At 51.2% G+C, this 121896-nt stretch overlaps 2 protein-coding genes and 1 long non-coding RNA gene across 3 annotated transcripts; all 3 read left to right on the top strand.

Moving 5' to 3' along the window:
- The first annotated feature begins 2305 nt into the window (after positions 1 to 2305).
- Positions 2306 to 9120, top strand: TINCR (TINCR ubiquitin domain containing). Its single transcript, XM_060007525.1, has 3 exons — positions 2306 to 2645; positions 5010 to 5122; positions 5694 to 9120. Exons 1-2 carry the CDS (start codon positions 2386 to 2388, stop codon positions 5011 to 5013), a joined length of 264 nt encoding a protein of 87 aa, XP_059863508.1. The 5' UTR covers positions 2306 to 2385; the 3' UTR covers positions 5014 to 5122; positions 5694 to 9120.
- A 10271-nt stretch (positions 9121 to 19391) lies between these two features.
- On the top strand, positions 19392 to 96900 carry LOC132422672 (uncharacterized). The gene is made up of 4 exons (XR_009518873.1): positions 19392 to 19450; positions 93803 to 93940; positions 96035 to 96136; positions 96640 to 96900. It is a non-coding gene; the product is annotated as an uncharacterized lncRNA (long non-coding RNA).
- On the top strand, positions 79519 to 81155 carry ZNRF4 (zinc and ring finger 4). Its single transcript, XM_060007216.1, is given in 2 exon segments — positions 79519 to 79534; positions 79912 to 81155. Coding segments are annotated over 2 exon segments (1260 nt in total).
- Positions 96901 to 121896: the final 24996 nt, after the last annotated feature.

Genomic DNA, 121896 nt, shown 5'->3' with positions numbered 1-121896 from the left:
TCATTGCCATGGCTTCTCTTGTTGCAGAGCACGGGCTCTAGGCGCACGGGCTTCAGTAGTTGTGGCTCGCAAGCTCTAGAGCTCAGGCTTAGTAGTTGTGGCGCATGGGCTTAGTTGCTCCACGGCATGTGGGATCTTCCCGGACCAGGGCTGGAACCCGTGTCCTCTGCATTGGCAGGCGGATTCTTAACTACTGCGCCACCAGGGAAGTCCTGTAGTCAGTTATTAATCTTTTAAATCATTAAAGGTGACATGTCATGCTTCAACACACTGGGATTATTATTATTTTTAACTTGCACATTTTCTTCTAGTAGTTTAATAGTTTCTCTCTCTCTCTCTTTTTTTTTTTTTTTTTTGCTTGGTTGGTGGGTGATCCATCTGAAATTAATTTTGCTCTTAGCTACCTTTAAAATCTCCATCTGAAATCTGATGGTTGTCTAAAAAGCTGTGTAGTAAGTGGACAAGAGCATGATAACTGAAACCAGGTGGCTAGGCTTCAAATCCTGGCTCTGCCATTTTTCACTGTGTATCCTCAGGGAAGTCACTCTCTCTGAGCCTCACGTTACTCATCTGTAAAATGGGAGATAATAGTGTCATGTGAGAATTAAAGGAAGCTTTTATTATTTTTTTTTTAAATCATGTACCTAGAAGGCCATCTGGCACTTAGCCCATGTTTTTTTTTTCTGCTTGCTATTTTTGTTTTTATTTGCTTTTCAATTGCACTTGACTCTCAGCGTAGCCAATTAGCCAGCGACTATGCTTCAGGAACATTTCTAAGTGCTTATGTGCAGTAATTTACTCTCATAACAACCCCATTGGACAGATGGTAATATCGAGGCCCAGGGAGGTTAAGTTCCTTCCTGAGGAACTTCCAAGGGTCAGGGTTGGCATTAGAGCCCTTGATTTGCCCACTGCCCTGTTCTGGCCTCAGCCTCCCTCCCCCACTTTTGGCCACTCCTGGAGGAGGAGTTCCCACTGGGCTCCATCGTGACTAGCTTCTAAGTACAGACTAAATCTCTGAGGTCAAGTCAACATTCTGGATACCCAGAACTGGTCAGTCCTGTCCTGGTAGGTATGGCTGTGGAGAGGGGCAGGCAGCAGTCAAGGAAGGCTTTCAGGAAGAGGGTCCTTAGATAAGTAAGACTGGAGAGGCTGGCGGGGCCTGAGAAAGGGGTTGCAAGGGGGAGGGGAGGACAACATGGAAGCCTCCCCTGACTGTCACTGACCACAAGGCTTGACTCTTGCTTCTCCCCACTAGGCACACAGTGAACTATATAGTTGGTGATCATGGGCAGTTGGTGGGAGTGTTGAACTTCTACTCAACTGTCAAAGCCCCAGGGCTCCAATGCCTACTCATCTGGAAAGCCATCTCCCCACTACTGGCCTTTCCCAGCCTGGGGTCTCTCCTACTACTCAAACCCTGACCACATAGGACTGGGAGTGTCTGTGTCCAGCTCTGTGTCCTTCACCCTCAACTGGGTGACCGTTGAGGGCAGGGCCCTAGGTTGGGATTTCTCTGGTGCCCAGCATCGCCCAGCCCAGCCCGGACACAGAATAAGTACTGGTTGAATAAGTCTTGAAGGAAATAAGGGAGTAAATGAGAGTCAAATATGTGAGTGACAAATACAAACCACAGACACTTCCTTCCAGGGCTCCCACCTCCCTTGGGATAAAAGGCCAGGTCCTCCCTGTGGCCCACAAGGTCCTACATGACCTGCCCCATCCCCTCCCTGACCCCCCCCCCCCCGCCGTCTCCCCCTCGCTCACTCTGCTCCAGCCACACAGGCCTCCTCGCTGTTCCTCCAACAGGCAGGCTCTGTCCTGCCCCAGGACCTTTGCACAGGCTGTTCCCATCTCAGCCTGCAGTAAGTACTCTTGATCATGACTCTTTGCGTGGTTGGCTCATTCCTCCTTCAGATCTCCATACAAATGCCACCTCCACAGAGAGGCCTCCCTTGACCTTGATCCCTAAAATAGCCGGCCAGTCTCGAGCTCTCTTCCTCTTCTGGTCCCTCCCTGGCACTTCCCACGATCGGATGCACTGTGCATTTGCATATTTATCTTTATGATGCGGCTCCTTTTCGTGCGTTTTGTCCCGGGTCACCCGGGGCGCCTCCATCCGCCTGGCTCGCAGTAGGCACTTAATACAGGTCGACGTAAACTAAGGGGCGTCTGCGGGTGGGGGCTAGGGGCCCGCAGATCCACCCGCCGCGCCCCGCCCTCGTGGGGCCTCCAGTCTGCGAGCTGGGCGTGCCCGGGCAGGCTGGGCGCGGGCGCGGGCGCGGCGGGAGCGGGCGGCCGGGCCGGTTGGGCGGGTGCGGAGGGCGCGCGGGGCCCGGGCCGGGTCCGCGGGCCCGGGCCGGGTCCGAGTGTCCGGCGGGGACCATGGAGGGGCTGCGGCGGGGCCTGTCGCGCTGGAAGCGCTACCACATCCAGGTGCACCTAGCGGACGAGGCGCTGCTGCTGCCGCTCACGGTGCGGCCGCGGGACACGCTCAGCGACCTGCGCGCCCAGCTCGTGGGCCAGGGCGTGAGCTCCTGGAAGCGCACCTTCTACTACAACGCGCGGCGGCTGGACGACCACCAGACAGTGCGCGACGTGCGCCTGCAGGACGGCTCGGTGCTGCTGCTCGTCAGCGACCCCAGGTGGCCGGGGGAGGGGACTGGGGGGCGACCTGGGATCGGGGGCCCTGGCTGGGGTCCCCGGTGAGGGGTGAGTCAGGGCTGGGGGGAGACGGCGGGGCACAGGAGGGCCTGGCTGGCGTCCCCGGTGGATTGGGAAGTGGGTCAGGGACGGGGGTGGGGGAGGCCAGGAGGGCCTAGCTGGGGTCAGGGTGGAGTGCGTGGGATGGTTGTGGAAGGGTGGACTGGGGATCCTTCTCGTCCTTGTGGGCTCCTTGGAGAGCGCCCGGCACTGAGAAAGGCCAGGAGCCTGGCTCGATTCCCCCTGCAGGCTTTCTTCTTTTCTCTCGCTTTGTCTGCCTCTCTCCAGCCTCGCCGGTCTTTCTCACGATCTCTCTTTGTCTCCTGTCTCTCCCTCTCTCTGTGACACTGTCCCTGTTTATTTCCTTTCCTTCTTTCTGTCTCTCTCTGTCTCTCTGCGTCTCTGCCCATTTCTGTCTCTGCTGTTTTTCTCTCTGTGTGTGTCTCTCTTCCTTTTCTGTCCATCCATCTCCCCCACTACCTGTGCCTTCCCCACAATCCCATCCTGACCCTTGCTGTCCACACTCTGACCTGGCCGTCTGGGGTTTCCAAAGAGGTCCCCTGGCCAAGATGACCCGAGAGGCGTGGGTCTCCCAACCCAAGGAGGGGTCTGCAGAGAAGGGCAGCTGGGCTGGGGGAACAGCACATGTGGAGCCCTGGGGCAGCTTTGGGAAATGGTGGAGGCTGGTGCTCGGCGAGATTGGCAGTGGATGGAGGCGCTGGGCCGGGGAGGGACTGGAGCTGTCTGTGTAACACTGGAGTTTATGGGGGTCATGCTCGCTGGGCCCCTAGAGGCTTGGTCCACCAAGTCTGGGTGACATTTTGAGAGTAGGAGCCTTAGATGCCAGTCCTGGAGGCTCAAGATGTGGTGGGAGGGCCTGCCTCTGCAGGCCCTCTCGAGGGAGGGTCTCACTTGGGGCTGGGAGAGGGTGTTCCTGGCAGTGGCCAAACAAAGTCTAGCAGCTGGACGATCCACAGACGTCTACACAGTCAATATTCAATATACAGTACGCATTTATTGGGTGCCTACTGTGTGCCGGGTCATGTGCTGGGCGGCACTGGAACCCAGCAGGGACCCAGACAGACCAGGCCTGCCCTCACGGAGCCCACAGTCAGTCCAGTGGAAGAGACAGACAAGGAACCAAATAAACATATGTTTGAATGTCAGGTTGTAATAAGTGCTATGGAAAGATGCAGGGAGGTTGAGCGTGATGGAGGTGTTGCTACCCTATCAGCAGTGGCCAGGGGAGGTCTGTCGGAGAAGGTGACATTTCACAGTACAATGTGAAGGAGCTGATTAAACAAAGAGAACAAGAGTGGGCAGGAGGGTATTCCAGGAAGAGGAAACAGCCTGTGCAAAGGCCCTGAGGCAGCACCATGCCTGGTGTGTTGGAGGAACAGTGAGGAGGCCTGTGTGTCTGGAGCAGAGTGAGTGAGGGGGAGAGAGGGAGGAGGGGAGGGCAGGGAGGGGACGGGGCAGGTCGTGCAGGGCCTTGTGGGGAAGACTTGGGCTTTTACCCTCAGGGAGGTGAGAGCCCTGGAGGGCTGTGGGCAGAGGAGGGGCAGGACCTGCCTCAGGTGCTCACAGGTGCCCTCTGGCTGATACAGGGAAGACAGACTGTGGAGGGGGCGGGGAGGGCTAGGGGTGGGGATCGGGGGACCAGGGTGGAGGTCTAGTGATGGTGAGTGATGGTGGAGGCTGAACTAGGATAGAGTCAGCTCACTGTTCCTCCTACTCTCTAGGCATGGTCCTACCTCAGGGCCTTTGCACTGCTGTTCCTTCTTCCTGCAATGCTTTCCACTTCCCTTCCTCAGCTCCTTCAGGCTTTTGTTCAGATCCTACCTCCTCAGTGTAATCTTCCCTGACCACCTGTTTAAAATGGCATCCCACCAACACCATACCCTAACCCTGCTTTACCTTTCTCTATACTTCCTTGATTATTTTTACTAATATTTTACTAATTTTTTTTGCCCCATCTCCCCCACTAGACTGTAAGCTCTGTGAGGGCGTTGTTGTCCATCCTATTCACTGCTGTTTCCCCAGTTCAGTGCCTGGCACATAGTAGGTGCTCAATAAATGTTCGTTGAATGTATGACCTCTGGAGGTGAAGAAGGGGATGCTCAGAACATTTTCCTGGAGCTCTGGTGTTTCCTGGAAGCAAGAGAGAGGGTCTCGTGGGTGGAGGCGAGTCTGGGCAGATGCAGCAATATGCATTGGCTGGACACCGAGCAGACCAGGAGGCTTTAAGTGCCAAGGTGAGGGCTGCACAGGCCTGCAACCTGTATCTTTCTGTCCCCCTCCTGCAGGTAATCTGTGTTGGAGGATGCGGAGCCATGACCGAGGGGACCAGAGGTGCTGGCTGAAGAAGCAAGCTGGGGGTGGTGGGGGACATCTCCCGGGAGCCTTGACCTCACTCTGGGTAAGTCACTCCAGTATTTGGGACACAGAAGGGACCTTAGAGATTGTGGAGACCACAGATGGGTAAACTGAGGCTCAGAGAGGAGAAGAGAATCATCTCTGATGACCATCACCCTTCTCCACACCCATATGCTTCTGGCCCCTGGGGCAGGGTCACTGGCCTTACCTTCTCACCTTTGAACTAACACATGGGCCTGAGTAATGCTGCCCTGAATTGCTGTGTGCCCTTGGGCAAATTGCTTCTCCTCTCTGGGCTCTGTTACCCCTTTTCCTTAACAATCAAAGAGTGGGCTTTGGTTGGCAGGTTTGGTTTAATTGCACTCTTTGCCTGCAATTTCTGCAACTGCCACCAGGTGGCTTCAAGTGCCAAGCTCCCCACAGGCTAAGGGCTATCCCTGCCCCTCCTGGAGGGCACCAGGGCCATCTCAAAGGAGGAGCTGGCTGCAGGTGTTTCTGTCCATGGGGCTGTTAGGGAAAAGGGAAGAAGGAAAAGTGGCCAGAGAGCTGGTGTTTCACCCTGCGAGGGGGCCTGGATTGAAGTTGTCTTATCCCCTCCCTCCTGCTGTTCTAAGGTTCTGGGCTTCCAGCATAGATGGTGAAACACTGGCCTGCCCAGCTGCTGCCCACTGCCTGGGACATTCCTGATGGAGCCCCAGTCCCTGACACTGACCTAGGATGTTGCTACTCCGGGCCAGCCAGCCTTCCAGCTGTGCTGTGTGATCCTGAGGAGGTGGCTCCCACCTTGGGGCTTCAAGTGCCCAGTCTGCAGTAGGAGCCACGTGCCATCTTGGGAGGCAGCTGGAGGAGGTCACATGAAGAAAAGCACAGAGGGGAGAGGAGCTTGGGGGGGCATCACCCCCACCTGCCTGGTACATTCTCTCTGCCACGCCTCTACCCAAGCTGTGCCCCCAGCCTGAAGCACCTTTCACACCCCTCTCTGCAGCTCCAGTCCACCCAGCATTCCAGCCTCCTCTAGGAAGTCTTCTCAGATTCCCTCCTCCCCAGCCAGTGAGCACCTTGTCCTCTTTTGGGCCCCCTCAAGCCTCCTCTACTGTGAACAGCTTTGGCTGGGGGCAGGGGGTGTGTGGCCAGACACTCATGACATCTCAAATGACTAAAGGTGGAGACTGGGGGGCCCCAGCCCTCTCCCAACGCTCCAGTGTCACACTGCACCCCTCCCCCAAACCCAAACCCCTCCCCACGTTGCACCCGTGTCCACCCCCGTGGCGGTGTCCTTCCTGTTCAATCCCACTGCTTTGCCCCCTGCACGGGGTCTCCTGGTTGTGTCTGAAGGGCTCTGGTTAAGTGGGCAGGGATTTGGTGGGGGGCGGTGGCTGTGCCTGGCAGAGCACTGAGACATTGACGGTAATCATGGGGGTACTCCGGGCTATTCCAGGCAGCGTGTTGTAGGGATTCTGGGTATAAGACCCTCTGAGTAGGGAATTCCATGGCGGTCCAGAGGTTAGGACCCTGCACTTCCACTGCTGGGGTTCGATCCCTGGTCGGGGAACTAAGGTTCCGCGTGGCGCAGCCAAAAAAAAAAAAGTAGAACGTTGGGACTCAGTTGGATCTCTGATCTGCGGCCACGAGGCGTCGGGTCCACCGTGCAGACCCCCTCGGGTTGGGGGGATGCTGGCATGCGGGCCCTCGAGGGCCACGTTCACGCTCTGGGTGCTGGCATCACAGGGCAGAGGCTCGGGAGCCTGGGAAGACATAATGTTTTAGTTAAGAGTCGTGTTGGCCGCAGGGCCCAGAGCAGGGACAGGTGGATAATAAATCGTGGCCGTGGGGAGAGTAGTGCTCAGATGTGCGTTTGTCCATCAGGGGATGGGGACAGCCCCAGGCCTACGGGGCTTTTCTCACGTCCCCCTCCGGGGCTGGCATCACTCCTCCTGGGGCCAGGCAGCCCACGCCCCTGCTCCTGCCTGGTTTTGGTCTCGGTGGGTCACGCACACACTAGGGGACCTGCCCCCAGGGCCCAGCAGGAAAGTGGGGCTTTTAATAGCCACCCCAGCTCCATTCCTCAGCTCCCACTACATGCCAGGGTTTGTGCCACATCCTTGTCTGGCCTCCACTTACTCTAGTCTGTGAAGTGTGAGGCTCGGTGGTGGTGGTGATGATTATGGCCCATTTTACAGATGGGGCATCCAAGGTCACCCTGCCCCCTCTAGTCTGCTGCCCTGGCAACCCTTGAACTGAGGGGTCCCCAGCCCATGAGCAGGTCCCTGATAGAGGAAGGGGGAGGGTTTCCCACATCTTGGCTGAGGTGAGGGTGGGAGAAAGCATTTTCAGGCCTTTTTGACATTTAACAAACAGTATGCAAATCACATGCAAATCGCATGCAAATCATCACCCATTTCTTAAGCCTCAACAGCTTCGGTGTGTTCTGAAATAATAATGTTGGACTTGTCCCTTGGTATTGGCTTGGAGGAGGGGTGCAAAGTTCTTCCCTTCCTCCCTTCCTTCCCCTTCCCTTCTGTTTTCTTTCCTTCCTCCCTCCCTTTCTTCCCTCCTCCCTTCCTTTCTTCCTGTTATCTCTTTGCTCCCTTCACATTGTTTTTTGGAGGCTTCCCAGTTCTAAGATGAATACAAACAGCAAAAGTGGCTTCCAGCATTCCCATTTTCCACATGGGGAAACTGAGGCACTGAGAGGCACAAGCCTGGACTGAGATACCAGAGACACATTGTGGAAGGCATCCGCCACCAAGTGTCATCATGGACCAAAGTGGACAGTACCTGTGACCCAAGGAGGAGAGATGACAGTGGCTGGACCAGGCCTAACAGGGCTTGGAGGAGCCAAGGGGAAGAGTCCTTGGGTTTCTTGGCCTAGAATGGCAGGCTGCCATGCTTGGATCTGGAGAAATCTGACACTGAGTGATCTTACTCCTCAAGTCCTTCTTTGTCTTGCTACTCCATCATCATGTTCTTTGAATTTGGGCCACAGCCTCTGCTCAGTTTGCATGCCCTACCTTTTCTGTTTGCAAACTCCTATTCATCCTTCCAAGCCCCTGCTCCAGTGCCCCCTTCTTCAATGCAGACATTTCTGATCCTCCAGAAGAGCTTCCACTTCCCTCTGGGCTTCTGTTACCCCAGATCTCTCTCTCTCTCTCTCTCTCTCTCTCTGGTCCAACCCTGACCCTTTTGGAGACAGCAGCATTACTGGCCAATCTGGCTTGTTTCCAGCACTTGTCTGATTATCACACACCTCCAGACTTTTGTATTCTCTGCGCAGAATGTCCTTTTGGGTCTTTTTCACCTGGAATAGTCCTACATTTTCAAGGTCCTGGCACTAATACCCCACCTCCATGTGGGCTCGACAGCTCTCTCCCAGTCGGCCTCTGGGTCCTGCAGCCTCCATCCCTTCATCCCTGACCCACAGAACGGGGAGGTCTGTATGTCCTCCCAGTCTTAGGAGTTGCCTCTGGGGCTCCAGGATCACCTAGGCTGGGATTGCAGGGTGATCCTGTAGTACAGTACAAATTCAGTACAGAGGGACTGAATTTGAGTAGGTACGGAATAAAAGACTAAGTGTTTGGAAATAACGCCAAGTTCAAACTCCCTCACTTAGCCTTGGGCTTCACTCTCCATTGACAGTTCTGTCCTAAGCACATCCTTCGCCCTTCCCTCTCGTTCACCTCCAGAACTCTGCACAAGCCATTCCCTCTGCCAGGAATGCTTTTCCCTTGACTCCTATTCTGGGTGACCCCAAGCCAGGCCCCTCCCATCTCTGCGCTGTGAAAATGGGGGAAGTCTGGTCCCCCCAGGGCCTCTCAGGCTCCTGGCTCCACCCCAGGAGCAAGTCCGGGCTGCAAGGAGTTTCGGGTGAGACCTGGCAGCCACCATCTCTCCCTGGGGCCCGTGGCGTCCCAGGGAGGGGCCCCCTCCTGCCTTGGCTGCCCACTCACTTTGTGCTCCCAGAAGTTCGAGGGGAATTTTCCTGGGTGGTAAGTAAATCCAGGTGGTTCCCAGAGGAGGCATCTGTGGCTCAGCCAGAAACTGCCGGCACCTGGACTTTCTGCTTTAGTTCACTTGTGCCCCCCCCCCCTCTTTCTCTCTCTGTGTGACTCCAGGCCAGATTCTGGCATTCTCTAACTCCGCCCATTCGTTCAACGGGCATTTATCGAGTGAGCTCTGTGTGCCCGGCCCTGGGCTGGCTGCTGGAGATACCAAGACAGACTTTGCTTCGGCTGCTGTAGACAGTGGGGCAGGTTGTTCACTGCACAAAAACATCCAGCTGGGCCTCAGGAAGGGAAATCTTTGCATAATTCACACAGAGTCTCCTATACAGGTTAGTGGTGGTCCTGACCTGACCCTGATGCCTCCCCCACCCCCCGTGTCTCCATCTGTCTCTGTGTCTCATTCAATCTCTTCTCTATGTATCTGCCCCCATTTGTCACTCTTTCTCTGTGTCTCTTGATCTCTGCTCTCCACTCTCTCTATCTGAGCCTCTCTATCTGTCTCCATCTCTGTCTCTGTCTCCTTCCATGTCTCTGGCCGTTTATTTCTGTCTCTCTCTCTCCATACCCCTGTATCTGTCTCTCATATCCCCTCTCAAAAGGGACATCCTTTCCCCCTGATGCTCTGAGCATGACCTCTGGGTGTTTTCAAAAGTTGCTGGGAGGGCTTCCTTGGTGGCGCAGTGGTTGAGAGTCCGCCTGCCGATGCAGGGGACGCGGGTTCGTGCCCCGGTCCGGGAAGATCCCACATGCCGCGGAGCGGCTGGGCCCGTGAGCCATGGCCGCTGAGCCTGCGCGTCCGGAGCCTGTGCTTTGCAACGGGAGAGGCCACAAGAGTGAGAGGCCCGCGTACCGCAAAAAAAAAAAAAAAAAGTTGCTGGGTCCATGCATTCAGTAATCACTGATGAAGCACCTCCAATTTTCAGGGCACTGAGGACAGCGTGGTGACTAGGACACCCAGCTGTTGGCCCTCATGGGGCTTGAGGTCCAGCAGAAGAGACAGAAGCTGCAGGGTGGGGGGCTGCTCCTAGGATCCTGGAAACCCCTCCTCTGGGCTCGGCCCACACTCTTCTGAATGACCTCGGGTGGTCCTTGTCCCTCTCTGGGCCTCAGTTTCCCCACCTACCCAAGGAGGGAGGTGTTTAAGGTGGCTGGGCCAGAAGCTGCTTGCAAGGCCTAGGCAGTTTGTTGGCAGAGAGATCCTGGCTTATCCCCACACCCAAATGGGTTTGAAAGAATCCTCCGAGGGGAAAACAGTTGTAAGAAAAAAGAAAACAAAAAATCAGAGTCGGGCTTCCCTGGTGGCGCAGTGGTTAAGAATCCACCTGCCAATTCAGGGCACACGGGTTCGAGCCCTGGTCCGGGAAGATCCCACATGCTGCGGAGCAACTAAGCCCGTGCGCCACAACTACTGAGCCTGCACTCTGGAGCCCGCGTGCCACAACTACTGAAGCCTGCGCACCTAGAGCCCATGCTCCTCAACAAGAGAAGACACCGCAATGAGAAGCCCACACACCGCAACGAAGAGTAGCGCCCGCTCACCGCAATTAGAGAAAGCCCACGTGCAGCAACGAAGATCCAATGCAGCCAAAAAAAAAAAAAAAATTGGAGTCGCCTGCCCAGGCTGCTGTCTGACTTACCTTGGGTGGAAGCAGCCTCACTGCCATCCCCCAGGTCATCAGAGAAACTTCCTGCCTCTTCCCCTGATGGCCCCTGGCTATCCACTGAAGGCTGCTGGCCTCACCATGATGGCTCTAGGCCTGGCACTGACTTCACACTTGTGCTCTGAGCTCCAGACCCACTTAACCCCTTGCCGGGCCCCAAGTGGGAGAAACTCTTTCCAGCCATAGGGCCTTTGCATGTGCTGTGTCTACATTTGGAGGACCCTCTCCCCATCCCTTATCTTTCATCCTCCGATTTGCAGGTTCAACGTCACTTCCTTGGGGAGGCTCTAAACAACCACGTTCCCTCTGTCTTTTTTTTTTTTGGTCCCTCCGTCTTGCATTCACACAGTATCCTGTTCTATTCCTTTGTAGCATTAATTATTTATATTATTATTCATTCAATGTATTATTTTCCCCACTAGCCTCTGGGCACCGTGAAGGCTGGGGTGAGGTCTGGTCTGATCACTGATGGATCGCACAGTATTTAATAACCCAGAGTAAGGGAGTGGGAGCTAGGGATTCCCTCCCTTCCCAGACTCCCTCAGGGTCCCCCGCCCCAGTTTCTGTCACCACTGTGTCCAGCTCCAGGTGGCCACGGGGCACAGAGCCTCGGAATTGGGATTCCAGGCACTCTGGCTCCTGCCGCTTTGATAAATGGGGGAAATTCAGAATTAATTATTGACTGCTGCGCCGAGCTGGCCTGATCTGGACAGATAAAGAGTGTCCTCACTGCCACGTCTGCCCAGCACTTCTCAGGAGTTTATTAGAGGTTGGGAGGCAGCTGGCTGAGGGGAGAAGCCCAGAAGGCACTGGAGCCAGATGGAGCCGAGTTCAAAGCCTGGCTCTGCTGGGCCACTTTGGAAGGCCACAGCCTTCCATGGATCTCATTGCCCGCGGGGGCAGGTCGCGCAGGACCTTGTGGGCGGAGGGGAGGACTTGGGCTTTTACCGCGAGGGAGGTGGGAGCCCTGAAGGGCTGTGGGCAGAGAAGGGGCGGGGCCTGACTCAGGCGCTCACGGGCGCTCTCTGGTGGCCGCTTCTTGGAGGGCAGGCTGTGGGGGTGAGTTTGGGAGCCAGGGGACCAAGGGTAGAGGCAACTGCGCTGGTCCGGGTGAGTGATGATGGCGGAAGAGAGTTCCAGGCAGAGGGAACATCCAGTGCAAAGGCCCTGAGGCAGGGTCATGCCTGGCGTGTTGGAGGAACAGTGAGGAGGCCCATGTGTCTGGAGCAGAGTGAGGGGGTGGGGAGAGGGAGGAGGGGAGAGCAGGGAGGGGATGGGGCAGGTCGTGCAGAACCTTGTGGGGAGGACATGGGCTTTTCCTCCTAGACGGATGGAATGTGGTGGGTTTTTGCAAGAGCGAAAGCTCTGAGGGGAAGGCTGGTCGCACGGTCTCTGGATCCCAGACAGGCGATGACCCCACCCAGGAGTCAAGGATTTGAATCATGCCTCCGCCTACCCTTAGCTGAGTGAACTGAGGCTAATGACTTGCCCTTCTGGGCCTCAGTTTCTCATCTGTAAAATCGGTGCAATAGTAGACCACTCTCTCACAGTGGTGAGCCTCACATGAGCTCAGGATGGGTAGGAGCTGCTGGCTCCATGCAACAGTCACTATTGGGATTAGGGTGAGGAGAGCAAGGCACTGGCCTTCGCACAAAACTTAGGGGGCTTGGAGGAAGGTGGTCAGAAGATACAAACTTCCGGTTATAAGAAAAATAAGTACCAGGGATGTAATGTACATGATGACTGCAGCTAACACTGCTGTAGAATATATAGGAAAGCTGTTAACAGAGTAAAAGCTAGAACTTCCCTAGTGGTCTAGTGGTTAAGACTCCGTGCTTCCACTGAGGGGGCCCGGGTTCGATTCCTGGTCAGGGAACTAAGATCCCACAAGCTGTGCAACACGGTTGGAAAAAAAAAAGAGAGAGAGAGAGTAAATCCTAGAAGAGTTCTCATCACAAGGAGAAAAAATGTTTCCCCTTTATTCTTTTCTTTTTATTGTATCTATACGAGAAGATGGATGTGAGCTGAACCTATTGCAATAATCCTTTTACAGTATGTGTAAATCAAACCATCATGGCCTTAAACTTATGCATGGATGTATGTCAATTATTTCTCAGTAAAACTGGGGGAAAAAAAAACTTTGGAGTCACTGCCAAATTCAGTCATTCGGATAAATACTATTTTAATGCAACATTTGAAAAAACTCCCAATGAATGCAAAAACATCTGCAATGAACAAAGTATCTAAGTGTTAAATATTGACAGGCTCTGACCCCTGCACTGGCTCCACCCTCACCTCACCCTATTTCAGGCGCTGCTGCACCTGGGAGGCCGTTCCTCCTGCCCAGCCTCCCCTCCCTGCAGTAAAGGCCTCTGATTAAACCTTCATTCCAGATAATTAAGCCCAGGGATCTGGGGGCCTAGCAGTGATGCAGGAGGGAGACCCTGGCAGGGGTGGGCCAAGCTGGCCCTCCCCCCGGGGAGAGGGAAGGCCAGGAGGGAGATCACTGAGTGGCTGGAGCAGAGGCCCGAACTTAATTAGCCCCTCAGGATTAATTACTAGGCCCAGGAACAGGCTGAGAAATCTATTACCCGAATGGCTCCCAGCTCCAGGCTTCCCTCATTCTCTCCATCATTTTTCTCTAAACCTCCTCCTCATGCTTTTCCAAGAAAATATATTTATTAAAAAAATGCAACTTTATACCCTACCATGAAAACCCAGATACATATTTTCTGCGCAGAGTAGATGGTATATAAATTTGGGGAGCTATACAATGAAGTAACTATATAACTGTTAAAAAATGATCTACGTGGTTCTGTTTGGAACCATGGCAACAGCTGTGAGCAATGAGTATGTGCTGAGCGTTTACGCACTCTTCTTAGCTCATCTTCTCACAACATCTCTGGGGGGGTGCAAGCTATCAGCACCCCCATTTTGCAAGAGCTTTCTGACACTAGGATCTGTGCTCTGGGACCCCACAGAACAACCCAGAGTGGGTTCTGACTTGAGATCTTGTCCTGCAAAGCCCCGACAGGCTCTTCTGTGAGCCACTTTGGGTTCCAGTTGAGCCCAGATCTTGTTACTTTTTGCTTTCTGCCTCCAAACATTTACCTTGGCTTTTTTTTTACCCTCCCACCAGAAACGCCCCTCCTTCATGCCCCTCCTTCGTATGTGTGAATCCGCCTCAGTTTTCAAAACTCAGGGGCACATGTCTGCAGGAGGTTTTCTTTGTGAACCCCTAAATTGAGGCTTCACCCACCCATCCCACCACAGGCTCCCCCACAGTCTCCTCCCCAGCCTGATTGCTCGGGCTGGAAGGTCTCTGTGTCTCCCAGCTTGGGGGCATCTCCAGCACTGGCTCTTTGGATCCTGCATAGCCCAGCTCGGGTAGGATATCAGTCACGGGAGGACACTCATGGGCTCTCACCTCCAAGCACTAGTATTATCCTCCCATTTTACAGGGGAGGAAACTGAGGCTGGGAGAGAGCCAGTGACCTGAGTCACACAGCAGAGAGGGGACAAACTCCAATGCTCTGTCATGAACTGCTTCCTGTGTCCACTGCCCCACACTGTGCAGATGGGAAACTGAGTCACCAAGGGGCGAACTGGCCTTGCCGAGGTCGTATGGCTGGTCCTGGCGGTGGAGCTGGGGATGGGCCCTTCATCAAAATGGAAGATGAATCTGGATGGAAGGTGGGAAGGGCCAGATCATGGCAGGGCTGGTGGGAGAACCCATTCTGGGGTATTCCGTGGGGCCCCAGAGCACAGATCCTAGTGTCAGAAAGCTCTTGCAAAATGGGGGTGCTGATAGCTCACCCCCCCCCCAGAGCTATTGTGAGGAGAAGACGAGCTAAGAAGAGTATGTAAACACTCAGTACGTACTCAGTGCTCACAGCTGTTGCCATGGCCCAGGCAAAAGTGGGCAGGCTGGAATGAGTGGATGGGGGGCGAGGGGCAGAGAGATGGGGCACAGTGGGACTTCCCTGGCGATCTAGTGGTTAAGATTCTGCACTTCCACTGCAGGGAGCATGGGTTCGATCCCTGGTCAGGGAACTAAGATCCGGCATGCCATGCGGTGAGAAAAAAAAAAAAGAGAGAGAGAGATGGGGCACAGTGGGGTAGAGGGAGGGTGTGTCCTCAGACTGGGGACACTGAGGCTCCTACCCCTTCTGCCTTGTCCCCATCACCCACCTCCCTCTCCTGCTGCAGAAATACTTAAAGGAGCCCATGTCTTTTTGGCTGGCCTTTGGGGACATTTCACCATTTCCTGGGGTCCAGGGTCTAAGGAATTAATTTAACCGGTGCAAGGCTGAGGCTAGGAGAGGCGAACCCCAAAGTGAGAGCCTGACACCCATTCGCCTACCCCAAGGTGTCCTCTGGCTACCATAGGTCCATTACGCAGATGGGAAGACTGGGGTCCAGAGAGGAAGGAGCGGGCCTGAGGTCTCTCGACCTCATAAGGCTCACATCCAGGTGAGTCTCCTCCCCTCCTTCCAGAGCTCTGCCCTGGGGAGCTTTTCATGCTCATGAAGACGTGAGTGGTTGATAGAAGTCTTAATGGTGGAAACTCAGGTGTGTTAACAGGAAACTGGAGTAATGACTCCCAGGAAGGCACAATGCCAGGCGGCAGCTTTAATGATCCAGGCCTGACAGCTTCACCCCTTCCGCTGGGTCTCCTGAGCCTCCAGCCTTCTTGAGACCCAAGGGCCACTGCTGCCCTCAGTCCGGTGAGCACTCAGGACACACTCGTGGGCACACACGCACACCTGCGGCTGACACCGCATACCCCGTGGACCACAGCCAGTGCTTGTGGGTGGTATGTGTCTCCCCCCACCTCCCAGCTTCACACAGCAGCCCAGCCCTCTGCCTGCTGCTTGGGAACAATTATAGAGTCAGAGGGATGCCGCGGCCCGAGATGGGCCGGCCTAATGTTTAATTCATCTTGGGGCTAATTATAGCCAGGCTGGGGGAGGGGCGTGGTAACCTTGGCCTACCCTCCCCAGCCCTTCCTGCCAGCCAGGGTGACTGGGGAAGGGTGGGGGGACGGGGGCTCGTGACCTGCTGTTGGCCTCCGCTCTAGGCAGCTAAGCCAGCCCTCCTGAACCTCCTGCTAGGGTGCATGCTCGGAGGAGGACGGAGGCGGCGCTCATGGCGGAAAGGCGGCACAGGGCCTGGCAGGGCAGTGGGAAGAATGGGGATTCCAGCTCAGGGCAGCTGTGAGCAAGCATCAGGATGGTTCCTTCCCTCCCTCCTCCTTCAGTCCCACGGATCAGGATTGATACTACTATCTGGGTTGATAACAGGCTGTTACATCACCTTCCGGGTGGACCCACCAAAGCCTAAGGTCCCAGGACAGAGCCAGCTGGTACCTAACGATAGGTAATAACCCACGCTGAGATCACGTGACCTTCCGCACTGTTTGTAGCATTCGGCCCTCCGTAAACGTTAGCCACAGTCTTTGCCGGTGTCCTTGGGTGCTTACCATATGCCCCGAACAGTTCTGAGCAACTTGCACGATTGTCACCGGACGGAGATTAACGCCTCGCTCGCCTCCGATGCAAAACTCGAGGAGGCGCCCACAGATGCAAGAGGTAAATACCATTTTAAGTCATATTTTTAAAATGTTTTTTTATTGTGGTAAAAATCACATAATATAAAACATATTATTTTAACCATATTTAACCCTACAGTTCAGTGGCACTAAGTACATTCACGTTGTTGTGCAACTCTCACCATCACCCATCTCCCGAGGTTTTCACTTTTCTAAACTGAAACTCCGTCCCCGTGAAACACTGTTCCCATTCTCCTCCCCCCCACACCCACCAATGTATTTTCTTTTTTAAAAAAAAAACTAATAATTTATTTTTATTTTTGGCTGTGTTGGGTCTTCCTTGCTGCGTGAGAGCTTTCTCTAGTTGCGGAGAGCGGGGGCTGCTCTTCGTTGTGGTGCACAGGCTCTAGGCACTTGGGCTTCAGTAGTTGTGGCTCACGGGCCCTAGAGTGCAGTCTCAGTAGTTGTAGTTGTTCCACGGCATGTGGGATCTTCCCGGACCAGGGCTCGAACCCATGTACCCTGCATTGGCAGGCAGATTCTTAACCACTGCGCCACCAGGGAAGCCCTACCGATGTACTTTCTGACTGTGAATTTGACTATTCTACGTACCTTGTATAAGTGGAGTCAAATAGTATTTGCCTGTACCTACTGTATATTTGAATGCATTTCTAAGGTTGTCATATTTTAAAGAATCCAAACTGGGACTTCCCTGTGGTCCAGTGGTAAAGAATCCGCCTTACAATGCAGGGGACGTGGGTTCGATCCCTGGTCAGGGAACTAAGATCCCGCATGCTGTGGAGCAACTAGGCCCATGTGCCACAACTACAGGGCCCACGTGCCCTGGAGCCTGTGCACCACAACTAGAGAAGAGAAAAGCCACAACTAGAGAGAAGCCCATGCGCCACAACAAAAGATCCCACATGCCTCAACGAAGGTCCCGCGTACTGCAACTAAGACCCGATGCAGCCAAAAATAAATAAAATTAAATAAATAAATAAATAAATAAATAATAAATCTTAAAAAAAAAAAAAGAATCCAAACCAATGTAAAAAAAAATCCACATGGAAGAAGACATCCAAATATTAAATACAGATGGATGGGACCCTGCACTGTATGATCTGATCATCCTGACAGCCCCTAGGAGGTGGGGATTGTGATGGTCAATGCCTAGTTTACAGATGGGGACACTGAAGCATGGAGAGGCCAGGCGGCATGCCCTTGTCCACTTTCCCGCTCCCCCACTTCATCCCCCTGTCCTGGCCCAGGTCGGGGCTTTGTTCTCCCCTCCCCAGCTCGGACACCTCCTTCCTGACACCCAGCCAATCCCCAACAACTTGTCTGAGCTACATGGCCCGAAATAGCTTTGGGTGTCAGTCGCTGGCAGGCTGCCCTGGGCCACATGCCCACAATCCTCCAAAAAATCTCTTCCCGGTGGGTGGGAGACACCTGGGCTCCAGGGCTCAGCATCCGACCACCTGCTGCCCCCGCCTGTGCCACAGTGTCCCCATTTGTCCCCTGGGAGAGTGAAGCCTCTCACCCCTGGCTTCCCATCCAGCGAGGTTGGTGGTGAAACCAGGTCCCCCCACTGCTTGAGAAGCCACCATTCATGAAGGCTTCCTTGGGGGATAAGCACGACCCCCTCCACATTCCAGTTTAAATATATGTGCATTTCGACGAGTGGTTTAGCACTGGAATTCCAGAGCCAACTGGCCTGGGTTCAAATCCTGGCTCCACCATGTGCATACTGTGTAACCTTAGGCAGACCACTTAACCTCTCTGTAGCAACTGGCCCCATCTGCAAAAGGCAATCTAGGGGCTTCCCTGGTGGCGCAGTGGTCGAGAGATCCCCTGCCGATGCAGGGGACGCGGGTTCGTGCCCCGGTCCGGGAGGATCCCACGTGCCGTGGAGCGGCTGGGCCCGTGAGCCATGGCCGCTGAGCCTGCGTGTCCGGAACCTGTGCTCCGCAACGGGAGAGGCCACAACAGTGAGAGGCCCGCGTACCGCAAAAAAAAAAAAAAAAAGGCAATCTACAAAATGCCTCTGGATTAAATACATAAAATGAATGCATGGAAAGCTTAGGGCAATGCTTGGCATACAGTAGGTGCTCAATGCGTTGCTGAAGGCACTGGGGCCAGGCGCTGAGCTTCAAGCTCCAGGCATCCCAGTCCCCGCAGTCATATGAGGGGGGACCCGTTTTAACCATGAGAAGCCAAGGTTGCAAGATAAGCCTGAGGTCGCGCCTCGCACCGCTGGCTCAGCGGGGATTTGAACCTGGGGCTCAGCCTCCAGAGCCCGCGCTGACCCCCCTCACCCTCGAAGGCCCAGGGACGGTTAGAGGTGTCCCCGGGTCACACAGCGGCGGTGCGGGAGGGCAGGCAGGGCCCCTCCCGGCGGTGGCAGCGCCAGCGTCCTGGGCCGCGGCTGGGGGCGGGCAGCGCAGTCCGGGATCTGGGACCGAGCTCCCCGCTGCGGCGCTGTGCGTTTCCATGGCAGCCAGGCTGGAGCCGGCCAGAGCGATTAGGCGTCCAGAGGAGCGGCTGCTAAAAATAGCCCGCGCAGCACCGGGTTCATTAGCCGCTGGGCTTTTGGCTGCCAGGTACCCCCCTCCCGGCTCTCCTTCCTGCTCGAGTCCGGGCGTAGCGAGGCTGCTGGGGGATGTGGTGGGGGAGGGGCGGCCGGTCCTGCATCCCTTCCGGCCTGGACCGGCCACCGGGCTTGGCCCCTCCTGGCCCTCCTCCCTGGGACCTTCGTCAAAGGCAAATCTGATTTCACTCCTCCCCTGCTCTAAATCCTTCCTTGGCTCCCCATTGCCCTTGGCCTGAAGTCCCCAGCCTTTCACCCCCATTGCCTCCCTGACTTTATCTTCCCCTGCTCTGGATGCTCCCAGGGACTCAAACCCAGCACACCCCGACTCTGAGCCTTTGTTTCTGCTGTTTCCTTCATGTGGGTCACCCTGCCTTCCCCTGTTCATCTTTCAGATCTCAGCTTACACATCACCTCCTCCAGGAAGCCTGAGGCTCCAGCCCAGCTCAGGGGCCTCTTCTGAGCTCCTCCATCACAGCTCTGACACTAACCTGTGAGTGCTGAGAGGGAGAGGATGAGCGTGTTTTGGTCCCGGTATCTGAAGTAGGACCTGGCACACAGCAGTTGCCCGGTAAGTGTTTGTGGAATAAATGGGGGAATGAGATTAGCCAGCTCTGATAGAGGCGTTTCCTGGGTGAACAACTCAGTGGGTTCCCACTGTCCTCTCTTCCCAGGCCAGAAGGTCAGTGGTCCATCCTCTCTCACTCTTCTGTTTCCTTTGGACAGGATATCCAGGCTGTGTGACCCAGCCAGGTCACTCACACTCTCTGCTCTCCTTTTTCTTTCTTTCTTTCTTTTCTTTTTTGCGGTACGCGGGCCTCTCACTGCTGTGGCCTCTCCCGCTGCGGAGCACAGGCTCCGGACGCACAGGCTCAGCGGCCATGGCTCACGGGCCCAGCCGCTCCGCGGCATGTGGGATCTTCCCGGACCAGGGCATGAGCCCATGTCCCCTGCATCGGCAGGCGGACTCCCAGCCACTGAACCACCAGGGAAGCCCCTGGTCTCCTTTTGCCTTACAAAATTGCCATACACATGGGACTTAGAGGTCAAAAGCTCTGGTGGTGTTGCCATAATTTGGAAGAGAGAGGGAGATAGAAGGGGAGGAGGATGTGGGGGAAGATAGACATCCATGAAAATATCTTGGAATAAAACTAAGTCTATTGGAGAGCCAGTGGGCAGCCTCAGTTGGGCAGGATTTCCAGAGCCAAGAAAGACAGTTTTCAGGCTGGCCACAAGGTGGCTCATTTGTTATGACACAGCTTGGTTGTAGCAAGAGCAGTGAGGCCAAGAGCAGAGTCAGAGGGAAATCGGGAGGAGGAGGGGGAGTGAAGGGCAATTTGCAGCAGAGGAGTGTTAGCAGAGAAGAGAGGAAGTCTGGGGAATGCAATGTGGGTAGTGACAGTGCTCAAAACTTGTGATTATTTGAAATCTATGGAACCATGACTGTGACTTAAAAGAGGAAGCCATGGCTTAAATGATGCCTGTCCGCACAGTCTGGGCATCAGCCCAGGTTGCAGTGGTGGCTCCACAATCACTAGGGATCCAGGCTTCTATTGGTGTTCTACCTCCTCAGCCAAACTTCCATCTTTTGGAACATAATGGCTGCTCTAGCCCCTGCCATCACAGCCACCTTCCAGATGAGGGCAGCGGGGGAAGGGGAGAAGGGGTAGAGGAGGGCCTATCCTTGTCTTCTGAGGTTACGACCTGGAAGTTACATACATCATTTATGCTCACATCCTATTGTCCATCACATAATCAGACGGTCACATTGAGCTTCAAGGGCAGCTGGGAAATGTAGTCTTTACCTGGGCAGGTTCTATTTCTTTTTATTTATTTATTTATTTATTTTATTTTGGGGGTAGGAGTTTATTAATTAATTAATTTATTTTTGCTGTGTTGGGTCTTCGTTTCTGTGCGAGGGCTTTCTCTAGTTGTGGAAAGCGGGGGCCACTCTTCATCACGGTGCACGGGCCTCTCACTATCGCGGCCTCTCTTGTTGTGGAGCACAGGCTCCAGATGCGCAGGCTCAGTAGTTGTGGCTCACGGGCCTAGTTGCTCCGCGGCATGTGGGATCCTCCCAGACCAGGGCTCGAACCCATGTCCCCTGCATTAGCAGGCAGATTCTCAACCACTGTGCCACCAGGGAAGCCCTAGGTTCTATTTCTAAAGGAGAAAATAGAGCATGAAATTTGGGGACCAGCCCATAACCTCTTCCACCAAATGGGTTGGGAAGAAGGAGTGAACATTTGTCACTGTTGAGGCAACCCTAGCGGGGAGATGCCCTTTGGACAAGGAGACCTTCAGGACCCGCCCCCTTTCCCTCCCTGCCCTCACCTCCTCCCTCTGTCCCCTTCACTTACTGTGCTCCAGACACACAGATATCGCTGTTCCTCCAGCACGCCAGCCAGGCACAGTCCTGCCCCAGGGCCTTTGCACATGCTGTTCCCTCTGCTTGGAATGCTCTTCCCCCAGGTCTCTCCCTCCCTCCCCCCCATTCAGATTTCTGCTTAAATCTCACCTTCTCAGAGGCTTTCCTTGAACATCTTGTTTAAAATTGCAACCTGCCCTCCCTCCTCAATTGTTGTTCCTTCCCAATGCCTTCCCTGCCCTAATTTCCTTTCTAGCACTTAGCACTCTGTAAAGCCCTATAGACTTTACTGATTTATCTGCTCATTGCCTGTCTCCCTCATTAGGCTTTGAGCTCAACCAGGGCAGAGATTTCTGCCTGTTTTGCTTGCAGCTGCATTCCTGGTGCCTAGGACAGTGCCTGGTGCTCATTCAGGGCTCAGGAAATATTTTGAATGACTACATTGAATAAGTAAAGCAGGCACAATGATTCCCTCTTTTAGAGCTCTGGAAACTGAGGTCTCGAGGAGGAAAGGTGATTCACCCAAGGTCACAAGCTAGTGGGTGGCAAAATACGGTTGTGTCACCTGCCGAGTTTCCGTTTCCTCTCTATCTGACGGACCCTCTTTCTCCAACTTTCCCTTCCACCCGGAGAGTTACCTATAAATTTCAGTTCTGCTTATGTTTCCTGCAGCACATGATTGTTGCTTGCAGCCAGGAGCCCAGGATGACCAGAGGGGCACCCCCATCATTCCAGGCACAGTGCCCGGTCCATTAGCAGCTGTGCCACATTTAATTGCCCACACAAGTACAAAAATATTTGCAAATTAAAAATCACACATAAAATTCTCTCAGCCCCAATTTTAGAGGTGTGGAAAGACTGAGGCACAGGTCGGGGGAAGGGATGGTAGGGATGGTCCTCGTCACACAGCCAAGAGGCAGCAGAGGAGGGGTCCACCCTCTCTCTTCCTTTCCACTGTGAGATGAGGCTCACTGCCACCTGGGACGGTGCAAAGCTGGTCCTGGGATTGAATCCTGCCTTGCGCAGCCTTGGACCTCAGTTTTCTCTACTGGGACATGGGATCCTGATAACTATCCTGGCTATATCCCACTGTGCCCAGAGCCTGACATACAGAATGTGCTCCCACGAGGCAGGAAGTCGAGGGCATCAGTTAGCCGCTCCAGGCTGCAGGCCGCCCACCCCAGACCCCTTCCACCTTCCCCGCCTCGCTCCCTATTCCCTTGGCCGCCCCGTGCCAGGTTTCTGTTTAGTTTAATAATCTCCTGAAAGTTTAATTGTTGTTTTATTCATCCATGACCTTTCTCTCTCATCTGGAGACATATTATTGCTAATCTACAAATTTCAAGAACCAGATTTATTTGCAAAACCAATTACCTGCCTATGCAAATGACCTCGTTCGGCGCCTGCCTCCGTGGCCAGCTGGCTGGTCCGGGGAGAGGAAGAGCCGCTGTCCGCCCCGTTAGAGCCGCTGCTCAAACACTTGGATGGAAACTTATCTATAATTCCTCTGAGCAGGGCGACCCTCTCGGCCCCGGAGTTAATTAGAATCTCAGTAATGGAGGGAGGCTCTGACCCCACATCTCTCAGCTCTGACCTCCTAAAGGGGCCTCTTGAAGTGGACGGAGCCTCTAATTGCCTTCCCATCTGGCCCTTCCAATGGGAATGATGCCTGTTCATTCATTCATTCATTCACAATCTCACACTGAGTGTCTGGGACTGTTCTAGGCTCTGGAAGCAGAGCAGGCAACAGGGAGCCCAGAAGGAAAGAAGTCCCCATCTTTATAAAGCTAACAGTTGGAGAGAGAGAAAACAGGCAAGATAAATATAAAAAATATATAGCATGGCACACAGCATGGATCACAATGGAGGAGAAGCAAACAGTGCCAGGGATGGGTGATCAGGGGTCATGGATCCCATTCCCTCTCCCTCCCTTCACTCCAGCCACAAAAACGGAGCTGATTCTTAAAATGCCAAACCTGGTCCTGCCTCAGGGCCCTTGCACTTGCTATTCCTGCTGTCTGGAATGCTTTTGCCAAAACTCTTGGCCAGACTCACACTTCCCCACACAGTCTCAGCTCACATGTCACCTCCTCAGGGAAGCCTTCCCTGCCTACTGCAGAGATAAGGCATCTCCCCGCGACCATTTCTGTCCCCTTTCCCTGCTTTAGCATTCTTACTGCTTCCTGAAATTGGATTAGTCATTGGTGTGTTACTCTCTGTCTTACTCTCCTTTTTTTTTTTTTTTTTGGCTGCGCTGCATGGCATGAGGGATCTTAATTCCCCGACCAGGGATCAAACCTGTGCCCCCTGCAGTGGAAGCGCGAGTCTTAACCACTGGACCGCCAGGGAAGTCCAAGTCTTACTTTACTTTAATATCAGCACCTTGAGGACAGAGGAACCGTGTCTGTTTTGTTCACAGCTGTATCCTCTGTACCCAGAACAGTGTTTGGGTACTCAATACATATTTGTTGAATGAATGAATGAATGAATGATGCAGGAGCAAGGAGGCCATGCTAATCATGGTGTAGAGGACACAGTAACTTCTAGCTGGGGTCATCTTGACCTCAGCACTTTCCCATAGCCTGGTGCAGTGGCTGAAATGTACCCATTTTCACAGATGAGACCGTGGAGGCTGCTAGATTAGGTGTGTGGCTTGGCCAGTGAGGGCTGGTGGGGCTGGGATGAGAAAGCAGCTATTGAAGGTCTCCCTCAGCGATCCTCAGGGCCTCTGTGACTGTCCAACGCTAGGAAGGGACATAGCAGTTATTGGTGGAGCCTGGGCGGAAGGTGGGACTCCACGATCCCTGGACCTTAAGTTCTCAATCTGGGCAAAGTGGCTTTGGGATTCCACCACCCCTGGCTTCTCTCTCACCTCTCTGGCTGTGCCTTCTCATCTCCTTTGCCTTCCTGTCCCCTATTTTTTTTTAATTTATTTTTGGCTGCGTTGGGTCTTCGTTGCACACAGGCTTTCTCTAGGGGACAAGGAAGCCCCTTGTCCCCTATTTTTATCTTTATTTTTTAAAAAAATGTTTTAGCCGCACTGCTCAGCATGTGAGATCTTAGTTCCCCAACCAGGGATGGAAGCAGCACCCCTTTGCAGTGGAAGCGTGGAGTCTTAACCACTGGGCCGCCAGGGAAGTCCCATTTATGTCCCCTATTTTTTTTTAATAAGTTTCTTTCTTTAAAAAAAAGATTATTTATTTATTTTGGCTGTGTTGGGTCTGGTTGTGCACAGGCCTTCTCTAGTTGCAGCAAGCGGGGGGCTACTCTTCGTTGCAGTACGCGGGCTTCTCATTGCGGTGGCTTCTCTTGTTGCAGAGCCCAGGTTCTAGGCACGCGGGCTTCAGTAGTTGTGGCTCGCAGGTTCTAGAGCATAGGCTCAGTAGTTGTGGCACACCTGCTTAGTTGCTCCATGGCATGTGGGATCTTCCCGGACCAGGGCTCAAACCTATGTCCCCTGCATTGGCAGGCAGATTCTTAACCACTGTGCCACCAGGGAAGTCCCTCCTCACCGCTATTTTTTTTCAAATTAATTAATTTATTTTTGGCTGCATTGGGTCTTTGTTGCCGCGTGCGGGCTTTCTCTAGTTGCAGCGAGCAGTGGCTACTCTTCATTGCGGTGCGCGGGCTTCTCATTGCGATGGCTTCTCTTGTTGCTGAGCACAGGCTCTAGGCGCACGGGTTTCAGTAGTTGTGGCACATGGGCTCAGTAGTTGTGGCTCACGGGCTCTAGAGCGCAGGCTCAGTAGTTGTGACGCACCTGCTTCGTTGCTCCATGGCATGTGAGATCTTCCCGGCAGGGCTCAAACCCCTGTCCCCTGCATTGGCAGGCGGATTTTTAACCACTGCGCCACCAGGGAAGTCCCTCCTGTCCCCTGTTTTTGAGTCCTGCCCATCTGCACTGGACAAGCCCCAAGAGCCCTTTCTCTGCGGTCAGCAACTTCCCTCCGACCTACTTCTCATCCAGTGTCCCTACTTCCTGTCCAGGGTCAACTTCACGTGCCCTGCCCTTGAACCAGACACTGGACATCGGCCTCTCCATTGCTTATGCTGTTCCCTCTGCCTGTCACATTCTTCCCCCTGGAAGCCTTTCCATGGCCCCCCCAACCTAATTAGTCTCATCCCCAGCCCCACACCCCTATCCTATATCCCAGGGCAGCCTGGGCATGGCTTCAGGAACTGTCACCATTTCCGTGATGGAGTGGTTTGTTCAACTGTCTGTTAACATTTCTCTTCCCAGCTAGACGCTAATCTCCCCAGCTGAGCAGGGGCCTTGGCTGTCATTTTTATCCCGGTGTCTCCAGGACCCAGCACAGAAAGGAGAGCTCTGCAGGAGCTTAATAAGTGCTTGTTGAGTGGTTGACCTGTGGGTTGGGTGTTGGGTGGGGGAATGGATGGCTGCATGGGTGGGTGGGTGAGTGGGGCATTTAGGTTGGGGGATGGGAGGATGGCTGGCTGGGTGGGTGGGTGGATAGAAGCATAGGTGCGTGGGTGGGGATGAGAAAATCTGTGGATGAATGAATGAACGGTAATGAACCTGGCTTTGATGGGGGTGGGCTGCCCCTGGCAGTGGACCTGGGTGAAACCCCCATCCCAGCCCTGCCAAGTGGCTCTGAGGATTCAGCAGACTGTGTGTTGAGGGGGTACCTAGACACAGACCTCTAGCTCTTTCTGCAGGGCTCAGATTGTCTGGGGGGGCCAGCGGTTTTGGGGGGGACCAGGCTTGCTCGTGAGATTTCATGGCCCCTCTCCAGCCCACACGGCTGCACTCCCACTGCCCAGAGCTAAGCTCGTCCGCCACAGCCCTGCCCCAGCTTCCCCCCTTCACCCCCTCACACTTGATTCAATCCTGGCCGCCCACCGGTTCAATTATCCTGCTGCTGGGGCGGCTGGCAATTTTCTTTCGGGGCTGAGAAGCTGCTTCGGTATCTGTGTATCTGGGTGATTTTGAGCAGCACGGGGACCCAGAGACGGAAACACAGAGACCAAAAAGATAAAAGGAGAGAGATAGAGACAGACAAATTCTGTGTGTGTGAGAGAGAGTCAGTCTGGACCAACCTCACCCCCAGGGCTTTAGGGGAAGGCTTTCCCAGGATTCAAAACAGTGACCATCCTGCAAAGATTCCAGAATTTCTGCTCATGACCTCATGTCACTCCCCCATCCCTCAAAACACACACACACACACACACACACACTCTAGGGCACAAAACTCAGCCCAGATTTTGCAGAGGACCTTGCTGATGACCAGAACAGCTCAGAGGTGAAGTGGGAGCCTTGGGATGTAGTGAGCTCCTCATCCAGAGAGGAGTCCAAGCAGAGGCTGTGGGCTAGAAGTTCCTTTCAGAGCCCAGATGTGCTCCAGTTGCCCATTTATTCTTTATTGGGTCCTTTCATTTTTTTCTGAGCATTTGCTTGGTGCCGGGGGCTGGGCTGGAGGGAGCCGGGGGACAGAGGGAGGGGACGGGGCAGGTCGTGCAGGGCCTTGTGGCCCACGGGGAGGACTTGGGCTTTAACCCGAGGGAGGTGGGAGCCCTGGAGGGCTGTGGGCAGAGGGGGGATAGGACCTGCCTCAGGTTTGGGTGGCTATGACGGAGTACGTTGCCTCTGTCTGGCTGTGTGACCTTGGACAGGTTCCCCCTTCTCTGTCTTCTTGAGCCCCTTCCTCTGCACGAAGGTGATGGATGGGGCCGTTTTCAAGCACCTTCCTGGCCCCAACACCTTGGCCCCATCTTCCGAGCAGGCTCAGCCTTCCTTGATGACTCCAGCGCCCTGTATCACGGGTAATTATCTGTAAGCGCCAACCCTCCCGAGGGCTTCGCAGACAATAATGAAATCACCTAATCTTGTGATCGGAGACTTACCAGGGATGTCCTCACCAGCCAGCACCTCTCCCCAGGGAGGGATTCCCACGGCTCCCGCAAGGAAAAAAAACTTCCTTCTCATTTGGCCTCCCCGCCGCCCCCCTAGAAGCTTAAGCAAACTCAACCACTCCCTGGAGAGGGATTGCATAGGACTGTCTTATGCATTCGGGTTCCGTTGGAGTTTCTTATGTTCTGGCCACGCGTCCTCCTTACTGTGTGGTTCTGGGCAACTCCCCACCCTCTCTGGGTCTCAGTTTCTCTAAACTGGCTCCTGATACTTCTAAGCCTACCGTGAGGGGCTGCAGGGTGACAGACACAGGATGGGGTCCCAAAGGTTTTGAGAGACAAAACCTTTACCTCTGCCCCCCACCCTGATTTTTCAATTGTGGCCAGACATCCCTGACATAAAATTTACCATCTGAACCATGGTTAAGTGCGCAACTGAGTGGCTTTACATAATTCACATTGCTGTGCAGTCACCACCACCATCCAGCCACCGAAATGTGTTTTTGTTTTGATCACCCCAAACAGAAACTCTGTATCCATTACTCTTGCTTTTTAATCTTAAAGTATCTTGGCGATCCTTCCATGGGAGTCCTCATTCTTTTGTACAGTTGCGTAGGACTTCGTGGTGTGGAAGGATCATCGTTCCATCCTTTATTTACTTCTTTCATTTTTTCTAAGGTTTATACATGGGTCTAATTCTAGAGTTTCTGCCCTTGATCACCGAGCTATTCAGCTGAGGACTCTTGCTTTTTGGGGTGATATTAACTATATTTAGCTACAGGTATGGCTGTGGCATTGACCAATGAGAATGGACTTGCTGGGGCCAGGTCTCAGCAGTGCTGTCAGTGACCAGATCTTGGAGGAGGTCCAGGGGACTTAGGGATGGGTCAGGGGAGTGGTCAGGAGATATCACCTATTTACCGAGTGTTTCTGGACAGTGACAAGTTCAAGGTCACAGCCAAGTTTGGAACACTGCTTGTGTTGTTCCCGGTCTGCCAGTGCTGGGGTCTGAGGCTTCCCGGAGCCAGTTCTGTCATCCTCCACCTCGCATGGATTCTTCTTCTCCTTCTCTTTCTTCTTTAACATAATAGACTTTATTTTTTTGGCTGTACCACATGGCATGCAGAATCTCAGTTCCCTGACCAGGGATCGAACCCGTGTCCCCTGCAGTGGAAACATGGAGTCTCGACTACTGGACCACCAGGAAGTCCCTCTTCCTTCGTCTTGAGAGGGTCTGGGGTGTTGGAAAGAAAAGACCAACAGATCCTTAGGGAATCTCTGAAGCAAGCGCCTCGGACTAGGATGGCAGGGAGGGGTCCCATTTAGGGCAGCCAAAGGGTCCTGAGAGCCCCTGGCCAGCCCCTGGTCCAGCCTGCAAGCCTGGAAGAGCATCCCCTCCCTCCTGAGCCTCCCTGGGAAGGTGGACGGAAAAGGAGGGTATTGTGATGCCTGGTGAAGTGGAACTTCACATGTTTTAATCAGGAGAAGCTGCCAGCCACATTTTCTTTGTAGAGTCGAGACAGCTAAGCTCTGTGAAGTAGAACTTCTTTATTTAGGGAGAGTCAGTTGAATGGTTCCTCCTAGTTTTATTCGTATTTAAGTGGATGCCCATCGTCATGGGGGAATGGTGATGATGATGCTGTAGCAGATTGGATCTGTGAAACCAGCCCCCAATCTAATGGCTGAAAGCACTAAGTATTTATTTTGGTTCACGAGTCTGCAGATTAGCTAGGTGATTCTTCTAATCTCAACCAGGCTCATTCCTGCCTCTGCACTCAACTTGGGGTTGCAGGCAGCTCTGCAAATCTTGGCTGGGTTCCCTCGTTTGGGGGTCCGCTGGCCGTTGGATGGGACAACTGGGCTTTCTTCCATGGATTTCTTCCATGAAGAGCAGGGATGCTCTTCTGGCAGACCAGCCTGGGGTTATTTGCATGGCAGCTGGGCTCTAGGAGAGTGAGCAGAAGCCTGCAAGGCCTCTTGAACTTGGAAACAGACCCTGCTCCAGGTTCTGGTCAAACCTGGAGATGACTGTGGCCTCAGCTGACATCTTGCAGGGAAGGAACCCTGGAGTACAGGGCCAGCTAAGCTGTGCCTGGACTCTTGACCCTCAGAAACTGTGAAATAATAAAGGAGTGTTGGTTTACTCTGCTGCATTTGTGGCAACTTGTTATGCAGCAATAGCTGACTGATACATCTCTCCCCAAACTCCTCGATGTGCAGAGTGGGCCAGTGGCAATGAGGTGGAGCTATTTTTTTTTTTTTTTTTTTTTTACTTTGGCCATGCAGCTTGGCTTGCGGTATTTTAGTTCCCCGAGCAGGGATCGAACCCAGGTGCACAGCAGTGAAAGCACTGAGTCCTAACCACTGGACCACCAGGGAATTCCTGAGGTGGAATTCTTGGGAGCGATGGGATTGATGTTCCTTTTCCTTCCCTTCTGTGGTTCACTCTGATGGGTTGAGGTGGCCCCGAGGGAGATGTAAAGGCAGAAAAGGATACTCAGTGGTGTCCCAGTGGGGACTTAGTTATAACGGAAGTGGGAGGGGGGTTGGGGGAAGAAGCTGGTTGGTTCTAATACAGAGTGTGATGGGGGCTGGAGGTCCAGCTTCATTCATTTCCCCTGTCCTGGTGTGTCTGGTGTGTCATTTCCCCTGTCCAAGTGTCTAGCTTGGAGATTGAGGCCTGAACGGATTCATGAGTGTAAGCCATTCGGCTCTAACCTTGGGGACCCAAATTGGGGTTCCACTGGGGACCGTGCAAGGATCTGTCTGGCTTAGGACACGCAAGGGAAAAACAGACAAGGCTGTGCAAGACCGTTGTTCCACAATGACACCTTATGGCAGTCACAGAAGTAACAGCGGGAATGGCCCCATGCATCCCGTCCCCTGCTCCTCTGTCTAGTGTTTGAGAGAGTCCCTTTGGACTGATAAGGGGCTCGAGGGTCTTGGAAAATTTAAGGGAAATATAAAGGTTCAGTCAGTGGGAACATAGAGATTCATGGGAAGAATGAAGGAAAACTGGCTTCAGTTAGACCATTTTTGGCTTTTTAGCGTCTTCTGCATCCTTTCTTCTTCTGGAACAGTGCCTTGGATTTTCCTGTGGGGGGGCCTCCCCTGTCTTGCTTTTGGTTCATGAAGTTCAGGCAGGGCTCCGTGGAGGGGGGCTGCGACCCAGTGCAGCAGCCCCATGGATATCCTCTTGGGCTCACTTCATGCAAAGCCTGCTTCCTGTGAACACCTGAAACCGTTTCTCTGAAGGTATTTTTTAAGACTGTTGGAGCTCACTTAGCCACAGGCAGGCCAAGCCGGAAGACAGGAGAGTTATTGCAGCCCTCAGCCTTTACAGATGGGAAGTTGGTGGATAAATACTGCAGCTCCCTTTTGCTTCTGTTGAGAAACCTCCAAGGCATGCTCTACCCAGTGTCCTAGAGGCCCCCAGTGGGTCACAGTGACCTACACAGTAATCCCCCCATCCTTGCCTCAGGGTCTCTTTCTGGGGGAGCCCAATCAAAAAACACCCAGGGCTGGCCAATCAGGATTCTGAACCTCTGGCTTCAGTGATTGGCTCAGGGCCACCCACCATGACCCAAGTTAGCCCGATCAGAGTGAACTCCTGAACAATTAGCTGGATTTAGGGGGACAAATGATACTCTTTTCCTCAAGGGTTGCTGAGCTTATAGGAACCTGGTCTTCTTAGGAGCTCTCTGGTCACCATGTGGGAAGCACCTCCGTGTGAATGGAACGAATAGGAAAGCAGATGATCTTGTCATGATTTGAGCACCTGGATCAAACTGTGCCTGAAGCTATATATTTTGTTATATATTGGCTTTTTGCTTAAGCCAATCCAAATCAAGTGTTTGTTTGTTTTGTTTTGTCATTTTCAGACCAAAGAGCCCTAACTATTGGAGACATGGGCAGTGTATGAGTTTTCTGGGGCCGCCATAACAAAGTACCACAGACTGGGGGACTTCAACAACAGAAATTTATTTTCTCACACTTCTGGAGGCTGGAGACAAGTCTGAGACAAGGTGTTGGCAGGATTGGTTTCTTCTCCTTGGCTTGCAGACGGCTGTCTTCTCCCTGTGTCCTTACATGCTCTCCCTCTGTGTGTGTCTGTGTCCTAATCTCTTCTTATAAGGACACCAGTCATATTGGTTTAGGGGCTGTCCTAATGACCTCATTTTAACTTAATTACCTGTTTAAAGACCCTGTCTCCAAATACAGTCACATTCTGAGGTCCTGGGGGCAACTGCAGAACTGCTTTGGCTGGAGCCAGACTGCCTGGGTTCAAATCCCAGCCCTGGAACTTGCCTGTCCTGTGGCTCTGGGCAAGTTAGTAACCCTCTCTGTGCCTTGGTTTCCCCTTATGAGCACCCATGTGTTTATCTTCTTCCTCCACCTCAGGTGCCTGAATCACTGCCCAGTCCCAGGCACCCCAGTGGGGGGATGAGGGAAGCCTGATGGGCTCTGCTTTGGAGGTTAGGTCTTTAGACCCACCCTGACCTGCTGCTGGGCTCATCGCCCTAAAAATCATAGCTGGACTGATGCTCTCACCATCCTGCTGGAGAACTTTCTATGGCTCCCTATTACCTGTAGCAAAGTCCCAACTCTTTCGTCCACCCACCAGATCTTCCCTCTCCCTTCTGCCAGTCCCTCCAAATTCTCCTCATATTTTAAGGCCCAAATCAAATGTTGCCCCTTCCAGGAAGCCTTCCCAGACTACCTTGAAATCTCCTCTGGCCTCACACAGGATTTATCTACTGTCAATATCCAAAGTGCTTGTCATAGTTAACATAACCCTCACGTCAGTCCTACAGTGTAGATTCTTTTTCTCAAACCCATTTTGCAGACAAGGAAACTGAGGCTAGCAAGATGAATTAGCTGGCCCAGCATTAGAGGAGGAGCTGAAGTGGGGACCTGGTCCGCGGACCCCATGACTTGTGCCCCTACCCTCTACTCTCTCTCCGACTGGTGAATCCTGCCTCTGAGCGTTTCCATGATGGGGGGCTGCCCTTCCTTCCCTGGGTGGTCTTGGAACGATGCCTCCCCCAGGATGCAGGAAGCTGGGCAGAGACCGGGAGAGGGAGAGACAGAGGGCGCCAGCGTGGAGGTAGGAGGGTGGCAGCCAGCGAGAGGGATGGGGGGAGATGGATCATCCCCAGAGCCGTGGGCCTCCGTGGCCACGTGGCTGGTGGCTTTTGCGGAGGCATGTCACGTTGCAGACTCAGCACTTGGCTTGCTTCCCCCCTGACTGCTGCTGCCCCAGCCTCTGCCAGGAAGAGAAAGGGCTTCGTGAGCCCCTGGTGCTGCCAGAAAACCCTAGCTGGGTCCTCTGTGGCCTCTGTTAGGCAATAGCTTTCTCCCCAGAGGTGGGGACGACAGTGGTCTGTAGCCAGGAGGACTGGGGCTTACGTTCTGGCTTTGCCACCCATTGGGTGACCTTGGACTGCCCTTCAATCTCCCTGTGCCTCTGTGCTCAGCTTTGTAACTCCCTTCTCTAGAGGGTCAGCGTGAACCCAGTAGGCTGGTGCAGGCACAGCGGGCACTCACCGAATGATGGCCCTAATAATAGCAATGACGGACCACAGCTGTGGTTACAAACAGCCTCGTTGAAGGAGGCACGGGCTTGGCAATCACACACGCCTGGGTTCAAATTCCAGTTTTTGGAATTTAGGAGCCTTAAGGGGACCGTGGGCAAGCTGTTCAATCTCCGGGGGCCTCAGTGTTCTGATCTGGGCAATGGGTACCGTGGTGTTTTCTCCTTCGTGGAGGCTGTGAAGAAGATTGGGGAGGCCCAGGAGGGTGAAATTTGTAATTCCCACAACTCAGCAAATCCCTGTCGCATGGCAAAGAGGAATTAAGGTTGTCGATGGCATGAAGGTTGCTGGTCTTCCTTTAAGAGACTTTAAGCGAGAGAGGGTCCAGGTGGGCCCAATGTAAGCCTTAAATATGGAAGAGGGAGGCAGGAAGGGGAGAAACAGAGAGAGGCAGTGTGAGAAGGACTTGACCTGCCATTGCTGGCCGTGAAGGTGGCGTAAGGGGCCAGGAGTCAAGGAATGCAGGGAGCCTCTTGAAGCTGGAAAACGCAAGACGTGGGTTCTCCCTTCTAGCAGGAACCAGCCCTGGCGACACCTTGATTTTAGCCCAGTGAGACCCGCGTGGGACTTCTGACCTACAGAACTGTAAGATAATACATTTGTGTTCTTTTACTGTGTTTCATTAAGTTTGTGGTAACTGGATAAATTACAGCAGCCGGAGAAAACTAATACAGGTGGTCACTGGCATTGGCAGAGGTAGAGGGTCAGGGGTATGTCCATTGTTCCCTGCCTCCTAACATCCATCCTCCTGGCCTTCCTCACACAGGTTGCTAGATTCTGGGAGAGGTGGAATGGCACTCTGTTAAAGACTCCATTTCCCAGACTCCCTCGCAGCTAGCTAGCTAGGTGTGGCCATGTGACTGAGTCCTGGCCAATGAGACTTGGGGAGGGGCTTCTTGGAAGGCTCTGTATAGGAGACAGTGCACTGGAGAAAGCCTCCTTTGTCCTTCCACGCTTCTTCCTTCCTGCTGCTGGAACAAGGGTGTGATGGGTGGTGCTTTGGCAAGCATTTTGGACCATGAGGAGCAACATGGTAGATACCCTGAGGAAGACACAGGACTCTGTTCTTAAATAACTGAATCATCCTTGGATGAAGAAGTCATCCATTTATTTAACAAGCATTTAATGAGCACCCTCTGTGTGCCATGGGGAACGTGTGAACACAACAGATAAAAATTCCTGTCCTTGGGGAGCTGACATTTGGAGGAAGAGGGAGCAGAAAATATTCTCAGGAAATGATTAGTACTAGGGAGAAAAATAAAGGAGGGTATTAAAAGCGAGCACAGGGATTGATCAGTGAAGGCTCTTGGAAGAGGTACCTTTTGAGTAAAGATCTTAATGATTCATTGTATAAGATGAAAAATGGTTCCTAATGTTGGACTAAGTTAAGTTGGCTTTTCCTGTTACTTGCAGCCAAAAGCGTTGACACCACTGTTATTTCTTTGCGTTCTCGCCGTATCCGCGGGGTGGGAAAGTCCTATGATGATCCTGTTTTACAGATTAGGAGATTGAGGCTAGGAGGGGGAGGTGATACACCCAAGATCACATGGCAAATAAGAGGGAGAGCCAGGATTTGAACCCTGAGGTGGGGTGGGTAGCTGGGAGCCGTGGAAGGTCTGAAGCTGGGATTAATGAATTGACATCAGGTGGGAGTAGGAAGATGTATGAAAAGACATATCCAACCTCCACACCTTTGCTTCTGCAGTCTCCCCTGCCTGGGATGCCTTCTCTTTCCAATCCCAGCAGCAAGCACACCTCCTCCAGGAAGTCCCCCTGGCCCTCACTGTCCCCGTGGCCCCATCATGCCCTGCAGCTGAGAGCTTAGAGGGTTTGGGGACAGTCTCAGGTCCCTTCCCCTTTCCCAGCTGCTGTGCCATCCCTCTGGAAAAAAATGATTACATTCCAGCCTGACCTTCTCCCTGTCGGTGGGGCCATCACCATGTCAGTCACACGACTCAGAGGGGGGAAAATTATTTTATCTTTAATGATACTTAAAACTGCTCAACAGAGCTGTCACGGAGACTGGGCACAGGCAGCTGCCGGCCCCTGAGCTCCGGATCCTGTATCCCTCCGGCTCCTGCTTTGCTCTCTCCTCCCCTTACAGAAACTGCTAGGACCTGTTGATTTGCAGACTTAATTCCCACCCTCTGGGTCCACCCCATCTCCAAATGGGGTGCACCCCTCTCTCTGTCACTGTCTTCTTTGTCTCTCTGCCTTGACTCTTTCTGTCTCTGACTCCCTCTATTGCTATCTCTCTCTTTGTCTCTCTGTCTCTCTCTGTCTCTTTCTGTCTTTATTAGTTCATGGGGAGACCCAAGTTACCCCTCCTGTGTATTGGGTGCTCACCCAGTGTGGTCAACCACAAATCACTTTCTCCTTCCCAGCACCCTATGATGGAGACCCCATGATCACGCCCATTTTCCTGTGCTGGAGACTGACGCCCAGAGAGACCAAGCTCTTTTCAAGGTCACACAGCAATAACAAGGCAGACCTGCTACCAGGATAACCTATCACTGCCTAGAAAGAAAATCTGTTGTCCTTTCCCTCTGAAAGCAATGTGGGATCTCGGAAGCCTTGCAAGGCTCAGACCTCAGGGTTGGGTTTGAATCTTAAGTCAGCCACCACGTGATCTCGGGCAGACACTGAATATCCTCTTGCCTCAAAATCTCCTCATCATGTGAACGGGCCCATATTTTTTTCCTTTTTTTAAATTGAAGTATAGTTGATTTACAACGTTGTGTTAGTTTCTGGTGTACGAAAAAGTGATTTATTTATATATATATATACTTTTTCATATTCTTTTCCATTATTGTTTATTACAAGATATCAAATATAGCTTGCTGTGCTACACAGTAGGACCTTGTTGTTTATCTGCTTTATGTATGGTAGTGTGTATATGTTAATCCCATGCTCCTAATTTATCCCTCCCCCCCCTTTCCCCTTTGGTAAACATAAGTTTGTTTTCTATGTCTGTGAGTCTATTTCTGCTTGGTAAATAAGTTCATTTATATCATTTTTTTAGATTCCACATGGAAGTGACATCATATGGTATTTGTCTCTGGTTTACTTCACTCAGTATGATAATCTCTAGGTGCATCCATGTTGCTGCAAATGGCATTATTTCATTCCTTTTATGGCTGAGTAGCATTCCATGGTATGCATGCACCCCATCTTCTTTATCCATTCATCTGTCGGTGGACATTTAGGTTGTTTCCATGTCTTGGCTGTTGTGAACAGTGCTGCTATGAACACTGGGGCGCACGTATCTTTTCGACCCTGTGGGGGTCTTGAGAGTTGGGGTCTTGAATGTCACCATAGGTTTGTCAGATAAAATACAAAACTCCCAGTTAAACTGGAATTGCAGATGATACTTATACTAATACTTATACTAATTCTCTAGTATAAGTATATCCCAGCTCCGGCATGGGATATACTTATGCTAAAATTCACTTGCTGTTGGTCTGAAACTCAGATTTCACTGGGCCTCTTGTCTTTTTACTGGCCAAATGTGGTAGTCTTAGCACAGGGCTCTGGAGGAAGAGAAGGTTCTGGACATTGTGGGGCAGATTCATTTACATACACAGTGCCAGGCTCTCATGGCCACCGTATATACTACTAAGGAAGTCTCCGAACACAGAACACGCTGAGAGATTTGTGGGCAATATGGCGCACGTCCCTCTGCTGGAGCCAGGGCCCGCCTCGGTCATTCGGAAATGGTGGCGTCCATCGGGGCTTGAATATCTCAGGCAAAGCTGAGCAGAAACCCCAAACTTCAAGATGTGGCAAGGAACGCTGTCAGACTCAGGCCACCGTCTCCCCGTTCCATCCTCCTACTGGACCCGCCAGCCACCCTATCACGGCCCATCCCCAAGGCCGGTGGCCCTCCACTCAAGGTGTCAATATCTCCCATTCTAAACTTCACCCCAGAAATCAATTAGGGCCCTGGACAAGTTGATTATAAATCACCTATATTCATCATTGTTATGTCTTTAATAAATCAAAGCTGCACATGTCGCCAGCAAAATGGAGCTGTCCTCCGGGGGTCGTCGATTCCCCGGGGGAGCACAGGCCCGCGTTCACATTCTCTCATCCTCCACCCAATCCGGAGAGGCTGCCGGCCGGCCAGGGAGTTCCATTACGGAATTGCTTAAGCAGCGTTTTAAATAACAAAAGGGGATATCATGTAATATTTTTGCCACCTGGAGATCAATACGCCGTCCTTCAGATGGCATGACGGATCGTCTTGGCGAGCTTCTCCGAGTTAATCCAATTTCCCTGGGTCTGGAAGGGACTGGGCGGGCTGGGCAAGGCCTCCCGCCTGCCAGACAGAGCCCAGCCTGGAATGTGCGGTCTCCCACCCCCCCTGTAAGCGCTGCGGGAACGTATAGAGAGCAGTGGGGGAGGCGGGCAAGGAGCCAGTTCTGCAAGGCAGTGGTTCCAACCAGAGATGATTCTGCCCAGCCAGGGGACACTGGGCAGTGTCTGGGGACCTTGGTGGAGGTCACACTGGGGGCTGCGCCTGGCATTGAGTGGGTGGGGGCCAGGGAGGCTCCTCCACACCCCATAGCGTGCAGGATGGCCCTCTACAGAGAATGACCAGGGCCCACCTTCTTCCCCATCTTCACTTCTGAGCTCTGTGTCCTTGTTATTCCAAAGCTCAGAGGGACCAGGCCTGCTGTGGCAGCACAGAGACACCCGGGTTCAAGTTCTGGGTCTGTGGCTGACAGTGTAATAGTCCAGGGAAAAGTCGCTCCGTTTAGTTTCTGCCACCATCACATGGGCCTCTGGGTCCCTCACCTGCCTCCCCGCAGGACTGTACAGATCCTGGAGCCAGTGATTCGATCCAGCCAGCATATATCGAGCACTTACTGTATACCAAGCACCGTTGTAGGTATTGGGGATCCAGCCACCAAGATGGAGAAAACGCCTGCCCCCAGGTGATTTAAATTCTAGTTGAGGAAGAGGAAGAATTAGTTGGTGAGTTAATAAATAAAGAAGGCAGTTTCAGAGGTTGGTTTCTCCAGAGAAACAGAACCAATAGGATGTATATACATCTAGAAAGAGATTTACTCTAAGGATTTGGCTCACGTGATTCTGGAAACTAGAAGTCATATGATTGGCTGTCCATACGCTGGAGACCCAGTCCAAGGGCAGGAGAAGATGGATGTCCGGCTCATGCAGTCAGGCAGAGGAGTGGATTCTCCCTTCTTCCACCTTTTTGTTCTATTCAGGCCCTCCACGGATTGGATGAGGTCCACCCACACACACTGGGGAGGACCATCTGCTGTACGCAGTCTACCGATTCAAATGCTTCTCTCTTCCGAAAACATCCTCACGGACACACCCAGGAATAACGTTTAACCAAAGATCTGGGCCCCGCCCCCCGCCCGCCCCCAGTCAAACTGACACTAAAATTAACCGTAGGGGGCTTCAGTGAGGAGGTGACATTGGAGTAGGCGCCCTCTGGTGGCTGCTGCAGGAAGGACAGGCTGTGGGGGGTGAGGGTGGGAGCCCAGGAACCAGGGAGGAGGCAACTACCTTGGGCCAGGCAGCTGATGATGGGGTGAGCGAGGTGGAGGCAGAGGAGGAGAGAGGTTCTGCATGGGTTTTTTGTTTTTTTGTTTTCTTCTGTACGCAGGCCTCTCACTGTTGTGGCCTCTCCCGTTGCGGAGCACAGGCTCCGGACACGCAGGCTCAGCGGCCGTGGCTCACGGGCCCAGCCGCTCCGCGGCATGTGGGATCTTCCCGGACCGGGGCACGAACCCGTGTCCCCTGCATTGGCAGGCAGATTCTCAACCACTGCGCCACCAAGGAAGCCCCTGCATGGATTTTGAAGGCAGAGGGGACAGGATTTCCTGAAAGACTAGATGTTAGACCAAAAAAAAAAGAAGACCTTAAGGATATAATGTGAGACCACATATGGAAGCCAGGAGGCCTGTGGCAGTGCCCCTCTCAGGCCCTCAGCCTTGCAGTTTCTAAAATCAGGCTGATATAACCTGTCTCACAAATTTGTTTTATTCTTTCCCATTATGGTTTATCCCAGGATATTGAATATAGTTCCCTGTGCTATATAGTAGGACCTTGTTGTTTATCCTTTCAATATATAATAGTTTGCATCTGCTAATCCTAAACTCCTAATCCTTCCCTCCCCCACCTCCCCTCCTCCTTGGCAAACACAAGTATGTTCTCTATGTCTGTGAGTCTGTTTCTGTTTTGTAGGTAAGTTGATTTGTGTCATATTTTAGATTCCACATATAAGCGATATGATATGGTATTTGTCTTTCTCTTTCTGACTTACTTTGCTTAGTATGATAATCTCTAGGTCCATCTATTTTGCTGCAAATGGCATTATTTCATTCTTTTTTATGGCTGAGTAGTATTCCATTGTATATGCATACATCTTCTTATTCATTCATCTGTTGATGGACATTTAGATTGCCTCCGTGTCTTCGCTATTGTAAACAGTGCTGCTGTGAACATAGGGCTACATGTATCTTTTCGAATTATAGTTTTGTCTGGATATATGCCCAGGAGTGGGATTGCTGGATCATATGGCAACTCTGTTTTTAGTTTTTTAAGGAACCTCCATACTGTTCTCCATAGTGGCTGCACCAGTTTACATTCCCATCAACAGTGTAGGTGGGTTCCCTTTTCTCCACACCTTCTCCAGCATTTATTTGTAGACTTTTTAACGATGGCCATTCTGACCGGTGTGAGGTGGTACCTCATTGTAGTTTTGATTTGCATCTCTCTAGTAATTAGTGATGTTGAGCATCTCTTCATGTGCCTCTTGGCCATCTGTATGTCGTCTTTGGAGAAATGTCTATTTAGGTCTTCTGCCCATTTTTTGATTGGGCTGTGTTTTGTTTTTGGTTATTGAGTTGTATGTGCTATTTGTATATTTTGGAAATTAATCCCTTGTCGGTCACATCATTTGCAAATATTTTCTGCCAGTCTGTAAGTTGTCTTTTCATTTTGTTTACAGTTTCCTTTGCTGTGTCTCACACATTTAGAATCAACAACCATGAAGGGCCCAGCTCCATGAGCCCATGTCCTTGTAAATCTCAATGCTGAGGTCTCCCTGACTTCTGTGGGGTTTTTTTCTTTTTCTTTTCCTCGTTTCCTTTTTTTGGCCGCACCGCACGTGGGATCTTAGTTCCCCAGGATCGAACCCGTGACCCCTGCAGTGGAAGCGCCAGGTCCTAACCACTGGACCGTCTGGGAAATCCCTCCCTCACTTCTAGAGGATCACATACACAGTTTCAAGTTTCACAGTTTCACCCCACTGCAAACCAGGGCAGGGATGCACGTGTAGTTGGAGGATAGAAGTGTGTGCATGTGCGTGTGTGAGAGAGAAAGAGAGAGACCTCTACTGGTGAAAGGTGACATTGCAACCTTGCTCTCTTAGACACCATGCCAAGATAAAGCCAAGAGGAGAAAAAGGTGAAATCTAGAAGTTCCTTACATAAGGAATAGACCAATTTGATTTTCTGGGCTCTGGGCATCTATGGGGAGGGTTGGAGTTGGGAGAATCCTAAGTAACAGGCAGTCAGGAAGAGAAGTGAAAGGCAGAAGCCTGGTGTATTTGTTTCCTGGGACTGTTGTAGCAAAGTATCACAAAAAAGCAGAAATTTATTCTCTCGCAGTTCTGGAGGCTAGAAGTCCAGAATCTAGGTGTCGGCAGGACCATGCTCCTTCTGAATCTTCTAGAGGAGGATCCTTTCTTGCTTCTTCCAGCCGCTGGTGGCCCCAGGCATTCCTTGGCTTGGGCTGGCAAATCTCCCCATCTCTATCTGTCTTCACATGGCCACCTTCCCCCTGGGTCTGTGTCCTCACATGGTGCTGTCCACTCTGTGTGTGGATCTGGGTCTAAATTTCCCTCTTCTTATAAGGACACTAGTCGTATTTGGATTTGACCACTCTAATGACCTCATCGTTTTTTGTTTTTTTTTTTGGGGGGGGGGTTTGACTTTAAGGTGTTTTTGCTATATAGATATTTTTAGAATTCATACAGTGAAACATCAGTATTTTTTTATGGTTTCCAGATTTTATCTCATTTAGTAAGGCTTTCATCAATCCCAAATAAAGTGAACAATTTTCCATTCTTATTTTTTGTTTGTTTGTTTCCTGTCTCTTCTTTTTTACATTTTTTATCAGAATATAGTTGCTTTACAATATTGTGTTAGTTTATACTGTACAGAAAAGTGAATCAGCTATATGTATACATATATCTGGATTTCTTTCTCATTTAGCCACCACAGAGCATTGAGTAGAGTTCCCTGTGCTATACAGTAGGTTCTCATTAGTTACCTATTTCATATATAGTATCAACAGTGTATACATGTCAATCCCAATCTCCCACTTCATCCCACTCACCCACCCCTTTTCCACTTGGTTTTCATCCATTTGTTCTCTACATCTGTCTCTATTTCTGCTTTGTAAATAAGATCGTTTATACCAATTTTTTCAGATTCCACATATATGTGTTAATATATATTTGGTTTTCTCTTTCTGACTTACTTCACTCTGTATGACAGTCTCTAGGTCCATTCATGTCTCTACAAATGACCCAATTTTGTTCCTTTTTATGACTGAGTAATATTCCATTGTATATGTGTACCATATCTTCTTTATCCATTCCTCTGTTGATGGACATTTAGGTTGCTTCCATGTCCTGGCTATTGTAAATACTGCTGCAATGAACATTGGGGTACATTTCTCTCTTTTTTTTCATACATTTATTTATTTTATTTATTTATTTTTGGCTGCGTTGGGTCTTCGTTCCTGTGCACGGGCTTTCTCTAGCTGCAGTGAGTGGGGGCTACTCTTCGTTGTGGTGTGGTGGCTTCTCATTGTGGTGGCTTCTCTTGTTGTGGAACACAGGCTCTAGGTGCATGGGCTTCAGTAGTTGTGGCTCGTGGGCTCAGTAGTTGTGGCTCACGGGCTCTAGAGCACAGGCTCAGTAGCTGTGGTGCATGGGCTTCATTGCTCTGCGGCATGTGGGATCTTCCCAGACCAGGGCTCGAACCCGTGTGCCCTGAGTTGGCAGACAGGTTCTTAACCACTGCGCCACCAGGGAAGTCCACATGTCTCATTTTGAATTATGGTTTTCTCTGGGTTTATGCCCAGTAGTGGGATTGCTGGGTCATCTGATGACTTCATCTTAATGCAATTATATTCGCAAAGACCCTATTTCCAAATAGGTCACATTCCCAGGTACCAGGTGTTAGGATCCCAGGGTATCTTCTGTGGGACACACAATTCTACACATAACACTTGGCTTTGGGACTTACCACCTCCATGGGCAACATACTTTTTTTTTTTTTTTGAGGTATGCAGGTCTCACTGCTGTGGCCTCTCCCGTTGCGGAGCACAGGCTCCGGACGCGCAGGCTCAGCGGCCATGGCTCATGGGCCCAGCCGCTCCGCGGCATGTGGGATCTTCCTGGAGTGGGGCATGAACCCGTGTCCTCTGCATCGGCAGGCGGACTCTCAACCACTGTGCCACCAGGGAAGCCCCTGGGCAACATACGTTGACCTCTTTGAGCCTCACTTTCCTCATCTGTAAAAAGAGATTGATAACGTCCATGAGGCTTCAGTGACACCACATGGGAAAAGCAAATAGGATGAAACCCGGCAGTGTATATTCTGAGCACGTGGAGCTTCTGCTGGTGTAGACACTCCCTTTTATCTCTGCTTGCATTCACTAGGCTCTTTTGTGACTTGGAGAGGGTGGAGGAGGGTGGAGTTTGATGAGCACAGGGGCAGCAAGTGGAAAGATGGAGAGATATAGGGTCCAGCAGCACATAGCTGGCCTGCCCAAATTTGGGTAATTTGTAGCAAGTTGAATAAAGGTGCTATTTTTGGAAGTGTGGTGAGGTTAAAGGATATTCCTAAGGGAAGACGCAGCACCTAGGCTAGCGACAGTGGGGAGCCCCTACCACCCCCAGATCTGAGGGAGGAAGGGGAGGACCCTGGAGAGAGCTGTATGGGACGGGCCACCCACCCAGACTTGAGCCTTTGGGAAAGGGACACAGCAACACTGCAGAGAGAAAGCCAGGGAAATATATACCCAGCCCTCTGTTACCCTACCTAACAGAACCCCCAGTTTGCTTGGCCATAAGCTTCATGCCTCCAGGGAGGCCGACCCAAACTTCAGTCCCAGGAGAGAAGTGTGATTTGTCTAAGCATGATCCTGCGTTTTTAATTCGTTCACTGGATCTTTACTGAGTACCTGTTATGTGCCAGGCACTGTTCTGAGCACTTAAGATACAATACAGAGCCAGTCAAATATCTCTGTCCTCATGAGCTGACTGTCCAGTGGGGGGGGGGGGGGGAGAAAGAGACGTAAAACAGTGAGCAGGATAAATTAATATTGGGCATAGATGATAAGTATGACAAAAACAAATAGAGCAGGGTAGCTTCAAATGTAGCCTAGTTCCTGAATCTGCTCTCTCTCCCTCTTTCTCCCTCTCTCTCTCCCTTACCGCCCCCCACCCCAGCCCTAACTGTCACTGTCAACAGCCTCCATTCAACCCCAATGGAACCAGATTTAGGACGGATGTGGCAGAGGAAAGAGAGAATAAACCTGTATTCTGGCTGACCTGTTGCAGTGTTGGATCAAACCCTCCCTGAAGTCCACTCTACTTCCGCACTAAATCCAAGCATGGCCCCACTTTACCCTGTAGGCTACTGAGGCAGGAGGAAATTCAGGAAACCCGCAGACTCTGTGGGAAGAAAGATGGTGAGCTGGTGGAACAGACTTCTCTCTGGTACTGCCTCTGATTTGCTGTGTGACATTAGGCAAGTGTCTTGTGATCTCTGAGACCAGTTTCCTCAACGATAAAATGAGATGAGACTATCTCTTTGGGAGGGTTGTTGAGAGATGGATAAGAAAGCATATGTGGGGAGCCTGGTAAAGGATTTAGCACACAGTAGGTGCTCAATAAATGGATGTGTCGTGGTTACTAGGGCCGTTTGCCGGATTCCAGTTCTCCTCCTGCCAGGGACATGATACAGTTGCACTTCCTTGCTGTTACAGATTGGATTCTGTCCCCTCAAATTCATGTGTTGAAGTCCTAACCCCCAGTACCACAGCAGGTGATTTTATTTGGAAATAAGGTCACTGCGGATGTAATTAATTAAGATGAGGTCATCCCGGAGTAGGGTGGGTCCTTAATTCCCTATAAATTATGTCCTTATAAAAAGGGTACATTCAGATGCAGACACACACGCACATAGGGAAAATGCCACGTGAAGATGGGGGCTATGCAGCCAAAAGCCAAAAAACCACCAAAAGCCAGGAGGGAGGCCTGGAACAGATCTTTCCCTAGAGCCTTCAGAGGAGCATGGCCCTGCCAGCACCTTGATCTCGAACTTCTGGCCTCCAGAACCGTGAGATAATAAATTTCTGTTGTTTGTGTCACTTTGTTGGTGGTACTTCATGATGGCAGCCCCCTAGCAACCTAATACACATGACTTTTGAAGTGAGCCGCGGCTCCAGGGGTTGCTATGGCCAAGAAAACATGAACAGAATCGATGTGCCTCACTTCCAGGTGGAATCCTTTTAAAAGCAAGTGTGCAATTCCCTGTCCTCTCCCCGCCTTGGAGACCACCTTGTTCCACCCACCTGCCGTGATGCCTGCATACAGTGGACTCACAGGCTTCCTGCTAACCTGTGTTGGGAATACAGTGTGAGTGATAAATAAGCCTGAGCTGTCTTTCTTTTTTAACATTAAAAAAATATTTATTTATCTGGCTGTGCCAGGTCTTAGTCGAGGCATGCGGGTTCTTTTTATTTGCATCATGCAGGCTCTTACTTGCGGCATGCGGGCTCCTACTTGCGGCATGCGGGCTCCTACTTGCAGCATGCAGGATCTAGTTCCCTGACCAGGGATCAGGCCTGGGCCCCCTGCATTGGGAGCATGGAGTCTTAGCCACTGGACCACCAGGGAAGCCCCAAGCCTTAGTTGTCTTAAGGCCAGTACGATTTTGGGATTTGCTCCAGTTGCTATGGTTGTATAGATTCCTTGAAAATTTAGTGGCTCAAAAATAACGATTTGTTACTGCTCATGGTTTTGTGGGTCAGGAATTTGGGAACAGCTTAGCCAGGCAATTCTGGTTCGGAATCTCTCACAAGGTTGCAGTCTAGCTGTTGGCTGGGGCTGCATCATCTGAAAGCTCGACTGGGGCTGGAGGAGCCACTACCAAGCTGGTCGTCTCTTGGGGCTGTTGGTGGGAGGCCTCAGTTCCCCTCCGCAGCACTGCTTGAGCCTCCTCACAACATGGTAGCTGGCTTCTCCCATAGTGAGTGATCCCAGAGAGAGCAAAGTGGCAGTTGGAGAGTCTTTTATGACTTGGCCCTCAGAACTTCCACTGACCACATGGGTCAGCCCTGACTCAGGGTGTGAGAAACTCCACAAGGGCACGAGTACAAGGAGGCGAGGCTCAGAGGGCCATCTTGGAGGCTGGCTCCATAAGGTTGCTGTAACCGCACAACAAGCCCATCCTGCCTGATATAAGACACCATAGCACTGCCTGGCTGGGAGACCCTAGGAGAATTGCTTCTCATTTCTGAACCTGAGTTTTCCACAGGTTCAGAAAGAGGGAGTTTCTTTTGTCAGCAATGTGGAAAGGGGGACTTCCTAGGAGGTAAACCGAGTCCATTGACTCTCTTACAAACTTGGAGATGCATTCATGGGTGAAAAGGTCTCCTTCTACCCACCTTCTTGTTGCCTGAATTGGAGATTTGCACCCAGAAATCTTGGCCAGGAGATCCAAAGGTGCTGTAGCATGGGAGCTAAGGTTGTAGAGTCTGGAATGAGATTCACAGGTACCAAATTTTGGTTCTGCCACCTACCAGCTGTGTGACCTTTGGCAAGATGCTGGATCTCTCTGGGCCTCAATTTTCTTACCTGTAAAATGGAGCTAACACTAACACGTACTTCATACAGGAGGTGAGGATTAAAACCTCACCTCAGGGACTTCCCTGGTGGTCCAGTGGTTAAGACTTCGCCTTCCAATGCAGGGGTGCGAGTTTGATCTCTGGTCGGGGAGCTAAGATCCCACATGCCTCATGGCCAAAAAATGAAAACATAAAACAGAAGCAATATTGTAACAAATTCAATAAAGACTTTAAAAATGGTCCACATCAAAAAATCCTTAAAAAAACCAAACAAACAAACTCACCTCATCACAGACCGAAGGACCTAGCATGGTCCTTACCCATAAGAAGCATGTACTAACGTTGGCTGTTATTACCATGACTAAAATAGCCACTGAGAGGACTAATCCCTGTTGAGCACCTCCTATGGGGGCCCCAGACTCACTGAACCTCAGAGCTGAAAGAGATTCTAAGGATCCTTGAATTCAACCTCTCTTATCCCAGGTGGGGAACTGAGGCCTCGAGAAGGGCAGAGAATTCTTTGCTTGGGTAACAGCCGACTTCCTGACCTTCATTTCCAGGGACTGCACTGCTGTGCTGCCTCTGGGCATGACATTTGGGCTGTGGAATGGGTGGGGGGTTGGTTAGGAGGGGTGAAACTGGCCAGCCAGGTGTGAGCAAAAACCTGGGGCTGGAAGAGCTTGAGGAATTTGGGGAAGAGATTGGGACTAGATGTCAGAAGACAGAGTACACTTCGATTCTTGATGACAAGTTCAAATGCTGGATCAAACCATTCCTGAAGTCCACCCTACTTCTGAATAAAATGCAAACCAAGCCCAACTTTGCCTCTTGAGCCACAGAGGCTGGAGGATATTCAGGGAACCCACAGACTTGGTGGGAAGAAATAGGGAGAGCTGGGAGACTGGGCTTCTCCCCTGGTGCTGCCAAGACTTGTTATTTATCAAGTTGGACCATCTGGACTGAAATTTTGGCAGCTGGGAGCCATCAAAGGTGGTGGAGCAGAGAAGCGACTCCCTTAAAACTCCCAGTGGTTGCACTCTTCTTTCCCCGGCTGGCTTGGAGAAGGCCTTGGGCTGCAGCCGGCCGGCTGGGATCCCCCAATCCTCCTGTGTCCCCCTGCTCAGACCTGCTGCTGGGCTATCATCACTGCAGGAGAGCCTGGGAACCAGAGACGAGAATGACCCATGATTGTCGCAGAGGCCTCTGCTCTAATTTCCCCCGAATAGATTTTGAGCGGCTAATGCGGCCCCCACTGGGCAGAAGATGGAGCGCCAGGCAGGGCCTCCAAGAGTAGAGAGGTTTGAGACCTATCCACTACCAGGGCCTTAACCCTCACCTGCTCACTCGCTGCCCTGGGTCCCAGGAAACTTCCAGTCTTGGGGGCTCTGAAGGGTGAGGGTGCGTCAGGAGCCCTGCTCTATGGATCCGGCCAGACCGCTGTGGGTCGGCCAGGCCCTGCAGTGGGACATTAGGGTTGGGTTTAGGATTTAGTGTCAGGACTGCAAGGAGTCCAGCCTCTTCCAAGGATGCATATGGAAATTGAGACTCAGAGTGGGGTAGAATCTAGCATCCCAGCCTGGACTGGGGCTCAGCCTGGTTTAGACTAATCGTTTTTTTTTTTTTGGCTGCGTTGGGACTGCGTTGCTGCACGGGGGCTCTCTCTAGTTGTGGCGAGCGGGGGCTACTCTTCCTTGCGGTGCGCAGGCTTCTCATTGAAGTGGCTTCTCTTGTTGAGGAGCACGGGCTCTAGGCGCGTGGCTTTCAGTAGTTGCAGCACGCAGGCTCAGTAGTTGTGGCACACGGGCTTAGTTGCTCCGCGGCATGTGGGATCTTCCCAGGCAGGGCTCAAACCCGTGTCCCCTGCATTGGCAGGCAGATTCTTAACCACTGCGCCACCAGGGAAGCCCTAGACTAATCTTAAAGGGGGCACCAAGCCAGTGTTTGTTGAATGAATAAAGGAATCCCCAGGGACATCTACAAGGCCAGCAGGGGTGGAATCCAGACACGGTGACAATCACCGTAGTTCTCCTTGCATATTTAGTGGATGCGGTCATGACCTTTCTCCCCCTAGGTGTCCAGAAACTCAGTGGGGGCACCACAGATATGTGGTTTCTCTCCCAGACCCCCCACCCCAGTCCTGGCAGGTGGGAGATGGTGGAGACAGCTGTGGGTGTTGGGAGGGAACACTGGGTGGCTCTGGCTGGAGCTTTCGATGTGTGGAGCAGAAGCCAGGACAAGGGTGGGACAGCTTGGGGGTGCAGCCAGGAGATGCTTGGAAGATGGGGGGGTGCCATCCTTGGGCTCAGGGTAGGGGTTTGGTCAAGAAGGCGGTGCCAGGGTCTGGCCGGGGCCATGTAGGAGGTGAGGATCATTTGGTCTTCCCAGAGCGCCTCAAAGGTCTTCTTTTCAGATTCTTTCCATATGGGGTTGTGGGTGTGACAGTAACAAATACTCAGGAGGGCTGGAATATTCCTCCAACGTGTCAGGCCTGGTCCTGCCTCAGGGCCTTTGCATATACTGTGCCCTCTGCCCAGATATCCACATGGCTGGCTCCATCTCAACTTTCAACTCTCTTGGCTCAAATATCACCTCCTCCCAGAGGCCCTCCCTGATTTCCCTGGGTTAAATAGCACCCCTGGGTTTCTCGACCCCACCATTCTATTTATGTTGGCTCTGACCTCATCAGAGTCTGAAATTTTCTTGTTTGTTTATCTGCCAATGCATTTCTTATCTGTCTCTCTCACTGAACTGTGCGAGGGCTGGGAGTGGGACTGTCTCGGTCATCCTGTCACCGTGCCTAGAATACTACCTGGTACGTAGTGGGTGCTCAGTTCGTACCTGTCAGTGGATGGGCAAGTCCCGCCTCTGGTGTGCCTTGAATTATTAATTCAAAATAAATCATGTCATGACCTTGTGAAGAGCGTAATTACACGCACCGGACTGTGTGTGGCATGCAGCAGAAGCATCTACTCATGATTAACATTCTCTGTTAAAATAAACCAGTGCTTTGGGTATTTCTTTAGTTTTTGCTTTCTTCTGGGGCCTTGGCAGCTAGAAGTGGCCTGGGTCTCATTTGCCTCTGAGATGCCTTGAGTGTTGGGCCTCAAAGAAGAACCTCATGGGATTGGATGATTGGCAGGGGAGTTACCCGAAGGGCCCGACCACGGGCCAGAAGCACTGTTGGGTGCCAGGCACATAATGGCGAAAATGACAGACCCACTTGTTCCTGTAACAGACAGGTTGAGGGCTCTGACTGGGTGCTGGGGACACAGCAGGACTTAGATGGACCCAGCCCCACCTTTACACGGCTCACTGTGACCAGGCAGTGACAGCAAAGCACGCTCCCAGCTGTTAAGGGGGAGGCACGGGCATTGTGGGAACCCAGAAGGGCTTCCAGGTGGAGGTAGCTTCCAGGCTGTAGTTGCATGGAGGCTGCAGGGAAGCGTGTTCTAGGCAAGGGGAACAGCAGCTCTGCATGGATGCCAGACATTCAGACTCTAGTCCAGCCCCTTCCCTGAAGGACCAGCTGCCACCCTGGGCTTCTCCCTGGATGTCCCCCAGTGCCTCCCTCCTCAGGGGCCAATTTGGTCTCAGCGTCTTCCCTGCAAACCTGCCCCTCCTCTTGGGTCCTTATCTCTGAGGTAGCCCCACCACGCCCCCATCCCCAAGTTGGAGACCCAGATGTCAGCCTCCTGCCCTGCCTCACTTTCACTCCCACCACAGCCTGTGAGTCCCTAGGTTCTGCCTGCTCTCCCTCCAAAGCCTCTCTTCCATCTGTCCTCTCCTTTCTGCCCCATGGCTCTGCCTTGACTGTAGCCCCCCACTCCCACCTACTCCTTGGTCCCCCAGCACCCCTCATGCACCCTCCAATTGCCTGAAGGAGCCATAGTTTCCCCACCCCACAAGCCTTTGCTGCACCCAATATCCCTTATTTTAGCTCCTCCCATCTCATCCTTCAGGTTTTTTGCTCAGAGTCACCTCCTCCAGGAAGTCTTCCAGGATGCCCCCCCCCCGCCCTGCCGCTGGGTCAGGTCCCCTCACCGTGAGCACCTGCCAAATAACTCCCATCACCCTGTTTTTGAGCCTGCCCAAATCCTTCCACAAGGGTAAACTTAAAAAAAAAAATCTATTTTGGGCTCCTCTGTGTCCCCAGCGCCCAGCACAGGCTCAGACACACAGTAGGTGCTCAGTAAATATTTACTGAAGGAAGAAGTACCCGAGTGACAGCATGGAGTCAGACTCCCCACCTCAAGCCTCTCCCTGGCCCCTTGCAGCAACTCGGTTCCATTGAACCAGCATTTCTGTGTCCCTACTGCTCACAAGGCAGACTCCGAGGGGAAACTAGAGGGACGACCCGTGTGTGATGGCAGAACACAAGACCTGGGAAGTACCTTAAAGAGAGAAAACCTCTGTGACTTGGAGGGTGGGTGGGTGGATTTGAGGACCCCACCTAAAGAGACATCCTCTCCTTAGAGCGCTTCTGTCTGGTTCGAACCCAGGACCAGGGCCCCAAAACAACAGGATTATATTGTGCCCTTTTCCTTAAAGTAAGAAACAAAATTCTGATGTGAATCGCCTCCCTCTAATTCCCAGGGCAGCAGTACACTTTTTTTTCCTGTTATTAAATCATTTGCAATGACCGAGGTGCCTCCCACGAACGGCGCCGTGACTAATTCTGCCCCCTTTTGGGGCTTCTGCATCCCACCGCCGACTGCCCCCATTGTGAGTGGATCCTGGGCGGGGGCGGGGTAGGGGGTTCCCTGCCCAGGGACATGGGCACATGTGTCATCAAAGAAAATAAAAACCTGAGGCTGGGACAAAAGCGGCTGCAGGATCTTTAGGGGTGAGTTTTTCCTCGAAGTAAATGAGCCTTTGGTCTCTGCCTTCTTGTGCTCCAAGCCCAGAGCTTATCATCGATTTATTCATTTCATCCTCACACAGGTCTGTGATGTTGGCATTACCATTATCCCCATTTGACAGATGGGGAGACAAGGCCCAGTGAGGGAAAGTGACTTGCCCAAGGTCACACAGCATGAGCCTGGCAGAGCTGGGATTCGAACACAGGCAGGGTGGCTGGCTCTTTTTTTTAATTTTTTTTTTTTTTTGTACTGGCTGGCTCTTAAACACCAGGCTGGGTGCTGGGCCCTGGCAGTTCCCTTCCCTCTCACAACCCTCCTGGGCTTTCCCTTGGGCTCCCAGGGCAAAGTCAAGGCTCCGAATGCTGGAGCTTTCTGAGCCGACCTCTGTACCTTCCATTCTGTTCACCAGCCGCCCTTGGCCTTCTCCATTCCCTCCCGCTAGGCTCGTCAGACTCCCGACTTTTGCCCATGCTGCAGCCCCGCATCTTCCAGGAAACCCACTCCAATCTCTCCTGTCTCCTCTTTGATTCTCACAGATACCAGGCACCAACCTGCCTCAGGGCTTTTGCACTTGCCATTTCCGCTTCCTGAAACACCCTCCCCTACTTCTCTATATGGTGCTTTGCTCGTAGGTCCCCTCCTCAGAGAAGCCTTCCCTAGCCCCCCACTATGCTCCCTTCCATCAATGTTTTGCTGATTTTCCCCCATGTTTACTATCCACCATCATGCCCACGGGTCCAGGGGCCACGCTTAGTCTTGGCCGCTGCTGAGTATTCGGTGTTCAATGCTGAGCCAAACTTTCCAACCCTCAGCATCAAGGCCTGTGATTTTTTTTTTTTTTAAATAAGGAAATTTTTTTTTTTTAATTTATTTTGTCTGTGCCAGGTCTTAGTTGTGGCACGCGGACTTCTTAGTTGCAGCACGTGGACTTCTTAGTTTCAGCATGCGGACTCTTAGTTGCGGCATGCATTTGGGATCCAGTTCCCCAACCAGGGATCGAACCCGGGCCCCCTGCATTGGAAGTGGAGAGTCCTACCCACTGGACCACCGGGGAAGTCCCTCAAGGCCTGTGATTGATTCCCAGTTGACAGATGGGGAAACTGAGATCCCCCCCAATGCCAGGACTTTGCCCAGATCCTCTATTCTGACCCCTCTGGGCCATGACCCCCAGGGGGTGGGTGTGGTAGTCAGAATCCTGGTTCCCCTGGAACCTGTGACTATGATACCTTCCGTGGCAAAAGGGAGTCTGCAGATGGGATTAAGTTAAGGACCCTGAGATGGGGGATGATTCTGGATTTTCCGAGTGATCCAGCGTCATCCCAAGGGTCTTTATAAAAGGGAGGCAGAGCGTTAGAGCCAGAGAAGGAGACCTGACAACAGAAGCAGAGGCTGGAGTGAAGCTTTTTGAAGATGGAGGGCGGGGCCACGAACCAAAAAATGCGAACGCCTCTAGAAGCTGGAAAAGACGGGAAAGCACCATATAGAGAAGTAGGGGAGGGTGTTTCAGGAAGCGGAAATGGCAAGTGCAAAAGCCCTGAGGCAGGTTGGTGCCTGGTATCTGTGAGAATCAAAGAGGAGACAGGAGAGATTGGAGTGGGTTTCCTGGAAGATGTGGCGCTGCAGCATGGGCAAAAAAAGGCTTCCTGGAGCCTCCGGAAGGATCAGCTCTGCCCATGCCTTGATTTTCGCCCAGTGAGACCCACGCGGGACATCTGACTTCCAGAACTGTCAGGCAATAAATTTGTGCGGCTTTGCTAAGTGCTTCACTAAGTTGGTGGTCATCGGTTATACCAGCCCAGGAGACGCATACATCAGGCAGCTCCCAACAGCCTCTCCATGGATACAAGCCCTTTTGCTTGGTAACATCCCTGAAGGCTCGCAGCTTTTATTTTGACACGTCTCAGTGTAAAAGTCGTGTGTGTGTGTGTGTGTGTGTGTGTGTGTGTGTGTGTGTGTGTGTGTGTGTGTGTGTGTGTGTGGAAGGGCAGTGGGTGCTGGTCACCTGATCTGCTCTGATCCCAACCCTCTGGGATGGTGGAGAGCCTCAGAGACAGAAACAACCTCAGCCAGGCTTGGCTATGTGTCCTGTGATGCGGCTAATGTGGGCTTTGAGTCCAGCCACCTACAGCCTTCAGAAGACCTGGCGGGACAGACACCTCCTGCTCCAAGAAACGGTCTCTGATTACTCAGGTTACTCCGGGTGCAGCCAACAGCACTCATCACCCTGGGACCGGAGCTGCCTGGTCATGTGACCATCTGTGAGCCCCGGGAGGGCTGAGCGTACCTGCTGTGTCCCCAGCGCCCCACACACAAACCATCGCATAGTAGGAGCTCAGTCAATATTTTTGTCTGAATTAAACAACATACCTAAGATGGATTATTATTACAGAAAAGGCCCAGAATGGAGAGGGGAGGCTCCTGAGGCCATCTGGGGATTTGCCTTGGGATGATATTGGAATGGTGGCTAGGGTCCTCCCTCTGGATACCCTGACTAGCCTCTGAGGCTCTCCTCTCCTCTCAGCTTCTGGAGAGGACCCCTGTACTAGGAGCTCGCCTCCCGACGGCTGGGTGACTTTCGGCAAGCACCTTCCACCCTCTGAGCAGCTCCCAGATCCTACATTCCACCACGGAGGGAACCTAAATGTCTGATTACTGACAAGGCACAGAGACAGCAAGTGGATTCCTCAAGGTCACACAGCAAGGCAAAGAGAGAGGGGCCCCTGGCTACCAGGTGGTCTCTGCTTCCCAATCCCCACTTCAACTTTGGGATCGTACCAACCCCTTCCCCAGCCTCCCTTCTTTCTCTGGGCCTGAGGAGGGAGTGCTGAAGGTAGTCACCCTGGCACGGGTTAATGGACGTCTGGCAGCCAGACCATTACAAAGACAGTCCCGATGAATTTGTATTTGTGAATATCTCAATGCCGCTGCCCTGGCCAAGCGAGCCCGCCTAGGGCCTCGCCCGTCTTTGTCAACATCTCAAAGTGCCAGGCGAGAATCCCCTTCAATGAAAACCTCCGCCGAACACTTGGCAAATCTCTTTTATTTTTCCCTCTCTTTATTCTCACCCTCCCTTTTCCCTCCTCTCAGCTCAGGGAAGAAGCGATGAAGGGCAGAGGAGGCCGAGGAAAGATGAACAAAGCCACCGCGTTCCAGGCCGGCCGGGCAGAATGGGAGATTTTCAGGCGGATTGTGGAATTCAGCGGGTTGAATGGAGGCCGCTTCGAGCAAGGATTCTAGCAGCTCAGATCACAAAGGCGGCCGAGCGGGGCCTCCTCGGCAAAGCTGCCAACACCTGCTCCCTTTTCAGCGCCACAATAGGGAAGTTAAGCTTCGGCCACGGCCTCCTGCATCCCGAAGGGACCTAGCCCGTGGGGCTCAGCTGCCCTGGGAGCTGCAGGGACGTGAGGAGGACAGCAGAGGGGTCTCTCGGCGGCTCCCTGGCCCCCACCCACTTGGTGCCAGGAGCACCCGCAGTTGTGACAACCACAGATGTATCTGTGATAACGCCCGGTTGATCTTGGGCGGCCTCGGCCTACAGCAGCTTGAAGCAGGGTTTTGGTTTCTGGCCGGTGACAGGTCACAGCGGTGAGAGCACCGAATCCTAGCCACTAGACCAGTGGTCGGTGACGAGGCCCTGGCGCTATGGCTTTGCAGAAGAAGAATTCCCACAAAGACGGAAAGTAGTGAAACAAGTAAAGTATTTATTAAAGGAAAAGAAGAGTACAGTACGTGTGGCTAGACACACGGGCGGGCTCAGAGAGAGAGTCGCACCCTCTTGGTAGTTTGAATCCCTTTTATGAGGCGTTTCTTCCGGGTTTCCTTTGGCCAATCATTTTGATTTGCCTGGTTCAAAGTCCGTATTTGGTATATCTCAGGATTTTCCCACGTGTGAGCGCGCATCTCTTAGCCAAGATGGAGTCTACCGAAGAGGCCTATGGGTAGTGACCATTAGTTACCATCACTTAGCATCCCTCCCCTTTTGACCTCCCAGGAGCCTTTCTGTGCATGTGTAGTCGGGATGTCTCCTGACTTCAAGAATGAGGAATATGTGGTCTCTTATCTTCTATCTGGGCAGGGCCCAGCCTCCTCTCTCAATTGTCCTGTTATTCCCGTCTGAGTATCAGTCCACAAGGAACGAACTCAAACCATTTGCCCTGGGGGCCCATCTGTCTCCTGCCTCACAGTGTCCCCTGGGTGCAGGATTGCCCCCAGATGAAAACCACTGCTTTCATTATTTTTTTTTTCACATCTTTATTGGAGTATAAGTGCTTTACAATGGTGTGTTAGTTTCTGCTGTACAACAAAGTGAATCAGCTCTATGTATACGTATATCCCCACATCCCCTTCCTCTTAAGCCTCCCTCCCACCCTCCCTATCCCATCCCTCTAGGTCGTCACAAAGCACCGAGCTGATCTCCCTGTGCTATGCGGCTGCTTCCCACTAGCTATCTATTTTACATTTGGTAGCGTGTATATGTCAGTGCGCCCCCCTGCGCCCTCTAGTCTGTTCTCTTCGTCGGCGTCTTTATTCCTGCCTCGCCACTAGGTTCATCAGTACTATTATTATTATTTTAATTTTTTTTTTTTTTTTTTGGCTGTGCGGCTCGCAGGATCTTAGTTCCCCGACCAGGGATCGAACCCATGCCCCCAGCGATGGAAGCACGGAGTCCTAACTACTGGACCGCCAGGGAGGTCCCTGCTTTCCATTATTATTAATTCTTAGAAGTGACTTGGTTAGGCCAAAGCACGTGCCCATGGTTTGAAAACACTGACAGATGTTGTCCGCTGGTCCTCTGACCAGTATTGTCAAGTTGTATCTATGACCCTCCCGGTAGCTGGACACATCATGACCTATGAGACCAGACACTTCCCGGCCCAAGGTGAGACTGCAGGAGGGACTTCCCTTTGGAGCTCTGACCCCTCCTTGGCTGGAACTTCACTCCCCACCCCTGCCACCAGCCTCTGCAGAAGGGGAGCCCCCACCCGTCCCTTACCCTGGGGGTGGATGGAAAATTCCCACCTGCTGTGACCTGGACTGAGGAGCTGGCCCTTCCTTTGATGGAGGAATAATGCAATCAGCTTCCAGCTGAGGCTCTGAGGGGGGATCCTGTCTGGTCCCTGGTTGGGGAAGGAGGGACCAAAGCAAGGAGAGTGAGGGCTCCAGGCCTGCGGGATGGTGAGCTTCAGGGCAGAGACAGGGGCTGTTTGAGGGCCTGATGTCTCGAGATCCATGGGGTCCCTAGCACCTCTTGCCCCAATGCATGCATGCATTCATTCATTCAGTATCTACCTCCCCCCTCAGTGCCCTGACCTGAGTGCTGGGGACACAGCAGTGACAAAGACAGACCCTGCCCTGTTCTCCTAGAGCTCACAGTCCAGAGATGGACACGTGACTGGGTAGTCGCCACTGGGTGAAGAGAGCTCTGATGGGAAGCATGCAGGCAGCTGAAAGAGCTCGGGGAAGCCCCTGAGCCGGCCTGGAGGTCGGGGTGACTTCTAAGCTGAGTCTCGAAGGGTCCAGGGAGTTTAGTTGGGTGAAGATGGAGAGTGAGTAGCCGGATCAGATTTTAGGAGCCTTTTTGGGGAGGATGGATGGGAAGGCTTGGGATTGGAGGCAGGGAGACCAGGGAGGAGCAGAGGTTGGGATTCAGGCAGACAGGGGAAGGCCTGTGATGGGCAGTGGGGACAGGCAAACCGAGGGGTGCCCCTGAGATGGGGGCAGGTTTGGGGGCAACATCCAGAGCTGTCCAGATCCCCCTGGGTTTGATGCTTTGACAGGGGTCCCTCCAGGCTTGGGTGCCAGGATTGGTGGAGTGACGGCTGTAAACAGCCGTGGAGAGCCATGCAAATGCGTCTAGAGCGGGCCGACAGCCCGAGTGACGAGTGACGGGCCGTTATTAGCTCGAGAGCGCGTGGGTTTAAAATAGCATCGTGGCAGCAACAAAAGCAATTTGCCTCCTGAATTTTCATTCTGAGTGGATGAGCTGCTTTTAATCAAGCAAGGCGTCCCAAAATGCTCTTAATTACCTCAAGTCAAGGGCTCGGCAGTAATTTCGATGTCGACTTTCGGGTGGGTGTGATTAGGTTTTCATCAAAGAGGTTGCAGGGAAGATGAGAAGGATGTTAGGGTGAAGTCGGACCCGAGCTGCCCTGGACGGCCCGATGGAGAATCAGCGGGCAGGGGCCTGTGGGCCAGAGCCAGGCCTCGGGGCGGGAAGGTCAATCTCAGGCTTGACTGTATGGCTTTGGCAAGTCATCATCCCTTTGGGGGCCTTGGTTTCCTTTCTCCATTAAATGCAGAGGTTGGTGATGGCTTCATGATGAGGATAAAATGAGAGCGTGCTTGAAAATGTCTTAGCATCAGATCAGTCAGGTCATTCATCATTCATTCATTCATTTATTCACTCATTTATTTCCTGAGCACCTCCTGTGTGCCAGGCCCTGTTAAAACAGGGCACCAGAAACTCAGCAACAACCATGACAAATGACATCCTGCCTCTTGGGTCTAGCAGAAGAGACAGTCACCAAACAAGGAACTCATCACATTTCACTGATTCTAAGATGCTTCATTTTCCTGTTTTAACATCTCTGAAATTGGGATGTGTCCTCTTCCCCTGTGCCATGATTTAATTGGCAGGGATGTTTTCATCCTTAGCAGGATATAAAACAAGGGTGGGTTTTCTCTTTGATGGCATCTCAGAGTCCATGGGATACAGTAATAAGTAAGTATGTGGCAGGGGGTGTTTGAAGGTGAGGAGGGAAGAAATGAAAGATGGTGTTTTCCAAAGTCCTTGACACCAGCCGAGAAACTCTGTTGCTCACGTCACACCTAAGGGTCGGGGCCACGGAAGCATGCAAGTCTTCTGCAGCTGGTCACGTATCACGTGGTTACAATGCAGTTAGAAGAGGACCAACCATATTTAGCGTCTCACCGGAGAGGGAGTCCCAGGTATTTGGGGTAGGACCGTGGTGAGATGGTGGAAGGAGCTGGAAGCATTGGGCAGTCGCTCCAGGGGTTGCCCTGGCAAAGGTACTGGGTTTTGTTGATTTGTGGAAGTTGGAGCAACTTTCTGGCCTGTGGACAGGTGGTTTCTATGGTGGCCTCAAGTCTCCTTGATGGGATGATAAACCACACGGCTGCAGAGGCTCGGAGCGTCATACCCCGGAGGAAAGCCAGCTCCTGGAAACAGGCAGGCTCTGGAGTCAGACGGGTTTAGGGGCCAATTCCGGCTCCACCACTTCCTGGTAAGCGACCTTGAACAAATGATGTTCCCTCCTGAGCCCAGTGTCTTGGTCTGTAAAACAGAGTCAGTATCAATTCTTACCTGGGAGCGTGGGGATGTGGGTTAAATGAAATCACTCAGGAAAAGTACTGAGCATAGCACCTGGACCATAGGAAGGGCTTGATCAGCATTACCTATTAGAATCAGGAGTCTTCACTTTCATCCAGAACCTGCATCACCTCTTTCTGTCCAAACTGTCAAAAAACTTCCAGTCTTATTTATTAGATCAGGCTTGGTTTTGCTGCAGTAACAAACAGCCCCTAGGTCTCAGAGGTTAATGACATCAAAGATTTATTTTTCGGCACTTCTCTGGCAGTCCAGTGGTTAAGACTCCACGCTTCTAATGCAGGGGGGCGCGGGTTTGATCCCTGTTCTGGGAACTAAGGTCCCACATGCTGTGTGGTACGGCCAAAAAAAAAAGATTTATTTTTCACTCACATTGTATAGTCACTGTGGTTTTTTGGGCTGGGGGCTTGCCTCACGTCACCTGACTCAAAGATGCTGGCTGATGGAGCAGCCACTGTCTAGAATATTGTTGGTCTCTGTGTCAGAGAGAAAGACAACTCTGGAGGTTCTCTTACTAGCAATAAATGCTCTGGCCTGAAAGTGACACAGGTCATTTCCTGGTCCGTATACCAGAACTAGTCATATAGCCCCACCCAGTCCAACCATTCGTGGATGTGCTCATGTAACAGTCAGCTATTGCTGTGTGACAAACATTCACCGAATCTCTTTGGCATACAGCAGCAAGCATTTATTTCTCATTGCACATCTGTAGGTCAGCTGGGCTCAGTACTCAGTGTCCAGATCTGGTCCATGTGTTTCTCATCGTCCTTGGATTAGTGGCAGCTCAAGATATATTTGTCTGATGGCTAAAGGCAGTAGCACAAGAGGGCATGCGGAAGAATGCAGTCCCTCTTAGGGCCTCAGCTCAGATTTGACACACTATCACTTTTGCTCATATCGCTTTGGCCTAAGCAAGTCTCATGGTTGGGACTGACATCAGTGGGTCAGGGAAATATGTTTCTCCTGTGGAGTTTGGGGATCTGTTGGAATTTGCTGAGTAATAATCTAATCTTCCATAATCCAGAAGGTGAGGTCAGGAAATATTTGGTGAGAGCATTATTAGTTACCATGCATTAGCCATATACATAAATGCCCAGGTCGTAAGTGGAAAGACCAGGTGGATATGAGCTTCAGGTGTGGCTGAATCCAGGAGCTCATTTCTCTCTGTCTCTCTGCTCTGCTTTCTCTGCATTGTTCTGTTCTCAGACTCTGCGTAGAGAGCCTAACAAGAGGTCTGCAGCAAGATGTCTAACCTCATATCCTTTCAGGTTTGAGCCCAGCAGGAATAGCCTGCATTATGACAGTCCTTTTTTCAGGTATCAGATCTCTCAAATAGCATGTGACAAAGAAACAGCAACCTTCATCACTTGATTGACAGATCAAATGAGCAAATTATAGCCTTCTCTTCCCACTGCTCCCCTCGTACTCCCTCCCGGTCACACTGAGAAGCTCGTCTTTTACAGAACAGGCTCTCCTTTCCCAGGGTCCCCCTCTCCCAGTGTTTGCTCATACAGTCCCTGCCTCCGCACCTCCCCCGGGGGGATCGGATTACACAATCCAATAGCACAGGCCCCCAGGGGGCCGGGCTAGAGTTCTTTGTGCTGATCCCTGATGCTGCGGGCCCTTCTCAGCTCTGCCCACAAGTGCATTTGCTTGAACCCAAGTCAGCCGGCTCGGAACGTGAGCCTCTTGGCTCAGGTCAGAAAAACAGGGCAGCAGCCAGCATGGAGTTTGTTTAATTGATTTGCTCCGAAGTGGCCATCTTTCTGGATAGTCCCGACTGGAGAAGGCAGGGTGGAATCAGGAAGCTTGCCCTGGGCACTTGCTCACTGCCACCCCCTCCCCAGGCTGGGAGCAGAAAAAGCTGGATCCAGGCACTCCCAGCCCCAAGTGCTGAGGGTGGGGCCAGAGGGCATGACCAGGTCTGGTGCGGAGCTGACAGCACTGTACGTGGAGTCCAACAGACTTGGGTTCAAATCCCTGCTTGGCCACTTATCCACTGTGACCTTAGCCAAGCCCCTTAACTTTGTATGCCTCAGTTTCCCCATCTGTGTAAACTGAGGAAGGCAGTAGCCTCTAACTCGTAGAGCTGTTCCAGGGAGTTAATACACCAACGGAAGGAACCAGCAAACTTTTATTGTAAAGGGCCAGAAAGTCAACGTTTTCAGCTTGGTGGACCATATAATCCACTCCACCATTGTTGTGCAAAACCCACCCATAGATGATACGTAAATGAATGAGCGTGGCCGTGTGCCAATAAAACTTTATTTATGGACACTGAAATTTGAATTTCATATCATTTTCATGTGTCTCAAAATATTATTCTTTGATTTTTTTCCCCAACCATTTGAAAATCTACAAAACAGGTGTTGGGCCATATTTGACCCCTGGCTGACTCCTTATGTATATAGAGCATTTGCAAGAGTATCAATACTTCGTGAATAGAAAGTGCTCAACAAATGCTACTACTATTGTTATTGTTTGTTGTTTTTGTTTTTAATCTGGAGTCAGGGTGTGAGAGCACAGAAGGACCTCAAACATCCATTTGACGAATGAGGCTGCTCCTCTTCCGAGCCATGTGACCTGGAGAGGTTTCACCTCTCTGAGCCTCAGTCTCCCCATCTGTACAATGGGTATGGCATTACCTCCCTCAGAGGCAGAGTGATGACTCACCATCCACCCCCCCTCCATGACCATGCTGCTCTGCTCTCTTTCAGGCTTCCAGACCTTTGCTCTTACTGGTCCCTCCTCCCAGAATAAACTCCCCCAACTCACCCATTGCCTCTGTCTCATCCTTGGGGGTCAGCACAGAGGCTGCCTCATCCAGGAAGCCTTTTGTGACACACAGAGTGGATCAGGGCTCCCCCAGTGTCCTGTGCATCCCTCTCGCCCATCATAGCAGATATGACACCAGGCTGGGAGTATCAGTGCTGCTCCAAGAGGTCTCGGGGCTGTGTCTTTTCTACACACAAGCCTGGACAAAAAAGGGATACCAAAAATATGTTTGGATTTAATGTCTTTCTCCCAATTCCCAAACTCTCTTACCCTCAGCTCCTCCCTCTTCCTCCTTTCCTTCTTTCTCTCTCAGAAACCCCTTGGGGCCCAGAGCCATTGCAACATCTCCCTCTCTTTGCTTCCTGTGGCAGACAGACCCTAAGGTGGCTCTCATGATTCCTGCTTCCTGACGCCCACACCTTTGTGTGGCCCTCTCCCCTTGCATGTGGGTGGGGCTCATGACCTGATTCTAAGCAACAGGGTATGGCAGGGGTGAGAGGAAGCCACTTCTGTGATTATGCTGCCTTATTTAAGACTCTTTCTTGCTAGCAGCCTTGCCACTCTTTTTTTCTTTTACTGGGAGGCAGACATTTTGAGAATAGTCCCTGGAGGGGATCATGTGGCAAGGAACTGTGGGTGGCCTGTAGAAGCTGAAAGCAACATCCAACTGACAGTCAGCAAGAAGCTGGGGCCCTCAGGCTTATAGCCACAAGGAAATGAGTCCTGCCAACGACCTGCAGGAGCTTAGAAGCAGGTCCTTCCCCAGTTGAGCTTCTGATGAGACTATTGTCCCAGAGACACCAAAACTGCAGCCTCATGAGAGACCCTGAAGTGGGCCACCCAGCTAAGTCATGCCTGGATTCCTGACCCACAGAAACTGAGATAGTAAATGTGTTCTTTTAGGCTGCTATGTTTGTGGGTACTTTGTTACACAGCAATAGCTGACTGATACATTTCCACTTAGACATTTCCTTCAGGGCTCTTCTACAGCTCAGGTAACATACAGGGAGCTCCATATTCCCCATCCAGCCTCCATGGCACCACTCTAACAAGGCCCAGTGTCATGGGGTGGGATGTGGCTGCATTGGGGCTCTTGCAGGCAAGGCTGGATGGGTAGCAAAAGCCAGAGAGGGGTAACTAAGGACATGGTGCCCGTCATCCCTAGGCCTATGGGGTCCAGGCCACCTGCCCCTGGGGAGGAGGTGGCGGTGGGCCTAGGCTACCTCATACTGGGTATGGGCTCCTCTGTTAGTTCCAAAGCTGTTGGGCTGTGTCCCACTCTGAACAAGAGGTTATAGTGTGGGACGCTAATAAGTGGGGGTGACTTATACGATGTCGTTTGTTGGCTCAGACAGGGCATTAAATGACACTGAATAAAGAGAAAATTCATTCTCTCAAAGTCTTTTGGAATCTTTTTAGCACCACACTGCCCCATACAGTAGCCACTAGTTACCTGTGGCTATTTAAATTTAAATTAATCAAAATAAAATAAAATTCGATTGAAAGCAGGGTCTCAAAGAGATATTTGTACATCCATCTTGATAGCAGCATTATTCACAATAGCTGAGAGGCAGATGCAGCCCCAGTGTCCATCAACAGGTAAATGGATAAACAAAATGTGGTCCATCCATACACTGGACTATTATTCAACCTTAAAAAGAAAGGACATTCTGACACCTGCTACGACGTGGATGAACCTTGAGAACATGATGCTCAGAGAAATAAGCTAGTGACAAAAGGACAAATACTGTCTGATTCCACTCACAGGAGGTCCTAGAGGAGTCACGTCCATAGAGACAGGAAGTAGATGGTGGGGGCCAGGGGCTGGGGGAAGGGATGGGAAGTCAGTTAATGGGGACAGAGTTTCAGTTTGGGAAGATGAGAAAGTTCTGGAGATGGACAGTGGGGCTGGTCACATGACGATATAAATGTACTTAATGCCACTGAAGCTGTGCACTTAATAACGGCTAAAATGGTAAATTTTATGCTATGAGTCTTTTACCACAATTTAAAAAATAAAATCATTAAATAAATTTAAAATGCAGTCCCACAGTTGCACTGGACACAGAAACCACATGCCGCTGGTGGCTCCCATATCGGACAGGACAGATATAGACCATTTCTCTCTTCACAAGAAGTTCATCAAGAACTTGCTTTAATGCCTCCTCACATGCACTAATTTTCCTTCTAAAGAGGAAAGAGGCCTCGTGATCACAGCTTGGGGCCCAGGACAGGGAGAATTTAATAAGTGGGCTTTGTTTTTCGCTGTGGATCCCCAACTGTTCTCCGCAGAGAGCCAGAGGGCCCCAGTGAGCACCTGAGTCAGGCCCCGCCGCTCCTCTGCCCACAGCCCTCCAGGACTCCCACCTCCCTTGGGATAAAACCTCAAGTCCTCCCCTACAGCCCACAAGGCCCTGCACGACCTGCCCCGTCCCCTCCCTGCCCTCCCCTCCTCCCTCTCTCCCCCTTGCTCATTCTGCTCCAGACACACAGGCTCTTCACTGTTCCTCCAACACACCAGGCATGGTCCTGCCCCAGGACCTTTGCATGGGCTGTTCTCTCTGCTGGCAGCTCTTCCTTCAGAAATCTACATGGCTCCCTCTCACCTCCTTTGGGTTTTTGCTCAAGGGTCTCCTGGGTGAAACCCTCATTTTCATCCTAATTAAAAATCGCAGAGTTTATTCAGAATTTACAGATAGCTCCTATCCTACCTTCCAGACAAGAGCCTGGGGCTCACAATCTGGAACTCTCTGAACAGTACTCCTAGGATGGGGGTCTAGAATGCCCTGGCCTGCCCATGACCTTGTCCTCAGCCTGGCCTGTCCCCAGCTGGCTCTGCCCCCCTCCCTCCAGGAGCTCAGAAATTCGCCCGGTGCACAGATGCCAGACAGGAAAATTAATTGGGCCTTGCTAGGGCTGCTCTCCCCGCTCCTCATCAATAACAGCCGTAAAGTAGAATTTATGCAGCAGTGCTGGCTCCGGATGGAAACTGGGAGGAGGGGTAACGTTCTAGAAAAGTCAATCCCTCACCACGGGAACAGGCGGCAGCTGGGGCTCCAGAACACCAGAGCCAGCTTCCTGCTGCCTTTCTAGAGGTTGCACCTTTCCCTGGGTTGGGTGGGGGGGGACGAAAGAAGATGCCCCCTGGCTTACCCAGTCCTTGGTCAGGAACCACTTACCTAAATATATTCCACATTTATAAACACCTACTGTGGGTCAAGTGTTTTGGGGACATTAGAGGTTTTAATTGGGAGTTAGGGATTATTTTTTATGTCTACTTTAACCAGCAGGGAAACTGGCACATAGAGGTTAAGCAACTTGCTTAAGGTCGCACAGCTGCTGCTCTCACACTCACCCCTGGCTTAGGGGTTTGTGGGGACCAGGATGTGACAAAGGCAATGTAGGCAGTCAGGGAAGATGTGACCTGCCAGCTGGAGGACACCAGGAACACGCCATCCTCATCACCACTGTGGCTGGGGATCTGGCTGGGGACCCAGCTTATGCACCTAGGCTCTACACAGTCACAGACTGATTTAGCTAAGGGCTGCTGGCCACACCTAGAACTATTGAATGGAACATGCTTTGAAGCCCTTGCATATGCCGATCCTTTGGTCTCCATTGCCTTTCCTCCCCTTTCCCTTCTGAGAAGGGGCTCTTCTAAGTATCCCTGGGAAGTTGAGTGGCCTGTGGGTTCAAAGCCTGGCTCTGCTGTGTGACTTTGGGGAGGTGTATTCACCTCTCTGGGCTTCGCTTCCTCATCTGAAAAATGGAGATAATTGTGGAGTTGCGCAGAGCAAGTACAGATAGCGGAGCTTCCAACACTGACCAAGCGCTCGGCAAACGGGGGGCTATTTTATTACTATTCTTACTGTTTTTGTGTCGCCCTCTGACTGCAGAGAGACACGAGGCCATTACATCTCCCTCTCCCCGGAGCCCTTTCCGCAATCCCCGGACCAAACCCAGTGGCCTCCCTCTCCAGCAGACACTGCAGGGATGGTTTTGATGGACATGTTTTTTGCATGGAAAAAAACTGGAGGATTTGTATTTTGCCAAAAGTGTCATCAGAGAGAAAATATTTCCTTCATTTCTGGCGAGTGTTGATGTGTAAGAGCCAGTGGCTTGGTGGGGGGGTAGGGGCTCCACACAATGGGGACCAGCCACAGGCACTGCAGCCCAGCATCCTCTTCAGCCTCCAGATCACCCTCCCAACCCTCCCCATGCCCAGCTCCCCACCCGCTCCTCTCCGGTCTTTGCCTGGCTTTTCCCCTTGAGAATCTCACGATCTTTCAGTCCCTTCACCTCTGTCTCCCTCCTCAGTGAGTTTGGAATAAGGAAATGACACTGGAGCTGTGATTTGCAAAATGAGGAGTTTGCCTGGAGAAGGGGGTGAGTGGAAGGAGTGATCCAGGCAGAGAGGGAACAGCATATGCAAAGGCCCTGGGGCAGCACCGTGCCTGGTGTGTTGGAGGAACAGCCAGGAGGCCCGTGTGTCTGGAGCAGAGTGAGCGAGGGGGAGAGAGGGAGGAGGGGAGGGCAGGGAGGGGAAGGGGTAGGTTGTGCAGGGCCTTGTGGGCCAGGGGGAGGCCTGGGTTTTATGGAGCCCTGGGAGGATGTTTGAGGGGGTGGGGGTGGGAGGGTTGTGATCGCCTTTATGTGTAAATATATCCCTTGGGAATGGGTTGGAGGGGTACAGAGTAGAGGTGTGGAGGCCAAGGAAGACAGCCCTGGCCACCCAGCCTGGCTCGAGGGCAGAAAGATGAGGAACAAACACCCTCCCACACATGCTGGGAGGTGTCGGCAGCATCCAGTGAAATTCCAAATAAACCGAACTCAGCCTCTGCCCCCGTTCTAGAGTGACAGAGAGGTATGTCCAGTCACTGTCACTTTGGCATTGAAGGACAGACCACCGGAAACTGCCCGAAGCCCACCACCGAGGTGGGTGACCCCTGCACCTCGGATAAGTGAAGGCTACACAGCTGTGACACAGGATGAGGTTAGCTATATGAGCAGGTGTGGGCTGCTTAGGGACACGTGGACAACGGTTAAGAGGAAGCCACAGGACAATCATGTGGGCAGAGAAAGTTCTGGAAGCATTTGCATCAGAATGTCAACCGGGGGGTACCCAAGGCAAGGGGTTTTATTTTATTTTGTTTTATTTTATTATTACTTTTTTAAAATTTAGGTGAAATTCACATCACACAAAATTAACCAACCTGGTGGCATTAAGTGACATTCTAATCACCCCAAAAGAAAACCCAGTACCCCCAAATATAGTGTTACTTCTTACGTTTAAAAAATAATTTTTATTGTGGTTAAAGACACATAAATGCCCCCTGCTCCTGGTGGCCCCAGGTGTTCCTTGGCATGTGGCAGCATCCCTCCAATCTCTGTCTCCATCTTCACGTGACCATGTTCTCTCTGGGTCTCTGTGCTCTCCTTTTTTTAAATTTTTATTTTATATTGGAGTAGAGTTGATTAACGACGTTGTGTTAGTTTCAGGTGTACAGCAAAGTGATTCAGTGATACGTATACATGTATCTATTCTTTTTCTAATTCTTTTCCCATTTAGGTTATTACAGAATATTGAGCAGAGTTCCCTGTGCTCTACAGTAGGTCCTCGTTGGTTTTCTATTTTAAATACAGCAGCGTGTACACATATCAGTCCCAAACTCCCAATCTATCTCTCCTGCCCACCCTCCCCCTGGTAACCATAAGTTCGTTCTCTAAGTCTGTGAGTCTGTTTCTGTTTTGTAAATAAGTTCATTTGTATTTTTTTTTTTTAAGATTCTGCATTTAGGCAGTATCGTATGGTATTCGTCTTTCTCTGTCTGACTTACTTCACTTAGCATAATAATCTCTGGGTCCATCCATGTTGTTGCAAATGGCATTACTTCATTCTTTTTAATGGCTGAGTCTCTCTTCTTTTTACATGGGTACCAGTCATTCGATTTAGGGATCACCCTAGATGCAGGATGATTTCATTTCTAGATCCTGAATTAATTACATCTGCAAGGAGCTGATTTCCAAATAAGGTAACATTCTGGGGTTCCAGGTGATCATGAATTTTGCGGGGACACTATTCATCCCACCACACTGTGTGAGGAACCATAGTCACAGGTTGCATTAGGATGAGGACATCTTTGGGGGCATATTATTCTGCCTCCCACATCATCTACCCTATTGTGTCCCTTCCCTGCTCAAAGGCACGGATCCTCATTGCCTTAGAATAAAATGGAAACACCTCACTGGAGCCCACAGGGCTCTGCCTGGTCCAGAATCTGTGTTCTCCTCCCATGTCCCTCTCCCCATCTCACTCGGTCTCCGTTATCTTCACAACAGGCCAAGTTTGTTCTTGCCTCAGGTCCTTTCCGCTGGCTGTGGCCTCTGCCTGGAATGCCCTTTCTTACCTAGATCTTCTCACTCAGTTAGAACTCAGAGCTTACCACTGCAGAGATATGTTCCCAGACCACCTGGGCTAAATCTCACCTCCCCCCTCTCCTCCCATGGCCTTTTACTATTGATAACTATAACTGCCTGGGTCCTCCAGTTCCCATCCTCACCTCTCACGGTCTGTCCTCCCCACAGCAGCCAGAGGGCGCCTGTGAGCACCTGAGTCAGGCCCCGCCCCTCCCCTGCCCACAGCCCTCCAGGGCTCCCACCTCCCTGGGGGTAAAAGCCCAAGTCCTCCCTGGGGCCCACAAGGCCCTGCACGACCTGCCCCGTCCCCTCCCTGCCCTCCCCTCCTCCCTCTCTCGCCGTTGCTCACTGTGCTGCAGCCACAAGGGCCTCTTTGCTGTTCCTCCAACACGCCGGGCACAGTCCTGCCCCAGGGCCTTTGCACGGGCTGTGCCCTCGGCCTGGAATACCATTGCTCAGATTCCGCCCCCCCTCCATGGCTCCCTCCCTCACCTCCCTCAGGTGTCTGCTCAGATGTCATCTCCTCAGTGAGCCCCTCTTATCCTTTCATCCTCCTCCGTCTCTGACATACTATACCTTCTCTCTGCTTCGTTGTTTTCCCCACAGCATTGATTATCCAACACACCATACAATTATTTATAGTGTTTATTGCTCATTGCCCATCCTCCCCTCTGGACTTGAGCCCTGAGAGGGCTGCTCCTGGGTCTGTCTTGGCCACTGCTTGTCTGCAACCTGAAACCCAGGGTTAGCAATAGGAGAGACTCAGATGAGTATCTTCTGTATAACACAGGTTGACTTACTTTCCATCCTGGAGCCTCAGTTTCCATATCTATCTAATGGGGTTATGATCCATCCTTCCGTAGGGTTGTTGAGAGTCTCTGGCCATCCCCCAATTCTGCAGAAGTTCTTGGCCAGCTGGGCTCTGGCACACGGTAAGAGCCTGAGTTTCTCGCTCTCATTCCATTACTCAGACCCAGCGTGGGAGGTGACAGCCCTGCAGATGCCACTGGCTCAGGCTGGACCACTGGGGCCAAGACACTGTCATATTTGGTAAATTGCAGGCAGGCGGCTCCCAACACTGCAGCACCAAAGACAGGCAGGGACGTGACAGGAAATTTTCTGGGCTCCCTCTTGAGACCTGGGGCTGAGCACAGAGTTGGAAGAATGGGAGACTTCCCTGTCCCTCTCTGGGTCTCAATTTCTGCATCAGCAAAAAGAAGAGACCTTGAGATTATTGAGGCATCTCTGAGTTCCTTCAGCCATATCCTACACTGAGTCTCTGACCAAACCCCTTCATGGCTTTGAGCCTCCATATGTAAAGTGCAGGGCTAAAAAAAAGAAGAAATAAGGTCTGAACATGGTGGGTGGTAACCATTGGTCTTCTTTGCTGCTCCATTCCCAGCTCCCAGGACAGGGCCCAGAGCTCAACAAACAGTAATATACCCTCCTTATGATAGCTAACCTTATTGAGCACCTACTGTATACCCGGCCCCACACTGAGAACATTATAAGTATTTTAGGTCTAATTTAAGCTTTAAAGCAGCCCTGTGATATAGGGTACAATTATTATCCCCACCTTGCAAACAGGGAAACTGAGGCTCAGAGAGGTAAAGACAGTCACCTAAGGTCACACAGCCAAGAAATTGTCGAGGCTGAATTGGACCGGGTCCTCTGATCCCAAGTCTGTGTTCTAAACTGTCATACTCCACAGCCCCAGGAAATATCTGTCGAATGAATAAATGAGTGTTGATCCTTGGGAAGGGGGAGGGGGCTCTTGGCCACTTTCCATAATGACATAGGGGCCTCCAGTTTTTCCCCTGAGAGTAAGGTCACGCCCAGACCCCCTGCCATCCCCTACATCCTCTTGGCACATCTGCCAACTTGCAAAGAGGCAGCCAGGGAAACCCATTCCTCCATTGAACCCAGGGCAAAAGCTCCCCATATCCTTGAGACCCTTCTAGCAGGGGAAGGAATGAAGAAAAGACAGGAGAGAACAGGAGGGAAAGGAAAGCGAAGGGACGGGAGGGAAGAGGGGGGCAATCTCCCCATGTGTCCACCTGCAGCCTCCCTTAAAAACAAAATATAAAAAACGAGAGAGCTGCGTGTGTGCGCGCGCGCACGCACAGACCTATGAAATATTTAGGCGGCGCCCAATGTGTTTATGGCTGTAATTAATCTTGTGTCTTGTTGGCGGAGAGCAGAACGTTAAGAAATTACTTTTCCGGGCCTGGGTGAAGTGCGGGCTGGCGAGGCTCCTTTCCCCGGATGGAGGCTTGTGGAGCGCAAGGGTGGGGAGGAAGTGTATCTGGGGCAAGCTTGTGGCCCCGGACTGCAGCCTCAGGAAGATTCCCCCCAAATTCCCCCAACCCCATGCCTGTCCCCCACCCCCATTATGGTCACCCACGAACTTTCCAGCCCAGCTGGTACCTCCTGCACCCTGGGCACTGGGCTAAGTGCTTGGCATTTTGGGGGAAGGGGTTATTTCATTCATCTGTTTTTATAGCTTTATTGAGGTATAGTTTGCATACAGTAAAATGCAAATATTTGAAGTGTGAGTTGGATGTGTTTTCGTGCGGGCACATCACCCCCGCCAGGTCCCTTGGGTCCCTTTGTAACTCCTCCCTACTGCCCCTCACCGCCCACCCCCCCATCCTTTTCAGGCAACCGCTGATCTGCTTTCAGTCACTATACATTAGTTTGCATTTTCTGGGTATCACGTGGTGTGCATTCTTCCATCTGGCTTCCGTATCATTTGTCTCAGGGCTTCTTTCCTCCCCACAGCTGAGGAATGTTCCATGGTTCGTATGGACCACGGTTTGCTTATCCATTTACTGTTGATGGACAGTTTGGTGGTTTCCAGTTTGGGGCTGCTCTGCACTTGCAGGTACATGTCTTTGTATGGATGTGTGATCTCTTTTTCTTGAGCAGATCCCTAAGAGCGGAATTGCTGGGTCATATAGTAGGTGTGCGTTTCACTTTTTAAGAAGTTAGTTTAAGCTTTGGAAACGTGGTGACAGCACATGCGAAGTGCTGGGCGTGGATCGTCTTGTTCCATCCAGAAGACAACTCAGTCACAAGAAGGACAGATTGGGGACAGGCCATGTGGCTGGGAAGTGGCAGAGCTGGGACTCGAACCCAGGGCTGTCTGTGCCCAGAACGTCACCCGTGGGCTACACTCTGCCGAGCTGGGATAGAAGTGTGTGGCATTTCAACGTGTTTCTCTTTCCCAGCTTGGCCATGAGCAACTCTGATTCTGCATGAGGGCCAGGTGTCCAGTAGGTGCTTAAAAAATGCAAGCAGAAACCAAGATGAGAGCCGTCAATCTGGCTGCAAATCAGATCTCACTCTTTCCTGAGCTGAAACCCACAGTGGCTCCCCAGTGCCTTTAGGGTAAAGCTTAAATTCCATAATGCAACCGACAGGTTTGTTCAAATTCTGGCCCTAGTCCTCTTCCACCCATGCCAGCCTCCTTGCTATTTGCAGAATACCCAAACATGGTCCTGCCACAGGGCCTTTGCACCTGCCATTCCCTCTGCCTGGAACGCTCCACTCCTGACTTACACGTGGGAAGCCTTCAGGTCTCAGCTCAAAAGTCACCTCCTCAGGGAAGCCCTCCCTGACTTCCCTGTCTAAATCAGCTCCACCTAGTCCCCTCTGTGGCATCCATCACCCTGTGATTTCCTCTCCCTAGCTCTTATTCCTCTCTGGAATTCTATGATACATTTATTTACTTAAAAAACTCATTACACATTTACATAGCACTCACTGTCTGCCCGACCTGGTTCTAAGCATGGACTTCACGTGTCTTAACTAATCTAAACTTTTAAAAATTAATTAATTAATTAATTTATTTATTTTTGGCCGTGTTGGGTCTTTGTTGCTGTGCGCAGGGTTTCTCTAGCTGCGGCGAGCGGGGGGCTACTCTTCTCTGTGGTGTGCGGGCTTCTCATTGCGGTGGCTTCTCTCGTTGCAGAGCACAGGCTCCAGGCGCGCAGGCTTCAGTAGTTGCAGCACGTGGGCTCAGTAGTTGTGGCTCGTGGGCTCTAGAGTGCAGGCTCAGTAGTTGTGGCGCACAGTCTTAGTTGCTCCGCAGCATGTGGGATCTTCCCAGACCAGGGCTCGAACTTGTGTCCCCTGCATTGGCAGGCAGATTCTTAACCACTGCACCACCAGGGAAGTCCCTCATCTAAACTTTTAAACAACTCTGTGCGTTGGGTAGTGTTATTACCTCCATTTACAGATGAGGAAACAGACACGGAGAGATTCAGGCCACACAGCCAGGAGGCATGTGAGCTCTGGGGGTATGTTCTCATGGTCTGTCACCCCCGCAGGACCAGCCTGAGCCATCCTCAGCTGTGCACCTGGTTCCAGCACAGAGGACGGCTCAGTGTGGTGGGTAAACAGACCCTGTTTTTACAGACGAAGCAGCAGAAGTTCCAGGGGGAGGTAACTTGCCAGGTGGCAGGGCCAGCTTTGAACCTGCTTCTTGGACCTGCTAACCCCATGTCCTGCACCATCCCCAGAGGACCCCCGAACTGTGAGCCCCAGAGCCTCCAAGCAGCTTCAGCAGGTGCTAGCTCAGACTGCGAACAGATGCCTGCTATTTTAAACCCACTGTTTAACTCATTAAGACAGCTGTTTCCCATCCCCAAAGTCGGCGGAATTAGAATTAAATTCATTCCGGAATTAAACACACACATACACACACGCATACCCTGCCGCCATGTGGAGGCAAAACTTGTTAGCGTTTAGGCAAGCCTTCGAGCCTGGGGACGGGGCTTGGCTTCCGCCTGCCGAGTTAGATCACGGCCCAGTAGTTGCCAGCTGGGCCTGCGGCCAGAATGGCCCGAGGGCCCAGATTCCTGTGTTTACCCAGGCCTCCACCATTAGAGTCCAGCTGCCAACTGGATGTCCCCCTGGACTTCTCCCTGACCCTTCAGGCCCTGGGGGGCCCAGACAAAGCCGACATTTGCACCTGAATTGGCTTTCCCTCCTGGGTCCCCATCTGAGGGACAGGCCTCCCACCGCCCCCCTGCTGCTCACAGCGGAATCCAGATCTCAGCTCCTCTTCTTCCTCTCCCTTCACCTCTTAGGTCCAAACGGTCAGGACTCACTGGTGATGCCATTTCCAAACAGCTACTTCCCCTACTGCTACTGCACCAGTCCGAGCCTCCGTCACCTCCAGCTTGCCCCTGCCTCCTTCCTGGGCTGCTGGCTTCCACCCTGGCCCCCAGCTGACTGTTTTCCTTCAGCAGCCAGAGGGATTTTCCTAGCGCCTTCATTGGATCATGCCACTCTCTCGCTTAAAATCCTCCAATGCAGTGCTGTCCAATAGAACTTTCTGTGACTGATGGAATGTTCTAGACCTGTGTCACCAAACACAGTCACCCACAGGTGGCTATGGAGCACCTGTGGAGCACAGGTGGCACGTGTGAGTGAGGAACTGAATGTTTAATTTTATTTCATTTTAATGAACTGAGATAAGCCCAGGTAGATGGTGGCTGCCATATTGGTCAGTGCAGCTGTAAGGTCTCTTCAGCTAATGCTGTTGGCCTGTCCAGATCCCCTGGGCCCTCACCATTTCCCTGCACTGCTGGGAGGCATCCCAGCTCTGACTCTCTGCCTGAGCCTGCTCTGCTCACACCCATGGCAGGTGAGAAGTATCTCAGAGATCGCGCCATTCCCTCCAGCAGCCCCCAACCAATGGCCGGCAGGAACAGGAGTGTAAATACCCCAGCTCCCTCATTCCCAGAGGCAGGCAACTCTGAAGTTCATGCTCTGCAGAGGTCCCCAATGGGACTGAGCCCCATCTGCCCACCACAGTCACCTACTCACGAATGCACCCTGGATGGGCTTCTTCCCATCCCTCCCACACTCCCTCACTCCCTCCTGGGGCTTCCTGGGATCACCTCCCACATAAACTGCTTGCGCCCGAAACCTGTCTCAGGGCTGCTTGCAGGGAGCCCAGATAGGCCAGGCTCTGCTCCTCCCCCTGCTTCCTCTCCCTCGTCCTCCCCATCGTCCTTCATTTTAGTGCCTTAAGCCTCTTTGGTTGTATTTAAAAAATGTTTTCTTTTGGAATAATTTTAGATTTACAGAAAAGCAGCAGAAATATAAGTGGCATTCCTGCATACCCTCCACCCAGCTTCCCCTAATGTTAACATCGTATGTAACCCGGTAAGATGATGAAAACCAGCAAAGTAATACGGGTACAATATTGCTAACGAACTTACAGACCTTACTGAAGTTTTGCCATGAGTGTCCAGGATCCCACCCAGGATCACTCTGAATCTCATCGTCATATCACCCTGGCGTCCTTCACTCTGGAACACTTCCTTAGTCTTGCCGTGTCTTCCATGACCTTGACATTTATGAAGAGCACTGGCCAGGGATTTTGCAGAAGGTCCCTCAGTTCTGATCTGTCCAATGTCTGCTCACGGTTGGACTGGGGTCATGCGTTTTTGCCCAGAATCCCATGAGGGTGATGTTGCATCCTTCTTGGTGTAGGATGTCAAGAGACTCAGGAAGTTGCTCTATCTCATCACCAGTGATGTTAACCTTGATCGCGTGGTTAGGACAACACCACATTTCCCCCCTGGAAAGTTACCTTCTTACCTTTCAAATCTGTAAAATATCGTGGGAGGGTTACTTTGACAATATGTAACCAGCCTGTTTCTCCTTAAACTTTCACCCACACCTTCTAGCATTCTTCCATTGATTGGATACTTAGAGCCTTTATCTTATCTCCACATTGTCTTGTGAGACTTTCTCATTCATTTGTTTGAACCTTTTCTTCCTCTGCTGGACAGAGCCTCCTAGAGGGTGGGGGCTGGGTCTGTCCCAGTCGCTCCTGTGCCCCCAGTGCCTGGCGCACACACACAGCAGGTGCATGAGCAAATATTTGATTTGAAAGGACACCAATCAACAAATCCCAGGTGCTCATGAAGTATGATTTGGTGGCGCCCCAAGGATGTTCTAGAAGCGAAGGCCTTCCCTCACTTCGGGCTTCCATTCACATGTCCCCACCTTGGGGAGCCCTTCCCTGAGTGCCCCAACTAATGCTGCCTGATTTCCTTCATAGCACGTCCCACCTTGAAATTATTTCTTTTGATGGTTGATGGTTTATTCATTCAGTTAATTTGTGTCCTGGCTATCTCCCCTCCTCTCAGCTAGAATATAATCTCTGTAAATTCAGGAGTTTTGTCTTGGTCACGACTGTGTACCCATCACCTGGCACATCGTCCTGTGCAGACAGACCCCTCTCTTCAGCAGTGTTTTCTGTCTTCACAAATTTAATTATTCTGTCATAAAAACTGGGACCTCGGGCTTCCGTGGTGGCGCAGTGGTTGAGGGTCCGCCTGCCGATGCAGGGGCACGGGTTCATGACCCGGTCCGGGAAGATCCCACATGCCGCGGAGCGGCTGGGCCCGTGAGCCATGGCCGCTGAGCCTGCGCGTCCGGAGCCTGTGCTCCGCAACAGGAGAGGCCGCAGCAGTGAGAGGCCCGTGTACAGCAAAAAAAAAAAAAAAAAAAAAACAACAAAAAATACTGGGACCTCGGAGAGGAAAGGTGGGAAGACACATGAAGCCATCTGACCTCAGACAGCAAGTCTGTGACGGGCAGCTGGATGCCTCGCCCAGCAAGGGCAGGAGGTTTGGGGAGCCTGGGGCGTGGAAGATGGTCCCTCCTCCTCTTAGCTGTGGCACTTGGGGAGGATGATCCCCCCTTTGCCAGCTTCCTCCTGGGAAAAGTAGGAAAAAGCACAGCCCCAAGCTCAAAAGACAGTGGGAAGGTCCATTGACAATTGTGTTCAGAGACTGTTGGCTCTGCACTGACGCCCTTCATTTTACAGATGGGGAGGTGCGATGCTGAGACTGGGAGGGACTTACTCAGCCAGTAAGTGAGGACTGTGTTGGGCCATAAACCCAGCTCCCCTCTCTCACCATGTCACAGAGATGTGCCTTTGTTTTCAAGCTGACAAAACCCACTGTGGGTTATCTGCTGTGGGCCAGGTGTGGGACTGAGAAGTGGGGGATGAGAGAGAGGCAGGCAGAGAAAGACACAGAAAGTAGCATGAGAGACAAGAAAAGAGAGTAAATTAGACAAGGAGACACAGGGACAAGGTGACAGAGACCAAAAAAACTTACATAGAGAGACAGGCACAGACAGAGACAGAAATCTCAGGACAAGGACTTACAGCAGAGTCAGATAGTAACAAATAGAGATATTGACACAGAGACATAGAAAGACTGAGACAGAGGGAAAGTTAGAGAGAGGGGGACAGAGAGGCAGAAACAAAAGAGGCAAAGACAAAAAGCGACCCTGACTGAGACACAAAGGTAGAGAAGGAGGGAGAGAGAGACATAAATAGAGATACGTAGAGAGGAGAGGCAGAGGGGCCCAGGGCAGCCTTCCTGTGGATGACTCACTGGCAATTTATCAAGGACCCCTGGCAGACCTCCAAGTCCACCCCCCTCCAGCTCAAGCCCCAGCCCCCTGGGGCCACACGGGTTTCCTGAATCGCAATCCTGCTGGATGGGTATGTGTACTGCATGCCCGCCCATGTATGTGCAAGTTTAGCATCCAATTTACAGGAGGTGCACCAAGGAAGGAATCTGATGTGACTCTGACTTCTGGAGCAATCAGAGTGAACACTGGCACATCTCATCACCCCATCTGATATGTGCTTTATAACTAAGAGTCAGAGGAACCAGTCATCTATGGTATGTCCCCTCCAGCATAATCAGAGTAGGTTCTTGCTAGAAATATTTGGGGAAGGAGACAGCATGAAGCAGAAAAAGAAAATCAAACTTACAGTTGCTCCTAGTGTCTTCTCCTATGAGGTTCTGGAAGACTCACCACTCCCCTATGAGGTTTGTTGTGTGGGGATAGACACCCTCTCTCAGGCAAAAAGAGGAATATAACTGGCTCATGTCACAGGGGTACACGTTTGTATGGCCCTCAGGCTCAGATGGACTGAAGTGCTCAAATGACGTTTTTAGGACCTGGGTCTCTCCTGGTCTCTTTGTTCTGCTTTCTTGTGCATTCTTCTGTTCTCAGGCAGCGTCTTAGGTTGGGTTGGCCTAGGAGCAGACCCCAAAACAAGGATTTGAATGCCAGTTATTTATTTTGGAAGTGATCTCAGAAAACACTGGGAGGGGAGTGGCAGGAGGGAGACAGGAAAAGGAAGGCAACCCATGAAGGAAGCATTGTCAAGAGCAAGTTATCATGGGGACAGTTGGGGCCCATTCTCACTGGGGGCCTCTAGGAGATGGTGAGGGATGTGCACCCCAGAGTTATCTCATTTGAGGAGCGAGAGATGGGGCATTTGTCCACTCGCCTCCATTTTTCATTGTTTCTGGGCTGCTCCACAGGGCGTTAATTCCCTGGCACACCAGAAGAGACTTCAGAAGGAGTGCCACCTGGGACTTCCCTGGTGGTCCAGTGGTTAAGACTCCACGCTCCCAATGCAGGGGGCTCGGGTTCGATCCCTGGTCAGGGAACTAAATCCTGCATGCTGCAATTAAGACCTGGTGCAGCCAAATAAATAAATATTAAAAAAAAAAAAAAGGAGTGCCACCCTGCCAACACCTTGATCTTGGACTTCTGGCCTCTAGAAGCACAAGATAATACATCTGTTCTCAGCCACCCAGTTTATGGTACTTTGCTACAGCAGCCCTAGGAAACGAATACACCCTATTTATCAACTGCCCATCTTTGGAGAACTCTTTCTTGACCTTTTCCCCTACTACCATGCACCTGTTCCTTTATTTACCAAATACTCCCTAAGGATCTACATTTTATCTTTCTTTAAAAAGAAAATTTTGTGAGAGTCATAAACGAAAAACCCATATCTCTTGCCACGAAGGAACGGGACTCACAAGAAACAAAGACACAGAAAACAAAAGGATGTTTTAAAATGCCAACGGGGCCAAGGACCTGTCTCTTAGGGAAATTAGCAATTGCCAGAAAGACATTAAAGACTGTACCACCAAACAAGTCTTTCTTGAAGTAAGCCCCAGGGGGAGACATTCATGGTCACCTCCCCTTTTGTCCTTCACACCCACTCACTCATTCAGGGATATTGTCCCCTCTTAGTCTCTCTGTCCCATTTCCCAGTCCCTCCCCTGATGCTACAGCTGCCTCCGTGGCTTCTCCACCTCTTTCTCTCTCTCTCCAACCCACCCTCCACGCAACAACCAGAGGGTTCTTTCAGAAACATAAATCTCTTTTATTTCAGGAGGAATAAGTGAATTTATTCCCATCGTAAAAGATGCAAACAGTGCAGAAATATATAGAGCGGAAATGGGAAACAAAATCCAGTCATGTCCTGCCTCTACTCTAAACTTTCTGTGGCTCCTCGTCATTCTCTGTGTAAACCCCAAGGCCATGGACATTCAAGGTTTGGGTCTGGTCCTGCCCCTCCTTCCCCCATCTCTCTCCTATCCTTGAGTAAGACCCTCTTTTTAGCCACTCTGAATGGCTTGTCATATCCAACCATTCAGCTCTCTCTCTCTCTCTCTCTCTCTCTCTCTCTCCCTCTCCTCTCGCTCACCTCAGGACCTTTGCACATGCCATTCTCCCTCCCCCCATATCAAGTTGCATCCCCAACATGCTGCTCTCTGCCCCCTTACACCAACTTCATCCTTACCCTCCAGTCTCAGTGCGGTGACACCTCATGTTTTTTTGGCCTCACCCAGATGCAGACCCTAGGACAAGGATTCCATTGTGCCTTCACTTCTACAGCTGCCATAACCAGGGGATGCAAAACAACAGAAATGTATTCCCTCACAGTTCTGGAGGCTGGAAGTCCAAAATCAAAGTATCAGCCCAGTTGATTCCTTCTTGCAGGTTCAGAGGGAAAATCTGTTCCGTGCCCCACTCCCAGCTCCTGGTGGTTGCTGGCACCCTTGGCATCCCTTGGCTAGTAGACACATCCCTCCAATCTCTGCCTCTGTTGTCACATGGCCTTCTGCCTGTTTCACTCCTGTGTCTCTTCTCTATCATTGGCCGAGGCCTGCTCTGGGAGGTATTAGACCAACTGAGAAAACCTAAAGAATAAGTAGCCAGCCTGGCAAACTATGGTTGAGGGAGAGAATTCTGTTCCTGGCAGAGGGAACAGCATTTGCAAAGTTCTAGAGGTCAGCAAGTCATGATGCATTTAGAACATTGAAAAGCACTGAGGGGACTTCCCTGGTGGCACAGTGGTTAGGAATCTGCCTGCCAATGAAGGTGACATGGGTTCAAGCCCTGGTCTGGGAAGATCCCACATGCTGAGGAGCATGAAAGCCCATGCGCCACAACTACTGAAGCCCATGCGCCTAGAGCCCGTGCTCTGCAACAAGAGAAGCCACTGCAATGAGAAGCCTGTGCCTCGCAACGAAGAGTAGCCTCCACTCACTGCAACTAGAGAAAGCCCGCGTGCAGCAACGAAGACCCAACGCAACGAAGACCCAACGAAGACCCCACGAAGACCCCAAAATAAATAAATAAACAAACAAATAATTTTTAAAAAAGAAAGAAAAACATTGAGGCTTTGGAGATTGGCAGGGGCTTGACCATGGGAGAGCTTGTAGGACACAGAAATGAACATGGACTTTATCTGGAGGGCAATGGGGAGCCATGGGAGAGTTTAGAGCATGGGAGAGACCAGAGGATTGAGATTTTAGAAATATCCCTGGCTGGCATGTGGTGATGAACTGAAAGAGTTGTGAACTGGAGGCAGGTCTGTTATGGGAGAATGAAAAAATTCAGACCCTATGCTGAATGCCAATCAGGCATTCTCTCATTTAATTCTCATACCACCAGCCCTACAAGACGGGTTTCTCATCATTACACCCATTTTACAGATCTGGAAGCTGGGGCCCAGAGAGCTTAAGTGACTTATCTGGCATCACACAGCTTGTCAATGACAGAGCAAGGAATCAGGGCTTGAGTAGGCTGCCCAACCAGGCAGCAGACTCACGGTGGGAGATTTGAGTATGAGGAGTTGGGGGGTCATGAGGCTGATGGCCAGGGCTCTGGCTGAGGGATGAGGGACAGCTGGAGACCTGGCTAGAAAGGAAGCTCTGACCTGAGAGAATAAAGCCAGTGCAGGTAGTCTACCAGGTGCTGAGGACTTGGACCACCCACTCCTGCCAGCCCAGCCCTGACCTTGGCACTTCTCCCTCCCCCCATATCAAGTCAGTTAGACTCTGAGGACACATGAACTGAGAACCTGAAGGGTGAGAAAGAGCCGATCACAGGGAGAAAGGGCATTCCAGGCTGAGGGAACAGCCTGTGCAAAGGCCCTGAGGCAGGACCGGGCCTGGTGTGTTGGAGGCACAGCAAGGAGACCCATGTGTCTGGAGCAGAGTGAGCGAGGGGAAGAGAGGGAGGATATCTGGGATTTGGGCTCTAAGACCTCATGGGCAGAGGGTGCCCTGAACAAGTCTGAGTCCCCTGGAAATCTCGAAAGGGGGGGGAAATTAGCCCCTTCCTCAGTGGGTCCCTAGGAGGCTTGGGGAGATGATGTTGGCAGAATGTGAGTGTGAGGGCCGGATCCAAGCCATGGGGTGGTGGTGGGGCAGCCGCCAGCCCACTTTGTGGCACCTCTGGGCCTTACGAGGTCCAGGAGCTGGGGATGCTCTAAGCCGTCCAGAAGTTTTTGCGAAGGTTGCCCAGCCCCCCAGGTCAGAGCCCCAGGAATTCTGTCTTGGTGGGAGGTGTGGGTGAGGGACCAGGATGTAACAGGATGATGTCACAGAGGCCGGGGGCATCTAGAACTCTGGGGGCTCCTGGTCTCAGCGTCATCTGCTAGGAAGGCCGCCTGGGTAGGTCAGCTCCTCCTGGGACCAACCTTCAAAGACACAATGCACGCTGGGCTGCCACCAGGAGCTGTTTCTGTCTAGGGCCACGCAGGTCCCAGCTGCTCTGCCTAACTGCCTATGAGCCACCCGTTCAAACTCCATTCACACCCCAGCCATGGGCCCCCTGGGAGGTCCTGGAGATGCCTGGAGGCCTCCTGTCCATGGTCCCCAGCGAGACCTAGCTCCACACCACAGCCAGAGAAGGAGGGGCTGGCCATGGGGCAGCCCTGGCCAGTCCTGGCCCTGGGGGCAGTCAGGGTCTCACTGATCCTTCTGGGGCTGCTGGTGCCCACACAGGCAGTGGTGCGAGCCGTGCTGGATGGTAACTCAAGCACCGTGGAGTTTGCGGACCTGCCGGCCCTGTTCGGGGTGCCCCTAGCCCCCGAAGGTGTGCGGGGCTACCTGACGGAGGCCAGACCGGCCAACGCGTGTCATCCCATCGAGGGCCCGCGGCCGGGCAACGGCTCCCTGGGTGGCATCGTGCTGATCCGCCGGTACGATTGCACGTTTGACCTCAAGGTGCTGCACGCTCAGCGGGCCGGCTTCCAGGCGGCCATCGTGTACAACGTGCGCTCTGACGACCTGGTGCTCATGGCCTATGTCTACGAGGACCTGCGGCGCCAGATCACCATCCCCTCGGTGTTCGTGGGTGAGGCCACCTCCCAGGACCTGCGGGTCATCGTGCGCTGCGATAAATTGGCCCACATCCTCCTGCTGCCCGACCAGCCGGCCTGCCCGGACCTGGACTGCCACCCCATGCTGGCCATCTCCTGGGTGCTGGGCTGCACCCTGGCCCTGCTCATGACCGCCTTCTTCGTCCTGTGGTATCTATGGAACTGGCTGCGGGCCTGGTGGGCCTGCGGGCCAGGGGTCAAGGCGTGGGCCAGCCAGAGGGCCCAGGTGAGCACTTTCACGAGGCTTCACGACCTGTGTGCCATCTGCCTGGATGAATACGAGGAAGGTGACCAGCTCAAGATCCTGCCCTGCTCCCATACCTACCACTGCAAGTGCATCAAGCCCTGGTTCTCCCAGCCCACCCGGCGCTCCTGCCCTGTCTGCAAGCAGTCGGTGGTCAGCACGGAGGACAGCTCTGACTCCACCGTCAGCAGCCATGGGTACGAGGAGGACCCCTCGCTGCCTGGCCACCGCCCCCCGATCTGGGCCATCCAGACCCGGCTGCGCTTCCGGAGGCTGGAGCTGCTGACCCGAGCCAGCGCCCCCCGCCGCGGAAGTGCCACCTCCATGGGGGCACCTGAGCCCAGCGAATCCTTGGAGGGGCCTCCAGAACCCCTCTGAAGCCCGCTGCCCCTGGCTGGTGGAGATTGGGGCAGCGAGGGTAGAAGTGAGGAGTGTTTCTAGTGTGGAGACTAGATAATAAAGTGGGTTTGAAAGCGGATTCTTGCCCTGGCTGCTGTGGGGCGGACCGGCCCCTCATGCCACGCGTGTGGCAAGCTGAGCCTAAGGCTGGCTCCTGGCATCTGTGGGCGAGTGAGGGTATATGGGGGCGGGGGGGGGGCGGTATTCTCAGGGCTGCTGTGTGCATCATGTCCTTGGTGGCCCTGCGACGGGGCCCCTGTGCCTGCGTTCCAGTACTGGGCACGGGAGCGGCTGATTTCTCATATGCTTATGATTCATTTAAACCTTAAACAAAAGATAAACTTGTTACTTTGGAATAATTTTAACTTTACAGAAAAGTTGCAAAGGTACTAGAGATAGTTTCCATGGACCCCTTGCCCAGCTTCTCCTGAGTGTTCGTGTCTTACATCAGCATCACACGTCTGATTCAACCGAGAGAGCACCTTGGGTAGGTTACGATGAACTGAACTATGGATTCAATTTGAATGTCCTCAGCATTTCAACTATTTATAGTGGAAAGTGTCAAACACACCCAAGTAGAAAGAATGGAATAATGACCCTCCCCACATGTACCCATCACTCAGATTCAATGATTATCTACTGGCCACTCTGGTTTCCTCTATTCTTCCTCCTCTCTCGCTATTTTGATGCAAATCCCAGATGCTTTTTCATCTGTAAATGTTTCCATTTGTGTCTCTAAAGCAGTAGTTCTCAGCTGGGGTGGGGATGTTGTCCTCCCGGGGACACTGGGCAGTGTCTGGGGACATCTGTGGTCGTCATGACTGGGGTTGGCTCCTGGCATCGAGGGCGTGGGACCAGGGAGGCTGCTCCCCACCCCACAGCGTCCAGGACGGCCTCACCTCAGAGAATGATCTGGCCTGCAGGTCCACAGTGCTGAGGGGAGAGACCCTGCTTTATAAGATAAGACCCCTTAAAAAACTCTGCAAACTCCAGTATCATGTCCTGAATAATGATTCCTAAATAGCGTCAGGTATCCACCTAGGGAGCACATGGAAATGTGCACGCTTACAATATACAATTTTTGTAGGCTCTTTGAATCAGGATCTAGATAGAGTCTACGCTTATTGCTGATGGTCTCCTAAGTCTCTGTTAATCGAGAGCTTCTCTTGCCATCTTTCTCTCTTAAATTTTCCTTGCAATTTGTTTATGTGAGGCCACCAGGTCATTCACCCTGCACAGATGACCCGGATCTGGGTTTTGCTGATTGGGTGTCCCTGTGGTGTCATTTCACAGATGCCTCCGTCCCCCGTAGCTTCTGTTAATTTGTAGTTGAATTCAGAGACCAGCTCAGATGTGGTTTAATCTTATGGCGGACAGATAAGGTGTTTCTTCAGGTCCCAGTGCATGCTCTTCTCAGAAGGGTTGGGCCAGTGAAGGGGGTCTTCTAGGCAATGAATGAGGGGCAGATGCTAGGCTTGAGGCAAGCCTGATCAGGAAGGTCCAGGAGGGAATATTGTATAGAATTTCTCAGAGGGCACAGTGTACGGGTGATAGTGGGATCTGGACCCGGTAGTCTGGTCTTGGTGGATTCATGAGGGAATGTCTGTGTTTAGTCAAATGTCTTCTTTTTCACACACGGGAGTGTTTTTCACTTGTGCTTTGTGGTCTGTACTTCACTACATAGCTGGGAACCTCCAAGGTAGTTCAGAGGAAGGGGGTCTCTTCTTGGATGGATGATGGCAGAGTGGGCTGCTGGTCTGGTGTGTATGGGGTGGGCAGCGGCACAGAGACGTGGGCAGAGGTCCTTGCACAGGATGCTTGGGACATGGTAAAGACCTCCCACCCAACTCTTGAGGGACTTTGCTCCCAGCCTGATGGCCCTAAGGCCGCAAAAGGAAGCTGCATTATTCAGAGAACGCTGCCTTGGTCCCTGTGGATGGCCCAAATCTGGCAAGAGCTGTGGGAGGCCAGAGCTGCCAAGCAGGGACAGGCCTCTCTGTCCAGCGGGCATGGGCTGGGATGAGGATGGAGAAGTGGAGACAGGGAGGAACGTGTGTAGCCGTCAAGCTTGCGGTTGGCCATGGGATCTGAGACCTGCCCAGAGCAGCTTAAGCACAGAGAGTTATTTGCTCATGAACTTGAGTAGTCAGTCCGGGTATAGCATGGAGGCTGCACGGTGTCCAGGGCCCGGGTTTCTTTTATCTTATTGTTCCACATCCTTAGCAAGTGACCTTCTCCTCGTGGGACAAGGCAGCTGCTTGAGCTCTTGCCATCACATCTGCATGCCAGTCAATGAGGAGGAAGAGGTGAGGAAGGGCTCGCCCTCTCCCTTTAAGGACACTTCCCCAGAAATCCCATACACCACTTCTGCTCACACCCCATTGGCCAGAACTTAGCCATGTGGCCACACTTGCCTAAAAGGATGCTGGGAAATGTAGTCTTTATTCTGAATGGCCAACGGTCCAGCAGAAAACCAGGGGTTCTACTACCATGGAAGAGAGAACAGATACTTGGGGTGGCCAGCATGCCTGCCACTGGTCCACAAGAGCTGTCCAATACATGTTTGTTGAATAAGTGAATGAATGAATGACTGAATGAATGAATCCCCACACCTCTAAGCCTGAGCATCCTTCAAGGTCACAGGCACCACAGGGGAGCAGGCACATCCCGGTTCACCAGAGAGATGACCTTTCTCATGACCATGCCAGAGGAGGGAATGAGCTCACCGTTACCAGGGATGAAACCCAGCTCTTAGCGAGGCCCTCCTGTGCTCCAGGCCCCAGGCCACATGGCTTCTTTCCACTATTAAACCTCTCTGAGCCTCGGTTTTCCCATCTGTAAAAAGGGGGCAGTAACAGCACCTGCCCTGCAGGGTTCTCCAAGCATGCACAGTGCCTGACACTGTCAGTATTTGTTGATTGACTAAGTGACCTGCCCACAGCCCAGCTATAATATTGGGTGATCAGTGCTGTGATGGGGGAATCATAGGCACTGTGTTAACCCAAAGGGAGGTGCCTGACCCAACCCAGAGAATCTGGGAGGCTTGCTGCAGGCAGTGTCTTCTAGACTGAGAGCAGAAAGAGAAGGAATCAGCACTGTGAAAAGGAAAAGTGAACCTGGCAGCTGGAACGGCATGGGCAAAGACCCCAGGCAGCCTAGTCTGGCATCCAGTGGGTGCTTAATAAGTGTACACAGAGGTCCCTGCCCACAGTACCCTCTGAGACGAGGCCTCAGCATCATCCCAGACTCCTCAGTCCCCCCACAGCCAGGTCTGGCCCCTTCTCCAGCCGTCTCCGGGAAAGCCGGGCGCTGCTAAGGACGGCCAGCTTAGTGAGGCCAGCCTGTGCCAGCCCCATCGGCCCCGCCTTGACTGCTGCTTTAGGTAAGCACCAGCAGAGGCTGCCTCTTGTCCATCCAGGGCATGCCCTGGCTGTGTTTGTCTAAGGGGGAGTATGGCCAAATGGGGAAACTGAGGCTCAGAGGACAGGGGACCAACCTCAGTGATGGGGGTGGCCTCAAGGATAACAGTAGCCACCAGCACGACTACGGAGCACACGCGGCATGGCGGGTGCTGCGCCATGCTCTTTCCGGCACTGACTCCTTGCATCCGGCGCCAGGTTCCTATGCATATACCCATTTTCCAGAGGAAGAAATTGACTACGTGAAAGAGGATGTAGCCTTCGCAGGGCCACACTCCTGCACCCGAGACAGTCCCCTCCACTTTTAAATGGCTCTAAATTTGTTTTTTTAATATGTTTTTAAAATTTATTTTATTTTATTTTTGGTTGCGTTGGGTCTTCATTGCTGCACATGGGCTTTCTCTAGTTGCAGCGAGCAGGGGTTACTCTTAGTTGCAGTGCATGGGCTTCTCACTGCAGTGGCTTCTCTTGTTGCAGAACATGGGCTCTAGGCGCAGGGGCTTCAGTAGTTGTGGCTCGCGGGCTCTAAAGCACAGGCTCACTAGTTGTGGCTCATGGGCTTAGTTGCTCTGCAGCATGTGGGATCTTCCTGGACCAGGGCTCAAACCTATGTCCCCCGCATTGGCAGGCAGATTCCTAACCACTGCACCACCAGGGAAGCCCTATATATTAATTTTTATTGAAATATAGTTGCTTTACAATGCTGTGTTAGTTTCTTGCTGTACAGCAAAGTGACTCAGTCATGTGTATACATATATCCCCTCTTTTTCAGATTTCCTTCCCATTTAGGTCACCACAGAGCACTGAGTAGAGTTCCCTGTGCTCTACAGTAGGTCCTTATTAGTTATCTATTTTATTTTATTTTATTTATTTATTTTTAAGATTTTTCTTTGACGTGGAGCATTTTTAAAGTCTTTATTGAATTTGTTACAATATTGCTTCTGTTTTATGTTTTGGCTTTTTGGCCACAAGGCATGTGGGATCTTAGCTCCCCGACCAGGGATCAAACCTGCACCCCCAGCATTGGAAGGCAAAGTCTTAACCACTGGACCGCCACGGAAGTCCCAGTTATCTATTTTATACATAGTGGTGTATATATGTCAATCCTAATCTCCCAATTCATCACCCCCTTCCCCCCTTGGTAACCATAAGTTTGTTCTCTACATCTGTGACCCTACTCTGCTTTGCAAATAAGTTCATCTCTACCATTTCTGGATTCCACATATAAGCGATATTATACGATATTTGTTTTTCCCTTTCTGACTTGCTTCACTCTGTATGACAGTGTCTAGGTCCATTCACGTCTCTTCAAATGGCTCTATTTTGTTCCTTTTTAAATGGCTCTAACTTTGGTTTCTGCATTCTGCTGGCCACCACGTCCCGATGTGTGTCATGGCTCCAGCTGTCTGTCTGTACAACAATTGGTGCTGACCGCCTACTTGTTCAAGCCTGTGCTGGGCACACTAGACATAGTAGTGACCAAGACAGACCCAGTCCCTGCCAGCATGGGACTCCCAGTCTGGGGGGAGGAATGGGCCATGACAAAGCAGTGACAGTGTGACTCGGGGGTGATGGGGGATGCACAGGTGCTGTGAGGGTCCACAGGGGCACTTGCCCCAGCCTGGAGGGTCAGAGAAAGCTTCTCAGGCAGAGGGCATCTACCTCAAGACCTGAGGGATAGAACAGAAGCAGTTGGGCAGGACTGGGAAGGGTGTTCCAGGAGGAGGGAACAGCATATGCAAGGACCCAGAGTCCTACAAGGCCCAGTAATAACAAGTAATGACACTTCAAGTTCATAACAAAGCTCCCTTCAGCAGCCTGAAAACGCTTGGGCCCAACTATCCAAAAAGACAAATGGAATTGGGTCCTATTGTAATCAATCCTATTTTCCACATGAGAAAACGGAGGCCCAGAGAAGTTAAGTGACTTGCCCCAGGGTAGAGAGCTGAGAAGGGACAAAGCTGGGTGAATGGCGGAATGAGAGGCAGAGTGATGCCCCCACTCCCAGTTCAGGCTGCTTAGGGCATCCCTCACCCCTGGCTCTGACCCAGCTCTTCCTCCGACCTCCATTGGCGGGTGCCAATCCACTCCAATGTGACCTGAGGATAGTGTGTTCGTCACCCCCTCTGCTCCACACCCTCTGCTCCTTATGATACAACCAGTGAAAAGCAGATTCCAAGGAACTCCCAGCAACCACTGGAGGCAGCTGCAAAATGGTGCGGGCCACAGGGAGGATCTCAGCCCTGATGGCAACTGGAAGGGAGGTTGTGAAGGTTGTGATTCATCACCTGACCCTCCTCCTCTGTCTCCACCTCGTCCCCACGCCCTGTCCTCTTCCTAGCCCACCCCTCCCAGCCTCCCAGCCAGACCCAGGAGGGGAGGATGCTTTTAGGAACAGATGGCTGCCTTCCTTGCCCAGGACTCTGCCAGTTAATTAACGCCGCCTGTAATTAAACTTCCCACAAATTAGCTGTCAGCTACACTAAAGGGAACCGTCCCTCTCAAATGCCACCTTGACTTGCTGAATTGTGAGCCTTGTCGACAAAATAATTAAAGGCAGAGGGAGGCAACCAAAATTTGGAGGCTTTTTTTTTTTTTTTCCTTTTCTAAATCTCTATCAGTGTCTGTGGCCAAATGCTCCCACCCCGGACTTGGGAATACAACCAGGCTGTTTTCTGAGGTTCAATGTATTTCCAAAAAAATTTCTTTCCATTGTGAAGAAATTTTTATTGTGCACCTATTGTGTACCAGAAACTGTGTTAGGAGCTAGAGACCCAACAGTGACCATGGTAGGCACAGTCACTGCCTTCTTGGAACTTACATCCTTGACATACATTTTTTTTTTTTTTTTTTTTGGCCGTGCTGCCTGGCATGCAGGATCTTAGTTCTCCGACCAGGGATCGAACCTGTGCCCTGCATTGGGAGCGCAGAGTCTTAACCACTGGACCACCAGGGAAGTCCCTTGACATACATTTGTAAAAGCAAAGGAAATAGATGAGGTTATTACAGCTGGGGGAAGAGCATTCAGGGAGAGGGAACAGCCAGTGCAAAGGCCCTGAGGCAGGACCAGTCACGATGGGGGCTGGACCAGGTGGAGACAGAGGAGGGGACAGAAGTGGGCCGATCTGGGATAGATTTTGCAGGCACAGGTGACAGGATTGTAGTAGTTCCCCCTTATCTGTGGTTTTGCTTTCCGTGGTTTCAGCTACCTGCCATCAACCAAGGTCTGAAAATATTAAATGGAAAGTTCTAGAAATCAACAATTCATAAGTTTTAAATTGCTGCCATTCTGAGCCACGTGATGAAATCTTGCACAGCCTCCCTCTGTCCCGCCCGGGGCTTGAATTATTCCTTTGTTCAGCACCTCCCACCTGCTCAGGCTTTAGTAGCTGTCTAGGTAATCAGGTTGACTGTCATGTTATCGCAGGGCTTGTGTTCAAGTAACCCTTATCTTACTTCATAGTGGCTGCAAAGCGCAAGCGTAGTGATTCTGACAACTTGGATATATTCTAACTGTGCCTAATTTATCAATAGCCAATATTTTGTAATAAGTATAAATGGAGTGTAACCTTTAACAATTGTATTAAAAACTTGATTATAGGTATGTATGTATAGGAAAAAACATAGTATATATAGGGTTTGGTACTATCCGAGGTTGCAGGCATCCACTGAGGGTCTTGGAACGTTTCGCCCTGGATAAGGGGGGACTGTTGTATATGATACGGAGGGGGGAAGGTAAGAGAAAGGGAAATAAGGGAGCAGCAGATTCCCGGATCTCTGACCCAGAAGTAGAAGAAATGGACAATTGATCCACAAAGATGCCAGATTTGCACAGAGTGAAGTCTTTTTCCAAAAAAGAAAAAAAAGAAAAAAAAAGAAGTCTGCAGCTTCATACAGGCCAATTGCTAAGGCCCAGGGAGCATGGTTGGATGGAGTGAACCCCCAGCTCAGGCCTCTGCACTCCAGTCTCCCCTGGGGGGGTCTCCCTAGCATCAAGGATGGGGTGAATGGTGCCCATACTCGTTACAATGTAATCAGGTCCTGACGGCTGCAGAGTTGAGCCCCAGGAGATCCCAGGGGAGACCAGGGATGTGACTGCCAGATGCCCATGAGCTGCAGAGGCTCAAGCCCCAGCACCCTGGGGTCAGAGGAGGGTTATGCGAGCCTCACCGGGCAGGCAGGAAAGCCAACATGGACCTCTGTGTTCTTGGTCTTCCCAGGATAGTTTGCAGGCTCACAGGACAGTTTTCAGGCCCTTGGAGCACCTCAGGGCCTTTGCACAAGCTGTACTTTCTGCTTGTGGACAGGAGTACCCTGTTCTCCCTCCCCTACTATCCCTTTCTTCCCCCTTCAGGTCTTCACTCAGGCATCACCTCTTCCAGGAAGCCTCCCTGAATGCCTCAGCCTGAGTCAAGTTCTTCCTCTGGGCCCCCACCAGGTCTGTGCTTCCCCCGCAATGGGCCCAATCACCCAGTGTTGTAACCACCCAGCATGACATCTGTCCTCTTTCCCTACTGAACTGTGAACTCTGTGAGGGCTGGGTCTGCCTTTGTCACTATGGTGTCCCCACTGCCTAAATGAATTGGTGGCACACAGTAGGCTCGATAAATAATAGTAACAAATAATAGAGTTCATCTGAAACCCTTGGGGCCAGATGTGTTTTGGAATTCAGATGGTCCTAGATTTTAGGACGCTATTAAGGTGTACTCAGCATATATTAATAACATCCTCCAGCAGGGCCTGGGGCAGCCCATTCTCCCTTCCCAATCAAACACAGTAACAATAGATAGAATATATATATATATATATACACACAGACACACACACACATGCATACATACAATAAATGGGATAAATAAAGCTTAGTAAAAATCAAAGGCTGTTAATTCTTTATTTTTTTCAATTGGCCACACCATGCAGCTTGCGGGATCTTAGTTCCCTGGCCAGGGATCAAACCCGCACCCCCTGCAGTGGAAGCACGGAGTTCTAACCACTCGACCCCCAGGGAATTCCCAAAGGCTATTAACTCTTGATTCTCAATGAGTTTTAGAGTCATCCGATGAAAATTTTCTATTTTTGGAGCTTTTTAGGTGTTGGAATTATGGGAGAGGGAGTGTGGGCCTGTGGCTGATCTTTGTTGACTGCTTTTACCTGCCAGGAGCGTGGAGGCAGCGTGTGCCATGATCAGAGCCCGGGGTGCCACAGGGCCTGGTTCAAAGCCCAGCTCTGTCCACTTTGGAACTCTGGGATGGGAGCAGGGGACATCACCTTTCTGTACCTCAGTTTTTCCATCTCTAAAATGGGGATGATAAGTATCTAATTTGTGATGCTGCTGTGGGACAGGATTAAATAACTTTGTTTATATATATATTTTTTTGTGTGTTTATATTTAATAGATATAAAGTGCTTGGAATGTCACCAGGCCACAGCAAGTCGTCGCTAGCTATTTTTTTAATTTAATTTTTATTTCGTATTGGAGTATAGTTGATTTACAATGTGGTATTAGTTTCAGGTGTACAGCTAAGTGACTCAGTTACATATATACATATATCCGTTCTTTTTCAGATTCTTTTCCCATGTAGGTTATTAAGCCACTAGCTATTCAGTTTTAAAATAATTAAATAAACTGGAGAAGACTCAGGAGAACGAGGATTATGGGGAGTCAGCCCCAAGAAAGTTATAATAGACAAAGATGTTCATTTTAAGGCACATGGATGGGACTTCAAAACAAATCAGAAAGCTCAGAAAACAAGAAAAAAAGTGAGATGTCTCATGCTCCTCCCCTCCCCGCTCTTTGTAAATTAAAAACACATGTCCCGAGGGAGCTTTCTGGGGTGATGGAACAGCTGAATATCTATTGAGGTGGTTACTGAGCCCGAGTGCCACAACTACTGAGCCTGCGCGCCTAGAGCCCGTGCTCCGCAACAAGAGAAGCCACCGCAGTGAGAAGCCCGCGCACCGCAACGAAGAGTAGCCCCCCGCTCGCCGCAACTAGAGACTGCCCGCACACAGCAACGAAGACCCAATGCAGCCAAAAATAAATAAATTTATTTTTAAAAAAACAACAAGAAGAAACTTGTTTTTTAAAAAAATAAAGATAGGCAAACTAAACTGTGATGATGGAGAGTAGAAAGTTACCTTGGGGGAGGGGCGTATACACTAGGGGTATCCTCCCCCTCCCCCAAGCGTTCCTGGTGGTGGAATGTTCTATACAGGGTCAGAAATAGGGTAAGGTGAGGAAGACACAGTCCTGAGGGACAAAATTTAAGGGAGCACAGCAAAACTCAGCAATCAAGGTAAGTAACATTTGACTGCAATATTTGGAAAAACCAAAACGAATGCCAAAACAAAATCTAGAATGAACAAAATATCAAAATTTCAGATAAAGATGAGATTTGACCTTGCACTTGTAAGACTCACCTCCACTGCGGTCCCCCAAACCCCTGGCCCTGGTTCTACCCCTCCCTCTGGGTGCTGACCACGGGGATGTGTGCTTGGGCAAAAATGCATCCAGCTGTACAGTTAAGATCTGTGCTTTCCATCTCAAAAAGAAAGTTAAGAAAAAAGAGACACAGGCAGACAAAACAACCTTATCTAGTCTCAAGAACGCCCACAATTAAAAAAAAAAAAAAAAAAAGCCTATTAGAACTGTTCCGGGAGGGGAGGGGGATAAAGGAGGAAGAAATAAGTATATAAAACCGGAACCAGTGGTGGGGGGAGGGGCAGAATCAAATAAATGTTTGTTGTATGAATACACAGTGAACAGGAAGGCACAGCCCCCAACGCGCCCAAGCTCCCAGTAAATAAACAAGTGAACAAGATAATTAAGAGGGGAGCCCCCCGCTTGCCTCCCCCTCCGGCGCCTCTGCCATCCCTGCCAGGCTTGGTAGTGCTGACAGCGCAGCCAGGCTGCCAGGAAACGGCCGGCCCCTGCGTACTCTTTCTGCCCTCAGTCTACAGCCGCCTGGGCTAGAGGGGGAAGGAGAGGGGACCGCCTGGTGCTCTGTCCCTCTTCGCCATTATTCATTCTGTGAGCCCAGAGGGCAGGGACCTGGGTGCGATTTCACCACCGCAGTATCCCCAGTGGGTCCCAGGCTGGCATACAGTGGGCGCTCAATTAATGTGCAATTGTCCTGAAAGGTCAATCAAAGCTCTGGGGTCTTTTGATTGCTGGGGGCTGGGTCGGGGTGGGGGGAGGGAGTCTTCCATCTTTCCTGCGCAGACGGGAGGACTGGGCGCACCTGGGAGCAGAGGGAGGCGGGCAGGGGTCTCTAAGTCCAGCCTTCCCCGTCTCGCTAGAGCCTGAGCCCACAGACGTGCAGGAGCAGATGGAGGTCCCACAGCTAGGAGGGGAGTGCAGGTGCCCAGAGGCTTCAGGGACCCCCGACCATGCCTCACAAGGTCTGAGTTTTCCTGGGGGAGCGACAAGAGAAAGGCCTCCAGGCTGGCCAATGGGAACGCGGAGGGGACGCATTACCTCATCAGGCAGCGCGGCCATTGGCTGTGGGCTCCCGTGGGCGGGAGACCGGCGCTAGCTCTTGGGGACCGGGATGCTGTTGCTGGGGCCAGCGGGGAGGGTGTTGACGGAGGAGGAAGGAGAAAGGGGGGCAGGGGAAGGGAGGGGAAGGGGAGGCGAGGGAGCTCGTGGAAGAGGGATTTGCACTTTGTTCGGAGCTGTGAGTGAGTTTTTATAATAAGCGTGAAGCCCTTTACTCCGTGTCGCTCCCCACGCGGGTCCCCTTGCCTGGCCATCCCGAGGCCGATTTTAGGGGGGAAGCTGAAGGTAACTGAGAGGGTTCCTCCACCGCTAAATTAGAACCCCCACCCCCAGGTTAGCAGCCCCCTCCCTCATACACGCGCACACACAGTGTCCCCAAGACGGCATGAACAGACCCCACCCCCCAACCCCATCAAATAGGACCTCAGCTTGCTGGTCTGTGCCTGAGACACTACCATTCATCCCACTGAGTCCCAGGACACACCCTCCAGCCACTGACGCCTCTGCAGCACCTGCAGGTTGCACCTCTCTGAGCCTGTTTGTTTCCCACGGTGTGAAATGGGGTCCATAAAAGTCCCCACAACCGGGGAGGTGCTGCAAAGGTCCATTCAGTCAGCCAACAAGCACATATTAAGCATTTACTGTGTACCAGGCCCTGTGCTAGGTACTGGGGATATGAGACGGACCAAGGCAAGCCTTGGCCCAGCTCCCTGGACCTTAAGGTCTGGTGAGGAAAACAAACATAAACAGGAAAACAGCCATTTCAGAGGACCCCAATGCTGTGAGGAAAATAAAAGCAAGGGGCAAAGGTGGGAGGAGAGTGAGTTGGGTGTTACTTTAGCCCAACGATCAAGGAAGGCTCACCTGAGGAGGTGATGTTTAGACAGAATTAAAGGAAGCTATTAGAAGATCTGAGGGAATAGCATTCCTGGCAGAGGGAATAGCCAGTGCAAAGGTCCTGGGGCAGCACCATGCCTGGTGTGTTGGAGGAACAGTGAGGAGGGTCACGTGGCTGGACAGAGTGAGTGAGGGGAGGAGAGGGAGGAGGTGAGGGCAGGGAGGGGACAAGGGTGGGGGGCAGGTCCTGCAGGGCTTTGGGAATTGTGGGGAGGACTTGGGCTTTTACCCCAAGGAAGATGGGAGCCCTGGATGTCTGTGGACAGAGGACGGGCTGGACCTGATTCAGGTGCTCACAGGTACTCTCTGGCTGCTTTGGGGAGACAGCCTGTGGGGGACCAGGGCGGGAGCTGGGGGGCCAGGGTGGAGGGGACTGTGCTGGTCCAGATGAGTAATGGTGGAGCCAGACCAGGGTTGCAGCCATGGAAGGAGTGAGAAGTGGATGAGGTTGAGATATACTTTGGAGCCCACAGATTCCAGAGGTACTGAGTTTGGGGGGAGGCAGAGTTTTGGTTCCTGCACACCACTTGGCCCATGGTAGGCACTAAGTGAGCAGCAGTGGTGAATTGTAGCAGGATCACTGGGTGGGCTTTTCCTCCTCCGCTCCCATCAGACCTCCACACTCCAGGCCAAATGAATGAGTGAGTCACTCCAGGCTGAGAGTAGCAAGGGGTGGGGTGGGGAGGGGAGGTACGCACCGGATGCTGACTCAAGCCTCCCACCCAGGTGTTTTTGACTCATCCACACCCCCCATTGCATATCCAAGTGTGGCCCCAAGTGAGATTAGCAACATATCGAACCCCTCTCTGCAGGGTCCTCCCACCTCCGAGCTGAGAACCCCAACTCTGCAATCCCAGCCTCTGCCTGATGCCGAAATCCCCCACATCCCGGGGTCATTAGTGGCGCCTTATCTTGCATACCACCAGGACCAGGAAGCTCACTCTCTTTCTGTGAGTAAAAGATATTATGATTGACCCCCCAAATCTGCTTCCATAGGCAAGGCTATCTTTTTAAAGTATAAATCTGAACTTGTGTGCATCTGCTGTAAACCCTCAGTGGCTCCCCGTTACCCGCAGAACCACATATCTCAGTATTTTTTTTTATTGTGGTATAGTTGATGTACAATATTATAAGTTACAGGTGTCCAATATAGTGATTCACAGTCTCGAAAGGTTATATTCCATTTATAGTTCTTATAAAATATTGGCTATATTCCCTGTGTTGTATAATATATCCTTGTAGTTTATTTTATACATAATAGTTTGTACGTCTTAATCCCCTAACTCTGTGTTGCCCCTACCCCCTTCCCTCTCCCTCAGTATATGTATTTTTTTAATTTTTAATTTTTTTTTTTTTTTTGGCCACACAGTGCGGCATGGCATGCGGGATCTTAATTCCCTGACCACGGATCGAACCCGTGCTCCCACTGGGAGCATGGAGTCTTAACCACTGGACCGCCAGGGAAGTCCCCCTCAGTATGTTTTATAAGGCCCTGTGTGGTCTGGTCTCTGCAGACTCTCCAGCTCACCCCTCCCAGTCACACTCCGTGTTACCCACTTATTTCCTTCTTGACTTTTGCACAAGCTGTTTTCTCTACTCGGAGGGACCTTCTCCCTTCCTTTTTTGCTTGCTGGCCTCATTTTATACATCTAAGCACAGTTCAGATGTCAGCCCATTTAGGAAGTTTTCTCCTACCCTCTAGGGTGAGTTAAAGAACCGCTGGATCCCTTTGGGATACATTGTATCTCCCCTGACCCAGCCTTGCAGATTAGAATTCCTGCTCGCCAGCCAGCCCCAGCTCTGGGCTGGTGGCTGCCTGCAGGGCTCTGAAATTCACCAACCAGGACTTTCTCTGAAGTTTGGTTGTCCCCAGAACTGCCTCTCAGTCTCTCTCTAAGGGCATCATTAGGTTAAAACCTCCTCCGATCTGCTCCCCGCAGGCCACCCCCCATGCAGCCACAACCGGAGCTCCTTTTGAAGAGTGATTGACTAACAGCCATTAGATTAATGGGCAAGGCGTAGCATTTCCATTTCTGCTGCATCTACAAACTAAATGTTCCCGTGTAATTACAATTAAGGACATGTTTGTGTGTGATGGCTCCTGGCTTCCTGGCCTCCCTCCCCCTCTTGGGCCGTTTGCCTGTTTCCACCTCCTTTTCTCCCCCCTCTGCTTTGGCTTTCTTTCATTCCCCCCCCCCCCCCGCCCTCTTTCTACCTCTTTCTCTCTTTTTCTCTTCATGTCTGTCTCTCTCCATCTCTCCCCCTTTCTATCTCTGTCTCAATTTCTGTTTCCATTTCTTTCTGTCTTCACCTATCTCTCTGTGTCTGTCTCTCTCTGTCTCTGTCTTTGCCAATCTCTCAGTCTTTCTCCCTCCTTTATATCCGTGTCCAACAAACCTTCTACAGTGCACTAGTCTTAAGTGTGTGGCCTGAGGCATCATTACATGGGTATAAACGCGTGTAGCCACCACCAGATCAAGATTAGAATATTCTAATCCTCAGAAACCCCTTTTTTCGGCCCTCTCCCAGTCAGGCCCCCTCAAGGGTAACTGTATTTGATCTTTTTCTTTCAATTTTCCTCCCCTGATCCTGGGACCATTAATTAATTTATTGGCTGCACCGCGTGGCATGCGGGATCTTAGTTCCCTGACCAGGGATCGAACCAGTGCCCCCTGCAGTGAGAGCACAGAGCCTTAACCCCTGGACCGCCAGGGAATTCCCCGGAGTTTAAACCCTTTACATCTCCCGCCCTCCTCAGTAGCCCTTCCAAGGCAGGGCCAGGCGAGGGGCTGTGTGTCTGGGATCCCAGGAGGCCTCCTGTGGGTAAAGTGGCCTTTCCAAGAAGCCAAGTATGGCCCATGGAGGCCCCTAAGGGATATTACAGGCCAGGAGTCAAGAGAGGAGGCCCTGGTGTAGCGATGACAAAAACTCTTTGGATTCTGGTGCAAAAATCCCCCATGACTGCTGCCCAGGCTCTGAAGAACACACAGGCCCTCCCAGGGGTCCCAGAACACTTTGACTGAACCCACGGACAATCCTTTCAGCACAGCGGAACTTGAAGGACCCAGAGGGACCTTCCGTTCTTCCTCCTCTTGGACAGATGGCAAAACTGAGGCCCTGCCTGGATGCTTCTCCAAGGTCCGAGGGTAAGTCTGGACCCAACCAGGTTAGGACCCAGGCCTCCTGGGGACAGCTCTCAGGTGTGAGGCCTCAAGATGGCCCCTTCTCTCTCCTGAGCCTCTGTTTTCCCATCTGTGAAATGGGAGGCTGAGGGTTAAGCTAGGTGGTGCTGGTCTCAGGGCTGTGAATTCTGGGGTACCTGCCCCACTCAGGTGGGCCACGCTAGGTTTGGGGGGTGGGGCATCTGTGAAGCCCAGGACCAAATGTGGGCTTCCCAGGAGCAGGAGAGGGTTCTACCATTATCTCCCGTGGGTCCTCTGGCATCATGGCTTTGTCAGAGCTTTCCCTGATGAAATGGGACATAGGAAGGATAAGTTTTGATAGAGGGAAGGGTGGGGCTTCCGAAAACGAATCTAGTCCTGTGTGATCCTGTCTGTATCGAAGATTCTCACTCGACCTGAATCCTCTCGGATAATCGAGTGTTCACCCATCTTTGGAGCCAAGCACACCTGCTGTCCCCGTTTTACAGATGAGTACACTGAGGCCCAGAGAGGGTGCCGTACTTGGCTCCCGGTCATGGGGCAGCCAGCGAGTGGCAAAGCTGGGATTCGAACCCGGGTCTGGCTGACCGCAGATGCTCTTCCACCCCCATGGCCTCCACTGGAAGCAAATGTCAGAACAGAAGCTGAGCCTCTCCTCACCCCCTCCTTGTGGCTGAAACTGGGTTCGCAGACAATGAACAAACGCTGGCTGTCAGCAGCTCCTCTGGCCTCTGATAAATCGAGAGAATTAAAATCCATTTAGAGGGAAATCTCTAAATAGGTCTGTGTTGTGTTTTGTGTGTGTTTTTTTCCTGTCTTTTTCCCCCCCCTGCTGTCTCTGGCTGGGTAATGTATTCCAGTAACAGAACTGAATCTGACTTAATCGAATTTAAAAGCAGGTATTACATCTGCACCTTGTAAGTGAAGGTGGGTGAAGGAATCGCCGAGGAGACGGAGTGTTTTTACCCAGGGTTGCCTCGCTCTTTGCACCGGAAGAAGTGGTGTTAATTCCCATCTGGGACTCCTTGCCGGCGGGGGTGGGGGGGGTGGGGGTGGGGAGGGGGTGTCTCCCCGGGCTGGTCCATAAAGGGTGGGATTTGGAGGCGGAGAGGCCAAGGGGACTTGCAGGTGAGGTGGGAGTGCCTGGGCCTCTGGAGAATGGGTACAGTAAGCCCAGTTGCTTGTAAAGGCCATCCTTGGAGGTGGGGTCCACAGGAAGCTGATATGTCACCTCCCCAAAGCATCCTGTTAGCCCCACCTCCAAAACACGCCCCCCCCTCCCACTTCTCACCTCTGCTGCCTCCACTCTGGCCTGGACCCCCATCATTGCTTGCCCAGACTCATTGCTTCATCCTACATCTCCCACAGCAGCCCAAACGATTTTTTTCTTATTCTTTTTATATTGTTAACTTTAAAAAAAAATTGTGGTAAAATAAACATAACATAAAATTGACCAATTTCACCATTTTTAAGCATCCAATTCCGTGGCATTAAATACATTCAGCAGGGGAATTCCCTGGCAGTCCAGTGGTTAGGACTCTGAGTGTCCAATGCAGGGGACCGGGGTTCGATCCCTGGTCAGGGAACTAAGATCCTGCAAGCCGCACAGCGCAGCCCAAAAAAAAGTAAATACATTCACCATGTTGTGTAATCATCGCAGACATTTTTAAATGATTTCCCCCCATTTTTTTGTCACGCCCAACAGAAACTCTGTACCCATTAAGCAATAACTCTCCATCCTCAGCCCCCGGTAACCTCTAATCTACTTTCTGTCTCTATGAATTTGCCTGTTCTAAGTACCTCCTAGAAGTGGAATCAGACAGTATTTGTCCTTTTATGGAAAAAGGCTTATTTAACTGAGCATACTGTTTTCAAGGTTCGTCTACGTTGAGCCATGTATCAGGACTTCATTCCTTTTTGCAGGCTGAGTAATAGTCCATTGTATTGATGGACCACATTTTGTTTATGCGTACATCTGCCAATGGACACTTGGGTTGCTTCCACCTTTTGACGGCTGTAAATCATCTTTTGGTCACTGTGAACATGGGTGTGCAAGTATCTCTCTGAGTCCCTGTTTTCAGGTCTTCTGGGGATACACCTAAGAGCAGGACAGCTGAGTCATATGATCACTCTATGCCCAAATGATTTTTAACAAATGTCACTCACTCCCCTGTTCTAAATACTTCCATGGCTCCCTCTTGTCCACAGGAAAGTTGAAACACCTTCACGTGGTCATCCAGATGCTGCCAACTTCTCACTCCTCTTCTCTCACTACTTCCCCACCCTCTAGACACACCAAATTACTCTCACTTGCTCCTGGACCTTGACACAGGCCACTCCCTGTCCCTGCAGTGCGCTTTCCCATTTCTTGTTTTGTTTGACAACTAACTCCTCCTCAGCCTTCAGTTCTCAGCTTTTTCTGACTCTGGGAAGCCCTTCCTGATCTCAGGCTGGATCAGGCACCCCGTCTGTGCACCCAGAGCTGCCTGAGCATCCCCTATCACGGCCCTGATCACGGGCTACGGGTGACCTGACTGTCTTCGGCACAGGAAGGATGGAGCTGGGTCTGTCTTGGTCCCTGCTGTGTCCTCGGCACCCAGCCCGGGGTTGCAGCACACAGTAGGTGCTCAGTAAATGCTTGCTGATGGCTGCCATGATTCTCTCTCATCTCCTGTGGACCCCACACCCTTGAGAGAAAAGGCAAGGCCATTTCCAGATTCTTCCATCTAATGGAGGATTTCAAACAGTATCTTAGACTGTTGATTAGAAATAGATCCAATCAATGTGCTTTCTTTTCATTCTGTGATGTGTCTGTGATAGACGGGCAAGCCGGTAGGAGTGCTATTACGCCGAGAGAATTTTCTATATGTTCCAGGACATGGGCAGACTTTGTTCAAAAAGCTGTCTGGCCTGATCTCAAAATGAGAAAGTCATTAAACACACACACACGCACACACATTGCAGAAGAGAATCTTGCTCTCGAAAAAAAAAAAACCCACACGCTTAATACACAACTGCAAGTGTCTCAGTCTGTGCGTGGAGACAGCGAGGTCCACAGATGACAAGGAGCAAGAGGCGATGGGTTTTATTGTTTTGGGGGGATTCTTTCCCCTCAAAGCACGTCAAAGTTCCGGAAGTGTTGGCAACTGGGTTAGAGGATTGAGAGATTTCCATTGCACTGTTTCAGGCTGGGCTCCCTGGAAGCCACCTCTGAAATGAGGGTTTGGGGGCAAATAGTTTATGTGGGAGGTGATCCCAGGAAGCCCCTGGAGGGGCTTAGGTACATAAGGGAGGGGAGGGAATGGAAGGGACCAAGGCTCAGGAACAAGGGACTGTCTAGGGCGACTGGGACTCAGTCCCCCTGGGAACCCACTGGGGACCCCTCCCGGGGAGACAGCATGAGCTATCCAAGGGATAAGGAGCTGGAATTATTTATGCATCAGCTTCTGTCCATCACTGGCCAAGGGCTGCTTCTGGAAGCATCAACTCCCTGGCACTTCCCACCTGCCTGTCACCCAGGTTGAGAAAGCTTCAGCTAGGGAGAGGCAGGTGACGGCAGAAGGATGCTGTTGGCTAGTACCATTAAAATGTGGGTGCTGGGGGCATGAGCGTGGGGCACCCACAGCACCCGCTTTGCACAGTGGCATTCACATCTCTATTTCCTCCATCTATTCGGTCATTCCAAAAAGTTTATTAAGCCCCTGCTGGATGCCAGGTGCTATGTAAGGGGCTGGGGACAGTGGTGGACAAGACAGACTCAGTCCTTGTCCTCCTGGAACTTAAGGACAGATAATCAGGTAGTTACAGCATCAGGTGGTCAGACCTGTGATGGGGGAAGCTCAGGCATCTGTGGCAGTGCAGGGGCGACTCCTTTCTCAGCACTGGGTAGGGGGTCAAGGGAAGATTTCTGGAGGGTTGACATCTAAAGATGATAGGTGTTAGATGCATGAGGAGGAGTAGAGGTGGGGCAGGGAAGAATGGAGTAACTAGACTGAGAGGTATTTTGAAAAATCATTTAGAGTTTTTCTGGAGGGCACTGGGGAGCCATTGAGAGCTATAGAGGAAGAGAGGGGAAGGATCAGACTCACACTTATGATCGATCTTCCTGGCTGCTGTGTGGATGCTGAGAGGCCATCAAGGAGACTGTTGCAGGAGCTAGCGTTAGGCTGAAAAAGGTAAGTGGGGATAGAGAGAGGGGGTGGGCTGGAGACAATAGTAGTAAAATCAGTTAAGACGTGGTGAGTGTGGAATTGGGGGCAGGGATCGGAAAATGAGGTGTTGAGTCTTGTTTCCAGCTTACCAGAAAAATACTTGGGCCACTGCTGAGATGGGGTACAGAAAGAGGAACTGGTAAAAGTGGGTAAAGCAATGCATTGGTGGTTGGGTAGGTTGTACCTGGTAGACATCCAGAAGGGGGCACCAGAGGAACTGGCTAGAGCACTGGGGCCAGATCTAGTTGGAGATGGAGGTCTGGGAATCATCAAGGTGGTTAAACCTGGGGGAACAGTTTCCGAATTTGGACCATCCAGGAAAAAGTCCAGAGCATTAAAAATTTTTTTTTAAGTTATTTTTTCTCTCGCAGGAGCAAATGTTAGAAGCTCAGTTCTCTGGTTTGGTTCACTGGGCTCAGCAGCCTGAGTACTCCCAATGTGGTGGTCCCTGGAAACCCATCAAATCTCTCCAGCTGCATCCTTTGACCATGTGACTATGGCTGACCCAATCAGGAGACTAGTAGGAAAAGGATTCAGTGATTGGCTGAAATCACCTAAGCTCCACCCAGACCTGGGGTGGGGCCAATCAAACCACAGGATTGGAAAGTGGGAATGGTGTGGATTGGTCAAGGTAACACTCCTTGCTGTAAGAAACTGGCAAATCTCAGTGACTCGACACAACATGGATTTGTTTGTTGCTCATATAAATTGCAAACAGGTGTTCCTGATTAGCAGGCAGCTTTTCTCCACCAGATGACTCAGGAACCAAACTTGTCTGTCTTGTGGCTTCTCCATCATCAAGGTGGAAAGAGCATGGCTAGGACTGGAAGTGAGGGGCACATCACTTCCACCCACAACCCATTGGCTAAATTCAATCACATGGATACCCCAACTGCAAGGGGTGCTGGGAAATGCAGTCTTGCTGTGTGCCCAGAAGAAAGAGGACATGGGTTGGCAAAGGCTCTAACAGTCTCTAATATGTGGTAGAGCACCCCACCCCACCCCTTCCAGGCAGCAGCAAAGCCAGGGTACTGCTGCCTTCTGAAGGTGGGGGGGAAGGATGCAGGTTGGGAAAAGCCACAAATGTCCACCCACCAGAAAGACCCTAACCACTAAAAAAAATGGAGAGAAATTCTGCACTCTACTTCACGATGTTGCTCAAGAGATGGAAAATATCCTAGCTAGTTGAGAAGCTCCAAGAGGGTGGGGACCAGATGTGTCTTGGTTGGGACTGTGTCTCCACATCCTGGAACAGTGCCTGGCATACAGTAGGTGCTGGATATATATTTATCTAATGGGTGAATGGATGGCTGGGTGGGATAAGGGGGTGAATGCATGGGTGGATAGATGATGGATGGATGGGTGGATGGATGAGTGGGTGAGTGGGTGAGTGGATGAGTGGTGGGTGGTGGATGGATGGATGAATGGGTGGTTGGATGGATGGATGGGTGGTGGATTGATGGGTGGATGGATGGATGGAGACGGGTGAGTGGATATGGGGTGGGTGGATAGTGGATGGATAGATGGATGAATGGATGGGTGGGTAGTGGGTGGATGGCTGGCTCTATATGAGTGAAACCATCCATCCTCTGTCTTTGGGCTATGTTCATATGACCATGGACGCTGAAAGTAGGAATCCCAAAATGGATCCCTGGCCATAATTCTAAAGTTCCAGAGTATTGGGACAGCCTTCCTGCCTTTCAGTAGATGGACACAAGCCTAGTGGCTACGAGATGCTTTTAGGTGACGCATAAAGCCACGATAAATACCAGTGAATCTCATAATGAGAGAGCTCTTCTTTTCACTTCTTTTTGAAACAGAAAAGTCTTAATTGGGTGCTAATCTGTCTTTAACACCCCTCTCACACCTGGGAGTCTCCCTCTTGGACAAAGGGAGAGAGCAGGGTAAGGGGGCCCAGCTCAGAGCCTCAGAGACAGCTGTCTCTAGTCAGAAGTTAATAATGTGATTCGTCTCTCATTGAGTTAGTTTCTACTTACGGTTAGTGATTCTGGCTTTTCATTCACGGTCATGATAAGCAATTTCCTTTTAAAGAGATTTCAGATTTTAAGGAGTGAGTCCATTTGAAGGAAAATGTTCAGGATATAATAGCAGAGGTTAGGAAGGTGGCGTAAAACGGACTGTGAGGTTTGGGAATCTGAGGCTCGGGCAGCCTCGCAGTTGCTTTGTGACCCAGAACAAGTCCCTTCAGCTCTCCGATGCTCAGTTTTCTCATCTGAAAATGCTTTAAATAGTTTTGGTGATTAGGTGAGGAGGCACAGCTGTGTGACCCTGGGAATCGTTCCCTCCCCTGCCTTGCTGGTATTTTCTCTTCCTGACTCAGAAAACAAGCTGGAAATGGAAAGAGCCACTGGGGATGGAAATTTTCTCCTGAAGTGAGGTAAGCTACACAGGGATTTGTTATGGGCAGCAAACATCTCTTGGGAGATTTGGGAGTGTCTTTTGTTGCCAGGCAGCCTCTGCTTTTAACCTCTTCTCAGGAAAGATGCTGGGGTCTGTCACCTATGCAGTTCTCCCAGGGAGTAGTAATCTTGAGCTTACTTGTGGAATGAAAGTCATTGTTACTCCGAACAAAGTTTTGCAACCGCTTGGAGGTGTGTCTGGGGGAACAGACTTCGACAGGATTTGTAGAAAACTCTGTAGGTCTTCCCAGGACAAGACGTGGTCCACTCCGTGAAAACCCGTGTGTGTCGAGCCCCGTAACACTGGGGCTGAGCGCCCCGACCTTTCTCCAGAGTCTGGGCTGCGTCCTCTCCTCTCATCCCCCACCCTCCCAGCCCCGGACCGGTGTGTTTTCCTTCGATGACATTTGGAATCTTTTAATAGTTGTCACATTAGCATACATTTGCATACCTTATGCTAATCAGGGTATTTATTTTTGAATTTGACTTCTGGGGCCCTTTCTCAGAGGGGATCTGGCGCCGAGTTTTTCCTCGACACTCTCCGCTTCCCTTGGGGTGGGGGTAGGGGCGATGCGTCCGTCAAGGTCTCGGGCTGGGGGCGGCGACCAGCTCCCAGACGCAGCGCGGGGGAGGGAGGCTGGCGGCCAGTCCGGACCTCTGCTGGGTGCCTGGACCGCACTGGGACCAGCAGCCCCAGAGGTAGATTCTATTCTGGTGCCCATTTTGCAGACGAGGCGACGGAGGCAGGATGAACAGTTTGTGGGGCGGGCAGGGATCCTCACTCAAGGACACGGCTCCAGAAAGGGCCCCTTTCTCTTCCATCACATCTTCTCATCTTACAGGAAAAATTCAACTCCCAATCCCTCTGGCTGCCTCTCATTGTCTTTGCCTCTTTTGACTTGAGAGAGTTGTCTATACTCGCTGGCTCCACTTCTGTCTCTCTCCCCAACCTTCTCCAATCAGCTTCTCGCACCTTCCCTGTCCTCCACCACCGACATTGGTCTCCTCAAGGTCAATGACAGCCTGCTTAATCCTCTTCACCCCCCCGCGCGCCCCCTAGGCAGAGTCTGACCCTGCTGGACCCTCCTTCTCCTGGGAACGTCTCAGGGACCCCCCCCCCAACTCGTCTGGCTTCCCTTCCACTTCTCCCGGCCCCCCCTCAGTCTCCCTTCCCCCCCACGCTCCCTCCCCAGGGGGCCTCGTCCACTCTCAGGCCTGGAACCCTGACTATGCCCTGATGGTCCCCACAGGCCTCCCCAGAGCTCCATACTCGGGGTCCAGCTGCCCCTCGAAGTCTCTACGTAGGACGTCTTACCTCGACCACGCTGTACCCCACCATCACCCAGACTTGCTCCTCCCATGACCCCCATCTTGGAAGAAGGCAGCTACATCCTTGGAGCTGCTTAGCCAGGATTTTGGAGTCACCCCCTCACCCCACATCCCCAGCAAACCTTGGTTTTGCACCTTTAAGAATTACATTCTCTCCTTATCCCCTGATTCCACCCTGCATGCCATGCCCTCTGCTAATCTTCCTGCCCTCACCTCTCACCACCCGCCATGCCTGTTGCAGGAAGAAGGGACCCCTTCCAGGGCCCGAGAGTGGGCTCTTGTCTAACAATTGGAAATGAATTGTCCGAGGAGACACCTGTACTGACAAAGCAAAAGACTTTATTGGGAAGGGGCGGCCTGGCGGAGAGCAGCAGGTAAGGGAACCCGAGGCAAATGCTCTGCCACGTGGCTCCCAGTCTCAGGTTTTTATGGTAATGAGGTTAGTTCCCGTTTTTTGTCTCTGGCCAATCATCTTGTTTGGCCCATATTTGGTCCGACTCATGGTCCTTCCTGGTGGCGCGTGCATCTCTCAGCCAAGATGGATTCCAGCGAGAAGGATTCTGGGTGGTTGGTAGGGTATATTATGGGCTGGCGTCTCCTCCCTCCTTTTGGCCCCTCCCGAATTCTCCCGGTTAGTTTTCAGAGGCGACACCATGTTGTTTATCGGGACCTCCTGTTGTGAGACAACTCATGCAAGTGGTTATCATCGTGCCTGGCCAAGGCGGGCAGTTTCTGTCGGTGGTTCCCTAACATGTTGACTAGCTCCAGCCTCGCTGTTCCTCCAACACTCCAGGCATTGGCCAGCCTCAGGGCCTTTGCACGGATTGTCCCCTCTGCCTGGAATGATCTCCCTGGAAGTCTCTTTTGTTTCTTGTTGTATCCTCAGCACCTAAAAACAGTGCTCACCACACAGAAAGGGCTCCATAAACATTTGGTACATGAGTGAATATTTCTGCCTAGAATATCATTCTGGAAGGACATACCTCTCAACATTGGCGGTGAGATGACAGATTGTCTGAGTGTTTCCCAGGGGACTTACTTATGTTCTAATTTCACCTCAAAGAATGTAACTCCATTGGGCACTAAAACAAAAAAACCTCAGCGCAGTGACCCACAAGCTGTGTGACCCTGGGCAGATGGCATCCTTCTCTGAACCTCCATTTTCTCATCTGGAAAATGAGATGGTCCTAGTACTACTCCCAGAAGGTCCCTTGAGAGCCAAGCCCTCAACTCTCTCAAAGAAAGAGTTAAACCCAATCTGGGGTGGTGACATTTGCAATGCATGAAGTTTAAACATTTTCAATAAAGATAAACAAATCCAGGCCGTCGCGCTTTCTGATTTATAGTAATTGCAAACCAGCAGCAGTTAATATAATTGTCCAGCGGAGGGGGCAGTGGGGGGGCTCCACGTGAGGTCTAATCAGCCCCGGGGGGGATGCAGTCCCATTCAGGTTAAGCAAACCCATTACTTTAATCACCTGGGGAGGTGGCTAGACCATTAGTGAGAAGGGAGAATAAATATTATCCCAAGAAGCTCCAGAATTGGAGGTTTGATCACTGAGAATTGTCCCCGTGCTATTTACTTTCGATTTAGGTTTTCGGGAAAGTGGCTCTTGGCACATTTTATGTATGAAGGCGAATGACTGGAATTGAAAAATGACCTGATTTTGCCATCCTAGCAGAAAGGAGCCACGGTCTTCCAGAATCCTGCTCCATCCCACTGAGTCACTCTTAAAATCTGAGCACTGGGAGTCAGTTGCAGGCACATTCTGGAGGCACTGGAGCTTGACTCCTGAGTTCTGGGAAGCACGGAGTCACATATCCTGGAAAATGGCCTCAGTTAATTACCACGGCCTTACAGATCCTCTGGTTTTGTCAGTTTGTTTACTGATGGGGGAGACTGAGGCTCAGAGTGGGGCTGTCATGAGCTAATTGACTCTATTTGCCTAAGTTCTCTTTCCATCTAAACCTCCGTTGACTCAAGAATCCTCATTGGCTTCCTAAGGTCCCCAGGCTATACAAAACCCTCTCAGGCTATACATCACACTCAGAACAGAATTCAAAACGGGTTATAGATCTACATGTAAAATGTAAAACTGTAAAACGTTGACACAAAAACATGGGAGAAAATCCTCAAGACCTGGTTTTAGAGGAGTTTGTAAGCAGGAAACCAAAGGATGATCCATAAAAGAAAATATGGGTAAATTGGACTTCAAAAATTAATAACATTTGCTCCGTGAAAGACACTGTGGAAAAGACAAGCCACAGACTGGGAGAAGATGCTTGCAAATATCAGACAAAGGATGTGTATCTAAAATGTATAAAGGGCTTCCCTGGTGGCACAGTGGTTAAGAATCCATGTGCCAATGCAGGGGACACGGGTTCGAGCCTTGGTCCAGGAAGATCCCATGTGCCGCGGAACAGCTAAGCCCGTGTGCCACAACTACTGAGCCTGCGCTCTAGAGCCCGCAAGCCACAACTCCTGAGCCTGCGTGCCACAACTACTGAAGCCCACGTGCCTAGAGCCCGTGCTCCGCAACAAGAGAAGCCACCACAATGAGAAGCCCGCTCACGCCACAAGGAAGAGTAGCCCGCACTCACCGCAACTAGAGAAAGCCCACATGCAACAACAAAGACCCAATGCAGCCAAAAATAAATAAGTTCATTTAATTTAAATAAATAAATAAAAATAAAATGTATAAAGGACTCTTTATCCATTTTAGATACTGACAACTCAACAGTAAGAAAATAACCAAGTTAAAAAAATAGACAGGACTTCTCTGGTGGCGCAGTGGTTGAGAGTCTGTCTGCTGATGCAGGGGACACAGGTTCATGCCCCAGTCCGGGAAGATCCCACATGCCGTGGAGCGGCTGGACCCGTGAGCCATGGCCGCTGAGCCTGCGCGTCGGGAGCCTGTGCTCTGCAACGGGAGAGGCTACAACAGTGAGAGGCCCGCGTACCGCAAAAAAAAAAAAAAAGGACAGAGACAGAAACAAACATTTCACTGAATAGGATGTACCGATGGCAAATAAGAACATGAAAAGATGTTCAACATCATTAGCCTCTAGGGAAATGCAAATTAAAAACACAGTTGGCATATCACTACACACCTGTCAAAATGGGTAAAATAAAAAATAGTGATAATTCCAAATGCTGATGAAGATGCAGAGAAACTGAATCACCCATTCATTGTTGGTAGGAGTGTAAAATGGTACAGTCACTCTGGAAAAGAGTCTTTGCAGAGTTTTGTTTTGTTTGTTGAGTTTTGCTTAGTTTTACAAAACTAAACATACACTTACCATATGACCCAACAATTACACGCTTGGGCATTTATCCCAGAGAAATGAAAATTTATGTTCATATAAAAAACCTGTAGAGGTATCACACGCTGTGATTTCAAACAATATTACAAAGCTATAGTAATCAAAACAGTATGCTATTGGCATAAAAACAGATACATAGCACAATAGAACAGAATAGAAAGCCTAGAAATAAACGCACACATATATGGTTAATTAATTTACAACAAAGGAGCCAAGAATATACAGTGGGGAAAGGAAGTCTCTTTAATAAATGGTGTTGGGAAAACTGGACAGCCACAGGTAAAAGAATGAAAATAGACCAATATTTTATACAATACACAAAGATTAACTCAAAATGGATTAAAGACTTGAATATAAGACCTGAAACCATAAAAACTCTTAGAAGAACACAGGTGGTAAGCTCCTTAACATCGGTCATGGTGAAGACTTTTTGGATTTGATGCCAAAAGCAAAGACAACAAAAGCAAACATCGACAAGTGGGATGACATCAAACTAAAAAGCTTCTGCACAGCAAAGGAAATCGTCAACAAAATGAAAAGGCAACCTACTGAATGGGAGAAAATGTTTGCAAATCATATACAGTCATCCCTCAGCAGCCATGAGGGATCAGTTCAGCCACTCTGGAAAACCACTTGACAGTTTCTTGTAAAGTTGGACAAATATTTACCATGTGACCCAGAGATCACATTCCAAGTGAAGCAAATTACCCAGGTGAAATGAAAACTTATGTTCCTACAAAAACCTGTGTGTGAATGTTTATAGCAGCTTTACTCAAAGTCACCTAAAAGTAGATACAACCAAAATGCCCTTCAGAGGATGAACAGATAAATAAACCGTGGTCCATCCGTACCATGGAATACGACTCAGTAACAAAAGGGAACAAATTATTGATATATGCAGCAACTTGGATGATTCCCAAAGGCATTACGCTGAGTGCAAGAAGCCAGACACAGAAGACTACATACTGTTTTATTCCATTTTTATGACTGTGGTAGATAAATAATGGTCCCCCAAAGAGATCCAGGTCCTAATCTCTGGAGCCTATGAAAGTTGCCTACTATGGTGTGAACTCACACACACACGCACCTGCGCACACACACACACGAGGTCTTTGCAGGTGTGATTAAGGGTTTTGTGATGAGGAGATTACCTGGATCACCCAGGTGGGCACTAAATGCAATCACATATGTCTTTATAAGAGAGAAGCAGGGCTTCCCTGGTGGCGCAGTGGTTGAGAGTCCGCCTGCCGATGCAGGGAACGCGGGTTCGTGCCCCGGTCCGGGAGGATCCCACATGCCGCGGAGCGGCTGGGCCCGTGGGCCATGGATGCTGAGCCTGCGCGTCCGCAGCCTGTGCTCCGCAACGGGAGAGGCCACAACAGTGAGAGGCCCGCGTACCGCAAAAAAAAAAAAAAAAAAGAGAGAGAGAAGCAGAGAGAGATTTGACTACATACAGAAGAAGAGAAGGAACTGTGACCACCAAGGCAGAGATTGGAGTGATGTGGCCACAAAACATGGAATGCTAGCAGCCACCAGAAGCTGGAAGAGCTAAGGAACATGTATGAGTTTGCTCAGCTGCTGTAACAAAATACTACAGACCTGGGGACTCAAAAAACAGAAATGTATCTTCTCACAGTCCTGGAGGCTGGAAGTCCAAGATCAAAGTGTCAGCAGCGTGAACCCTCTCTCCTTGGCTTGCAGATGGCTACCTTCTCCCTGTGTCCTGACATGGTCTTTACTCAGTGTGTCTCTGTGTCCTAATTTCCTCATAGAGGGACACCAGTCATGCTGGACTAGAGCCCACCTAGGTGACCTCATTTGGCCTTAATTACCTATTTAAAGTCCCGGTCTCTAAATACAGTCACATTCTGGGTAGAATCAAAAAGACAGACAAAAGCAAGTGTTGGTGAAGAGGTAGAGAGGTTGTAATTCTCATGCATTGCTGGGAGGATTGTAACCTTTTATCTGGTGACTCTGCCCTCTCCCAGGACTTCAGTGGCCACCTCTTCCGGTTTGTAGATGGGAATGAGAGCGTAGTCAAGAAATTCCTGCTTTTTAAAAAATTTTATTGACGTATCGTTGATTTACAGTGTTGTGTTAATTTCTGCTGTACAGCAAAGTGATTCCGTTATACATTATATATATATATATACATTTTCATATTCTTTTCCATTGTGGTTTATCACAGAATATTAAATATAGTTCCCTGTGCTATACAATAGGACTTTGTTGTTTATCCATCCTATATATAATAGTTGGCACCTGTTAATCCCAAACTCCCACTCCTTCCCTCCCCCATCCCCCTTCCGCCTTGGGAAGTCTGTTCTCTATGTCTGTGAGTCTGTTTCTGTTTTGTAGATAGGTTCATTTGTGGCATATTTTAGATTCCACCTACAAGTGATGTCATATGGTATTTGTTTTTCTCTTCCTGACTTACCTTGCTTCGTGTGATAATCTCTAGGTCCATGCATGTTGCTGCAAATGGCATTAAGATATGCCTGCTTCTTAAAGACCCTGTTGTAGGCTGAATAATGGCCCTTCAAAGGCACGTCCTAATCTCCAGAACCTGTGAACATATTACTCTACATGGCAAAGGGATTTTGTAGATGTGATTAAATTAAGGATCTTGTGAAGAGGAGATGATCCTGGATTATCTGGGTCGGTCTAATGTAATCCCAAGGGTCCTCCTAAGAAAGAAACTGAAGGGTCAGAGAGCAAAGTCAGAAGAAGAGGTCAGACTGCTGTAGGACCATGAGTTCAGAAATAGAAGCAGCCCTGAAGCTGGGAAAGGCAAGGAAACATATTGTTCCCAAGAGCCTTCAGAAAGAACACAGCCTTTCAGACGCTTTTTACACTTCTAACCTCCAGAATTCTGAGATAATAACTTTGTGTTGGTTTAAGTTACTAAGTTTGTGGTAATTTGCTACAGCAGCAACAGAAAACCAAGACAGACTGCCACTCAGGAATAATGCTTATCACTTCCACTCATGTCTCATTGGCCAGCTCACATGACCACACCCACTGCAAGGGTGTTTGGAAAATGAGGTCCACTGCCAGGCTGCCTTTTCCAGTGGTGGGGGGGAATGGAGGTTCGCACTATGGGAGGTGGGGGCATGGATTTTTGGTGGATGTCAGACCCTCTCTATCATGCTGTCCATTACCTGAAGATGTCATGGTAAAAACTCTTCCGAAATCCCTTACCTGCTGGGGGCTCATTGTCCTGGATTTCTGTGGCTTAATGTCCAGGCTATTAACTGCACTGGAAATTCCATTGTCTGTGACTTTGTGGGGCTGTCCCAAGAGTCCAGTTGTACTAGGGGTTTATTGTTTGATAATGTCTGATAGTGTTACTGAACCAAACTTGGGTCCACTTACCTGCACACAGTAAAGCCAATCTACTGACGTTTGGTTGTGGTGAAGGAAGTGCAGAGTTTATTGAGGGCAGCAAGAAGGAGTCCAGGTAGCTAGTACTTAAAGGGACTGAACTCCCTGAAAGCTTTCAGGGAAAGGTTTTTAAGGGTTGTGGAGTGTGTAATCAGTTCATGGACATTCTTCTGATTGGTCGGTGGTGAGGTAATTGGGAGTCAACATCATCAACCTTCTGTTTCCAACAGGTCTGGGGTCTACGTGCTTGTGGGCAGCATACAGTTAGCTTCTTCCACCTGGTAGGTGTTTCATCATCTGCAAAACAGCTCAAAGGACATGGCTCAGAATATTATCTATAGCCCTTGAGCAGGAACTAAAGGTCCTTGACTTTGTTTAATGGCTAAACTATTATTATTTTGTCTTGTTTAACTGTTTTCCTTTCTTTCTGCATTTTCTTACTTCTCTGATTACGTTTACGCTTTGGAACTTGGGAAAGGCCTAGGAGTCTAAAGTTTCTCTACAGACAAGAGGCAGGTGGAGAACATGGGGGTGGGGGGAGGGGGCAGTCTCTTCCGGGAAGGCTCCATAGGGTCCTCCTTGGTTATAATAACTTTATGGCTCATCATCTAAGGCTCTAACCCTATAGAAAAGGGCTCAGATGCTTATCATTCCATAACTGAATCATTCACAGCCCTGGAGAACATGGAGTCACTCAAACAGGGTCTCTAAAGAACATTTAATCCAGGATTATTTACAGAGCTGTAGGCAGGGTGATGGGAAACCCTCAGGGCATACTGTGGGACCTGGTGGCTGCAACTGTGGGGAGCTCTTATCACGTCTAGGTCTGAGTGGGCGAAGGGAGAATGTGGTTCCTGGAATCCAGTGGGAGATAGGATTGCAAGGGGCTCAGGTGCTCAGCGGTAGTACAGCAGAACAGGAGCTGGGAGAATAAATACCCCAACCTCCTTCTCTGATCAGCCACCACTGCTTCTCATTGGTTGAACCCGACAGGATCTGGCCAGTGGGAGATCATGGATTCTGTCTATGCAGATGAACCTCCTCTCCAGGGACATGGGCAAGGATGGAGAAGAGGATGGGCAAATTGGGAATTTCCAATGCAAACCCAGGGCTCCAGCCTTCCTGGGGCCTGTCATCTGAGTTCTCCATAGAGTCTGGCCAGTTCACTGCTGTTCACTGATGCCAAGTGTGGGTTTCTTCATCTCTTGCTTTGGGGTAGGCTGGTACTCACTGCAAGATGCTGAGATTTGGGAGGAACCAAATCAGAGTGGGTCATAATGACGTCCTCTAGAGGGAGAGAGTGGCCAGGTGACTCTGGCTAAGACTGAGCTAAAATGTTTCCTTCCAGGATGGAGCCCAAAGTATTACCCTGATTTTCAAGACCCTCTCCAGCCCAGCTCCCAACCTTTTTCTCCAGCATCTTCTCTCCCAACCTGGTTCTCCCAGCCCTGCCCACCTCTCCACCTGCACATCCTTACATTCAGCTGATTCAGTCTCAACACTCTTGGCACCGAGTCTTTGCCCACGCGGAGCTCCCTGCCAAGCACACCCTCCCACTGCACACCCCCTCTCCAAATCCTACCACTGGGAGGTGACATGTGAGCTGAGGCTTGAAAATGAGGAGGAGCTCATCAAAGGAAGAGCCTGGGACAGAGTGTGTAAGGAGGAGGGCACTGAAAGTGCAAAGGTCCTGAGGTGGGGATGTGCTTGTGGATTGGAGGAACAGTAGGGAGACTGGTGTGGCTGGAACAGAGTGGGGAGCAGAGGAGGAGGTGAGAACAGGAAGATCACAGAGGGGCTAGATTTGGGAGGCTGTTTTAGACCTTGGTGGGGAGTTTGAGCTTAAGTGCACCAAAAAACCTTTGGAGAGTGTTGTAGTCTGCTCAGGCTACTATGACAAAACACTATAGACTTGGAGATTTAAGCAGCAGATATGTATTTCTCACAGTTCTGGAGACTCTGAAGTCCAAGACTAAGGTGTCAGCAGATTCAATTCCTCGTGAGGGCTCTCTTCCTGAATTGCAGACAGCTGCCTTCTCACTGTGTCCTTGTGTGGAGAAGAGAGAGCTCTAGTTTCTCCTTCTTATGAGGGCACTAATTCTGTCATAAGGACCCCACCCTTGGGACCTCATGTAACCGTAGTTACCTCCCAAAGCTCCACCTCCAATTGCCATCCCACTGGGGGTCAGGGCTTCAACATATGATTTGGGGATGCGAGGGAGGACAAAAACATTGAGTCCTAACAGAGAGTTTGAATAAGTGAGTAATGTTTGGGGCAATGAAAGAAAAAAGCAGATGAAGCTTATCTATAGCTGCAGTCTTGGTACAGCTGAGCCCGCTGACCACTAATGACGCCCCATCTGCCTCAGTATTCCTTGAGATTGTCTCCTTCCCCTGGCCAGCCCTAGCCTGGCTCCCCTGCTGTGTGCTCCCATGGGGACAAGTCACCTCGGCTGATTGAGAGATATTGCGGTGGCAGTGCCCATCTCTGGCTCTATCTTAATGACACCCAAAGAGCTCCACAAAGCCAAACGCTCATCACAATTATTATAAAATATTAAAATGACTCACAAAATAAATTATTCACACACCTCATGTTCTGCTTCCAGGTGTTCAGGGACTAATGAGATTTTTTTAGGTGGGGAGCGGGGAGTGGCCCTTGGGAGGCCCTGAAAGATTGTCTACCAATGACATCACTGTAGAGGTGGACGCGGAGGCAGGACTGGGGCAAGACAGGATGACCGTTTATGCCCCACTGCTCTGCAGCATATAAAGGCTGGTATGCAGGCAGGGAGAGAGGGGCGAGTCTTCACTTTGTTTCTGCCTCCCCACAGGTGGCTGGAGAAAGTTGGGTCCATTGCAGGCAGCATGAAGGGCTTGGAGTTTTCAGAGTGCTGGGGGGTGGGGGGGAGAGATAGAAACAAAAAGAGACAGGGATAGACAGAGGAGATAGAGCTAGAGGGACACAGAGACACATAGAGACACAGAAAGAGACATAGAGACAGACACACAGGGAGACAGAGACACATAGGGACAGAGAGAGACAGAGAGACTGAGGGACTAGATTAGAAGTTACTGGTATCAAATCATGATCCCCCGAATTGTCACTTAGGCAGGTAGAACCGAGACGGGGGCCAGGTGGGGCTTTGGGAAGTCAGGGTCCCCAGTGCGAGAGGCTCCTTCCACCAGAGGTCACAAAGATAGTAGCCGGGGTGGGAGTTCTGTGAAAAAACCATGTGGATTCCTGAAACCCCAGATTCTACAGCCCAGACTGTGTACGGTGTAGACTCCCTTTCAAGGAGTTGCAGTAGGCAGGGCACGGGAGATGCCGACACCTGCACCGTTCAGCACCGCGGACAGCGAGGCGCCCCTGTGACCCGGAGAGGCCACCTCTGCGGGGGGGTGGTCTCTGACCCCACTGAGCTTTCCCACTCACCTGTTCCCAGGGTCAGCAGTCATCTCTGTGAGGGAGGATGCTTGTCCCCTTTCGTTGGCAGGCAAACTGAGTCTCAGAGCTGTGAAGGCACATATACAAGGTCCCAGACCAGCCCCATGTGGGCTCTACTCCAGCATTTACTGTGTGCCTGACCCTGCACTGGGGACACAGCAGTGACTAAGGAAGACAAAAATTCCTGCCCCGTGAAGAAGACAGCTGATAGAGCAGCAACAATTTTTTCTTTTTTTCTGAAATACTTTCTGGTGAGGATTCTATGGAAAACAAAATGGGCTAATGGGCTAGAGAGAAACTAAGAGGTGGCTTTAGTTGGGGCAAGGGGGATCAGGGAAGCTCTTTCTAAGGAGTTGACATCTGAGCTGGGACCTCAAGCAAGTGGGGGAGCAGGCTGGGGGGAGGGTGCTCCAGGCAGGGGGCACAGCCAGTACAAAGGCCCCAGGGTCGGAGAAAGCTTGGTAAATTCAAGAAAGAGAAAGAAAACAAACAGAAGTCAAGGGAATTTTCAAACAAGTGGGTGCTGCAACCATGTAGTTTTGGGGGTGGGGAGTCTAAAGCAATACTCAAACAGAAAATCTAGGGGTCACTTGGTCATTGTTGAGAGCAAGGGATTGGACAAGTCTCTATGGAGTCCTGGGTTCAAATTCTTTTGCTATTTCCTACTGTGTGACCTAGGTAAGGGTTTGTCTGTGTTGGTTAGCTGTTGCTGCGTAACAAATTACCCCAAAACTTTGTGCCTTAAATGACACTATCTCAACTTCTTGGATCTGGGCATGGCTGAACAGGGTCCTGTGCTTCAGGCTGTAACAAGGTATCAGTCAGGGATGAAGTCTCAGCTGAATGTCTGACTGGGGCAGGATCTGCTTCCAATCTCCCATGGTTGTCAGCATTATTCAGTTCCTTACAGGTTGCTAGAAGGAGGGCCTCAGTTCCTCACTGGCTGTTGGCTGGAGGCCACTCCCAGGTCCTTGCCACTTGAGCTTCCCTACCATGGCAGGTTACTTCATCAAAACAGAGCCAGTAGAGAGAGTCCAGAAAGATGGATGTCACAGTCTTTTTATAACCCAACCGTGGAAGTGACATCTATCATTTTGGTTGTATTCTATTCATTAGAAACAAGGGGAGAGGATTACACATGGACAGGAGGACCGAGAGGCAAAATCCTTGGGTACATCTTTGTGAGCCGCCTACCACAGTGCCCTCTAGGAGCCTCAGTTTCCTCATCTGTAAAAAGGACAGTGAGTTCCTACTTTGGGAGGTGGGCATGGGGAGGATGCTGTGCAATGAATCATAGAAACGTTCTGGGCATAGTAGGTCAACTTTAAACCTATCGACTCCTGGAGACACAAGTATGAGATTCAAACCCCTGAACTGGAAATTCCCTGTAGTCTATCCCTCTAGTCTGAGGTGAGGTTAACCAGGGCAGACCTCAAGCTTTGCAGAACAGTCCCTGACTTTCCAAATGCAGTCATTTGTTAACTCATGGCTCACCCAGAGTATTCATTTCCAGTGGCTGCCAACAGGTATTGTCACGTTTCTGGAGGCTGGAAGTCTGAGATTAAGGTGTTGGCTGGGTTGGTCCCTTGTGAGGGAAGGATCTGTTCCATGCCTCTCTCCTTGGCTTGTAGATGTTTGTCTACATGTTCACAAAGCTTTTTCCCTATGTGCATGTCTGTGTCCAAATTTCCCTCTTTTATAAGGACACCAATCATATTGAATTAGGGACCCACACTCCACCAGTATGACCTCACCTTAACTGAACTAACTACATCTGCAACCACTCTATTTCCAAATAAGATTACATTGGGAGTTCTTGGGGGTTATGACTTCAACATATGAACTTGGGGAGAATCAAATCCAACACATAACACCTGTCAATGGAAGACTCTTCTCTCTCTGTCTCCGTCTCTGTTTCTCTGTCTGTCCATCTGTCTCTCTGTTTCACAGTCTCTCTGTCTCTGCTTCTAAGTGTTCGCGTGTCCTTTTCTTTCTCCCTCTCTCTCCAAGCTCATTCCTGCCCCAGGACCCTTACATGTGCTGTATACCCTCTGCTTGGAAAGCCCCTGGCTTTTGCAGGTATAGCTTCTTCTCAGCTCAGATGGTACATCCTCAGGTACCTCTACCTCACCTACAATCATCCTCTATCATCTTGCTGTTTTTCAAATATACCAAGCATGTTCCTGCCCCAGGGTCTTTGCCCTGGCTATTTCTTCTGCTTGGAACACACTTTGTTCACATGGCTTCTTCCTTCGTCTTCTTCCGGTCTCAGCTCAAGCATCACCATCACCGTATTAGCTAGAGTCTCCCTCCTCCACTCACTCCCAGAGTCCCACCTCCCTGCTCTGTTTTTCTCCCATTGCACATTTATCAGCTGGATAGATTATAACCCATTGGTTTAACTGTTTCTTGTCGGTCTCCACCCAAGACTGTCGTGTATTGACCGTTTTGGTCCCTGCTGTGTCCTCATCTCCTAGGAGAGGGCCTGGCTCACAGCATGTGATCAATCAATGTTTCTGGAATCAGTGAATTGTATGGCTAATCAGAAGATTTTATAACAACTACCCAGACTTCTGTCATTGTGGAAGCTTGGAGTTTGCTGATGAATTTCAGGCACAGAATCTTAGAATTGTCACCAAATCTTAGAATCAAAAAGAAAGGACTCTTGGAATCCTCCTGTTCCAGTTTCCTCCATGTCATCCCAAGCGTGGTTCTCTAGGTTGCCTTGGCTACCTCCAGTGATGGGGACCTCATTACCACCTAAGGCAGCCCATTCAGGTTTTGGATAGTTCCACTGGCATGAAAATCCTTCCTAAGAACTGAGCCCACGTTTTTCACCTTGAGATTCCCTTTGGTTTCTGAACTTCCCCTCCCCAGCTTCCTGCAAAACCAGTCAACTCCCTCTGCGACCCTGGGAGTTGGTGGGGAGGGAAGGAAGGGTTTGAGTGCAAGAATCCTGTTTTCTGAGGCTCATTGCCCCATTCTTCAGCCTTCCCTGAACATTTCAGGTAAAGAAGATAGCTGAGGTGTTAGCTGATAACTAAAGTGTGAGCTGATAACTAAGGTGTGAGCTGGTAATGAAAAGGTTAACGGATAAGGGAAGTGCTGGATGATAAGAAAAATCCTGGAAGAAATCTAGACGGTTAGGTAAGAACTAAATTGCTTTAGCCAACAATCCCCCACCTCCCTTTCTCCCTCCTTTCCTTCTCGAGCATTTATTTATTTATTTTTATTTTTTATTTTTTTGCGGTACGCGGGCCTCTCACCGCTGTGGCCTCTCCCGTCGCGGAGCACAGGCTCCGGACGCGCAGGCCCAGCAGCCGTGGCTCACGGGCCCGGCCGCTCCGCGGGCATGCAGGATCCTCCCGGACCCCGGGGCACGAACCCGCGTCCCATGCATCGGCAGGCAGACTCTGAGCCACTGCGCCACCAGGGAAGCCCTCGAGCATTTATTGAGCACCTACTATGTGCCAGGCCCAGTGCTGGGAGTGGGAGTTACAAAAAAGGATCAGATGCAATCTCTCCTTTGGGGCATTCAAATCCCACACACCTGAGATCTAAGCTCTCTCGGAAGCCCCAGAGCCAGCAAAGTCTTTAAGACACCAAGGCACAAAGCTATGATGGTGGAATGGCGGGCAGTGGGCAGATTTCTTCCCCCAGCTCCTGCCTGCTGGTGGGTGAAGTGAACCTCTGAGTCTGTCCCTGCTGTTGGCACTTCTGGGCCGGCTCCTGTCTCTCCTGTGTGGGTGGCGAGTGACTTCATCTGGCCCAGTGGCTGTCACTCAGCCCCAGTCAGACGGGAGACAACACAGTTGCCATGGAGACGAATATACTTCCCCCTGTGGGGTGGTGGTGAGCCAAGGGAGCCAGAAACCGTGTGTGGATGTGTGAATTCGGCACAAAGTGACCCAGGCCTGGTGACTCAAGTTGGGGGGGGAGGGGGGGAGGTTTAACTCCTTCACTGCCGCTGCCCCCTCCTCTGTATTCACAGTCTGGGTCTTTGGGGAACCAGGGTTTCAGCATCAGAGTTGAGAGTGTTAGTTCAGAGTGTCTCAAGCCTGGCTCTCCCTCCAGGCAAACTAACCTCTCCATGCCTCAGCTTCCTCATCCAGAAAGCGGGCATGAGAAGATGTACTCATCTAAACATTCATTGAATGAACACTTATTGAAGCCCGCTATGTGCCAGGCACTGTTCTAGCAGCTCCCACGGGGCTCCTGGATCAGACAACAAAGAACGAACTGAATTAAAGAAAAATCAGAAAGTGGTGTTCAGAGAAGGGCAAAGGGAGGGATGCGATAGGGAGTGAAGGAGGGAGGGCGGGGAGCATGTAACTGGGGGTCAGGGAGGAGTTCTGAAAAAAGGTGACATTTGAGCTGAGACTTCACGGGTGAGGAGAAATCAGACATAGGAATGTCTGGGAGAAAAGCGTTCCAGGTTGAGGGCACAGCCTGTGCAAATGTCCTGGGGCAGGACTGTGCCTGGTGTATTGGAGGAACAATGAAGGAAACCCACGTGGCTGGAGCAGAGTGAGCGAGGGGGAGAGAGGGAGGAGGGGAGGGCAAGGAGGGGGCAGGTCCACAGATTTGGGAGCTGTGGTGGGGAGGACTTGGGCTTGTACCCTGAGGGAGGTGGGAGCCCTGGACGGGTGTGGGCAGAGGAGAGGGAGAGGCACCTGACTCAGGTGCTCACAGGGGTCCTCTAGGGGCTTCAGGGAAGACAGATTGTGGGGAGCGAAGGAGAGAACCAGGAGACCAAGGTAGAGGTAACTGCCCTGGTCCAGAGAAGCACTGATGGGGGCCCATGAGGCGGAGGGTGCCTCTGCTGGCTTTGCTGTATCTTTTAGTATGGTTGTGCTGGAACATTAAATATTGAAATACACAGAATTTTATTATAAAGAATATTCTTTCTATTTCTCCTTTATATTATAACTAGCAAGTTATATGTTTTTGAAATGACATGTGTAGGTCAGTTACGTTGCCTATGAATTTTACTCTAGGATGTGCTGAGACTGGGGTGGTAAGGCCCATGTGATAAGGCCTGGCATATAGTAAGGACTCAGTAATCAGGGCCTTGGAGTCCCAGGACAGAGGTGGGAGGAAGGCAGGGTCCTCTCCAGGCTCCTGGGTATTCCAGACACGTCGAAGCCCAATGTCTCAAGGACTCAATCATGGGCTCCCTATAGGTCTCTTTTTGTGGATTGAGAAACAGACTTCCAGAGAGGGCAAGCCATTTTCCTAATGTCACACAGCCTGTCATGGTGAACCTAAGATTTAAGCCCTGGCTGTTTGGGCCAGTTCAGATGCCATGGGTGACAAATACTGGCTCTGCTTTGGGGGGACCCCTGCTCCCCACTCCCAGCCTGACCCCACCCTGGCATACTTCTTGCTCTAGAGCGACCCTGAGCTGGTTAGTGGGAATGTCACGTCCCTCAGCCACAGTGATTGGTTCAGAGGTGGCCATGTGACCTGAGCCAAGCCAGTCAGAATTATCCATGGTCTTTGCTGGAACCAACAGGCAAGAGGGTTTTCATTTCTGCTTGCCTGGCTGACTGGGAAGAGAAATAAGTCTGGAGCTTGGGGTCTCTTTTGACTCTATGAATGGGGGGCCTGACTGTGAATGAAGCTCACCTAGAGGAAACCCAAGCTGAAACACTGAAACAGACCTCCAATAACATCAGCTCAACTCCTGGATCCAGCTATGCCTGAAGCTGGACCCTGGAATTTGCAGTTGCTGGAATCTGTTTATATGTTTTTCTTCCCAGACCTGTTAAATTTCCATTTCTCACACCCGAAACAGAGCCACGGCAGCAGGTTTCATCTCTCAAACTCCATGCCCTATCACAGTGCCACCCTTTCTTCATGTGTTGGGCAGACATTATTAAAGGGCACAAGAAAAATTTAGGGCATGATATATTTATTATCTTGATTGTGGTGATGGTTTCATGGACATATACATATGTCATACCCTATCAAAGTACACACTTTTGCCTATTTACATGTCAATTATGCCTCGATAAAGGCATATGTTTTAAAAATAGCCTCAATAGCTATATCTCAGCTCCTGGGTCCAGCCAGACTTGGAAGAAGAGAACTTTGGGCTTTTCAGATACATTAGCCAGTACATGGCCTCTTGGGGAAAGAATAACAATTATATTAATTTTATTTTATTGTCAGTTTTGTTAGCCCTCCTCTCTCTCTCTCTCTCTCTCTCTCCCTCTCTCTCTCACCTCACAACCTAGATATAAGAGAAGGCCAAGAGGACGCAGTTGGATGATGTGATGCCTCAAAAAATGTGTCCAGAAAACTGCTGTGGCTAAAGAGTTTATGTTCAGACTCATCTGGGAAACTGTTCAACAGGTATCTCTTTTGCAGGACTTGTCAGAGCCTTTAAAATACAAATGGGACAACTCTGAGGCTTTCTGTACACAGTGTTCCAGAGATCCCCAGCAGGATTGGGTCCCAGATGCTCACAACAGACACTGCTCATTGATGTTCCCGTATTGGCTCCTTCCCTTGCCTGTCTCCATCTCCCCTCCCTTTCTGCTGCTTCCTGGAATCACCATCCATGTAACACTTCCTCCACCCAGACAACCTCATACACTACTCTTTCAGAACCCAAAGCCCTAAGTCCCCTCCCACTTGGACATCATTGTTCATTTGCTTTTATTCCCTCCTCCATTGGAAAACATCAGAAAGACCAGAAGACGCTGTTCCTTCCGGCCTGGGGAAAAAATCTCTCACAACTGCACCCTCTCCTCGCAAATCCTTCCTCTGAGCCTTTGTCGATGCTGTGCCCCCCTGCCTAGAACACCCTTCCTTTCCACCTAACCAAATCCTCATTCTGCAGGTCAGGATTTCCCTCAATATTGAGGCCCAGAGTGATTCTGGATGATTACATAAATAGCGTTAATTCACATGGGGAGAAATGAGTCCCTTTCCAATCCTTCATTACTTCTGATGATGCAAAGGAGAGAGTGCTGGGAACTCAGGGGGTTTTAACCCTTCTCTCTCACTCATCGTCTTGTAAGCAAGGTGAGATCAGGCTGCAACCCCCAGCCTTGAGGGGGCAGTGACTCCTTGCTAGATGGAATAACTGTGTTTTGTTTCCATCATGTGTTTTGTCACCCACTTCTATTTGGGCAGGTGCAACCAGCTTTTCATTTGCAGGAGGGAAGCAGAGACTCTGTTTTTAAATACACTTACTTGTGAAGACATGAGTCAGTGGAAGGCAGATATTAAATAAATTGTGGAACAGGTGGGGTGCTGACGTGCCAACAATCATTACCAATGATGCTTGGGAAATGCTCACCTCTTTCAGGAAGCCCTCCTGGATTGCCCCTGGCCAAGCCTGCAGGGTCTTAGCTTTGCCTCCGAAGGCCCCACCATTTCCTATGAGGGCCCCTCACGTTGGCACAGGCACGATGCAATTTTCATCTCCGAAGGACAACGTAGAGTGGATGACAGGTGTCTCTGGGCCTCAGTCTCCCTGCCTGTGCCAGGAGGAGGGCCCTGGGGGCGGCGGCAGCACTGGGATCCGGGGGACAGGCGCCTCCGTGCCAGCTGGGCTTGTCTCCCGCAGCTGCTGGCGTTGCCATGGTTACCGAGCAAGCATTTCTCTCCCCCCCACCC

The sequence above is a fragment of the Delphinus delphis genome, chromosome 3, assembly GCF_949987515.2.
Source record: "Delphinus delphis chromosome 3, mDelDel1.2, whole genome shotgun sequence".
Classification (NCBI taxonomy): Eukaryota; Metazoa; Chordata; class Mammalia; order Artiodactyla; family Delphinidae; genus Delphinus; species Delphinus delphis.
The sequence above is the reverse complement of the archived record's forward strand: the minus strand, read 5'-3'. Positions and strand labels throughout refer to the sequence as shown.

Excerpts from the sequence above, each read along its gene's own strand:
- TINCR (XM_060007525.1), top strand. The coding sequence starts at position 2,386 with ATGGAGGGGCTGCGGCGGGGCCTGTCGCGCTGGAAGCGCTACCACATC.